General features: G+C 25.9%; 4 protein-coding genes and 1 long non-coding RNA gene across 10 annotated transcripts in view; 3 read left to right on the forward strand and 2 right to left on the reverse strand.

Moving 5' to 3' along the window:
* The first annotated feature begins 16,542 nt into the window (after positions 1-16,542).
* Positions 16,543-20,424, forward strand: LOC132924079 (uncharacterized). Its single transcript, XM_060988163.1, has 2 exons — positions 16,543-16,986; positions 20,152-20,424. The coding sequence occupies exons 1-2, from the start codon at positions 16,543-16,545 to the stop codon at positions 20,422-20,424; spliced, it is 717 nt and encodes a 238-aa protein (XP_060844146.1).
* Positions 20,425-22,645: 2,221 nt separating this feature from the next.
* LOC132927934 (uncharacterized) lies at positions 22,646-27,759 on the reverse strand. The gene is made up of 4 exons (XR_009661903.1): positions 27,621-27,759; positions 26,395-26,500; positions 26,202-26,329; positions 22,646-24,643 (listed from the first exon to the last, which is right to left on the reverse strand). It is a non-coding gene; the product is annotated as an uncharacterized LOC132927934 (long non-coding RNA).
* Positions 27,760-28,207: 448 nt separating this feature from the next.
* Positions 28,208-36,049, forward strand: LOC132927933 (uncharacterized). 3 transcript variants are annotated; one of them, XM_060992501.1, is made up of 4 exons: positions 28,208-28,346; positions 29,139-29,382; positions 33,508-34,405; positions 34,806-36,049. In XM_060992501.1, the coding sequence occupies exons 2-4, from the start codon at positions 29,192-29,194 to the stop codon at positions 35,349-35,351; spliced, it is 1,635 nt and encodes a 544-aa protein (XP_060848484.1). In that variant the 5' UTR covers positions 28,208-28,346; positions 29,139-29,191; the 3' UTR covers positions 35,352-36,049. The 3 variants fall into 3 exon arrangements, with proteins under 3 accessions (XP_060848484.1, XP_060848485.1, XP_060848482.1); XM_060992502.1 differs by having other exon boundaries at positions 28,261-28,350; XM_060992499.1 differs by lacking the exon at positions 28,208-28,346 and adding an exon at positions 28,557-28,695.
* A 228-nt stretch (positions 36,050-36,277) lies between these two features.
* LOC132927932 (nose resistant to fluoxetine protein 6-like) lies at positions 36,278-96,380 on the reverse strand. Its single transcript, XM_060992498.1, has 13 exons — positions 95,646-96,380; positions 63,616-63,774; positions 60,227-60,453; positions 52,231-52,442; positions 51,557-51,636; positions 51,275-51,468; positions 49,333-49,493; positions 47,470-47,638; positions 44,742-44,935; positions 43,507-43,636; positions 42,126-42,315; positions 39,550-39,692; positions 36,278-37,246 (listed from the first exon to the last, which is right to left on the reverse strand). Exons 1-13 carry the CDS (start codon positions 95,914-95,916, stop codon positions 37,067-37,069), a joined length of 2,310 nt encoding a protein of 769 aa, XP_060848481.1. The 5' UTR covers positions 95,917-96,380; the 3' UTR covers positions 36,278-37,066.
* A 31,114-nt stretch (positions 96,381-127,494) lies between these two features.
* Positions 127,495-144,179, forward strand: part of LOC132924337 (piwi-like protein Ago3) — a 19,368-nt gene continuing 2,683 nt past the window's right edge. For 2 of the 4 annotated variants that reach the window (XR_009661311.1, XR_009661310.1), the window contains exons 1-18: positions 131,273-131,433; positions 132,955-133,208; positions 134,059-134,144; positions 135,025-135,189; positions 135,519-135,714; positions 135,779-135,975; positions 136,035-136,148; positions 136,844-137,015; positions 137,138-137,254; positions 137,316-137,478; positions 137,659-137,840; positions 137,997-138,287; positions 138,383-138,499; positions 139,516-139,713; positions 139,781-139,966; positions 140,635-140,742; positions 140,832-140,972; positions 144,155-144,179. The exon at positions 144,155-144,179 is cut by the window's right edge. Coding sequence is in view for 2 of the 4 variants with exons in the window: in XM_060988574.1 (XP_060844557.1) it covers positions 132,957-133,208; positions 134,059-134,144; positions 135,025-135,189; positions 135,519-135,714; positions 135,779-135,975; positions 136,035-136,148; positions 136,844-137,015; positions 137,138-137,254; positions 137,316-137,478; positions 137,659-137,840; positions 137,997-138,287; positions 138,383-138,499; positions 139,516-139,713; positions 139,781-139,966; positions 140,635-140,742; positions 140,832-140,972; positions 141,721-141,807 (2,772 nt within the window). In the remaining 2 variants the exon portion in view is untranslated. Of the gene's footprint in view, positions 127,813-131,272; positions 131,434-132,954; positions 133,209-134,058; positions 134,145-135,024; positions 135,190-135,518; positions 135,715-135,778; positions 135,976-136,034; positions 136,149-136,843; positions 137,016-137,137; positions 137,255-137,315; positions 137,479-137,658; positions 137,841-137,996; positions 138,288-138,382; positions 138,500-139,515; positions 139,714-139,780; positions 139,967-140,634; positions 140,743-140,831; positions 140,973-141,720; positions 142,067-144,154 lie in introns of those variants that run through there. The other 2 variants (XM_060988574.1, XM_060988573.1) reach the window with 2 other exon arrangements.

Here is a 144,179-nt window from a genome sequence, read left to right on the forward strand (position 1 = left end):
GAAGAGCAAGAAAAAGAGCAGGATTAAAATTTAATCGACCTGTTCTTGTCATCAAAAAGAATAATCACAGATACGAGCTTATATTTAATTTTGTTGAAAGAGTTTCGATAAAAATATTTTGATTGGACGGCGTTAAAGATAGGCAAATCAGGTATGCGAACGTTGCGAGTTCATGTTTCCAGTATCATATATTATTATGTAATAAAACTATAATACTATTGATTTTTTTTTAAATACATTTCAAATTCAAATATACTAGAATAATAATATTTATGACTGCTATAAGTGATAAAGTTTATACATATTTTTATGAAACATATATTTTAAACGTTACAAGTTTATAACCATTATAAATACAACCGCAATATCTGTTTAGTGTTTTTTAATATAGATTAATGATAATAATTTTCTCATCATAAAATCGCTGAATTTAAAATATAATTTATTATTTTAATTCAATATATATAATTTATAATCTAGTCTTTATAATTACTAAATAATATTGGACGTAATTCATAACTAATTGAAATATAAATATTTTTTAAACAGTGAAAATAGCTTTAATGTTCAACCAATAAGCGAATTCTGCTAGAAAATTGGATATAATTGGTATTTTAGAGGGTCAAACGTAAAAAAGGTCGTTTGGGAAAGTAGCTACCGCCCTACTGTAATGCTGTGTAGTAGGAATGGAGTGAACTACAGCTACTGTAATGGATATTTTATATTTAAATTCGATAATATATTTCATTGTACACGAAAAATGACTCTGACTCTGACTCTGACGGTCTATCAGCTAAGAATATCTTTTACAATGTTCATATTGCTTTTATCAATACTATGTAAGTGGAATTTTTTTTTTTTGCTAAAAAATTACATTAACAATACTAAAATTATCAATAATAGTGAACAATTAGTAATATAGACATGTGATACCATGACTGTAATATAGTATTCATCTGCATAGATCGGTTATAGATTTGTCATGATTATTGTAAATCAGCCATGTTTCAATATGAACTATTTATAATCAACCTTGCATTAATTTTTTTGTTTTTACACTTTATAAAGAACTTTGACCTTTGTATTAGATGTTTTTACCAAAAATATTTATGCATAAATTGAAAAAATTCTAAAATCTAAAATATTTATAATTAGCTCAAAAGAGCCAACAAAATTTAAAACTATAGCAAGCCTAGAAAATTGTAAACTCATATCTGTATTATGTTTTGTGAAATTGTCAATTTCCTACGTTATTTGTCTTTAAACTACAACAAAACAACAATGATTTTGTCAAAAACTGGTTTTACTTAAAAATTCTTATTTTTCCTTAATTTTGTTTTACTCAATTATTTTGAAAAGTACTGAGAATCCATTCACTTTTTATTAAAGCTTTCGTAAACGATCTATATTCTATACGAATACATTATTAAGCACATAGTAATAATGATGATAATAATGACGTATTAACGCGTGTCAAAACAAAAAACCTCGTCCAAAATAATAATTATTACATATTTTCTTATTGCAAGCCACCGCAAACGTCACGACTTTTACTGCATTATCTGTAAATATGTAATACTATGTATTACAGTTCATTGCAGTGTCTTTGGACATGACGCTGTACGTCATTGACGTTGCACGTCTGCTGTAGTCCGTATTCATACACATTATGTGTGACAAGTTAAGACCTAACGCCTGCTACTAGAAACCAAATGATTATTATTATTATTATTATTATTATTATTGTTATAACATAGGTACCGGCAAAATTATATTTAGACTTTCGATAGCTTATGCGCTTATTCCATCGTCGAATCCCATTTATTATTTCGCGGACGACCGGCGCGTTGACATATTGACCAGCGCCGATATTGCATCGATGTAATAATAATTGTTTGTCGGTGCAAAGTCTGTGGCGCGTATGAACATTACACGTATTACGTCCGACGATGGAATTCGTGTCGACAAACGCGTGGCCATTAATGCGATTAAACCGCGATTCCGGGACGTACTGTAATAATATTATTATTATGTCATCAAAACATAATACCACAGTGGCATTTTGCATCATCGTCTAACGTTTCGTTCCGTCACTTAGCACTGGATTATATGAAACGAAAGGTCGAAATCATTCGGTGATTCTTCTATAAATATATCTTGACGGATATAGTTTAATACCACGAATACAATACATAACGATGTTTCGACTTGGGCTATCTGAAAATAGAAATAAATGGATTAAGTATTCACTGATACTAATCAATACAATTTGAAATGGCGAAAGATTTCCAACAAAGAAATAATATCAGTCAATGGTGCGATAGAACCAATTTTAAATTACTACCTTTTTCATATTTTATTAACTAGAAAACAACTAAATAATATATTTTAATAAATACAAGTAAGTACTTATAATAATATTTTTATAATATGTATTTAGTTAAGTCGTTTATATCGTTTGCATGATGTAATTGACCTTAAAATATCATAATTACTGTAAATATAGGAAATGTAGAAATGTTGAAGTTGTATACTTATACATTGCCGATTTATGACGTCAATGATCAATTAAGTTCGACATTATTGACATTAAATACATTCTTACTATAAATACCAAACGATGCGTTGGTACCATAGACCTACATTATTAACTTATGATCTGACAACAATTTTGACGAATAAAAACTTCTCAAAGCTTAAAGTAGGTATACGTACATTTCAATACTGCTTGATGTTCTCCGCTTAATTTTCGGACGAATGATAATGATATGCCATTTTGTACAAAAACTAAATGTGTAACTGTAAAGGTATATATAAAAAAATTGGAATTTGATTTTTAATAAAAAGTAATCAGTACAAAATATGACGTGATTAAACATAAGTATACATGAAATCTTAAATTGCCCCTTATACCTATCAGTGTCTCGTGAGAATTTACTCATTGCAATATCTCTTGAAATAATGGAGATATCATAGTAAATTATGTTTTTTTAATAAGACTCACAGAGACTACAAGTATTTCATATTTTAATTTAATTTAATATATTGGTAAAAAGTAAAAAAACAATATTTAATTGATTATTTAAAAAAAAAATCGAAAATAAGAAAATGTTGATGTTTTAACTTTTTATTTTTGTTAAAATCGTGATTTTTAATATTTTTTAGTCACAATTTTTCTTAGTCAAATTTTCTAGTCAAAATGTATTGAAATGTCAACATTTTCAAAAAAATAATCCCTACAAAATTGCTCTTCGATTTTTTTTAGTACAATTAAATAAAAAATTATTTTTACCAAAACATTAAATTAAATTAAAATAAGAAATACTTGTATTCCTTACCTAACCTAACCTTATTTCAGGAGATATCGCAATGGGTCAATCCTCATCGTGGGGCTCCCTAAAAATAAAAGTTAGAAAGATGATTATTTCCTACAAAATGCATTGGACTACAATTTTTGATTACGATACTTATAGCAAAAATAATAATAATAATAATATTAATAACCAGAAAAAAAATTGTGAAAATTGGTTATATTAAAAATCATATTAGGTATATGTTTTAAAGATACAGTGGAACCTCGATAAGTCAAAATTTAAAGAAAATCCAATTTTTTTCGACTTATCGAAGTTCCACTGTATAATTATAAAAATCGAAGTCCAATACATCATGCGAAAAGTATTCTCTTTCTATAAAAATTCTCGAAATTGGATCACTGTACGGGGCGTGATATTTTTTCCTGCAAGGTATTTGTTTTTAAAACAAAACACCGGGTCACTTGTATGCCCCTTAAATTTAAATTCAATAATAAATCATTCTATATAAAAAAAGATTCTGATTATACGATGATCAGCTTATATTTCTTAGGAATTTTATAATTTATTTATTTTATGATTATTATATTAACGTATAGGTTAAAATATTTGTTGCCAAAAATATTGAATCCAAATTCAACAATATCTTTGCCGAATTTTGCGAGTTAGACAACACTGTAGATAGTGGTGTATAATAAATTAATTATTTTTTATATTTCATAAAATCAAACATAATTAAATACAAAACTATTTAGTGCTAAGCTTACTAGATTGACATAAAATGAAATAATATTGATTGAATACAAAATTGAGTAAGAATAGAAATTCGAGCAATTGAATTATTATACCCTTTCCTTGATTACGCTTTCCGAACCCTAAAAGATAGTAGAGGCAAACTATATAGAGATAGACTATAGTCACCGCCTGATTTCTTGGCCCCTTTCCCCCCATTTAGGCGTCTAATCGCCAGCTGAATTAGCAAGCTGCATGCTTACACCTTCCACCCTTCCCATCATCACTGCAATATTAGATAAACAATCCATTATTCCATCATCTAAACAAATTAACTATTCGTCTTTTCTCCTACCCTCCCCTCTCCCCAACGTGCGTCACCGAATCACTCAGTTATGTTGTTTTGCATGGAAAACATAATATTATTTAACATCGTTGGTTGAACTCCCGCGTCCGATCGGTCCGTCCCAGCCTTCAGTGCTTGAGTAACCGAAGCATTTCAAGCTAAGATAGTCGTACGTTTTCAATAACATTTGAAAATTAATTTAATTACCATCGCCCTACCGAATATATCGATTTTAGTCCCTTCAAAATAAGTATCTTTGCTCTTAACAGTGTATCAACGTATTTGAATACGTAGAAATAATATTATATCGTGGTCGCCTACAGCAAGACTGAGTACTTCTGCGAAAAGGCTTATCGATCACGATAAAAATATGATTTCTCGTCAAAAATAAGGTAAAACATATTCTTTGTACACACTATATACAGGTTCTAGATGAATTATATACATATATATATATATATATATATATATATTACTTTAAGAATTTAGAATGATGGATAGCTTTTACGATATTTTTAGGGTATAGAAATAGAACTGATGATGGAGTTTTATGAAACGACAGATTGCTATTAAATAATATAAAATTCTTTTAATAACACTAATAAAATAAATAAAGAAGTGAGATTTTTTTTTTTACAATTTTTCAATAATTATTTCATCGAATTTATAAAAAAAAAAAATCATATTAACGTTGCAACCATGAAACTTTACATCAAAAAATCATTGATTGAAAAAACTGTTGATTCGGTACATACACCGATTGATATAGTAATACAACTAATTATATTAAATGTTACTAATTATTATCTTTTTTATAGCCTTATTTATCTTCACAGTGAAATTAATAGATACTTAGTTTTACGTGATTATCCAACTTTCACAGACCTGACCCAAAAAAACCATATCAAAATATATATAGGTACTGACGAATAACATAATAAAAGTTTAAATTTTTTTTTAACATTCATAAATATACAATATACACATAAGTATCTTTTATAAAGGTATAAGTTTTACGCATTAAAAATTAATTTGAAATCAAATTAGTTTTATCGATTTACCTACTATTTATTTATTAACAATTTTACTTTTTTAGTTCATTGTTTGAATGTTTTGGGTTATCAAGATATATATGTATTATTAAGCATTAACTACCTATCATATTATTTATGGTATTAAGTCCTTGAAAAAATTTTAATAGAATATTATAATTTTAGTTTTATCTATTTTATATAATACTCTTGAAAATATAATTATATAATATAATAATATAATGATACTATCATGGCGTCACCATCCAAAAAATAGACGGAATTTAAAACATGCGATATTTTTCATTATTTAATGGAAGATAAACTTTGATGGTTCGGTGAAATAATACGTGATCACAATAGTATATTTTATTAGATTTTTACTGAAACAAGTAATATTTATTGGCATTTTAAGAATTGTATGTGTTTGGCACATTGCTTCGAGTAGAATAAATTCTCTGAAAGTTTGGTGTCGTATCAATCTATAAATTGAAAACTGAACACCATATAGAACTTTAAAGAGTGTATATGAAAAAGTAATAGACTTTTTAGATGTACTCAACATTTTTGCTAAAAATTTCTACCTTCCCCCATACGACACTACTATAATAAAAAAATCACGAAAAACTTACAAATTTACGCACACAATGAAATCAATGTGTCGTAATTCTAGAAATATTACAGAGTTTGAACCTTCATTGTATTATATTATTTTCACCCATTGTGCTTATAGAATTTTGAAGACGTTTTAGCCAAAATTAATAACTTGGTAATCTTTTGTTTGATTAAATACATAACAATAAAAAATACCATTGTGGATTTAACAAAAAAACAATCACAAATATCCACATGGATAATATTTAATATAAAATCCATGCTTGAATTGATTACGAAAATTATACACTCAATATTTATAAGACATCAATATAAACCTTAAACATTTTATTAAGTACAATTTGACAATTTTAGTGTTGTCTTATAAAGATGCCACATCGACGATATTTTAGAAATTTGGTTTACCATTTTAAATTAAGTAATTATTAATAGAGAAATACAAATTGAATAATTTTGCATTTTTACTACATACTATATATAAGCCAGAGGTCACACTTAATATTTTTTAAGGGCCACATTAGGAATCTGAAAATGTTTCGGGGGCCATCAAAATTCTAAGTACATATAATAACACATATAATGTTGTCATATAGTATAGTATATGTTATTTATTCTTTGTCTGTGGGTTGCATTTGACGACCCCTGCTATAAGCTTTATATTATAGAATTATAGAAACTATTTTTTTCATAGAAATAAATTCGATAATGTAATATATGAATATATTTTAATACCATAATTGAATTTCCTTGTCAATAGAAACTCTGTGACTTCACATATAAATATAATCCGTATAGAAAAGTCATTAAAAAAGTGCTAATTTAGTGATACAGCGCCGTGTCAATGGATCTTCCGGATCTGGTGTGTTGAATTTGTATAGTGGTAATAAAATTTGAAAACAATGGTGGTATCTGAAAAACACTTTTGTACTGAGTTTGGTTAAAAATTAAATTTATTTTTAAAAGCACTAAGAATTTTGAACTTATTTATCGGAATCCCGAACATGCATATTCCTGACCAAAAAGTATCAACTAAAAAAAATATAATAAAATACTTTTTTTAAATGTCATTGTAAAATAAATTAGGTACATATTTTTAGGGAAAAGCCCAATTACAGTAAACCTATAAACTATAATACCTACTTTATAATAACTATGTCTATACAATAAGTTCTCAACATAACAAATCACGTTTCTACGATATTATAATATATATAACAACCTATTTAAGAGGATGATTAATCGGTGTTCTGGAGAAAATTAATATATTTGATATTTTATGAAAAATGTTTATTTTTAAATTTATTTAAATTCAATGTACTTTATTTAATGATTTTACGGAAATTAAATAGAAAATCCATTAATAAATATATAACATTATGATGTAAATAAGCTATTGTGTAGATACTAGGTATAGTTCGGGTTTAGAGGTAAAACACTCATAATAAAATCAGAGCAAGATAATTTTAGAAAAAATAAAATTATTTTTATCCATCTTTTAATATAATATTTAAAATTTATTAAACGGATATAAAACACAAAAATTAGATGTAGGAAGACTGGTGAAACTATTGAAACCATCATCATAATATTATCTATTTAACCACGGTTTCTAAAATAATGTTTAGCATATGAATAATAAGAAAAAAAAATGTTTTCACGTGCAAATGTATAGTTAGTTTTTACTTTTTAGCGAATTTAATGAAAAAATTTTGTTCATTGAATATCCAAGGAGGAATAAATATTAATAATATACGAGTATTAGGTTCTGAGCGAAGCAATTAATGTATTGATTTTACAATGATGTGTGTTTATTTTCTGTCTGTCACAACCTTTTAAGGCAGTAAAAATGCGTACTTGTCTTGTAAAATCTGGCAAATTTTACGCTAAACTAGTTTTCAACAAAAAATGACTACTTTATTTGATTATAATTTAAAAATGAATACCTAACCGTAGAAACTTTTCTCCAAATATTTATATTATAATTTCCTATATATCATCAGAGACGGCGAACATTTTTCGGGTCAAGTGCCAAATTTTTCCAATCAAGGTTTTGAAAATTTTTCACGTGCCCAAAGGACATAATATTTTTCTAAGGATAAAAATAAAGTTACAGATTTACCTATCATATATTATTATTTTATTAAGTAGGCGCGTCTTTTTTTTGTAGTTATAATTTTTTAAATGTTTATAGTTTGTTTCTTTAAATTTCTTATAAGAGTTATAATCAAAACTTTATAAATAGCATAATTTTTAATAATTTAAATTGTTCACGTGCTATATAGAATTTTATCAATGTGCCACCTTTGACACGCGTACCGTAGGTTCGCCACCCCTGCAAAATATTTTGACATTTTTTAAACTATTTGTGGACAATTGAAATTTTCAATTTTTTTACTTTTTTTATTTATAAATGCCAATAACAAATGTATGAATAAGTAAAAATATATAAAAATGTAATAAAAGATTTATAATGAGTAATGAGTTTTTCATTTTCCAATTCAAGATTATAAGACAAATATAGGCAACCTATATTAAAACAAGATATCTACCGGAAAGTTAAATTAATTTTTATCACTGTTTGAAGTCCAAATTTATACTTGAATATTTACGCGTATAATAACTATTTCTTTTTGTAAACAATTAAACGTAAATACTTAAAATTTTCATAAAATGTTTATATTATAATTTTCTGTTCGTGGTATAATTTAAAATTTTCAAAATATTTTGAAACTCTTAAGCTATTTATAAGCATGAAAAATGTTCAATTTTTTTTAGTTTTTTCTCATAAATGTCGATAATCAATTATTCACAGTCAAAGTTCTTGAAAATTTAATACAAAATTATTAAAAACATATATACAAAAAAATTGTTTATGCATTTGAAGTTACCATTTTCACAAAGTGCATTCGGGTACTAGAACTAAAATTAAAATATATACAAAAATAATTTTTCATAGATATTTTTATTTAAATTTAAGATATCGGATTACGTATTTTGTTAATAAATAATGATTTTGTTATAATTTAAAAACATTATTTGTATGGACCATTACTGCAATATTTACGTGTATCATGAATTATTAAATATTACTATACTTGATGAAATTTTTAAAATACGTTGATTAATTTTAATATATTATCTATTTATACTATGAAACTATTCATACTGTCTTACGTTATTTATAATAAGAAGTTAATAACAATAATATAATATAGTATAAATATTTATATTATAATAAGATACTAATAATTTAATAAATACAATGTTTTTAGAAAAAATATATCAACCTACCATAATACTAAAAGTAAAATAAATCATAGTAATAGCTTTAGGTATATCAAAAAACATATCAGGAAATATAGTTAATGATATAAGCTGACAGACCATCTCCGCTTAGAATCGTTTTTCGTACCTGTACGATGATGTATTATTGAGTTCAAATTTATAATACATCCATTACTATAAGCCGCTTGACGCCTACTGTACAGCAAAGCGATACCAACTTTCCAAATTATTTTAAATTTACACATTTTTTTTACTTTTAACTCTATAAAATAACAAAAAGATCTGATTTTTTACCAGAACCCACTCCCAAAGCTGAAGATTAAATCTATTTTTACTATTCCAAAGGGTGATGTCTAAACACACACACACAAAATATCGTTGTAAAAAAAAAATACGTTCATTGCACAGCTCAAAATCTTAAATGCTAATACTGAACATACGGGAACTTTTTATCGGTGTTTTTACATTGATGCTTTAAACTCTTAATAAACACATAAATTGTACATATCAGATTTTAAAAATGTAAATATTAAAAATTATACGTGAAATGTGTGGAGATCAAAATTTTTGTTAAAAAAATACATAGATTTCAAAAAACCATGAATTACAAATTACGTTCAACATTCTTTAGATATTATATAGACAATAATATACGATATTAAATGAATATAATAAATTTTAATTTAAGTACAGTGGTCTTATGATTCAAGGAAGTTATTATCGTTATTCTATATTAAAACACTAAACAGGTATTCCAATTAAATTTATAACGATTACAAACTTGTAACATTTAAAATATAGGTTTCGTAAAAATATGTTTAATGTTGAAATATGTATTTATAATATGTATAAACTTTATCACTTAGATCAGTCATAAATTATTCTGGTATATTTGAATTTAAAATGCATAAAAAAAATCAATAATATTATACTTTTATGATATACGTACGATACTGCAGAAATAAACCCACAGCGTTCACCTGATTTGCCTATCTTTAACGCCGTCTCATCAAATAGTTACTATCGAAACCCATTAAAAAAATATGGTTATAAACTCGTATGATTATTCTTTTTGATTACAAAAATATATCAATTAAATTGTAATCCATTATAAAGCTCTTTTCACACGATACTTGATCTATGTATCTGTATCGATAGCATACAATAAATTATAATAATTTATTTAATATATATTATTGTTATAAAATGTACATAAATTAATATACTTAAAACTAGTGTGCCTGAATTTAAACTAGAAAATATTCTAAACTATCTCTAATTTGATTGCAGTATGATGTCTGTAATTATGAAAATGTATTAAATTATTAATTAAAAATTACAATTTTTCAATTATTACTATACTTAATATACCTGAAATAATTAATAATACGAGTATGACATGATAATTAATAATTGTTGTGAACAGCTGCCAATAGTTCCACGCTGATAAATTTAGTATAGAACATATTCAATTATAAAGACTATTACAATATAACTCCCATCACACAATCCCTACACTAGCCCAACTTTAATTTATACATAATATCTAAAAATATAATAAATATTGTTTTAGAACGACTCGAGTATAATTTCATAACTATATAATGTAACGACTATACTGTGTCAATAATGTACAGTTAAAAAATAAAAACACGTTATCGTAGATAAAATTATTATCGTTTCGTGATACAAGTAGAGTTTGTAGTTTGTATGTTATGAATATAAGTATTCTACATGTCCACATCAAATGTTGCAGTATTGTAGATTAACGCGAAATAGACTGTTTTTACAAAATCTACTTAGCTTTAAACCTGTATACAAAATTTTGTAGTCATACAAAAAACGAAAACGTAATTAAATTAATTTTAATTATAAAATTTAAATCTTTGTTAATATTTCTTTCAAAAATGCATATTTGAAACCCTGCGATAGAAAACGGTTGTCTATACGTTGACTAACGAAATAATGGCTGTATTATATGTTTTCTTATGACGTTTTAATAAATCAATCAAAACCACGACAAATTCCTGGAAATTCTATTAAGGGCACTCTAAATGCGCAAAACGCATTTTGTGTTATACCTACATTCTAATAAATTATTATCGTTTCACTCGCACTAAAATTTACTCTTGTTTAAATAACACGCTGCAGCGTGGGTTATATATTGCGCGTATTTATATGTATCTTTAAGTTATTGAAGAGAGCATATTATACAGAAAATAATGCCTATATCAAACTCCTAAATAAACGAGGGAAGGCCTAAAATAAGAAAAAATTCGTTTTGAAAACAGCAAAATTGTACATTAATATACGAGGGATTGACAGGAGGGGACACGATAAGCATCGATATGGTGGGAACTGTGGATCGCGGAACGTTTTATGCATTATATAATATGATGAATTAAAAAATGATTTGTAAAAAAAATCAGGACAGACCATTTACTTTTGTTGATATTGTAAAACCAATGACTTCGAAATAGATTCAAATATTTCTTGAAATATAGTCACATTGTATAAAACATAAAAACATACGCTTTTGAGTTTTGACATTCAAAGTGCTGCTTTATAGCCATAGTAGTACAATATAGTTTTGTCGAGAACAGATTTTACTGGTGTTTTTTTAGAGGTTTAATTGAACAGGGACAAATGGCCATTTAGACGCGGTCGTATTAGTAATTAGTATAATTGAACGCAAAAAAAAATATAAATAATAATACAATTATTTTATTTGAGTATACATAATTTTATAATTATACATTTTTATGTATTTTATTAAAATATATATACATTCAAAACATTGCTACAAAATATAATAATTAAAAATATTAGGGATTATCTGATGCTATCAAAATCAAAAACAACCACTTGCAAACTATCGATAATTTTAGTTGACCAAAAGCAGTGGTTATAGATTTACTTTAACTATAACCAACTTATTATAATATCATACATAATATTGATTTATTAAAATATGTATATTATACAATAGTATTTTAAGTAGCTATAGCATCAATAAAATTATATATTTTCATATACTCGTGACAAGTTTCGTATATATATAATATATTTGACAAATTAAATTCTGACTCGCTTAAAAAATATTAGTGCAGTTTACAAACTTGAATGTAAATTACAAGTTCATAGAGGAATTTACTGTTTAAAAGCACTAAAATGCATTAATTAACGTACTCGCCATTAGGATTAATCGGACGCTGCAAAAGTGGAGGTAATGGTTGCTAATAATAATCGTTTGAAAAATAAAGCGGCTAAAACCACGAAAAGATTGATAGGTATAATTAGAAGGAGGGCTTGGGTGGGCTTCAGCCCCCCTCCCAGAATTTTTGGGTAAATGTATGTGTTTATAAACATATTAGTATTAACTTTATTTTTGCCTTCAATATAAAAAAATATCTTTCTTATAAACAAATAATTTGTTAGTTGTAATCACCAATAGAAACAATAAATAATAATCAAATTAAAAAAAAATTTGCTATAAAACATTTTTAGGAATCTAGCCCCCTCCCTAACTTAAAGAACTAATTACATCTATGGAACCAACATTAACTTTAATCAACGAGTGTATTTCTGTATTATCAGAAATGACTAAGGTAATATTATTATTTTAGTCTTTTTTAGTACTTCTGTTATTAATAATAATAATATATACATAATATATGACAATAAAAAAAATTACAAATAATATAAATATAAAATAATATAATCATAATATAATATTCTAAACTTAATATCATCATGCCATTTCCCCAAGTTCATATCAAAATTATGTAAAACAATTATAAATTTCTTAATCGTTTTATTTTATGATACAATATCACAGTCTAGCATTGAAAAAAAACAGTTCCAGACTCCTTAACATTTTTACTCATCATTAGCAGGTATGACTAAACCATTTTAACTAGACGATAGTGAACCAAGCGTGAATCATATTTTAATTTTTAGAATAAACCGGAGTTTGGAAATTGTATACACTTCAAAAGTTTGGTATTATAATTTTAATTTTAAATACTAAAATCATTCCAGATATTTTTTATCAAGTTTATGTCAAAGCTTTTGTACACCCACTTATATACGCTCTATACCTACTATTTACGCCCAGCAAAAACTAAAAACCATTCATAACACTAATTTATTCAAAATTTTGAACCAATAAAAGCCTATATTTCCGTACAGTAATTATTGAATTTTTTAATTATTATTTATTATATTTTGTAGCAATGTTTTGAATTTATGCATAAATAATGCCTTAATCTAAAATTATTTATACCCGAATAAAATAATTATTTAAAATTTTTTTTTTTTTGCGTCCAAATGTACTCGCACCTAAAAGATCGAGTCCATTTGTCCTAGATCAGCGAAACTATAATAACATAAAAAATAAAATAAAATGGACAAGAAAATTCCTATTTTCATTCCAACTTTTTCAGGTAATTATCCAATATGTAATATACTAAATATTGGATAGGCTTTATCACTTAGGCAGGCACTGTGCCTAAAATGATTAATCTAGCCCCGAATATATGAATACTAATTCTGGGCGGAGCAACGTATGTATTTATTATATTTTATTAGATTTAACGCCGATTGTTTTATATTTGATTACTCACATAGATTAAAGAAACAAATTCGATCATACATGTATGGTAATTATGCACCTATTAAATTTAAAAAGTTTAACTTAACAGTTGTATACTAATATTATATATAAAAAAAGCCAACTTATCACTAATTTAAAATACAATACAATTTTGGTACTACCCTTATAAAACCATTAACGTTAATTATATTATCAAAATACTTTGTCAAATCAAATTTCCTTATGTTTTTGCTGTGTTAGACTCACCGTGATTTTTGATAGAAAATTAGAAGATATTATCAATTTGTGGAACGATAGATAATACCCAATCCATTAAGCACTTATTTATCTGAAATACCTGAAATGAATAAATAATCAATAGTTAAATTGATTTTAATCCTAATAACATCATTAAATAATTAAATCAATTGTAATTGACTAAGACTGATTTAATTTTTATATTAATTTATAAATGTAATAATTTGTATTATATAAATATAAAAAGAACATTATAATTAAGACAAAAATCATATAAAATGAATAATTATATAAAAAGAATATAAAACATTTATATTCATTTAGCACGTATGTATATATTATATAAGTAATAATCGAACTAAACAAAACGCGATAGAAGAATTCAGAGGAAAAGCCAACTTTTTAGTGCACATTTCCACCTCACTCAACAACTCCTAATAGGTTCTACAAACTCAATAATCAATTTCATCACCATCATCTCAAAATTAATAAGTTGTTAATCTATCATTGTTACCTAATATATTGTAAATATGTTTTTCTATTTCTCAGTGGCATTTGTTTCCGAGGGCTATTTGTAATGAAAATAAAAACGCGATAACAGTTGTAAAAAATACGTGTTGAGCGTAACGTTAAATGGGTAATTTCGACCAAATATAAATTACATGTCTAAAATTTATCCAATTATAACAACTACTTTATTTCTGTAACCAATGGCAACTCTACATAAACAAAATAATAATCGTTTTTCGTGATACATCCATGTATGATCCCCTCTTTAAAATGCGAATCTTTCAAAATCTTATCTTAGTGCGCACTCACATTATGATGATACTTACAAAATTGCAAGTTATTATAGTTTGTGTTCTGCGTTAATTCTCTGTCAGTCAACTCATACAGGACAAAGCTGATAATCACCTATACATATATATATAAATTTGCTATATTTTTCAACAACAAAAAATTATTATATATCTTGTAAGTTTAATTATGATGTTAAAATTATTTTACTTTTCTTTAACTTTATAATATTTTATTTAATATAAATTAATTGTCAATGACACATTCTCTTGTATTAATATTATATTTTTTCTTTATTGTGTACCAAAACCTGTGCTACCGATGTGACGGACACATACTAGTTGCGGACAAATTATTTCAGGTCAATATTATAACATAACAATTGCGGACACGCGTTTCGTTGTCATAATACTAATTGCGTACAGAGATTATTTTTAATAAAAACCACGTGAGATGGGGACATAAATATTTCCCTTCACCACTTTTCAGGACTTAGGACAAGCTACCAAAAAATTGGTAGGTGGGGTTAAAAATATGTGTGTCTTGCAAAAATGCAATAGTTATTTTTAAAATGTTTTAAAATTAAGTTACTATATTATATTATATTATTATTTCAAGTTTTAAATTTTGTGGCAAAAACTTTTTTGATACAGCCTGTATAAATGCTATTCTATTTATTTCAACGTCCACAATCGTTAATATCAAAAATAATAATTGGACATTTGTCCGCAATTCGTATCTTATATTTGTGTCCGCAATTCGTATGTTACCTTTTTAGATTTCGTCCGCAACTCACATGGTTTTTGTCACTTTGTCCGCAAATCGGAAACACCGGATGTGACTTATGCCTAATGCCACAACGTTTCTCGGCTCACAAGTCACAGGTCATTGGCTAAAAGTGTTTAAGTGTTCCCCTTTTTTAGTAGGTATGCAGAAAGTCTTTGAGTAGACCGTAGACCAAAGGTCAAAATAGGTAATGTACTAATGTAATAACTTGATTTTATTTATGCTAAAAAATAAACAACTTTATGAAAAACTTAAAAAGATGCCATTCGCCTGTTTTTTTAATAGAGACAATTTTAATAAAATTTGAAAAAAATTTAAATTTTATAACTAAATTTAAATACTATTTTAGAGTAACATACAAATGATTTAATTCCGTATACATTATTATCACAGTTTAAGATAATAATATAATATATAATCAAGGTGGATATATAACTTGTATATAATATATGGTTATCATAATTATGTATAGAAATATAGAATACTATATAAATATATAATATATACTGTCTATATCACATTATTGAAGTTCACAGTAGAGAAAAAACCATAGCAATTATACATAATATATACCTACGTTGCGCTTTTATTGCTGTGCGCGTTGCTATGTCATGCGTTAGTGCTAAAACGCCAATATTCCATTTTTACTGATTAGATCCCCAAATTATTACAATACATAGACTGATCAAATAGGTATTACCTATTTGGTAATTTAGTCGTGAATCGCGGTTTATAATTTTGGAATTGGAACAATAGCACGCGAAAAACGATATCATTTTTGTTATTATGCTGGTGGAATTGTTAAAATTGTTTTTTATAATCATAGTACCAGTTGGAACCTTAACACTATTCCTACTGAAAGCGGATCCCGCGGAACGTGAAAACGACGGGGGCGTCGACACGGGATTTACCACCCTTAGTTCACGATGGTCGAGACTGCAGTTGTACAAGAACGAGGATGACGCGGCGAATAATGTACAAACAGTGACAGTGTCCAAAGACACGATTTATGCCATGATGCAGAGGGGCGTAAACGCGCTGAACGTGAGGGTAGTAAAGACGGACGACGAAGGCCACGCGATCGACGACGGCGTTGACGACCAGTGGGCCCGTGAGTGTATGCAACGCATATGCGCCGAACTGGACTTGCATCATCCGAACGTCACATCATTAATCCAGTTCGTCAACAATTATTGCAATACTCTGGAAAAGATGATGGACCAATTCGAAGTTAGTGCGCAGATTATTGTTATTAAATATTACTATATCATGAGAATACCTATGGGGGAAGGATATTTTTAGAAATTTTTATTAGACTGGGCGACTTTTCCTGATCAATTCCAACACGTACTTTATAATATATTGTGTCATAAAAAGAGACAGTGAAAAATTCTTGATATCATTTTTTTTTTAAACTCATTTGTGTGTTTGTTTACACTGTTGTATGTTTGTATGAAGTATCTATGATTTTTTTATTTAAAAAAATAAAAGTGGTATTAATAGTGATATAAACATAATATGAGTGCTTACAATTCAATGTTTTTTCTCTATTTAAAGTTGAAATTTAAATTTCTTTGATTCGACATATTTCTTACATGCTGTTATATTTTTATAGCATTCTATATTCCTATGTTTCAAAATAATTTATGTTAAAACATTACTAAAATTCAAACAACAAAATATACTTACCTAGGTACCTTTTTTTAAGTGATAAAATTAATACATTTTAATTTTAATATTATATATATAATATTTATGTGTTATAGTGATACAAAGCTTAGTTTTAACATGTTTATACCTGCACAATAAATTATAATCGAAATCTTTTAAACCATTTAAACCGTTGAGCGAAAGTGATAACAAAATATAAATAAAACACTATAATATTATTTGTGCATTCTGGCGTTCCTCGTTAGGTATATTAAATATTCTCTTAAAAATAAAAAGCCGTCACACATCGTCGCATTGTCTATATTTTGAATTATACTACACCGATAATTGATGGCAATTTGTTGGCCCCAGTAAAAAGGTTTATTTTTATAAAGTGAAAATTTGTTTGTCGTCACACAGTTTTTGATAAAAATAACTTTTCTTTTACCGGGTCGATAAATTTCAATAAATTATTGGTATAGTATAATTCAAATTCAAAATATAAACGATGAGACGATATGCAGCGGCTCTTTATTTTAAAACTGTATATACAACAAACGGTTGTAGGACTGTGAATAATCAAAAACTGTTTCAAAATCTACAAACGAAAAATAAAAAATTATACCTAAATTTGTTTAATTTTTTTTTTTTATACATTTTTTAGTTTATTCCGATTTATTCTTATATAAATACATGTTTTTTTTAAAAAATAACTGTATATTGTACTGCATAATATTGCATATTTAAGCTTTTTTTAGTGCATAATGCTTATGTATGATCATATTTCATTATTTTTTAACGCATTAAGTTTCGAGCCTTGATAATATACATTAATGTATTTTTTTTTTTTATGAAATTAAGGGAGTTTACAATCACTCGCACAGTGTAGAAATGTATTAGATAAGTTCTATTTTCAATCAATTCTTTCGTGCCGATCGGCGATAACGACTACACCTATACATTATACGATGGCCACTGCGTATAGATATTATGATACATTATAAAATAATCACGCTTATCGAGGACAAAACGTAAAATGCTGTGCATACCTGCCTGTCTATACTCTTTAGGTATATAGATGTTCATATTAACTTATATTATTACCTAGTTATTTCTATGCATAGATAGTTTTTATCTTATAAAAATCATTATGCATTTGTTAGTGTCCGGTAATCTCGGAAACTTCAAACTACTAAATAAATTGTCAACAGATTTTGTACTCACACATTCCTTATAACTCGAGGAGTGTTTACAGCTTCGTTCTTCAACTCATATATCATTATATAGCCATATAGGTTACTGTAGGATGGCTCACACGGGAATTTCGTTTTGACACATGAAAATCGAATAAATTTTTGTTTATAATATTGGTTTACCATTGATTACAGAAATAAAATAGGTTTTTATATCATTTTTAATAAAAAATTTTAAAAATGAATGTATGTTGGTTGCTTGTATACTCAAAAAAGAATTGACTGATTTTATCGAAAATTTTCGAGATTATTCATAAATATATCAAAAAAGTGTAGAGTGTAGTTTTAAGCTCGTCTAAAAATATAGGTATCGACTAATTATATCCTATTCGCCACAGTTAGGTCGATTGCCTGTCTCGGTCGAATTAATTCACAATGCGAGTTACACTGCACCGATTTGTCACTGAAGAACTGAACTAGGTAAACATTAAAACCAAGGTACACTGCCTATACATAACGCCGTATTTTATATTTATTTTGATCATTTTTTCCCGGGCGGGCCGAGCTAGGCGTCGCCCTGGTTCGTCGCGTTATCTATATTATAGGTACCTTTTTAATAGCCCAACTGCGTTTGCGATAATATCGCTAATAATACATTTTAGTAAATATCCCAAGTGCGTCCGTAATTTTATCGCTAATAATACATGTACTCTGGGGCACAATTTCAATGAAAAACCTGGGGATGCTGAAGAATCTTTTTTTCATGACGTTATCTTAAGATTATGGGTATCTATTACTATTAAAATCTAAATAACCATGAAACAATTTGGGGGTGCTAATCATGCCCAAGCCCCCCCCCCAAAAAAATTGTACCTATACGTATACTAATGGTACTGACTACTGACTGCTTATAATATTACTTCATGTTACTTTGCATTTGCACCATACTCCATAGTACATACGTTATAGCTAGGCACCTTCTATTTGTAAATAACATAACCATCTTAGAAATATTTAAAAAATTCAATTAGACACAAACATTTTGATTCAAACTTCTAATCATATGGTAAGTATGAAATATCTATACAAATTAGATCGGAAAATGAGAAAAAAAATTTATTGGTTGAAGATAATACAAAACTGAATGAATCTCTATTGATTCGATTATTTGAAAATTATGGCGTTGAAAAATCAGCTAAAAATAAATAGATATTATAAAAATATAAATATTATAAAATATTAGTACACTCAACCAACATTATAAAAACGATTGAAAGTCAGAATGTCAAAATAATTGAATAAATAATAGGTAATAAATTAATAATCACATATTATATTATCGGGGTGTATGGCTAGAAAACCTCATGGTGCGCCCTGGGATAACTTAAAAGAAACTGGGACTCATTCGAGTAACGTCAAAATATGACTTTTTTCTCGGGACGCATTCGGGATTATACTTTATTCCGGGCGCACTCGGAGTCTCGGAACGCACTCAGGAAACTCCGTCGCCGGACTACACAGATAGTTAATTATTATACATTAATATATACAGGAAGCACTATGCTGTTTCAATAGCACGCTGGCTGTACTCACTGAAAATCGTATGGATATTGAGAAAGAGATAAAAAAAAAGTCTTACCAATGCAAGCAGCCAGTAGCCGACGAGAAGGTTATGGTTGTGGCAAACAACGAAAGCAGTGATCGCCACTGGAAACCAATTCCGGTGCCCATTAGACACACAATTGTCGTGGCCAGTCGGGCCGACGACGACTTTTTGACAATATTCGAACAATTCAAAAAGGCGCAAGAAGAACATCATAAATAATGCTAATTTTAAAAATATTTATAAAATGTACACGCCTAAACTTTAAATTATCGAAATAGATTTTAATACTAGGTATATTGATTTTATATTTTAGTAGCTTAATTTAAATAAATGTTAACGATAAACCTATATAAGTAATCCTAAATCCTAATAATCTTAATACGTAACTATCTTCAAACAAACGGCATGCCAGCCAAATTTTCGTTTTCGTTGACATCGCGCGTGTTCCAAAGACGCCGTGAAAAAACTGCAATATCAACTGGACGATAATATAGAAATATTAATAATAAAACTTACCATAAATATTATACCATTTTACTCAATGTTCAGATACACAGCGTTATCTGTCTGACATGCCTGTGTTTATTAATTCGTGACTTGGTAGATTTTAGTGTTATTGCTATTTTTACAATTTTACTAGTTATGAGTTATAAGTACTGCAGACTATTATAGACGTTGTAGTGTGCTACAACCGTGTCCTAACACCCCTAACCGCGGTAACGTTAACGTAGCTTTTTGTTTTGCTGAGAGAATCATTCATCATCAGTTTCTTTTGTTGACTTTTATAAGTATTAAACAAATTTTATACCTACTCTAAGTAAGTACAAATTCATATCTATGTAAGACTTGTTTTGTTTTGAGTTGACATGAAACATTTAAAATTTAACTCCTTAAGATAATATGTAGTTTTATAAATTTTACAAGTGGTTGTTTATATTTGAAGAATTTAAAATGGCCAAATTGTCTAAATTCAGTAGCTATGTAAGATATGTTAAAAGTAGGTGTAACTTTTATAAACACTATTTTCAAATATCATTATTAGATGCCTAATAAATATATATATATTTTTTTTTGGTACCTAGATTTACCTAATAGTTGAATAGAAAGTTGTTTTAGTATAGTGTTTACCTACCTAGAACATTACCTACTATAAGATAAATTTAATGTACTCGAATAAGTCTCGACATCAATTTCCTGAACATTTTGGTAGGTGCTGTATAACATTGATTACCACTTATCATAATATTTAATAATATGTATAACATAAGCTGTACAATATTCATGTTTAATCTAGTAAAGGAAAAATTGTTTTAAAAATGTTATTGAATTTAACTAAAACATGATTACAATTAAAACAATAATTATAGGATATATTAAGTAGGCAATTATTATTTTATTTCTTGTTATAAAAACGTATATAAATATCTAAGTTAAGATATAAATTATTAGATTATAATGATTATGCCTAAATAACTTATAACCAAAGTTAATATTGTGAATAATTTATTTTAAAATATTATTTTTGAAAATTTTTTTATTGATAAAAACTGATATTGGACATCAACTAACATTTTAACATTTTAGCATTATTTTTAATATACAAACATATTTTTAATTTAAATATATATTTAATATGAAATATTTTCTAATTATGGATGTACATTGAATAGGTAACTGAAAAATAGCCAAATATTTAGTTAAGCTAATCAATATTCATTAGTTAAATAGGTAGTATAATATTTAAAGAAAAAAAACATTATTGTAAAACGTTTACATATTTTCTGCATTTAATAGATACAATTTAATTTAACTTACATTTTATGTTTATACCTATGAGTTGAAATATCTGTTATGTTTGTATTTTTAGAATAATTTTTTTCTTTAAGGTTTCATATTATAATTGTCTTGTATGTATAATTATCTTAAATTCAAATGTTCATTTTCAGTTATTTAAGATTATGTAGTCCTTAATAAAGCATATTATTTATCACACAATATACAATAATTATAACGTCATGGTCTTCTCAGATTAAAATTATATGATGACATTCATATTATTATTTAATAATGATGGTAAACTATTAATAAACATAATATAATTGAATTAGTATAAATTCTAAACAGATAATCTCTGAAATAGTATATTATATTATAATATATTTATATTACTATTTTTATGACATAACTATGAATAATAATAATTGTTTTTAATAATATCATATAGGATTAATTATATGTGTTATGCAATAAATAAAAAAAATTTAATTTCAAATTTAATACAGTACCTAATCATCTCTCATTATATTACATGAAAAATTTAACTCTTTAAAGAATATTTTGATGTTAGTTAGATTTCAATGAACAAATATATTAGGATTAATTCTAGAAGTTTGTGTAATAAAGAAAAAGGAATCGATCAAAAAATATTTGATGAAATCAAATTGTTATATGACTAATGGGTCTAACTCACTGACATTTTTATAAAATAAATTATAATACATATAAATATAATATAATATACCATTATTACACAGTACACACCAATTGTTACATTTATAGGCTTATAGCATTGTCAATCTCACCATAAGGTAAAATTGTTTAATTTATTTTACATAACTAATTTAAAATAATAGTATTCTTTTTAAAACTCTTTCAAGTATTTAAACTTATAAAATAAAATTTACAAAACAAGTTTTAATTTTAAAGTCTAATTAATATTTGATTTATATGAGTAAACAAATAATAATACAAAAATATATTGATAGTTTTTAACTTATTTAAGATTTTTTGGAGGTTAACCAAATTATGATTTTAATCTTTACCTAAGGGTTTTAGGTAAGATTTATATATAAATCCTTTTTTTTCCAAATTAAATGACATAATTTTGCTAGTAATATAATATAATATATTAGTTTCCTTTTCCTATTTCTTGTATTCACATGAAATAACATAAATAAAATAAATTTTAATTGTACAAAATCTACATTAAATTTAATATAAATATTAATACATGTTGCATAAACTAAAATATGTGAACAATACTGAAACACTTGAATTCACATGTGTTGTAGGTTTATAGGAATAAAAATTTTCAGTCGTGTGTACACAAACTCCATGTTCACTGATGCATTGATTTACATTTTCAATCGAGACCTCTAATATATGTATATTAATACTTTTAACAATTTATACTTAAGAGGACGCCATACCCAAATGTGTTGTCTCTATCTTAATAACGTATATACTAACAAGTATGCATAAATATTATCTAAATAATGACATATACTTTTATTGATAATATTCTTACCTTTAAATTTAATAATAGGTAAATTTACTCTAATATTAAAGCTAACATTACAAAATGTGTTTCGCTGAACGCATATTTGTTATTATATACATTAGTAAGATAAAGACAACACATGCGGGTATTACATTTAATGGGGGGGAAAAAACCATTATACTTTTTTTTTTAGCAAGGCATTCACAAAATGTAATCATACCTTATTTTAATTATAATATAATTTGAAAAGGATATCTAAATAATTTAAAACAACAAATAAGCTTACTTTTAAGTTTAAACTGACAAATTATCTATTTATTCAATCATGGTTTTAAAGTTAAAAATGTTCATGAAATATTTTTGTGTTTCCTAACTTATTATGAACTTGTAACAACTAATACTTAAAGGTATTTTAAGTATTTTATCTATTATTTCAATTTATTATTTATATGTCTAAAAGATAAAGTATTATTTCTTCATTAAATAGAGAATATTGTCTAGTATTTTTCCTAAAAATATAATATATGTATCTATTTATTTATCTGTTACACTTTTTATACAAAAACATTTTATTTATACAATATTAAATCACAATATGTACCATAATACAATATTATCATATAAATTATACCTTCATTATCCAATATATTGATTATTAATTATTACTTAATAATTGCAAGCACCAAAAAATACTCAGAAAATAAAATCCTTAAGAGAATGTTTTACATTCATCAATTGTTTTTAAAAATTGTTTTGGGAAAAACAAAATCACAGAGATTTTAACCTAAGTTAAAATATCATATGTTTAAATTATATAAAAGAAAATATTTATGGTGAAGCAGTTTTTTTTTAATTTATAACAGAATAAGTTATTATTATATTGTAATCTGTTATTTTCATAATTTAAACTTAAACATTAATTAACATTTGTTTTTGGTTTAATTATACTTAAGAATCATTTTCATTGATTCCATTGATTAAATCATAAAACTGGAGTTTTAATACAAACAAAAATAACTAAAAATATCTAAACAAAAATGAAATAGCACAAAATTAATTAAAAATGTTTGCTTAATTGGCCTATTTAATTTTAAACTGATGTTGAAATCAAATGCAACCAGTTCGTTTCTTTATTCTTGATTATTGTCAATGAGGCATCTGGAAATAAAATTATTTTAAAATATTTCATTATGGTTAAGTAATTAATAATTATAACATTAACAGTTTTGAATGTTATTGCATTAGCATTTTTCAATTTAAATAAGCCTATTAATTATAATATTATAATATTATATTTATCTACTTATAATAATAAAAATATTAAAGACAAATTGTAAAGAAATTATTTGTAATTTTTTTTTGTTTTTATTTTATAAGCAATTCGTGTTTTAAGTATTGATCCAAAGTAAAAAAAAATGTATTAGTTTTGCAATGAATATATTTATTGTTATAAATTTATGTGAACACTTTTGTGTAGAAGAGCTTTAAAAATTTAACAAAATACATTCTTAGTGTGGTTTTAAAATGAGTGATTAATTATGATTTAAACTTGATCTCTACTCAGAATCTTTATTATTTTTTTTTTAATAAGATACACTTATTGAAATTTAAATATCTCTTACATCTTGTGGTCAATCATATGAAGGGTGACAAATGCCCCAAACTAGATCTGAGTATCTATTTTGGCTTATTATTTAATAATGTATCTTTATATACAAATTTTTTTTACACGGGTACACTGAATTTAAAATTTAAATGATGTTGGATCAAGTGGAAACATTTTATTTATATATGTTATACATTTAATAATTTTATTTCAGTTAGTCAATCACATAATTATTTTTTTTCTTAAGGTGTTATATTAAAAGGATGCTACACTCTTGTATGTTTATAAACATATAATATAGCAAATTTGTATTCAATAGAACTGATTTTGTGTTGTTAGCTTTAATATCAAAATAAATTGTTCTATTACCAAACTTAATGGTAAAAACATTATAGTATAATAATGTTATCTCTCGTAGATTTTTATATATTTAAATTTTTAAGCGAATTATAAGCATTTTAAAATTTTAGTTAGTTACATGCTTACAACTCACTTATAAATTTAATATTTTAATAAACTAATAAGAAATAACATATAATGTCCATTAAGTTATATCATAGGTCAATTTTTTTTTAATTTAAAGCTAACAACATAAAGTTAATTATATTGAGTACAAATTTGGTATGATGTACATTGTATATTTGTAAGATGAAGACAACGCGTATAGGTAGCATATTGTATAGCATCCTCTTAAAAATTAATAAAAAGTAGTTGATTTAATATCAGGGGCCAAGTACAGAGGGCTCGGGGGCTGCAGTAAGAGCTTGATAAGGTGGAGCTCAGCCCCTTAAAATTGAAATTTATAATACTATTAAAATGTTATAACATACAAAACAACAAATAACTATAACGATTAGTAATGTTTAGTAATTATTTAGGTAAAACTGTACATGTGTTTATAAAATAGTGAGCCCCATGACATTTTCAAAACCTGGTGCCCCTGTTTAACATCATTCTAATGAAGTAAAAATAACAATTTTATATTAGTTTCAACTCAACTTATAACATTGTATCACAAATTATATAAAAATATATAACATCTGATTATATTATCAGTATATCACTTACAGTAAATATAATATAAACATAAATTAAATAGATATTATTAACCTCTGTTGTTATACTTGAATCATATTCATCGTCCATACTCGATAGTCGATACTTCTGAAAACCAACATGAGTGTATCATAATTTGACTAGTCTTGGAAAATAACTGCATTTTCAACTGCAGCTTAGACCTATTTAAAAATTAAGATATATTTTGATTATTTAAATAATTCCTTAAAATAAAAACATTACTTACAATAAATGTTGTATCTATTGGAAGGCTTTTAATACCCTTAACAAATACTCTTTCCATTGTCATACCTCAATGTTTTTCATTTTTCTCTAAGCCTCCAAATAATTTTCTAAACAAAATATATAAACATTTATTTTAATATTTTATAAATGTTCTCAATACTATCATACTTGTTTAAAATTTAAATAATAATTATAGAAGTTAAAGCCAGAAGATAAGAAAAATTAATTTTGTTATTTGTCAAGTTTGACATTTATTTAAATATTAAAGATGTATAAGTTTAATTACATAGAAAAAAATAGTATTTGCTTATTGAATATAATGTATTTTATTAAATATATAAAAAAACATAATGTATTATTTACAGTAAATAGCACCAATATTTAATATGTCCATATTGTGAATACATTATATTTTATTTTCTAAAATACCTACTAATATATTAGTTTAAATAAAACTATTAAAAGAAAAAATGTATAAATTGCATAAATTGAATCATTTTATTTTACTTCTTTTCATAATCAGAAAAATATTGTGGAGTTTGAATGTGTTATAAAAGTACATGAATTAAGTTTTAAAGGTTAAAACAGAAAATTATTATTAAAATGTGTTGAATTAAAAATAAATAGCATCAAAGAAACTTAATCTAATTATACAAATTAATGTGTACAGTCAAGCATAATTAGTAGAAACTATATTGGACTATTTGTTGTTTAATATATAGTATCAAAAGAGCAATGTATAGTATGATATATGATATATTGTCATTATATTTTTAGAACTATAATAAATATAATAGATAAGTTATGATTAAAATTAAAATCATAATGAAGTTATTGACATTTATTCTATAACTACTATGTACAATCATTTTTTAAATTATATTTAATTAAATTGATCTTTAAAGTGGTCAATTATTAGGGTGATTTAATTTAAATAAGCAATTATTAAAAAGTGATAATTTGATGATTAGAATTGTTTTTACATATTTAACACCAAACAGGAAATTAATAAATATTTTCCGAATCTCAATATAAAATGTAATAATGTAAAACCATTTGTATTTGTAATAATATAAAAACTCATTGCTGATCAGTTTAATTTTGAAAACTGAGGAGCTTTGAGAACGTAATTGTTTATCGATATAAGAACATTGTTTCTTCAATTATGTATTTACTAGAAAAAAACAACCTATTCAATGAATACTAAAAAGATTTTTTTTTTTTTACCAATTTTAATTCGTTTCTGTTTTGCCGGGACATCTTTGCCATTGTGTATGAAAATAATAACATCGTAATGATCGATGTAAACTCCTCTCGTGAACTGTTTATCATATTAGTATTTTATTTGTAATAAATTATTATTTTGTTTTCGTAAGTGCGTAAAAAACTATAGAAACCCAATAATGCGGTGGCGATAACGTCACGGCCCGTACTCGCCAGCAGCGCTTCCGTCGTTTGCGACCGAAACTTTACGTCGAAATTTCGAGTGAGTGAAAATATCAGATCGTTCGCGTCGCGCGACCCGTTTTTAATCTGTGTTGTTCGCTCCTCTGACAAATTAATGTTGTCGAATTCGACGAATTCCACACCGCGACCCGAGCCCCGATAACGTGTAATTATTATTATTATTATTCCTCTCCCTCCCCACGAATGTGACTTTTACCGTTCGTTGTCGTCGAACGCAGCGAGTTCGTCGTACCAGTGTGCGCTGTTCATAATAATAATAATAATAATAACAACATGTAGTGTTATTAGTGTATTCGATTATTTATTCTTTTCTCCTCGGTCGGACCAGAGCACCATACGCGACACGCAGCAATCGTCTTTATTATTATTATTATTATTATTATTATTTTGTTTTGTTCCGTCCGTCGTTCGCGCTTCAATCGCTGTTGTTGTTTGACCGCGATTACACTCGCGCACACACACATACACACATACGCACGCACAGACGTAAGTACGTAACCTCGCGTCACAATCGTAGTACACACGCACGCTATTGTCATCGTTGTTGCTGTTATTGTTGTTGTCTTCGTTATATTATTATGTTATTATCATCGTCGTTGTCGACGTACATTTCGTTCGTGCGCCGTTCAACAAGTCGTTGGACTTTTTATTGATCGTTTCGTCGAACTCTTATCGACCGCTGATGTAACGCAATAATTATTATTAGTAGAGGCACCTTATAATACTTGTGCAGTTGTGCGCCCAGTCGACGATACCCGTGTGTCTGGTGTGCATATCATTACGACGGCGATGTGCGATCGGACAGCGTTTGTTTATTTCTGGTAACATCTCTCAGGTAATAATAATGTAATACGTACCGATCGATGTTATCGTAGGATTTTTGTTTTTTTCTGTCCCCAAACTGCTCTGGTCACTTTTGTCAAACTCGATATTTTCGTAGATTGCCATTCGTTCAGTCTCGATTATAGAATGCATAATAATTCCATGTGTAGGTATTTAGGTATTTTTTTATTATTATAATACACTAGTTCACATTTGTATTTCGTAGTCTGACTATCTTGTGTGTAGCATAGTAAAACATTCACGATTTGTCCATAAGATTAATTATCACCAAAACTTTTCTATACTTGCCTAATATTATTATGATTTTGTTTCAGTCTTGTCCAGTAAATTGTTCATAATGATTAGGTTAAATTGAGGTTATTTCATAAAATAACTATTTAATAATAATTATGTGTAGGTATAAAAATGAATAACTAATTTTATATTTTTTTTCAGATCTGTATTAATTTTATTCTAGAAGTCTATGATTAACAACATAATCAAACAATATGAATATTGATAATGTTCAAATAGAATTGGACAACATGAATATTGATTGTGTAAATACTAAAAAAGACAATATGAATATTGATTACATAATTACCAAATCAGACGATATGAATATTGATTGTGCAATAACTGAATCAGACAATATGAATATTGATGGTACACAAACAGAAAGCATACCACCCAGTAAGAAGTAAGTTATTTTTCATTCATTAATAATTACATATTGCATCTAATATATCAAGAAAAAAGTTTGATCAATTAGTTTTATTTTTAATTTTTTTAATTAAATCAAGTCTATATTACTGTAAGTAACAGTTATTTATTAAACTTACAGCCAAGTTAAGATTTTCATCAATTATTTTATAAAAACAAGAATTGCATGATAAATATTATTTTAAAAATTATTTATTTAGAAATAGTGTATATTTATTTTAATTTAGTGTATTTCATACTAACTGGATTTTAATATGGCATGAAATAACATTTTATTAAAATATTTAAACTGTACTTTGTTTTGCAATACTAAATAAATATCAACAACTTGTAGCTAGTTGTGTAATTGTGGATATACAGAATATGAATTATAAAATCCTTTCCAATGCTAATATATACAATTGTATTTCCCTTTAAATATTATTGATGATTGTTTTTTTTTCTTAAATAAAATTAAATAATAAAATTCAGAATGCATTAAAAATTCTATTGATAACTGTGCCAAATGATCTATTAAGTAACAGTATCTGAGTAACTATGGGACATCGAACAACTGATAACTGGAGTCAACAATTGATAAGTAAAGCTGAATTTTAATGCAATGTCATTTTTATTCTGATAATTTAAAACCTAAGTGGAAAGTGTGTTTTAAGAAAGTTGATTATTTTAATATATATTATTTTTTGACAATTTCAAGTGTTTAGAATATTACTCAATTACAATATCTACAATATTATAACAATATATTATGTTCGAAAAAATTTCTTAAAAGTATTAGCTCGACTTAATTTTTTTTGTATACTACATAGTATGTATAAAATTTTATTTTATCAATTGTAAACAAACTACACAAACATATGGTTTTATAAATTAGATAACTATTTGTGTTTATAAATATTTAATTTTTGTCGATATAAATTATGTAACAAGTAAATAAATACTCTTATTATTACATTAACTAATAGTAGTTTTGAAAATTCTAAATAGTGACAGTTATATTGAAAATTGTTTAGAATCTAGTTTATAAATTATAAATAACTAATATGTTATTTTATTTTTTTCAAAAGAAATTAGAATAAAAAATCATGATCATCAAAAGATCTAAAATTATACCAATATTCCCTTATTTAAGTACCTATTTAAAATTAAAATTATATTTACTATAAAAACAATAAGTTTAAACTACATTATTAATTGATGGGTATGAATGGAGACTTAACCTTTTAAACATGATAGAATTAAGGTTTATTGTAGTTTATATCTAAAATACTATTTAACATCTATACTGCTATTACCTGTGTTTTAAAATTTTCCATTACCTAGATTTAAAATTACATTAAAAATCTCATTAAAAATTATGTTAAATATTATTATTATTATTTTTAGCCTCACATCATGGGACACTAAGTGTAAGTCTCTTTTGATTATTGGAAATTTATTAAGGGTTTTACAATTCTCATTTATTTTATTATTCATAAATTTATTTATTTAAAAGATAAATATAACATATAACAAATAGCTGCTTTCGTAAGACTATTAATTCCATTGGATTTAAAAAAAAAATCTAAGGATCTTGCTGAAAATCCTTGTTCTGTGCTAAATTAAGTCCATCTGCCATGAGCGCAATGCAAGGTTTGAGCAATATTACACTTTGTATCAATTTCATGGTTTTCTCTCTCACTACCATGATTTCTTACGAGTGTGAGCTGAATTTTATATATTTATAGAAAGAAAGTTATTGTTTTACTTTTTTTTTCCATCTTAATCACATATTATTCAACCCATGCCCTAAAATATTCAAATTTTCGTACTACACACATAGTCTCAAATTGGTCAAATCGAAATAAAAAATCAATGTTAAAAAAAACTAGCACTAATGCTTATGGATTTTTTTCTTCATCCAATAACACTTATTATAAATTTACTCAAAAAAAAAAAAAATTGATATAATTTAATTATGTTTGAAATTAATTAATTAATTAATTATGTTTTAAATATGTTTTTAACATATTTTATTTCAACCTTTTAGTTTTAAACCAATGGCCTTTAAATAGTGTAGTAAAATTTTATCAAAATAAAGGAACTTTTAAAAACAAATATTTTTAAATACTAACTTTATTAGAACATTATACAAGTATTAACTTCTGAAAAATTTTAGTTTCTTTGACGTTTAGCTTCGGGAAAAACACCTTCATAGTATTCTTGTTGTGTGGCCTTAGTATGTTTTTTTAGTATGTTTATCTTTTTTATTTAACCATATTAATACAGCTGGTTGCGGATTGAAATTATTGACTGTAACCATATTAAATTGAATATAAAGAGAATTTTTTATAGTATCTGGTGATAAAGAACTTCTTGAGGTTTTCATAATGTAACAGGAAATTAACCATTCTACTTCTGCAGAATGAAGTTTAGCGACAAATATTTTAAACATTATTGTTTACTGTGTACTAACAGTGTGTATGTGTAGAATATACTAGTTAGATAATTATTAAAATGTGAAGCTATTAAATTAAACATAATATTATAAAGATTTAAATTGTGTACTACACACAATTTTAGGGACTGATTCAACCTAACCTAACCATATTCATTCATACATATATTACTATAAAGAGTAAAAAGAAATGAATATTTTCTTTAAAAATCAACTTATTCATACAATTTACACTGCTTAAACAAAATAACTTAAGAGGACGCCATACCCACATGCGAAAAATATTTTTGAGGACACATGCGTTGTCTCTGTCTTGCTAACGTACATCATAACAAATTTTTGTTCAGCAGATTACATTTTGTGATGTTAGTTTTAATATTAGAGTAAATTTACCTTAAAGGTAAGGATATTATCTAGACAATGACATATGCTTTTTTTGATATTATCATTTTAAAGTGAGTTATGAACATTTTTAAGTTGTAATATTTTACATAGCTATAACTCACTTTAAAATAATAATATCAATAGAATCATATGTCATTGTCTAGATTATATTCTTACCTTTAAATTTGATAATAGGTAAATTTATTGTAATATTAAAACTAACATCACAAAAAGTATTCTGCTAATCAAAAATTTGTTATGATGTATGTTAGTAAGACAGAGACAACACATGCGAGTATGACGTCCTCTTAAGTTTTCACATAATACAATCCACTCCACTTTATTTGGATACATCAGTTGTGTTATTTGGTGCCGATAACTCTAAATAAATAAAAATAGAACACAAATTTGTTGATGACTGTATTTTTTGTATTTTTATGATCACAAATTATTAATTGATGCATACATAACATAGAAATTATTTGTTAATATCAAAAGAAAAACATGATATTTTACACTATTTAATTATAAAAGCATAAAATATATTTTTTTATCTCTTCAAAAATATCAATAATAGTTAGTTTCATACTTATTATCTTATTATTGATTATTGACAAATGTAGTCTGAACAAATGTCCAGAGCACTTAAGGGGTTACCCTCATTACCTTGTTGAGGAAAAAATATTTTCAATATTTCCAAAGATTTAAATTTGCAATTAAATACAATAATTTAATTTGATTATGAAAATATTATCGGATAATATTGATCATAATTAATGCATTATATTAAATAAAAATGTTTCTATTATCCGAAATTATGGGCTGAGCCAGATAAGCGGCAAATATATTTATACTACAACCATACATTTGAATATTGTTAAAATTGTAATACAATTGTATTTATTATCCTGGTGTCTGTGGAATCAACTGTATATAAACTTGTTTATCTATTAATTGAATGCTGTACAAAAATACTACAAAATCATTATGAATTATCTTTTTTTTTTCTTTTTTACTTATTTGCTATTTTTCATAAATCATAAAAAAATAATTTTTGTAATAGAAAATAACTTGATGTTGTAATTGAATAATTTTGTCATGCTGTCACTATTTGATAGTAGTTAATAGGTACCTCTTTAAAATAGAATTTTGTAAAAAATAAACATCACTGATTAATAATAATAGCTAATGATAATACAATGACTAATAATACAACTGCTTTTATAATTATTAGGCAACTATTAAGTATTATTTTAATAATGTAATTTTTTTTTTTTTTAGATCCCCTGAACCTGAATCCATAGATCTTTTTAAGCAACTTCCACTCGAAATCATCACTAAAATTGTCCTACATTTGAGTTTCAATGATGTACTGAACTTGAAATCTGTTAGTAAGATTTGGAGATGTTTATATGTAAACCAAAATGAGATTTGGGCCAATGTATGTGAGAATTTCAATATACGAGTCATTGATTATAGCCGGTGTCTTCATGATAGGTCGAGACATGATTCAGATTGCAAAGGATATGCTGAAGCATCATCAGAAAAATTATTTGGGCCTTTATGCGATTATTGGTTAGCATTTAATCATTATATAATGATAGTAAAGAATATAAAAAACAATGATTTTCCAACCATTTATATACCTCGTCAGCGTGTTGAACAGTCATATTGTACTGATGATTATATAGTCAATATAAATTGCTACAACAAACAACCACTTCAAGTAATTGTTTTAAATGGCGCAAATAATCCCATCACAAAAAAATGTTTGAAAATATTTGATAAATTAAAAGAATTAATTAAAACAAAACTATATCCTCTCAAAGTAATTGGTAACAAAAGGTACTTGGTATTTGAAATTTGTTCAATTATATTTGTTTATTCAATTGAAAAAACTGAATTCACCCCACGCTTTTTTAAAGTGATACAGAAATCTGTTGATTATGGCTTGAATAAAGATGATTTTGACGCAAAGTTCTTAAATGACCATCGAGATACTAAATTTGATTTATATGATCATAAGCTAGCAATGGTACACCCAACTACTGGTACATTATTTGTGACTGATTTGAGTACAGGAAATACATATAAAGAACTGAAATTTAGTTCAAGAGGATGCATTGTTGATAGCATGAAATGCTCAGATTATAGACTCATGATTGGAATCACAAAAATGGTAAATTTATTAATTATATTAATTATTAGTAGTAAATATATAACTTATTTCAAAAATCTGGATTAGTTAATAAATTGTACTGTCAGTCTGCAAGTGTCTGTCAGTCTAATCGTAAATACATTTTCTTACAATTAAAATCCATAGTAAATTCCAATAAATTAAAAAATTGAATTCAGGAAAATTTTCATAGAACAATTATTTAACTCTACAACTGTAACTTACTTATAACTACATATATAAGTTTAGTAGGTAAAATTTTATGTTAAGTACAGCATCATAATTATTTACTACTTAAATCATATACTATAGAATTTAAATATTAAATATTGATTACATATTTACATATCATAATTGGCTTACAAAAGAAACAAATTTACATTTATTATGTTTTACTTTTCAGAAGAAAAAAGGAATGAAACCAGAACATTTGGCAATTGTTTATCACATGAAAGGATGTACACAAGACAATAGATTAAAAATACCCTTGTTAGGACCTGTTTCTCAATTCAAAGTGACCAGTAATTGTATTGGTGTAGAAAACACAGGTTCTGCAACTCCGTTTATTACAAAGATAGATTCATACTTAAAAGTATTTTGGCTTGAATGCGATACATTTTCATTTGACTGTACTAGAAAGTTTATTTATTATAATATTGATCAAAGTATATTTCAGTATGACCTTTTAAAGTCCATGCTATCCAAATTTGAAGTGGTACAAAAAATAGCTATTAATGCAATATCAAATCTTTTACCTCTAACACCTATAAATGATAGATATTTATTAGTTCGATCGACGTATCCAAATTCTTATGACATATTTGATGTCAAAGACCGTATTTCTGTTAGGTCTATACAATTACATGCAGGGTATTCATTAGTTCATGTGGGTAAACTATCTATAATGTTCTCTAATGCCAAAGAATTTATGGTAATTGCATTTAATTAATTGTTTAATTTTTTTTGTACAACAGTTTTTTTTTTTTTTATATATATATATTTATCATTATGATTATTACTTTTAACTCCATTACATTGCAATATTAATTGCAAAATTTTATTTGTTAATTATTTATGAGTTTAAAAAAAAAACATATTTTTGAAATTATTTATAAACTAACTGAAGGCTATTTGTTAAGAAATTGGGTTAACTTACTATGATTGTGTTCAAGAGGATAATATATTCATTTGTAGCATAATATTTATATAACATTTTTTTTATTATTTGATTTATTTTGAGTTTAGTTTTGATTTTATTTTATTTTTCTTATATTTTTTGTTATATGTTTTAATTTAAAATTTTATTTGGATTGTAATTTTTTTTTCGATAATTAATCTATTATTTTTTTCATTTTTTCATTAAAAAAAAAATTGCATTTTATTAACATTAAATTTACCATACAAAAATTAATTAAAAACAATTAATGTTTGTTATAAAAAATGTATTTATTACAAAAATAATTGTTGATACTTAATTGTTGTATAAGGTTTATTTGAAAATTGATTGTTTGAATATATAATTTAAGTTTATATATATTTTAATAATTAGGTATAATACTATATTAGTATGAAGTTGTTAAGTAATTAATTTAGTATTAATATAAACTTGTCGTTTAATATGAATAAAAGATTTAATTTCACATCTAATACTTTAATAATTATTTTTCAAATATTCACTGAAAATCTTGCTCATTTTTAAATGTTGCTGAATAATATAATATTATGATTGATTTCATAATAAATAATATATTATAAAGCACTTCTTACAGAATACATATAAGTGCTAGTAATGATAAAAATTCAAACATATTATCACAAAGTGGTTAAAAATTGAAATTCCTGAAGTGGCTGAAGTAAGAAACAATCATTCAACACTTTATATATTTTTAGTTTGTTTTTTTTTATTATTAAAAACTACAAACATAATATAATATATAGTACATGATATATAAATGTATAATGGTTTTATTTTTATAACACCCGAAATTAATATATGACAAATAAATAAATATTATGCATTTAGAACTTCATTATTATATGAGTAATACGAGTTCATTAATTATTTAGTACGTTGATGGTGATAATAATAATAATAATAATAATGATGATAAATAACTAATTCTAATACCGAATCGTATGTACATGTAATATTATAACCTATAAGTACACCAGTTTGTTAAAATGGCAAGTGTAATGTTAAAAAAAAAAATAATAATAATAAAATTATTGAGCTTAACATTTTTGTACGCTATAAACTATCCATCGATACTAAAATTTACTACGACAGCGCGCAGGGCAAGTCGACGATTGCGTTGCGCGTGGATTCAGTCTAATGATGTGTTGAAACAAATATGCAAATAATTTGTGAATCGACGACGCGAGTGAGCGACTGTTAATGATATTATTAGGAGGGTGCTGCCTATTTTAAACGAAAGGAAATGTAAAGTACTAAACGCGTTGGTTTTTAAAACATCCGCGTGAACGGACTTGTGTTAAATGAACGAGAGTGATCCTATATTTAATTAAGTCTAAAATGCTAAATGGGAATGTTGAGCTTAACGGTGTGTACGCGTATGTGTGATGAACGATGTGATCGATGACCGCGAGATGACGGATAAATAATGATTATTAAAACAATAATAATAATGCGCCCTCGAAGAAATCTCATCGGTTACGACGCGACTCTGTGTCGCCTCCTACGGCGGCGGTGGCGGCAGTCGGCGCTTCCGTCTCGCGTATGGACTTCTTCACGAACGACGTTCTGATGTTGTTGAATGGCATTTCGACGGCTAAGGTAAGCGCCACGGACACCAGGACGATGGCCAGGATCTCCTTGATGTTAACCTGTGTGGTAAAAAACGCACGTCGTTGATGAAATATTAGGTACAATATAATAATATAGATACCTAAATTGTATAATTATCGATGGTGGGGCGGTTTTTAAGTGGTGGACCATATGCACCTTGGAATTTAAAATTTGTACTTAATGTACTATTAACTTATTAAAAGTTAATAATAAGTAAGATTAAAACTTATTATTGACGATTTCATTTTTCAGTTTGTAAAAATATTATATAACGATTTTCAACGTAATTTTAGTTAATAATAATTAAATCGATAAAAAGTGAAAAATTACACATAAAAAAATGAATCGTTATGAATTATTATAAAATGTTATCAATAGGTGGTAGCGTAATGTGTAAACCAGACTGCGGTAAGACGGTAGGTATTAGGCATCTTCATTAAACTAAGACCTAAGTTTTTGATCATTTTTTAAAGATTTTTTGCTAACCATGCTAATCATGTCAAGAGCATTTAAATTCGTAGTACTTAGTCTTGTATATTATATAGTATAATATAGGTACTAAGTAGGTGTACCTATACTATATATACTACCTAGCTATATCTAATAAGTACGCTGCGTCGCTGCACACTTATGCCAAGATTTTCTGGGTTGGACCTTGCGAATAAATCTTATTATAGCCGCGAAATTTTGTCGAGACCGATTATAATATCGTTATAAACGATACTGCAGTTGCTGTGTATATTTGGGTAAATATTAGCATACAGTGTGTACAATATATCACTCGATGTATACGTTACAATACCACCTACCCGCGACGGTATTGTATTGGAACGATTTAGTCGGTACCTATAAGTTATTTAAGTGTGCCCGTAGGTCTGTATTTTGATCGATTTTACGCAATGGTCGACTTTATATTATTCACAAATCGCAATAATAATAATAATTAGTGTCCAGACGCAAAACTGATGTATAAGTCGCGATCGTCATAAATATAATATGAAACCTTACTTTGCATATATATTATACATATACATATTGTATACACAATACACATTGTGGTGCGCACAAAACTGTCGTTTTTTTTTATCATTATTACCTATTGTTGTTCATTGTTGCTTTGTACCCAAATTACAAATACATAAATGTATAATGTTGTTGTCAATGAAAATTTGGAAATAAATCGGGGATTTTTTTCCGTTTAAAATTAAATTATTGATGTAGGTAGTAGGTGCATATAACATTATGAGAAATTTATGCGAATATATAATATTCTCGCGTCTGGTCGAGCATGCAAAACTGGCTATTGTCAATTTAAAATATTCAGACTTTTTGGATCGAATAGATGTCTTGTTTAGTACAAATGTTGATATTGCAGTCACTCTTTAACCGTTATAAGTTATACTACACAAATCTGACTTGATGTCACAATTTAAACTATTTAATTATAAAATAATACCTATTCTATTAGTTATAAATATTTCTTTCTTGTTTACTTGAGTGGCTTTTTATTATTTTTTATTTTTTTCCAAAGTACTAGGTAAAGTTAAGTGTTTAAATGTAATTGCTATAATTATTTTGTGATATTGTATTTAAAAATATACAAAATAAATAAATGCCAGAGTATTCTGGTTTGCCGGATTTTATGGAGACTTTTCTATTATTTTTTCTCGACAAAATTAAAAAATTTACTTAATTGTAATAGGCACATACAATTATTTGTACGATTAGACGAATTCCAACACTGAATAGCTCTTACAGTGTCTAACTATTTAGAAATATTTGAAACATATTTTTAATGTAGGTATTTTATATTTGTATTTGTAAATACTTTTATATTCCAGTATTTACTATTTAAGCATATAACTAAAAATAATATTTTTAACAAGTACCTATAAACAAGAAAAGTTTGGTAGGTACCTATACGCTATCTTAATTTTTTATGGTAAGCTTAATAAACTTTTATTTTTTTCTATTATTATTTATCGATTCAAGTTTTTTGAATAAATAAACAACGTTTGATTACTTTTGGAGATATGATGAGGTGCAGATTAAAACATAACTGTAAGTTCCCTTTCTACGATACCTATATTATAGTACCTAATCACATAAATATCCTGTTGTTTTTATATCAGTTGTATGCCTTTTTATAACTCACTAACAAAGAAATGTACCTACCTATATATCACTACACGAATTACTCATTTTTTCGACGACGAAAGTTTAAACGCATAAACGAATATCAAACAAGTAAGGTGTCTAATGCATAGATGATGGGAGTAAATGTAAATCAGGCTAGTAAACTAGATAACTATTTTGAGTACATAAAATATATTATACTTACAATCAATCCAAAACTGTATTCCAACGCTGAACGATGGCTTCCGACGTTGTAGAAAAATACAGGAAATTGTGTCAAGTAGAACGTGTAAGACAACCGTGTGCACACGATAAATCCTTTCCATGAAAACATCGACGATACGACACCTAAAATAAATATATGATAATAATAAAATACGAGTGAAATGCGATGAATGCGATGAAATGATTATAAACAATAACCATTTGTAAATTAAACATCTAAGTATGTGTAGGTACCTATAAGCATAGACACGGGGAAAAACTTAAATAATACGAACCTGTCAATAAATAATCTGATATACTTTCGGGGCTTCGGGCTGTGCTACTATATAGTCTATAGATGTAAACCCCAAAAGGAAAATTAATAACTATCTGTATTATATAAATACCTCAAATACAAGTCATAACTATAGTTCATTTTATTTGGACGAAAATTGAGATAAATGTTTGAAATATCACTAATTAATACGAATTTCTTGTCATCTGTTGTAGGTTGGGTAATTTATTTTCAAGTTGTCTCAGCCAAATTCACATAACGAAAGTATGACGTGTCTGCAGTTTAATTTATTAAAAGAACATTTATTAATTATAATTTATAAATGATTAATGCGGATAATAATTACGTATTGTTCTATATAATTATTTATACATATATAGAATAATATGTCAAAATACAAAGGGCAACGTTAAAAAATTAAAAAATATAAAATTAACAAAAGATGGAAAGAGGAAAGAGACAATAATTATTATTCATGGCTATCCATTTTTTAATTAAAATAGTTACTAATTTGGAATTACAATAACAAAAAACATTTTATATATATATATATATATATATTTTTTTTTTTAACCGCTTTTATTATTTGATTCTAAAAATTTTATTGGTTAGGAACGTAAAATACTCAAAGAGATAAAGTTGATACAAAAATAGCTAGTATGTAAGTCTGCGCAACCTAATTATTTCAAAGTTTCAAACTCAAAAAAAAAAATATTTAAAATGAACAAAACGAATAGGTAGTTATCAGTTGGATACTACCGATAGCAAAATAATTACTGAAAATTTTGAAGTCAAATGAGAATTACATCACTATTTGAAAAACCGAGTTCAAATATATTAATTTGTAACGAAATTATTTATTAGGCCATTTGGGTTACGTATATTTTTATAAACCCACAACCGAATCGAATATAATAGGTACTTTAGTCGAATAAAATAAATATAAAAATATATGTGGAAAAAATAGCACAAGGTAGTTTGGTTACGAATAAATATATGTTTTCTGACTCATTACAGCCCACAGGCTGTTATAAACAAACGAGCGACGAACATGATAGGTACTAATTTAAAGAAACATAAACGTTCGATTTATACGGCTATTGTTTAAGTCGATATTTATGTTTTCAAAAACTGTGTTATGTTTAATTATCTTGTAAAATAGTGTTATTTCTAATAATAGTTCTATGTATTTTTTACAAAAATTGTATAAATATTACTATGTTAGGTATACATCAAAATATTTAATCAACCAAAGTATTCTGATGCAACTGATTGACGATTGTGAAATTAAAGATAATATATAGATTATCATAAAAAAAAAAACTGCAATAATAAAAAATAGTATCCAAATTTTGAAAATACAAATAGCCACTTATGACATTATATTATTATTATTATTAGTTATAGGTACACAGCGGGTTATTTATTTAGAAGTGAATCCTATTATTGGTATTTTCAGAAGTATTACACGTATTTTGTTTTTACTTCTATCAGTCCTATCTCATTATTATGTTTGTAGGCAAAACCACCATTAAACATTCTTGATGTACTTTGATACACGTTTAATTTTATAATTTGAAGAAAATTCAGCGATCAATCCTGATGTACTGATGTACATGGTATACACACAATACTGAGTGCTAAAAACCTAGTGTTTCAAACACGAATTGTGAAGCGACGAGATGGTGTATACTGGGAAATGGGAATAAATGGGAGTAATGCACTTCCCACTAGTCTAAACTTTTAAAGATCAATGAATAAACAATTACTTTAATAAAAAATTCTTTTGACTTTCTTTACACATTCTGTGTATGACGTGTGCGACGTTGTTCGTTGGTTTTCATATATAGAAGAAAAAAATGATCATTAAATATACTTTCGTATTTCCTATATAATACTGGAGTCTGGAGATTCGTTGGAAACATGGCTATAGGTACAAAAATAAAAATGAAAAGTTGTACTTAAAAATCTCGAAACATTTTTTTGGGATTATTTTTCAAACTGTTTTAATTGTAAAAATACAAAATGATTGAAGATATAAAGTATCGGTTACGTTATATAATTTCCTTGTACATGGGCCACGAGAGTTTTCCATGTGGCCAGGAATTATAATTTTATCATTTGTTATGGTAGTCTTACACTTCCATTTTATATTTCATGAAAATTACTAGTGAACTAAATAATTTTGGCGATTATGCCAGTACCCGCCCTTGGCTGCGCATATTATAGAACTTTACCTAGCTGCAGTGCCACAATAATTATTTATTCAAACAATAACGTACCTCCATTGCCCGTGTACGAAACAAATATTATCCAACTGAAAAATATACACCAATATATTGGTGCGAAAGCCGCATAATTGGCGGCATCGCTGGCGTTATACACATAATCGATGTCACCCATTTTAGCCGGGTGTATAAATGCTTCATAGAAGAATCCAATAGCGATGATCCATCCCAACTTGAGGTGGCCCTAAACGAAAGAAAATCGTTAAAATATTATTTTTTGTTATTTTGTTTCTGATAAAAATAATAATACATCTGCGATCTACCTGTTATAGTACAAAAAAATATCTATGTTTAATAATTCGGACTTTGTAAAACTTTTATTTAAAATAATAAAATGTAATTGCACTTCGCAAAAAAATAAGTATTATAAGTATTTTTATTACATCATTTAATAAAAATTAACACGTTTACCTTCACACACATTTTTTTAGGTATATTCATTCCTCGGCATAGTGTACGAAATTAAAATTATTAAATCAAAAACAAAAATAGGTATAAATGTATAATATTACTTTATGTTATTACAATAGATCGCTGACCAAGATGTGCGACAAATGTATTTTTATTAATGTAGTTATTAATACCAAAAAAGTTGCAATGGTCAATAGTAATACTATAGTATGACAGTATTAATATTTTCATTACTATTACAATAAATTTGTAGAAAAATGTAGTATTTTTACATTTTACTTACTGTAAAACATAGCTTCTCTAACACAAAGTTTGAACTAGATATGTACTAACGAATTCAATATTAAAACTTTTATTTAAGAACTGTTGGTACCTTTGATCTATTATGTCTTTTTTTAACATTTTTAAGACATTTTTTATTACTTTTATTAATATTTTTCATAATTTTCGCCATTTAAAACTATTTGTATACATTTTATAAATTATTTTTTTAATTTTTGTCTTAAAAATATAGTACTTGATAATTTTTTATTAAATTCAAAATATTTCACATTTTTATTTTATTTAAATTATGATTCTAAGTGTATTTTTAAGGTGTATTAATTATTAATATATTAAATTCACAGCCTTATTCATCAGTCATTACTCTCATCATTATAGACTATAGTACCCATTGACACTAATTTCAAATTCTATAATATATATTTTTACTCATATTCTATACATTATCTTAACAAATGCAGAATGCAGAAATGATGGAAATTGGTTTTATAAAGTGTATATCGTTTGAAAAAAAAATAAAGTTATATTTTGATGACCAGTTACCGCCATACAGGTATAGGTAGGTAATTTAGGTGCATTATAATCTAAGCGATCACTACAACACGGCGATCAACATGCCGAGTATATTATCATTTATTATAAAATATGATTACCTATATAAAAAAAAAATAATCATACTTACGCTTTTCAATGGGTAATTTCTTCCTACGTAGCGCAGGCAATAACCCAATAGAATTCCCATGATGTACACAGTCAACCTGTGAGTGGGCAATATGTATGAATAATCGGCGGTGTCGTACATTTGCGAAACCCTGTGGACGCGACGAAAAAATAGTTATGTATTATTATAGATATTATTATAATATTTATCTACTTATTCTACGCTATATAACACTCAGAGCTGTGCCTATAAGCGAAGGAGAGAAATAGTTTCAGTGGAACGAAAAAGTCTGCACAAAGTGTTGGGATACCAAATTAAAATATATATTACATTTACTTTTGTATTTACTATTTTTTTTTTAGCTGTGATGTACGATTAAGTGTATATAAAACATAAGCTTTTCTAAAAATACGATTACCTTAGGGTGCTAATGATAGTTAGGCACAGTACTGACTATATTATGAGATAGTATTATTTTTAATATACTTAATAGGTTTTTGAAAATATACATATATTAGACTTGGCACCTGGGATTTGTTTGAAATTCGAAATGTATTAACAAAAATGTATTTTATAAATAATTTGTAATTTGTTCGAATTAACTTAATTGTTTTTTTTTTTTTTTGGATTATCTTGAACTTTATTTTTGTTTAAGTTTTTTCTTCAAAGTTTACAATAATATTATATTCCTGCGACTACCTATAGGCTATAATACGGTGTTTAATAGAGTAATTGAAGAGCAGTAGGAAAGTTAATTAATTTTATATGTAAAAAAAGCATTAGTTCATTTTTTAGCACCTTACTAACTTAACAAAAAAGGATAATTTTAAGAAAATTATTGATAACATGAACTAGTTTATGTTTTGAATTAACTTTCCAAAGTTTGATTATATTTTATTGAAAACATTGTTCGTAAGTGGTTCATTGAGTTCATTCCTTCCCAATATTTTACTAAATAACATTTTCTTTCTCACAAAATTCAGCTCTTCAGATATTGATGTCTTGATGATCCATCTCTTCTCTCACTAGTTAATTAAAGTGCCTTCACGCTTTACTCATAGTTAAACTATTTTTCATATCCCTCTCTACTCAACCAATTATATGTTTAATGAGCTGATTAATCGTTTAATGAAACTAGCAAATGAGAATCTTTCTTTCCTTAACATATAAATTCGTAAACATCGTATACCTAATAATTATATTATAACAATAGCAAAAAGCATATTAATAAATATAAAATAATATGCATTATTTACGAGCTGCCAAAATTGATAAACAAGTTCAATTTTTTCGTTAACGTCACGTAGTAACGAAGTCCTGTTGAGATCGTCGCCAGCCCTACGAGCGCCACCATGCTTTTTCTAGGCCACTTCCACAGTGTCCACACAAGCAGCGGAGATATCATGAATAGCTGCGAGTCAATTCCAATATGATGTGTATGGGACAAACACTGTAAAATTCACATTAAATATGTTACATTAAAAGTATACGTGTATGCATATGTTAATATTATAAGTTATAAATGTTATACTTATATATATGCTGCAATTACTATACACATATAGAGCGAAGGGGATTGATATTACCTTAAATATAACCCTCCCCTATAAGAAAAAATATTTTAATGTTCACATGACAATAATATTGTCTATATCTGTGGTTCTAAGCCATTCTGGTGTGTCCGTAGTGTCTGTAAAAACATTTTTTTCAGATTTTGATGTTATTTATAATACTCTCTGATCTTAATGATTTGTGTGCATGTGTGCTGTCATTTATTTTGATTTAAATTTAAGTGTCGTATTGGAAATATTGTCGAGAATTGCTGGTTTGTATAAAAATATATATATAATACGTATTCGTATTTATAGTCTACACCCCTACTTTGGAAAATATTAATTTTGAGTTAGAATTATGTTATAATTTTCAAGAAAATAATATTACAACACACACATATATATATATATATAAATTGTTTAATAGTTATTTGAAAAATAAGATATATTTTAAGAAGAGTAAAATGTATGTTCAATTTTAGAAAAACTAAACCTACACTTTTCTTTAAATCTATACTTTTATTGATTTAACAACATCCGGTATAAGAATAAAACATAAAAGAGTCAGTAAACTTTTAAATAATTAGAGCAGAAAAGTCATTGCACTATAAATACTTAAATACATTTTAAAATAATTGCATCATAATAGTTACTCATAATAATGTATACTAGTATACTCAATATGAAATGCTTAAATTACGTCGATGAATTATTTATAGTGTTATTTATAAAAAAAATGATATAAATTAGATATTATTTTCCAATATATAATTGAAATACCAATTAGTTAATTATAAAACGTATTTATATAATTATCAGCTATTATGTAATATATAACCATATTTAATAATCAAATCTACCAAAATTTAAAAAAATATTCTGAAATTACTAATGAGTAAATACGAGTACATTAATAAATACACTGCAACATAAAAATAATATTATTTGTTCGTTATTATTTAATCGTTACATGAAACTCATCTATATTTTTTATTATTTATTGACTACTAAATCGATGTTCAATTTTTAAACTTAAGAAAAATATTCTGCTAGGGAATATTAAATGAAAAATGTATGTTGTAATTCAAAAAAGTAAAAACTTTAAGAATAATAAATGATAATAAAAAATACAGATTAGAAATCTAGTAATAATTTCAAATAATAATAAAAAATAAACCATATTTTTTAAGACATATTCAATAATTAAAGCGAGATGGTAAATTATGACTAAGTTAAACTTTTTGTAAAATGCCACGTGTAAGCTATAACGAAAAAAATATAATAAAAACTGCGATAAAACAGATAAGATTCCTACATTATACTAACTGTGATAATTTTTTTCATAATTTGGAGATGTTGCTGATTCCAAACGAAATTTAAAGTATCGATACTTTGATAATTTTGTAGTGTATGATGTCAGCAAAAAAAGTGCATACTCATGCCAGTAAATTAAATATGTCTTTATATGTTTAAAATTAACAATAAAAGTAAAAGTTTTGTTAAATCAGTTTTATTTAATATGGAATTTATAATGATATTTAGCCGGAAAAGCAAACAATGATTAACATAAAAATTTAAATTTAAAATGTAGTATAAAACGAAAAAAGTGATAATAAAACACGGATAATATGTAAGTACTTTAGAAAATAGTATAAATCAAAATAAAATTATCAAAAAATATTATTGGTCCTTCCATAACCATGAACAAGATCCTGAAATTGAGTATTCAGCCGTAAGAAATAGTACTTTAAAAATTAATATATTATATATTAATTAACATCCATTTAAATTAGTAAGTAATAACTTTTAATTTACTATCGTTATATACTCTTATACTTATGATTTTAAAACTACATTTTTTACAACATATAATTAATATTATTTTTTTTCAATATAATATTGTCAAAGATATTGTATGATAACAAAATATGATCGCAGTTAGTATAATATACCGATATTTTTTTCTCGTGGTTGGCTGTTTAAATCATTGATTTTTAAAAAAAGTTTATTTTGCACAGCAAGAGAATACCGTTCCTCGACAAAATAATTTCCATGTACTTATCTGACCTGTTTATTTAGCTATATGTGCAGTTTGCACCGTTCACAAATCATATTGTAATATATAATATTCATGAGAAATGTATAAAATGCCTAGTAATATTATCTAATTGACTAATTCTCATTAAATTACATTACCAAGATCATAACATGATTTACCTTTTGCAAGTCAATAATATTTACGTTTAAGACACTAAATTTCAATACACTGTATAGCTATATAATTGTATAATAGGTATAATGTATATATTATGTATAATATAATATATAATTGTATACTATTATAAATAATATTTTAAACTTCTTATACATTTATTTAAAGTATGTAATATATTACTAGGTATATATTACAAACATCCCTATTTATTATTACCATATTTTTGAAGCCAAAGTAATTGTGGATAAACAAGAAATTTCTCCACCACGTCTTTTCGCAAATGTCGGCGTGGTGTTTGACCACTAGATTCCATTGCGGGCCGGAACCCAAATTCGGCAAGATCAATGTGCAGAATAATATGATGGCACCCATCGTCGGCACCAGTCTGTATCAAATGATAAATAATAAATATAATAATGATTTACATGAATTTCGTATTTTATTACATAAGAGATATAATTTTGGTGAATACATGGTGTTAGTGACGCATCGTTGGGTGAGGTAAGCAAAGCATAGCCTCGCCTAACGCCTTTATAATAAGAGATAAAAAAATAAAAATATGAATATTTTTTCAACAATTATGTATTATTTAAAATTGTCTAGAAATAAGTTTTTTTGAAATTGTAATTAACCCAGAAAATTATAAATACGATAAAAAAACAACGATGACGCCGTGTTGCCATTGCGACCTCAATGATCACATCCCACCATTAGTAAGGGAAACATACATTTTTCTAAAATTCACCAGGAAAAATAAAAATTTAAGATTGCAATGAGAGTAAAAAAATATACGATAAAATAAGGAAGAAAAAATATCTGATACAAAAATAAACGTTAATTTATCGATCAGTATTAGCAATATAATTCTTAATGACAACATTTCATACAACAAAAATCGATGTAATATCCAAATTTGAATAATTTTATCACATTAATCTTTATCATAATAAATATTTTTTATCTCAATATAAAGTTATAAAACTGTGCACTACGGTTATAAATAAATAAATTATGTTTTTAATAACCGTGTTTATATAGGTTATCTATGAAAATATTTTTTTTCCCAGGAATTTTGGAATATCTTCCTCATCACTAAAAACACATTTTAATAACATAATATATTGTTTAGCTTAAAAGGGGCACATTTTTTATAATGTACGAGTATAAAATGTATACTATAAACCGTTATCTGGGTTATCCTTTCAGGTTAAGTGATGTAGGGGATCGAATGAGGTACTTATACGAGTATGTGCACATTACGAGCATTTCATCGTGAGCAATGTCAAATATTCTTACATTGTTTAATGTTTATACCTAACTAAAGTTATCACAACTTAATATAAGTTTTATTGATTAAACTAGTAACTAAAGCTCAGAGCTTGGGATTAAATGTGCAAAAAAAACAATTTATAACATGTAATAATGTAAAAGAAATTAATTTTTTTATACAATTCGATGTATTTATAATTTATATTCAAATTATTTAAAAAAAGATAGTAAGTAATTATTTTTACGTTTTAGTCTGGAAAAGAAACCATTATATGTTTTATATACAAAAAGTAATACTATTGTTATCCGTCGGTGTATTTCTCGAATATTTATCTATTTCGATTTGATTATATTCATTGCGTGAACACACGACTTCATATTTTCATAGATGTAAATCGATGAAAAATTGAGAAGGTATTTAATAATATAAATTAGTCCTTAATTTGCTCTTGTCAACAGTTCTATGTTGGTATAGTATTACCAACCTCAACGAGGATTTTTTAAATATCATTATAAAATTAAATTAAATGTAATACGTACACTAAGACATGAAGATAAAAAATGTAAGTAATCGTTTTTAATTAATTTATTATTTTATAAACATTGCATAAGAATAATTAAATAATTAATCTCAAATAATTTAAATAATAAGTTTAAATAATTCCATGAAAAAAAAATGTAAAAAAAATGTATTAAGCTTTGCTCGCTTTGGGTTATAGAAATATTATTGTTGATAATTACTTATGACTTAAATAGCTTCCCGAGCAAATCAGGCTTTGTTGTTACTTATTATATTGCTAATGAACGTACCTGGCAAATCTAGAAATTAATTCTTTAGGCAAATCGATAGTGCCCCTTCGATCTAAATGCCTCAAGAATGAAATAGCAGTCAATAATCCACTCATGAATATGAAAGGATCCGTGTAAAGACTCGCAGCTCGAGCTATTACTGTCCATTGTTTTCCGAGATGCTAGAACATATTTCAAAATATAATACAGGTGTGTGATAACAATTACATTTTTAATACATTTTTTATCGAATGGTATTAAATATTACACGCAGGATAGACGATTTAATGATTAGGTATTTTAACGCTGAATTTTCAGTTATTATAAAAAGTATTAACTTAATTCAATTTTTTTTATAATTTAAGATACAGCTAGTAACTACTATAATATACTATTATGATTGTAACATTATTCTATTATCAACATTTTAGGTCCCAACTCCCTGCAAGAATGTTGATAGTCGGCAATATAGCTGATGAAGATCGTCTTACACTACTACACTAGAATCTAGTGTATAAATGTCTAAGACTAAATTAATGATTTAAAATTAAATATTCAATACAAAATTATTGTGTTATTAATGATTTTGTGAAAAAAAATCAAAATTAGCAAAATAATTTTTTTTATTTAAGCTAACATATTTTAACATTTGTATATTTTCCTTATTATTCATTACTACATGTAATTTAACGGCAAGCAATATCGCTAAGTTCCGAATCATACTTCACTTATTACAAGTATGAACCTTAATTTAAGCACCCCTATGTTCCTTGTCTTTTGATTTAAAATACCTGTATAGTGTCTAGTTAGTATTTTAACCAATGTAATTTTATTTTTTAAGAATTTAATATAATTTTACATTATTTTTCTTATTTTTCATTACAACTTTTGCAATAAGCTACATATTATAACGCATGAATATATTTGATAAATCTTGTTTATGTGGAAGCTACGTGTATGCTTGACGAACGATAAAAAAATAAAATTTATTTCATAAATTGTTAAGTTACAAAAATAATGATATTCTTTGACTGTTTAATTGTTTATATTATAACAACAATGACACGATTATACAATGATTGTTGGAGGGTTTTTCCTATTTAAAGTTAAGTATACGCCATACGCATTTAACGACGCGAAACGCAGAACGACGGGCCAAGGTGAAATCGTCAAATCGTCGTGATTATAAAAAAGCGCTTTTCCTGGTGATTCATTATACCAATGCATACACGTATACTTATATTATACTGGAATTGTTTCGGTTACTTCCCCGTGCGTTAGTCTCACGTTTGAATTCGCAAACAGCAGCATTAAATGCTAATAGTGCGTCGTCATCGCTGACGGGTGCTACCGGAAAATATCATGACAACGATATAACAATATTAGTAGGTACACACGCAAAATAAGTATAAAATGTACAATATTGTTTGTTGTGTTCGTTTGGGTCCATTTTATTTTGTTTTTAGAATCATTAATTATAATTTTTTTTTTATCTAACTATTATTATCTTATTATTATCTGTCCGTCTTTTCACGGAAAAAACCTTTTTTTCGTATTTAAGGCATATTAATAAAAAGTTCAGCATTTTTATTTTTTGCCGCTGCATAGAAATATTATGCTTATTTATTATTAACTGTAGTATAATTTATTTTTTTATGCATATAATCATTCCACAATTGACAGGAGTTATATTAAATCACGGAACAAAAAATATTAAAAATTAATAGGAAAGTGTGAGCAGATTCAGCCATTCAGGTACTCGATAGTGAATCTGTTGGCTCCTTTAAATAGGGATCACTATAAGCTTTCACTTGAAACAAAAATCAGTAACCTCCGAAAAATAAATCGATAAAACGTTCCTCATCGAATTACGAATAATCTTAAATCAATAATCGTCATTCGTCATTCACGTATCTACGTATCATTTTAGATAATCATTAATCATATATTATATAAACGTTACCTCTGTCATATCGGTCCTGTTAGAATACGGGTTGAAGAACATCGCCATCGATTTATGGGACGCTAGAAGCATGAAAGCGTTCAGCGCACGGATCCCGTGAATTGACCTGATATCTTCAGGTGATTCATTAACGCTCAATAGTTGCCGGACATTCCTTATCAACGAAAACGAGTATATTATTTTGGAAATGTTACCTGGAAAATTCGCGTAAAAATCAAGTTTATGCCAATAATCGATATCAACCGTGTGTTACATCGACCACATTTTCTGTGGTATACTCACTTTTCGAATCCTGTAACATATTGTACTTATCCATAATGGTAGACAACATTATGATCACAATCAAAATTCCAAATACCGACCTGTAAATTTATATAAATATATACAATATAGGCACGCGTTTTCATTATAATTATTATACGATGATTCATATCATATCTATATTTCATAACATAAACATGGTCTAACTGATTTCGGTGCATGTTTTTAAAAGTAATAATGAAGAATTTCAAGTTTTTAAAAACTATAAAATTTAGAAAAAAAATACATTTTCAGAAAATATACGTCTTATGATAGTACATAGATAAAGATAATTTGAAATAATACTAAATTGAAAAAATATATGGTAAATCACAATAAATTGAATAATTATAATAAGTACATTAAGTGTATAAGATTTGTGTAGCAGGTTTTTGAAAGTAAATTAAAACATATTATTATTAATTCAAATATTTTTGTATATTAAATTAGGATACGATTTAAAACATAAATTTTTAAAGTTATGTCATCATTTCATCAATTATCAAAGAAAGATAATAAGCAAATTCGGTTTGATACAATATAACAATAGAATATTATAGAATGTATAAACTTCATTATAAAATGAATACTAGTCTAAAATGTATTGAAAATATAATACGAAAAATTCACAAGGTGTTTTCGTCTTTTGAACTTACATTGCGATCAACGAACCCGTCGTCGGCACGATAGATGGTCTAAACGTCTGACACATGTCCGGATCAACTTTAAGACGCAACTTTATTTCAGTTGTATCGACGTACTTTGACAGCAACAAGTACATTTCTTGTTCGATGTCAGCTGGAGAACAGCTGGCAGGCGTGCAAACTGCCCAGTTCATGGTGGAAAACCTCGGGACACGATGGCCGGGCTGAAAGACAAATTTATGTCTCAGTAGATTAAAAAATTAAAATAATTTATGTATTAATGATAAATATATCATTGGTATATGAAGACTGAGGCAAGTATACTTAGTTACATCACAATATCGTTATGTATATTTGCATACCGCTTATTAACAGAGCATCGAAAGGCAAAAACTAGAAGTGATGAGAAATGTGTGACTCATATAATACATAATTTTCAGAGTACATACCTATGTCTTATACATATATTATACCCTTAAATTGATTATAATTTATATTTAAACGGTGTCATTATATTGATTAAATCTTCAATCTTCTTACCATCATTCCATTCTACCTTAATTCTCACATAATATTTATCTATATGTTTATAATTTGTATTATTTGTAATAATAAAAAATTAATGTAACAATTAAGAAAAAAATCGATTAATATGGGTTGTTGAAGGAGAGCCTTCTATAAAATAACAAGAATTGTATTTAAAAAATGCTTCCTACACACAACTAAACTATACTAGATTATAAAATGTATACGGGATTTTAAGATGTTTATGACTTTTACATATTATACATACCTATTATAGACTAATTTATAAATCAGTTTGGTAAGACGCAGAAGCGTCACATTTTATTTTTCATATTTTTACTTTTTTTAGGTATCAACGAATTTTTTGATGTTTAACAACATTTTCTATTTTTTTTTTTTAAATATTACCTTATACTATCAATAAATTTCAATATTTTATACATTATGTATCATGCTTTTGCCATCATTCTTAAATTATTATAAGGGTTTTTCAACAAAATTATGTACCTATACCTAATATTTTTTATTTATTAGATTAACCTAACCACGTATTTCTACTTTATTTTATTAATCTATTATAAAAATATAATGTTAGGGCATATTTTAAAATATTTGGGCATATTTGCGTGTTTTTTTAGTTTTTAAGGTCATAAACATCCTAATTCTAATAATATATTACCTATGTAGTTAAAATAAAAATTACCCACCTATACGCCTTTCTCATTTACTGTATGTTCGTCATTCGACGCGTGAAAAATTAATAATTATTTCCCTATTTAAGACCGGATACTGGAAAACATGTAATTGGTTTAAATTGCCTTGAAGTTACTTTAATTTTTAAGCAGGACTTTTATGAGAATTCGAATCACAGGTAGGTACCTAGTTAAATTATAGGAAATGACAGTGACGAATGGCTATTTGACTAAAAATGTTATCATTATATATAATATATAAACCCATTGTTGAGCTACTACAATAAGAACTTTTTCGAATAATATACGCATTGCTTGACCTCAAAAAATCTAAAATTAATTACTATTCCTTGATAGAGTAAATTTTGTTTAGACGAGATCATAAAATATATAATGAATTTCTGATTAGGTACCTAACTTTTTATTACTCAGCGTTTCTGAAGGTTTCTTATAGTCGAATTTCTAAATTATAAAAATAAAAATACATCAACATAAATATAGATTGTCGCTTGTGACGCATTTTAATTGCAAAAGGTCTATTAGGTAGGTAAATATTTTCTCTGAACATTTTTATTTTTATCTGTTTTTTTTGCACCATGCAAAACATATATTATAATTAATCCAGGAAAGCAGAACTCAAACTCAAGATACATTTATATATAATATAATAGATACATAATTTATTAATTTTTGTTTATCAACTTGAAGCTTAAACCAATTAGTATGCTGGTTCATATAAATAAAATATTTAATATACAATAAAAAAGAAAGATTAGGTTTTGAGAATTTCTGTCTAACTATTCGTTTGGTCTTCTTTACGCAAGTTATAAAACAAAATTAATTTTCATTTAAATTACGTATGTATAAGACATGGATATTATTTATTTGTTTTTTTTCAAGAATATTATTAAATAAACAGTATATAAAAACTGTTTTTCTTTTATAGCCATAGTCATATTTATTTACACGTTTATGTCAAAAAATTAATTTTGTCGGGAGCAATATATTATGTAACATTGTAGCCCTGGTCGACTTCGGCTTGTGTTGTACGAGTACACGTCAAACGTGACTGAAATAGCTCACTTTCTGCCGTTTCCATACAATATACTATATTGGTAAAGTCCCTATATAGTTACTCCAGTTGGTAGTTCCTGTAAGACGGCCGTCACTCGTTTATAATATAGTACACGACGCCGTTAAATTAGTACGATTGGTCGTCGATAAATGACAATCATTTATTTTGACTGTATTATAATTTATATTATTATCAAGAATCGTTAAAAAATATTGATTTAACCATTTAAATCATACAGGTAGTACGTATTTGCCATACCAATTAAAAAAACAGATGTACTTATTAGCATAAATAATATTGTTATTATAATAATAAAACATGACGGTTGTCGTATAAGATTTTTATCTTTAAAAACGTGACTGACGAAACAACCGTATAGACAAACAAAGCTATATATCATATCGTTATTATTTCATTATTTTTTAAATATTCAATTATTCTCGATAAACATCTATTATTGGCCATTTCAGTATACGATGACAGAAGCTGGTACCTACGTTACTTTTTCTAATATCATACTATATTTTATTTTATGATGGCAAGTGTTACTATAGTTTGATATATATATTACACAATCGTATCAAGATAAACAATATTTTTCTTACAGTAAAATAATGCGTTCCGCGTGGACAAACGGCATTTGTACAAAACAATTTAAGTACACAACCATAAGCATTCGACTTCCGGGTATCTATATAACGCTAAACGCACGCTGCACACGTCGCGTACACATCCACTACGTAATTATATGAGTCTAAACACTAAAACGCATTAAAGTGATATATTGCCCAAACATATAGAATACATTAGTTATTAGATATTATCATATTATAATAATATAATGTATATACTACATAGGTATTAGGCACGTTCAGATCGAGCACACACTACGGACATCAGAAACGTTGTAAATACGTAGAAAATAAATAGAAAAACAAGCGATGAATAAATAAAATAGGCACAATACCGTAAATATCTCCAAAATAAATAGGTGGCTTGGTCGTAAATGTCTGTACACTATGAACTATAGTACTATACACTACATTATAGTGACTACAGACTACCAAGTGACGTATTTTACCTTTGATATGGTACTATGGTAGCTGATAAGTATTAAGTACTATAATATGTGAATGAAATAATATTATGATACTACGCGCGATCCACAAAATATCAATAAAATAGGTTAAATGGGTAAAACAATTAAAATGTTAAAATAACTTACACAAATCTATTTACCACGGCTGTTACACGCGGTAGTACGGTACACACGTGTTACGTCCCGATTAAATACCTATTATAAAGTTCAATAGTAGGATTTCGTCTCTGCTATCACCCTTAACACAGAAAAAAGTCGAATAAATAGCTTTAAGTTTTTTAAAAAATCATCTACTTATAATTTTAATCAATTTTAATTTATGGAAAATAATAAATGTATTTATTTTAATTATTAATGACTGTATTTATATATATTGGATTAAACATTATTTTATAAATATGAGCATTTTTTTTATTATTATTAAATTTCATGTAACTGGAAACTTTTTCACCTGAATACGCATTACACGTGTATTATTTATGAGTGTTTATAAGTGAAATATTTCATGTAAAATATTTAGTCGTTTTCCTTCTATTATATAGTGTAGCTGGTTATAGAGCAGAAATAAATAGATGCATAGGTATACAAATTAATGATTCCTATATGATTCTAAATAATTTATTGGTACCTACACTTAACTGACATAAAAATAAAATACAAATTTTAAGAAATAATATAAGAGAAAATGAAGAGTATTATAATAAGTAGGTACATTAATAATTTACTATATTTATATTTATTGTAAATATTTAAAGAAAAAATATATTATTCATAAAATGTTTCACTGAAAAAAATTTAATTACAAACATTTTTTAAATACTAAATATTTTTTTTATTTGTACTATAAATGACGTACGTTCCGCTAGTACCACACATTCAAAAACACTGATTTTTTTTGTTGATATTTTAGCGATTTAAGCTCTATTCTCGTTTTTTGCGTCTAAGATTCTGAAATTAGATTATAGACTTGAAAAAACAAACAAAATTCACGACAGGTTAAAATGAAAAGCAATTATTCACAGTAATCAAATACTTTTTTTATTTTGAAATCTAAATTTTATTTGTCAGCCAAACTTCTCTACACGTATAGTAGTTATTATGATAAGGACATTAAGTACGAGTATATAGATGGCTAATGCATACTTTAATACTTAGGCTCGTCGCCAAGCTGCAGGAGTTCAGAAGCGCTCAGAATAGTCAATAGTACTGAACTGGCTCCCTAAGTTTTTTTTAATAATATTTTAAATGTGTACTCATATTAATTGTACAGATTTGTATACATTATATATAATATATATAATATATATATATATGTATATAATTAATAAAGTTGAATAAAAAAATTAAATTTTAAGATTTTTACCTCATTATAAAAAATTTCTACCATCTTACCTGGGGTACCTGTGACTACTATAGTCTATAGTACTAGTGTAATGGAATATCATAATGTGTAAATTAAATAAATAAATGACAGATTGGTATAAATTAAAGAGGAATACAATATGAGCAAAAAACAGTTTAACGATCCTTGTTAGGTGATTTTTTTTTTGTTCTTTAAATAAGTTGGCTGTAGGGCATTGACATTCAGTTGATCACGTCTAATTATAGATACTGAGCGGGTTCCCAAAACTTTTCAAAATAATCAGGAAAAACAAAAAAAAAAAAACAGAAATTTTTAAGAAAACTAAGTTTGTGGCAAAATAAATTTTGTTTTTTTTTATTGTAATTCTTAACTATAAAAACTTGAAAATTGAAATATTCATAATATTAGTAATTAGTATGATATACATTTTAAAAAATATTACATACTTTTTTTATTTTTATAGGCTCTTTTGTCTTATTTATAGATATTTAAAATATTCTAACCCTTTAATTTTTTTTTCGATTGGTGTATGATAAGAATTGTGTTTTTCATTAAAAGAGGTTGAAAGTTTAAACAAGGTAAGTAAATATAAATTGTTCAAAGTGGGAAATATTAAAAATTATTGAAAATACATAAACAACATTTTTTTTATAAGTGTTTAAAGTTAAAGTTTTTATAAAAATCATGAACATTTTTAAATTATTTGTAGTTAAAAATTTATAAAATTCTTGATTTTAAGTTTTAACACCTAAATAATCACTTATTCAAATATTCAAGACACTTTTTTTTCACTAATTACAAACATTTAATTTACGGATTATGAAATATAATATTTAAAATAGAAAAAAATATGTATAGGAATTATTATATTTTATAATATTATATTTGTACTAAAAGACAAGAGTTATATACACGGGTAGAAAAATAAATATAAATAAATAATACTCTAAGTTTAATATTTTTAAATCATAAAATTAGATCAATGTCATTCGTCTAATTAGATCAATGATATCGATCATCATTGGAAAACTCTGTTGTGTAGGTATGCCAGTATGCCACTGACCCTTATGATAATAATTTGTTCACCTTTGTAAACAACACGCCAAGTTAGGTATTTATTTTCCATTCAATAATATCTCAAAAAAATAATATCAGGATTTGAAATAAATCATGATTCTCAATATATATTATATATAGCCTATAGTTATATGGATAATATCGACACAATTATATTAACTGGTTTGACATTTGTCATTCATGGTACATTGTCACATTGACTTCCCATAATAATTATTTAACTTCGGGATATGATATTAATTATACCTACTGTAATCTGTAACATATTATTAAAACATTTATACCACCACCGATGACATTATTTTCTTTTCGATTTTTTTTTCACGGTCGTTCGTCAATCTTGAATTGTTCGATACTCCACACGTTTACATTCAATTACGTAGACATACTATATACTATATAGTATATAGTATATACGAACCTATCTACCTAGTATTACCATATTACGAATATTATTTGATCCGTATACTTGACACGCTAAACTATGCTCGTGTGCATGAGTATAATATTTATGGCATTATAATATTACGTATTTATTGTTTACAGTAGACAGTAGTAAACTGTAGTCACTAGTAACCATAAACCGTTTGCAATTGCACTACTTGCACTACTTGTAGAAACGGTAGTAAACAAAAAAAAAATAGCGGTAAATCACGTTTCCATATTTTTATAGTTGTTATACTTGTATGCTCTATATAAACTTTCCGTTTATTGAAATCTAATAATCACTCATAAGTGTTTATTCCCGAAGTTTTGTTATATTATCAATTATATTTTAAAATCCAGAGGCAATAACTATATAGGTGGTATTTTGGCTAATCCTCGACTCTCAATTGAAAAAAAAAAAATTGCTCCCAAAAATATATCATCAATAAAAGAAAAACGATAGAAAATAAAACTTGACTAGTGGCTTATATTATACTCAATATAGGTGATAAATGATAATATTGTTCAAATTTTTAAATAAAATTTAAAATATTTCTTACTTCTTTTGTTTTTTGTTAAATAATATCTATAAATGTATTAAAAAATGTAATTTGCATATTTTTTTTATTTGTAATGCACAAATGCACGATATAACTATATAAGTGCATGTAGGGATTCGACATACCATGTAGGTCTAGGTACATGATACTAAAATAAATATTTTAATACAAGCATTTATATAGATGCTACATGTCTACACTAACTATTCTAAATGTTCACCAGTAGATAGAATCATCAATCTACGTTTTCTTATATTTTCTTTTCTTTATAATATCGTAGTATATTTCATCTAACAACAATTTTTTGTGTAAAATCTGTTTTTTAATATAACGTCTTAATATATATTAGTAGGTTTGATGATTTAAAAACTCCATTGTTAGATAAGTTAAATTACTCGTATCAAAATATAATTTAAATAACATCCGTTTTATGGTATTATTATTTCCTATTTAAATAAGTACCTGGCCAACCGAGAGATGCGGTGAATTTTATAAAGTTGTAACATACATATTTTTAATTATCCTTCGATGAAGTCCTTTACTAAATATAAGTATGTAAACGTATGTGAAATTCCATTTAACTATATGAGCAAAGAATTCGATTAATAATACGTTAACGTAATATTAATAAAAAATAAAACAATAATACCGAGTATATTATTAATTATTGCATGACTTTCAAGTCGACTGTAATACCTAACACTTGCGTAAGTCATGAATACGATACGTATATAAGTACCTAATAGGTACTCGTACACGAATATTAAACAGAAAATATATTAAGATGGCTCGAATACTACAATAGTAATTGAAAGATTATGTGTAACATTCTATCTTTAAATAGAGTACATCTAAAAATTATTTTTTTATAAGTATATACCTATATAATATTATTTGTATTAAAGTATGTATAACTGTTTAAGTAATTACCTAAATTACCTATGTATTAAACATATATTAAATAACCTACAATTATTACTCTTATTCAATATTACATTCGAATGGGTACATATTATTAAAGAATAACAAAATATTATACCGTTGTGACCTATTGGTAATGTATTTTAAATTTTTATTTAAATTTATTATTAACTATTGTAAAAATCAAGTATATTTTGTATATACAAAACACATCACATAACATGTTCTTATATATTTATAAATTTTAAATACATAATAATTTATACTTACGTCTTCTAACCGACTACGAAAAGCTGAATGCGAATGCATAAGATCAACTATGTATCTTAATTTTTCGTTCGCATTTGATGGTAATGTCATTTCCACGTACGTTAAACAATACTGCCCCTTAATTCCCAAGTTTTCATCGTTTACTTTCAAACACTGATCAAAGTCTCCAAACTGGTTTACATTTCCGTTTAGAATGCCCGATGGTATTTTTGCCGAAGAATCGTACACTGCAATCAAAAACAGATATTAACTCTCGCACTCATTTATAGTCAAACACTGGTAGATACATGATAAATATAGCAACGAGTATTTAAATATTTTAGTCACTCAACGTAAGCTATGTATTTGGGAACAAATCGGAACAATCTTAAACAGTGCCGAATTTCAGGGACGCAGAACTATAGTTTTACAATGATCGAAATTCCTTATGGACGAAATTGGTTCGTGGTGCCAAGTGACATGTTTAAGTATACACATTTTATAAATAATAATTTATAAATATGATCATAATCTACTTTAAAAACGAACAGAGATATTAGGCCAATAAATTAGTGAACAAAATAAGACATATAAAAATGGTGTAAAATAATAAATACTAAGAATTCAAGCAGGAATAGTACGTATTAGTTCTGGACGTTCTTGTACCAATGTGTCATAGACAATCTTCTCAACATCGGCTACTCTGCTTGACTTGTATAGTTGTATACCAACTAATTTTTTATATAATTAAACGTAGAATTTTACTACTTTTTTATATTGAAAAATGAAAAAAAAATAATTGTCCGTATCATTGAATACCAAAATATATCAATAATATGTCGTATTTAAATTCGTTTCTTTTTAATTCGAATTACTAATGAGTAATGACTTTTGAATGTGCAATAATAGGTCAGGAATTATCGTTTGACATTTTAACGTCTTCGATAAGAATAGAATGTATTAAATTATTTTAAAATAATATTGTATAAATATTTATTAATTTATTATCATTATTATATTCGTAATTGCTCAGGGATATACTTTTTTTATTCACTTCATTCACTTCAATAGAAAAATTGTACGTTACAAATATAGTAATTATGTCTTATTATATTAATAAGATATATAAGGTATGAGATTCAAAACTTGAGACGATTGTTGTATAATTTTTAATTTTTTTGTTTATATCACAATTCACAAGTGTTTAATGGATACTTTGTTCATAGATTATTATAACAATTTTTTGTTAAGTGTTTAATAATATGGTAATTTTATTTTACCATGGTAGTGGTGGTACATCATATATTAAGTGTAATTTTGTAAAATGATTAATGATATATCTTATAATTCAATACTCGTACATGCATTGTAATATGAACAATTTGGTTAAATCTGTGAACGAAGCAATCGGTTTTATGAATAAATATAAAAATGTTTTGTATTACTATTGGGTTGGTCGTTGTTTTGCTATAATAAATATTGAAATTATGTCACTATGAAATGTACTTTTCATATTAAACATAATTTGCAAAACACTCAGAAAGCGTGAAGGTTTTTTAAGAATTGTATATGCAGTATACGTATAGGCACATGCTATATCACTTAATGGCGTCTATTGAATTTTAATATAGTTACCAGCTAGCTCGGAACAGGTGGAACTATATAGGTACCTACATAAAGTACATATGTATAATATATACACAGGTGTACACGGAATATTGCGTAGTAATGCAGTATAATAGGTCGAACTTGAAAAAAACTACAGTATAAAATGCATGTTGACACACTCTAATACCGAGTTGTGTTGCAAATTCCATCCGATATAATAAAAAAAGTACCAGGATATAGCTTATACAGATTTTAGTTACCTACCTGACTGTCTGTATTAAAATAATTTGTACTTGCAACATTATTACAACAACGGCTTGACGTTACCTAAAAGGAATATCAAAATATGCATGCATTTATATTTTATGCACTTATTATATCATTAAAAAAATGTGCTAAATAAAAATGTTTGTACCTATTAATTAAAAACAAATTATGTTTAAAAATATTTAAATTAAATTAATTAAATGAGTATTTAAAAATTGTGTATAGGTACTATATTTCATAATAAATGTAATTAACACCTAATAAGTAATGAATATTTTGCAATGTTATTGTAAATAAGTTGTTTTATATGCACGATTCATTCATCTAAAATAGAGTAGGTACCTATTGAAATAAATTCAAAAATAGTTATATGATTTTAATAATATTTTGTATTTATTACTATTGAAAAATAACAGTTATCAATTAATGTATAGTAGCGTGTGCAAAATATTTTGACTTTTTAATCATTCGTCAACGTGCGAACAGAAATAATAAAAACATTTGAACAAAAGTAAATGGATTATAATACTGTTTAGTGTAAGGTCTATGATTATACTCGGTTATAGCAGAGGTGGCAAATTATTTGAACACTACGTGCCCAAAAATTACTTTTTTTTTCAAGCGTGCCATGAAAAATATTATATTCAATATTTTAAGAAAATAATCATCGTAATTTGATTATATAATTAATATATTAATATAAAAAGGTTAGTTTAGGTACATAATATAATAATATTACTTTATTAATTGTTTATTTTCTTAATGTGATTTTTTTTTGTTTAATACTTGATACATTTTAATATTCTTTATTTTTATAGGTATTTACATATTATATATTATGTACATGTTGAATACTAAAATAGGGGCTGCTGCGTAGGAAATATTGTCTCGTCTAAACATACTTAAACTTTCAACACGCTCTCGAATTATTGAAGAAAAAACCGAAAATTTAATTTAAAATATTCATATTCAAGAGTTACCTACTAAGAGGTACCTACTCACTACTAACCTATGTTAATCAAAGCTATAGTGATCAATATATTTAAAACAATATCTGAATTTACAATAGAAAATTATATTGTTACTTAAGCCTCGGTGTAATGCTGTATCAATGAATTAATTAACAAAATAACATTTAAATAATTTCAATAGTCCCATTAATACTTATTAAAATATTATAACGGTTATGTATAGGATGTCCGAACATATCACATGACACATAATATTATAAATTATAATCATAAAATAAACCCAAAATTCGAATTATTATTATGTTCACGCACAATGCATAAATATGACGTACTTAGGCGTTTCAAAGCTATTTTTCGAACACCCATTATAGAGTTCCTGCAATCGTACAATAAATAGTTATAGGATAATAATTATTATATCAATATATTACCTATATAATTATACAACCTAATACCTATATAATTATACAACCTAATACATTTCATAATAATTTCAAAAACTTTCATCCAGCAACCGGCAAACAATTTTTTATTGTAATAATAATAAATAATAATTTAACTTACTTCTTAGTGCCCATATTGTTAATTTTTCTAATTCTCTTAAGTATATCTGACTGTGGTTTTTGCATAGTTCGTTCGAACTGCTTAACACAGCCATTGGTGGACTTGCAAAAAACAACCCTTGAATCGTGTTAGACAACAATATTTCGTTTTTTTTATTATCTAAAACACACATGATGAGCAAAATTAAAATGTATTCATAGGTTTATAGTAATATATAAATTTATTAATAATATTAACAGTAACTTAACTAGATAGTTTGAAATATTTAGTTAAAGTAGATATATATAATAATGAGGATTTTTCTATATTTATTTATATAGCCGTAGTATAAAGTTAGTACTATACGATAAGTTAGATATCGTGGTTTATTTGTAAAAATTATAACTAACGAATTGTACCCACATATCAAAATAATCGATTTTTAGTATCAAGTTTAAGAACAACCTGTATAATTTAATATTTTTTTTAAAACGGACTACGATTATTTTTTAAAACGGTCGTTATTACGTATGTACAAAATAAATTAATACGAGTAATAGAAATACTGTGAAAGTTTAGATTTATTAGATTTAATATCTCTGAGAATTTGTTAATAGATTATCAATTAATTTTTAAAAAAACGTATAAACAAGTTGGTATATATTATATACTCGTATTTCATTGACAAAAAAAAATAGAACTTTAATATTCTTTTCTACGGAGATATCATATACATCATTCATTTATTACACCATTTGTTCTATTTTTGTGGTTTAGCTAAGGCCTAAGCTCGCACAGCACACGTGCACACAATATAATACGTTCAACATATTTTGATTTAGTTTTTGGCTAGGAATAGAAAATACAAGTTGTACCTTGTACATAATATGAGTTAAACCGTTAAGTGACTTATTATTGATACAATTTTATTATTATTTATACAATTTACAATTCCATTTTTCCTTGTATAATACAGAAACTACACAACATTTTAATTAGCTTGAAATTAAAAACAATATAATATGTTTAATTCATATTTCATATTATTCTGCAACAAATTCTTGTCAAAACTCAAAATACAGTAACATACTCGGTAATAATGAACTATATTTTTAGACTTGTTTCGTTTCCAAAGCGGAGGTTCCAAACTAGTTGTACCTATTATATTTCTACATTAGCTTTTTTTCATGAAATATTTTATTCTTTATAGTGCCAGAATCAAAAACTTAAGACTTTTTTGGTATGTCTCAATAGTGAAAATTTAAATATTTGTACTTTGAACCTAAAGTACAGAATACAATATTGTTTGTTTAATACCCAATGACTGCAAGCACAGCTATGTTTAATATTACGTGTTAATAATATTTAATAACAATAATAACCATTCAAAATGTTACGTTACATAGTATATTAAACGCGACGAATGCAGTGGCGTAAGGACGAGCATATTGAACTTGAAAATCGTTATGAAATCTGTTACATCACTGTCGCAGTCAAGATGAACTCAAATACTGAATATGATTAAATGTTCATTAACCTGTTATTAGCACTTTTCATGGTTATGAATATTATGATTATTATACTTATTAATTATTACTTTTACATAATATGACATATACGAATAAAAGGAACATATAATACTTAAATACAATTTATTAATAACGATGGACAGTAAATGCACAAAATATTTAAAAAATCGTGCATAAAAAATGTAATAAACACGTTTTGAATGCATTAGTTTCAATAATAATAATAATAATGCTTATAAATAATAAATTTTCTGAAAACAAATTGTAATAATATCATTAAATATTCATATTTTAAGAATTAATCGGGCCAAGGTTTATTAATTTTAATAAAATAAAATTATTTATCGATAGTTTGTTATTTATTGCCAATATTTATTTATTTACAAACACTAAAATATTTATACAAAATTTATTCAAAATAAAACACTCGTTTTGTTATTGAAACGTATGGAAATTAAACAATCCAAGTCTTTATATCTGCTGTATCTATATACATTATACCCATATGAGCTATGACAATAATTGTACGTATAAAAATGTCTTATATTATAATGTATAAAATAGAGAATATTTAACCCTTTTTCTATTTAAGGGTTAAAAATGTATAATAAATTATATTATTAGTGAGAATATTTTTTACTTGTGTCTAAAAATATAGCGTGGGAGGATAGAGGAAATGATACCATTCCACCCTTCAAATAATTTACCAATAATAATTGTATATAATATATTAATATGTAAGCATTCTAGTATAGACTAGTATAGAGGATAATATAGTAGGGCTTGCATTTTTGTAGAAGTCTAAATTAATGAAAATATATCAAGTTAATACTATCCATATTTCATATTATTATTATTATTGTAATAAGAAAAACTTTAAGAGTACCTACCTGGCTACTTATTACATTATAAATATTTCATAATTAATTACTAATTAGTAATTACATAAAAATATAAAATGCACACAGAAAATAAAATACAAACTAAAATATAATATGTCATACACTTATACTTTGTAACGATTAAAAAAAATAAAAATATTTTAATATTCAATGAATTTAAAACTCTCTAAAACAAGGCAAATACTATATCTTTTCCCAGACTAAAAAATGTCGAAAAAACAACTGATCCTCCTACCTTAATATAATAATATAACATATGCAATCGTCTTTTATTTCTTATTTTAATCATGAAACCGATGGGGTAGTTGTATAACGCATAGGTATTACTTCCTTTCCTCTCTATGTAGGGACGTCTTTTTAGTTTTTAAACTTTTATATTATTATTTATTAATTTTGAATCGATATTATATAATTTCAAAGATGAATTTATCTTGAGATAGCTATGAATAACTTTTAGGGGTCTAAGCTTAGATCATATACTAGTATATACTAGTATATGATCTAAAGGTCTAAGTACCTCAGTTACCCACTTGGAGCTTGAGAGTCTTTTAGATAAAAAAAAACCCTTAAGACCATATACCTAGGTAATGTAACAACTATGCTGAATGTATTTTTGTGGCTAATCGGTTATTATTCTAAAAACGTTTATATTACCTTAAAAATACACTTCCAAAATTAATTTAGTATACTGTACAGTGTACAGTGTATAATTTTATGCTGTATAATTTTGTGGATGAATTATTTTTTATAACACTAAAACGTTTAGTATAAATACGATTGTTTTTAAGCAAAACTGAAATTAATATAAGATAAAGTAGCTAATAATTAAATGAAACTTTATTTCAAATTCAACCAAAAGATTCTTATTTTGACGTATACCTCTATAATGGCTAATACATCTAAAAGTTAATTATATCACATTATCACCCATTCACCACATTATTTTCATATTATATTATAATACGTACATTGTTATATTAATATCAATATATTATCATTTATCAAGTTCAAGTACGGAACATAGAACCATATACGTATATACTATATATGTTTATTAATAATATATAAGCCTATATAATAATAATAATTATTATTATAATTTATCGATTGCGTATTTATTGTATTATAAATAACGGCGTATATTTACTTAATACTTATTACAGTAAAGACTAAATGCATAAATTAGTAGGTGTCTTATACATAGGACATCTCCAAGATTAAAAAAAAATACAAGTTAATCACGATTTACAACCATCTAATAGATATTACGTACATACCAAAGCTTTTTAATGGGAAACAATCGTCATATAAAAGCAACAAACAATGATTATACCGTTTTTATTAGTAAAATATTGTAATACTGATTTTACGTTTTACATAAGTACCTAAGAACTAAACATGACGTATTTCAGTGTTCGTGATTATTTTAATTTATTGTATACAGTAGTGTTTGGTTCATGATCATGAATTCATGAAGCAATTTAATTAATAAATATTTATTGTTATTGTTATTAACAATAACAATAAAAATATTGATTTAATATTGTATATAAATATTTACAAAATATACATAGGTCATAGACCATAGGATAAAGACGTATTTATAATAATAATAAATTTATACATGGGTTAAACTGGTTAAAATATTTCAGATTTCTGCGCATTCGAATATACGACGATAATTATTTGAATTGAAGAAATGTTTAAACGTAAATAATTTAATTTACAACGCTACTGTAAGTAGGATATTTGAGAATGAACATGTCGTACGTCGGCGTCGATGGGGACACACATTACCACGGACAAATATTTATAGTTATTATAGTTATAATTATATTCTAGATGATGACTAATGACGTTTATAGGTTTTTACTCATGGAATTAATTACCGTTATCAGCATTGTTATATTTAATTTAGTATTAAACCATTGTAATCTATTGCAGTATGTTATTACTCGTTACTCGTTAGTCATTACTCATTGCGACATATTCACAATAATAACAGTTTTAGAATAACATTATAATAATTTTATGTTCTAAGGCGATCGCGATGTGTGTCTATGCCAAATATAATAATATACAGTATTATACAGAACACGCCATCGATCCATCCTCGGCTAAAAGTACAGAAATTAATAACAATTATTTATATTTTATATTTCCATCTATTTATTGTACCTATTAATCATTATAAAAAATATGGTACAGAAAATACGTTTACTCGTATTGGTATGCGAGATATTACATTTTAAATATGTATACAATGAATAATAATGGACTATCGTTAATCGTTATTGGTTAGTAACATCCAAAAAATGATTCAGAGCACAGCTCGCAGTCTTGAAATGAATACATTTACTTCGTATTCGGAGTATAATTCCCATATAACACGTATTTGAAATTTTGAATACTCGAAAAAGTATAACAACATTGGCATGATTGGAAGTTAATGTATGTAATTTAATATATTAATACTGTACAAATATATAATATGTAATTTATTTATAGTACAATAAATAGCAATGCTATTTATAATATTAATATTATGTAAATCAATTGACTAGAGAAATTTGTTTTTTGGGTTCAGAAAAAAATATCTTGGTGTTTTTACACGTAGCGAATGTTTTCAAGAAATTAATCGAATTTAAATTTAAACAAATGTACACATCGATTTATATCACATTTTAAATTGCCAACATAGTGAGCAATCGCAATTCATTGTGTGTGAAATAAGGTTTAAATTTGAATATAAGTTTTTCAAAAAGTATATTTAAAATAATAATTGAATAAAAAAAAGTATTCAAATATTTTTTTTAAATACCCACTTATTTAAATGAGTATTTTACAAGACTGGAAACGCGCGTTGAAACCACGTTTGGTGATTGCACATAATATTACTTATTACTTATTAGTTATTAGTTATAATATTTTAATATTTTTTTAGTGCTATAAAATTATAAATAAAATAATAATGATTAACCAATACGTAATAAATATAGTCTATAACTACTTTTAAATTTTAAATAATTTGGGCATTTAATTAAATAAAAAAAACTTGAAATTCATAAAATATGTGTATATATTATATTACATATAATATGGGTATTACACAATATAACCAAATAATAATTATTAAAATTGTGACAAACATATAGGTAATTGCTATCTGTTAAAAAATTATAGTTAATCTCATAGTTCAGTTACTCCAGTATATTATATTACACTTATTGATATTATTCAATTTTAATTCTACCCAGATATTTATGAAACATCATTAAACGAGATTAAAAAATAAATAAAATTTATACATGTTCTACCATTTTATATAAGTAAATATAAAATAGTGCAAGAATGAATAGATATAAGATATGCTACAGTATGCTGTAGCTCTGTAGGTAATTTATAAAATCCTTATATCTACTAGGTTTATTGGTATATAGGTAAGCTATTTAAATTGTTAATAATAATAATAATAATAATAATTTATTTAATAATAATTAATAATTAAACGCAGTAAAAATTTAAGAGTAATATTAAACATTTTTGCTTTACGTTTCTAGACAATCACTGTAACTTATGATTGTTATAATATTTTTATTATAATGTAAAATATCATGCGATATGATTTACTATTTGCATTTATGCCACATATAATATATCATATTTATACAATCACGTATTAATATTGAGAGCTAACTGCTAAGGTACAGATTGTCAAATTGTAAGTATATTGACATTATTGTATATGGTATACCTATCTAACATAATTAACTCTATCTTAAAAATATACTTCAAATCAAAATTTATCTGAGGATATTTAAGTCATAAATATTCTAAATTACGCACAAAACAAAACAAGTATTTTTAGTTAAACTAAGTAGTAAGTCCTAACCTAACTTGTTTAAAAATTGTCAATATCACTTATCGTTTTCATATATCTTTCGGAGTAAAGTAAATCGTAAAAGGCAACGCAAAATAACTTATGATTAAAAGATTGGGGAGTGATTGTCAATTATTAGAGGTAAAAATATAATATCACTTTTATCCTGAAGTAAAATATGTAAACAAGTACCTACCTTTAATCTCTAAGCATAGTGTTGCTATACTGCTATAGCATTGCTATATAGTATATAATGTTATGATTTATGAGGCTTTTGAAATGTGTTTTTATGGACAAGTTTTTAACATAATTTGCAATAATATTAATATATTATATTAAAATATAACTATATAACTGTATAAGTGACGTAAGTTATCGATTAATTACGAACCCAAACCTTTACTGAATGTATCACAAGGTTAACGCGATTGTTAACAATTCAGACCAATCGAATTGTGTCCGCTGTGGTGTTAGCATGTTAATATAGCCGAAATATAGCATAGTCGATTCATATTATTGTCAATTATGAATTATAAGTACATAGAACATATATTATGTCATATAAGTCCTGAATTTTTTTTATAAAAAAATTAAATATCAGGTCATGGAGACAGAATCACAAAATCATGCAGTTGGAACTTGTAAAATTATTGATTTTTATGAATTAACTACATAAAAACACGATGAAACCACTATTTTAACATTTCTATATTTGTAAGAAAAACGTTTTTTTTGACGAATGTAAAATGTAAACTGGTGGGTGATCAAATCATAATCCCTACATTGACGAATTGCAGCACTACCAACTTATTTGTTCAATAATATTATTTTTTTTCCAAATATTAATTATACAATCTGAAAATATGTATTTTTAAAATAAGCAATGTATAGCGGTAAGCCGGTAATGACTGTTGTCTTGAAAGAACTTCACGTAATAATATTTAATCCTCAATATTAAAAAAGTTATTAAGATTATTTACCTAGTTATTCGCTTTACCCTACTATAATAACATAGTTATTAATGATTCGATAATTTTAATTTCATCATTATTAACTATAAAATTAAAAATATCAGGTGTTTGGTGTCAACGTACTTGGCTTACTTGTAAGATTTTGTAGGTTTTGAAATCATAGCATTTATATTTAAAACACTTTTCGGAAATAGGATGATTAGGACGTACGATGCAAATAGCCATAAGTGTAATGTATTTGTTTGGAGATAAGAGATAACACAACGTGAAATGCGGAACGTTAAAAACCCCAATTTTTTTTTTTTTATAATGTAAACGATAAATATACTGGAATTGTATTATGCAGCTGTAATTCTATAATGAATATAGGTAACAATTATTTACCGAAAAAATAATAATATATATTTTTCTATAGGTAGTACTTTAAAATTTAAATATACTGGGTAGTATTTTTCTATATTAGGTACCTATATTAAATAAAAATTGATTTTAACTAAAATGACGTACATAATTTGTGGAAATATAACTTTATGGAAATAAAATTTACCTAGACCCATAATTAAATATTTAACAGTCACAGTAACCAAAAACAAGTTCAGGGGCAGCATATGCCACACACCAATAATTTCACTTGTAAGCGTCAATAACATCAGATGAGTAATACATTATTATAATTTATAGTTGAAGATGTGCCACAGCGGAGAGACGTTACACAAAATCACATAGAATAAATTCTAATTATATTACCAAGACTATTTATAAGATGTATTTTTACCGGTCATATTCGTGTTTTGTCCCATTCGATTCATGAAAAATCCGTGAATGGGAAAACCACTTATATATAGAAAATCTACAGATAGTAAACGCAATCAACAATTTATGAACTACGTACAAAAATAAATTGCAGGTATTGAATATATTAAACATATCATCACAATAATTCGCAAATTGGGATATTTTTACTTAAAAATTATTGTTAATGGTATATTTAAAATTTCTTGAAAATTATAAATACCTTCTTTAATACTAATTATCTAATTATCATCTCTGATGAATCATTTTAATTGAAAATAATATTATTATATTTTTGTAACATGTAACTTATAGGTATTACTTATTTTGATTTGTATCGAAGAAAAACCGATTATCAATTATCAAAATACCGTGATGTTGTTGAAAATTTAAATTATAATAATTTTGAAATCTGAGTGTTTTGTCGAAGAGATTAGTCATAATAAATCCTATGGTTTATAGACTTAATAGTTGACTATTGATAAATTGTTTTGCATTTTAGGCAAAATGATAAAATGGTGCAAAAAGTTGTAACTTTGTTTTATTTTATGATAAAAAGATACGGAAACACGCACCAAACTAAAATATTCAAAATTGAAACCTTTAGGGATACAATTCACGTGTAGAATATATGATTTTTCTATAAACAATTACACATACATTTAAGTGATATATTACAACTACAATACGTGTAGATAAATATTTCCATAATAAGTAATAATGATATAGTTATATTTTTATCATAGATTATTTTATAATTATTTTAAAACTTAAAGTAAGTTTGTATGGATATTATGAATAAAAAATTATTTTTATTTTGGTACTTAAAAAAATTGCCGTTTTGTCCAAGTTATATTTGAGAATATTAGTCAATTTTCATAAAAAAATTTTATATAAAGAGTATTTTTTCGTACATCATATATTCATGATTCATGAATAACTCGTAAGTTTTTACATAATTTTATTGCATCATCTGCCTTAATTATTTTCAAGAAGGCCTTGATTAACAAATAATTATTATTAATTGGTTATTGAATAAATTTGAAAATTTCTGGTCATAACATAGTGAAATAAATAATATCAAAACTATCAACTGATATCTGAACTCGTCGCGTAATATATTATGTATATTTATACAAAGACTGTTTTGTCCTATTAATATCTACGTCAATCCAGGTATTGTTCGATTTAAATTTTAATGATATCGTTAATTTATCATAGTTAAATATATATTTTTTTTTTATTAATTTGCCTCGCCCTATATTATCTATTATCTGTATAATATAATATAAATTGATATTGTATACATAATATAAGAGCGTGTCACTGTACGTTCGTCCTCGTACTATAAATATACCACAACTATACTATTTTAGGTCTAGGACTTAGGTACTCCACTGACGCCGTCTTGCAATTTATTAAGTTCGAATATTTATATTACCTATGTTCTATGTTATAAAATTAATAATTATAACTAAAAATCAAAATCCCATGGCTAAGAAAAAAAAACATTCATAAGCAATTAGAAAAAAGAAATACAAAATAGGTATCTGGGAAAAAAATATAATTAAAAGTAGTTATTTAGATTATAATTTTAACTTTAAAATCTCATCATATTTATAAACACCAAGTACAAAAATAATTATTATATTATAGTTTCTAAAATTGACCTTTAATTAATTTAATTACGTACTAGCTTATGGTGTAATAATGATTGGCAATATTATGTTACTTATCCAAATATTTTTTGTAGCTATATGTTTTTATTGTTTTTTATTTTTGAACTCAGTTTTAAAAGTAGTTAGCACGTACAATTTAATTTTAATTTTTCAAAAACAATCTTCATTCCTTCCTATTTTATATTTTTTTTTGCGTATGGAAAATTAATTTCTGAAACTAAACCTTGGGTATTTAAATGTTTTAAATTTTCTCTTTACTCAATCCTCTCTGGGTGCACTGTAATTATAATTTGGGACGAATTATTAATATCTAATAAATTAATAAAAGTTCTATTTTAAGTATATAGACATTTGTCTATCAACTTTCAAGTATACTAGTATACATATATAAATAAACACCGTATAATACACGTATGAGCGAATTAATTTGAATCGTGGCCTGTGTCATTGGTTATGTACTCATATCAAACTCGTACCTATTTTTATTTTTTTCCCACAGATTAGTGGCAGTCGGCAGATAATGATAAATTGATAATACTATAAATTATTTGTAATATATATCTTAAAATCTGACCAATAGATTAAAGATAAAACATTTAAATTTCGGTGCTTTATCGAATGACACATAATCGTCTAAGGAAAAACAACTATTGGAACAATTCAAGCAGGCTGGCATTGACCGAGAGATGATACGGCACACGGGCCATACATTTCGTTAGCTTAATAGCGTTTAGACTGTTTAGAGTGTTTAATTTTTCGTTTTTAGTGCAAGTCGCGAGACATACGCCGCGATCAATAATAATATAATATTCACGATAACTAAAATAATAGCAGTTACACAATAACGACCAGAGACACCAGACACGTAGGTTTTCGATAACAGATATAAGTACCTAACTAAGTTTATTTTATTTTCGTCAAATTTACGTTTATGCACAACTGTATAGTAAACAGCTATCGCGATTCATCGTGTTATTATATTTGAGTTCAACGGTCAGAAATAAGGATTAATATTATAATAACTGTGTTTTTCTACAGCGTCGTTGCAGTGTCCTTGATGTTGGGAATCTGTGATGCAATGTCTGTATGGTTGTATAAACCAGACGTCGTTACAAACTTATGAGAAATATCGGACGAATTTTTGAAACCCACGCGTCGTACATCGTACTACATAACAAGTAATAACTTACCACGTATGTGGGGGTGAAAGCAGAAAGGGGATGACTGGTTTATTTTTATAATTTATAGAGAAGCCGATTTTTTTTGTGTAGTGTTACCTTTTACTCATTTACACTTCTCGAATATTATTTATTGTCAGATATTTTATTTTTATTGACTAAAAAGGATAGAAAAAATGCTATAACTCTATAGAGGTCAGCTCGGCGGTTAGGGTTTTCACTAATATAAAAATGATATGGTATGTACTATATTGTAGATTGTTGGTACCTATATTACTGGCAAGACATCACCAATGCCGAAATAACTTTCTTAGAAAAATACGACATTTTTCAAGATATAAATTTATCGGAAACCAGAAAAAAAAATGTTAGAAAAACCAGATACATTTTTGACCGATTTACGTAATTAAAAACTATGACCGAGTCCATTCCATAAACAGTTAGGACTTTAGGAGTGTGCAGCGATAAGGTCAAATGCGCGTGGCATAATGAGAATCCAACCGTAGTGGTCGATATAATATTATTATTATAAATTATGGTTAAAGAAGTACACTAGTATATCAATGTTGTTTCCATTTTAAGAGGATGTTATACTTGTATTTAAGTTAAAGGTAACAACATTATCTGTGTTCTTTGTTGCCTTGTTGGTTATATTACTTATATAGTTAAATATTTAAACGAATTATAAGTATTTTACACTCATAGCTCGTTAAAAAATTTAAATATCGTAAAAAACTGATTTACAAATACAGATAATGTTATTATTTTTAAGTTTAATAATAGGTCAACTCACTCTAATATTAAATTTATAATTTATAATTTATAATTTAATACCAACTAATTGGTTCTACAACAATTTGGTATGTCATACGTAGCACGTTTGTTCAGACGAAGACAACTGACGCGGAATGTGACGTCCTCTTAAAAGGGAAATATTACAGACAATTTTAACTTTAATATAAATTCAAATTATTTCCATAGTACTATAGTAGTCCAGTACTCTCGTGTTCATTGTAGTTGTGTTATGTGTTAAGTATATTATACCAATACAATTATATAGATTATTCGTTAAAATAAGTGTTTACGTAGATGGTAGATGGCATAATAATGCCTTTTATGAGGGCTTCTAGTGCTATTTTTGATATAAAACACTATTTATGTAGTCGAAAGAGTAAAATAAGTAATAACATGTTATACTATCTGAATATCCGATATAAATATTTTTTTCTAAATTTCAAATTTAAAAATCATGTTTTGTTTTTAAAACATCTGTACAATAATTTATGTCGCGTTTTGGAAAATGAAATGTCTTCATCTTTAAAATATTGTTTGCTAATAATTTGAGTCTTCTTTAAAATCTAAAACAACTACGATACGTGTAAGTCATGAGTAATTACTATTAGATACCTACTAATTACTATTCTACAGAAGTACTCAGTGCTTGAACATACACACTACAAATTGGAAGGTATAATAATATCTTTTTATACGTTAAAGATTAATTTATCGGATTTGCTTTGAATTCACACATAATGTTTATTCCATTTATGTGTCATTATTATTATCTGTACCGACCGAAATTATATTTTATTATTAAATTGCATGCCAGTGGAGTTATCTCTAAACTGACGATGGTTTATTTTCACACGCCCGGCCAACCTTGAACTCGTTGCCCTTTGAAGCTACGAAAAATAAACTATACATAAATACGTAAACTGTCATTTGTGCATAAACTTTTTCCGAATTCCTCCAAACTACATAAAACAATATATTATTATGTATTACTGACGCTGTTCAATAGCTTTAAACATTTTTTCTATATTCGCACGAAAATATTATGACCAGCTGAAGCTGAATAGCTAATATAATAATCATTATATTAAATATATTATACCATCGCTGATCATACACAGCGTTGCCCGACTCAAATTAAATAATACCAGTGGATTTACCCAGTTATAAACTCCGTTAAATGTAAACTATACATATTTATCACGGTCACTTGGGTGTTTTGGTCTAAATATATAATGCAATTCTAAAATTATATACAATCATAATAACTACATATTTTATAATTATACTATTAGCGTTAGATATTACTCCTATACAAACAAAAAATATGTAACATTTTAAAAATTGGCTTCGTGGTGCTTATAAGTTATGATGATTAAGTAGTATAATATAAAAATACCTCAATCAGAACAATGGACATTTTACATTTAGCTATTTAGATGTACATCATTTTTTAATAAATTATTCGTTTTATATTATTTGCACAATATTATAGTTACCTTTTAAATGGTTTCAGTACAAATAAGTATAATATATTAATATATTATTATTTATTATAATATTATGTAAAACATGTATGGAACATTTCGATGGAATTAGATATTTCATGGTATGGATCCGGTTTGAAACGTAAAAACAGTTGAGGAATTGGGAGGGGAGAACTCGATTATTTTCCCAGGGCTCATGCGACAATTGCGCCCACGTATATTTCGAAAAATGTTTATAACTTTATTGAATACATTTCTGTATGCTGTATCTATGTTATGATAATTAATGATTTAAAATACATAAATGAAAATTTGTTGATTTCAAACAAAGTTTTTAATTTATTAAAATTTGTTTGTCGTTATGTATTCATAATACGGTATTAATGCTTTCGAATTTCAATGTCATTATTTCTTATAAATTGCTTCAAACGAAATTATATTTTCACACAATAATATGCTTGTTTGAGTATAAGTAATATATATATCAGTGTGGTGCAAATTAGTATTTATTATTCATGTACATTTAAATATTTAATATCATATTTTTTTAAACACGTAATATATTGTATTTATATGATGACTGATAATAAAGTATACAATTAACTTTTATAGAATTGTTATCAATGTAGTCGTCAACAAAATATCTATCTTAATATAATATATTATATTAATACTTATAACTAATAACTTGTAAGGTACATTATTTTAAGTCAAAGTGGGGAGGGTTTGGGGTTGAAAAGCCCCTAGCTATTTGCATTCATTGTAGGTATATATTCAGACCTACTTCAAATTCCTGCAACTGTTTAATGATAAACACAAAAAAAAAAAATTAAGTATATTTTTACCTTTTTAAAATTTTACATTCAGTGTGATAATATTGCACAAGTTATTTATGTGCAGTCGTAAAAAAATTGTCTCAAATTATTTAATAATACATAATAACGCAATCGTATTTTAAGAAAGGTCGATAGAGTGAGTACATTCTTATTTCGCTGATTTACATAAATTATATAGATACCTACTTGTAAACACAATAATGTTTTTACGCCTTCAATAAAAATGCAATAACAGTGTAATGTACGTAAAATAAACCTTCAAATAAGTAAAATCATTTAATGAAAATTTGTTATTTTCCTAATAATTATCCAATTACGTTAATATTTGATTTTATACAAATAAAAATTAAACGTGTTACTGTGTTTTTATTGCTATAAAAGCAATCAGTGTGGACCTCGGACTTCTTATTACATTATTCTTTTTTTTACTAAAAATATATTATGCATACAATGTTATTAACATAAATATCACAAAAAGAGCTAAAATATATTGATAATATTAAAAGATGACTAGAATATCGTATACAAATTTTTGGTGGAAATTTTAAATTTTTTTAGTTATTCCTTGTTGAATTACAAAAAAAAATTGATTTTCTCAAAAACTGGTGTTTCATAAAATAAATATTTTCTTTATTTCGTTTATTTATATATTCAATACCTACTCCTTTTATAATATAAAAATAAAATAAATACTAATTAGCACCAATGATATTGAATATTCTCAAGTTTCAACATAACTGTAAAATATAAAATATTGTTTATTCAAATATTCAATACCCCATCCATGATTAATATTTAATTTGATTTGTTATCAATAAGTTTTTAAATATTTTAATGAATCATAAATATACATAAATATATTATGAAAATAATGCGATTTAGATGGACACCCCTGAATGATATTATTAAAATAAATGATAATTTGTAATAATTCGTTTGGTACCAATGGAATATGTACAGCGGTTGAAAATGAAAGTCGTTCAAGGAAATCCAGCCTATATCATATTATTATATTCATAACGGCGGTGATAAATTTAATATAAACATTTCCAGAATTCAAATCGCGAATATTATTTTGTATCAAGAGGACTACGTCATCGCATATACGCATCGTCTCGGCGTAATCTTTCATTTTAAATAATGTTATTCTGGTAAACGATAATAGATAAATAAAAAAAATATAATCAAAACTACACAGGCATTAATGAACTGCGACATAATTAAATCGAGGTCGTCAGCTCGTTGCTTTCGCGGCGAAATGAAAAAGGTGTAAACGTGGGCGTCCGAATATATTATTCTAGTAATTTCAGTGCTTGAGAGTTAGCTCTTGAAGACTTGAAGTTATAAAAAATGCTTAAATATGCACCAAAAAAGCACTAAAAATAACCTATAATAGCAAAATATTTTTTCAATAATATTATATTTATTTGACGTTTTAAAAATTAGAAATAGATAAAGAGTAGATTGTACATACCGATTAGTGGATATAATATTATGATATATTGATAATATAATAATAAAAATCATTAAATATTTTAACCAGACCAAAACCAATCAAGTCTAAGATATTTTTGTCAGATTAAAATAATACATTTTAGATTCTGAATGGAGCGATGGATATTGAATATATTAATTTTAGAATGATCAATATGACGTATATATTATTTTGCGTCTGTCATCACGCATTACCTTTTGGAGCAGTAAAATTGCTTAGATTTTCAACTTCGATATTTTTTTTGCTTGAAATTGAATTTAGCTGGTACCTTAAAGAGTCAAAAATACAAACTTTTTTTAAAAATTGGTGATAACCAAAATCAGTTTTTGACGTAAACAATTTTCTTATTTGGTTGTAATTCAAAAATGAATAACCATCGATAGGTACTTGAGAATTTTACTAAATTAATGTTTATAATTAACATTTTCTATACTTAGTATAATATTTATAATATTTTGACTAGGTATTTTAGTGCTATTTGTAATTCAACCTTCTAGTGGTAAAATAAATTCTATATTATACGACGTACGTAATATTTTTGGAATAAGTTATTTATATGAATTTTAAAATATATAAGTATACACATTTTAGGAAAGTTTTCTGTTAGTAGATATTCATATCATTTACAGTTTTAGTTGTTAATTGTTATGATATCGGTAAAATTACGAGAAAAAGAAATGTGCGACCCAATAATCTAACTTTATATTTCTCTACTCCAAGGTCTATAATTAGGCACAAACGGTAGACGACGATGACGGGGCTGAACTCAGATCGGCGCAGTTTGCAATTAAGAGCGTGGAAAAGTAAAACCGAAACAAAACAAGATTACATAACGTTTGTAGATTATACTCTGCGTGGGTCGGATAAGAGCGTTATTATTATTGTTTTGCTTTTATTTTTTTGTCGGTCGCCGAGAAATTGAAGACGACTACGGTTTTGCATATTATTATTATAACATCATTATACGCAATCCGTATAGGTACCTATATAGCTACGGACCTATTATATTATGACGTGTTGGGTCGAATAAAATTGACGCAAGTCACGGTGCGCGAGAAAGTAATTAGGCCACTGCTGTAGTATAATATAACCTATTACCTTTTACAAGATATACAGCGTGTTTATTTTATCACAAAACCGTAATTTTATAATATTTACTCTAATCATTTTCGATATTTGATCATTCAATTGTTATCAATAAAAAAACTGAAACATATTTTGTTTCTGAATATGAAATGTAAACAACGTATAGGTTTGTTGTTATTTAAACAAATAAAATCATAATGATAAAATTAGTACAATTTGTTAAGAACAGTATGCTGTTAAAAACTATACATAATATTAGTGAAGAAAACGTATAGTTTTTTAATAAATAAATCATCCTGTATACGCACTTTATGTATGCGCCGTCAAGTATGATAATGTTACTATGGGCAAATGTTAGAAAAAGATTTAAGCAATTTTGAAGTGAAAAAAAATCATTACAGCCGATAATGCGATAATTCATAAAAGCTTAAATACTTTCATATCATATATTATATATTATATTTTATTTGTGTGTATATACTATATTTACTATGAAATCCGATGGACCGTAATTATTGTAATTATATATACATAAAAATACGTCTAGTATCTTGTATGCGCATGGTATATATATATATATACACTTACACAAGTTACAATGTTATGCAGTTTATTATGTACATACACATACTATAATTTTGCGAACCATCGCCTTTGCGAAATCTTCGTGTTATTGCTTGACATGTGCAATGTATTAATATAGATTTTATTATAGTTATTACGACAATAACGATATATAATACATTTATACGGCGCTATTATACCCAACGTAAGTACGAAAGATTAATATTATAGTTTTAAATAAAACATATACACCCACTGTCTATTCTTTAGAAATAGCGGATATTTGGCCTATTTTGTTTTATTTATAAATATGCAGTGGTGTAATTGTGGGGACAAGGGGGGAAATTGCCCCCCCTGACAATTTTTTGATGGATAAAGGTAGATATTTTAACCTGGGGGAGAGGTGTCAGGGTTTTGATAATCATAAATATATTTTATTTTTTCCCAGTTACGCCACTGAATATATACATCATGTACCTACCTACATTATTGTTGAATTTTAGTACCTATACTACTATTTTTCTATAAATAATTGCTGTGATTTTATATCTCTTAAAATATGATGCATCCTTTCATTTTTATTGCGATTGAAATAGTTATAATCATAAACTTGAATAAATAATGAATAATGATATGGTATTGAACCTAATCACTATTTTATATACGGATATGATCGCACGCCATGGGGTGAGTTGGATGAGTGCTACACATACACTCACACAGTCACGTCCGTGAAGTTTGCCCTACAACTGCAATACTGCATTCAACAATCCATGAGGCATGAATGAAAAATCAATTAAAATTAATGAAATATTTGTAAGTATATTTTTAAATTTTCAAAGTGTAAGCATATCATAAAACTGCAGGTGGCAGGTCCCACTTTAGGTGGTAGCGTTGCAAAATTTACTCAAAAAATTCTAATATGTAGAAGAGTAAAACTTGCAGCGGTCGTCATATTATGGACTATTATATAGTCACAATATAATTTTGGCAGTTTTTCAGTTAAAGCGGAACGTCTTGAACTCTTGACACATGGAAGATCGGAGTACTTATATTATAAAGAAGCATCGTCGATAACCATTCGATTAATATTAACAATATGTTATATTTGCTATAACATCAAATGCCTTAACGGAACCTATAATATTATAACATGTAACATTGTTAAATACTTAAGACCTAACTAATATTAAATTATTCGATTATGTTTCAAACGCCATTCTCAAAAGTCATAAGTCATGAATCAGAGCCGACAATTGTAAGTATTCTCTAAAAATCTATTAAATATGTATAAAGTTATACTCTTATAATTATCAAAATAATATGCTTTTAAAATATGCTCTAAAAAAAAACTATAGTAAATTCTAAAATTATTTTTCTTAATAAATTATTACTTTTATTTTATATAGTAGTACTGCACAAGATTTAAATTATTGATAAAAAAAGGTTGTAGATTTCGGTTTTTGGTATTTAAAAACCTTGAACAATTTATTATTTTGTAAAAAATCTTGATTTATCGAGTTAAAAATGTCTAATGCTAAATCCTGTATGCTCTAAAATTGCATAAAATCATAAAATATAGGTTTACGGTTTACCCAAAATTTTGTGTACAGAATTGTTAGGCCACGAAACAGATTTTGGTGCGAACTAGCTATTTTTTGGACCAACCGATAACAATATGTAAATGCATACAAATGTCGGCCATTGTCATGATCTAAAGGCTAAAAATGTAATTTTACACATTAAGTATGTTATTGTACCTATATCACTAGGGGGGATTTAAACGTGCATGTCCTAGTTCTTAAAACGTCGCGATTAATCGCTCAAAATTATACACGCAGTCTTAAATGGGTTTATATGATAAACTAATATGAAATACTATTAAAGTTATTACTGGGGACCTATATTTAATATAATATATCATGTACATATTTGACGTCTTAAACAGTATTTTAAGTAGACATTTTATATGTAATAACATACTTTTTTTGAAGCATATAGAATGTTTCTTAATTAACCCAAAACGTATGAACAAATGTGTTAAATCATACTATTTCCAATTATTTCTTTATTATAGCTTTCAAGATAATATACGTATTAGTATAATAGCGATTTACACTCATGTATAGAATATATGAACATAGAACGAGTTTACCTCGTATATTCTTTTAATTTGCAACTAATGCGAAATTATTTTTTCGCAAATTGTATATTATTATACATTATTTTTAAATGACCTGTGTACTAGCTAATGTTATAAAATTATAACTGCAGTTTGCGAGTGACTTATCAAACGTTTATTTTCTCGTGAATCACTACCCGTTAAACAGAACTATAGGTATAGTAATATTATAATATACGAGTATAGCCATACACATAAATGATATGTATGTACCTACAACATGTCACGTTATTTTATTTTGTTAAAATATTAATTAAATCATCTATTGACAAAGATATTGTGTTCAAGGGATGAAAAATTACTGAATAGTTGCACCTTATTACAATATTAATAAGTAATTATACAAGTGTCAAGTTATTGAAAATGTTATTGTTCCCTCGGATCCCGATTTTGTGTTTACATAATATAGTAAACAAGATGGCTAATTATGTGATTGTCCCATTTATTCAAACGAGAACAAACCTTTTTTACTCTCAAGTCCTAATTGTTAAGCAGACGATTTCATAGAGCATTTCGATGTAGGTACCTATATTTATATTTATATATTTATAAATCCTAGTAGTTTCTAAATTACTGAAATGATTATACACTGTTATGTTCCAAATACTTTTACAAAAATATAAATAACAAAATATATATAATAAACACATAATTATTTATTATAATGATTTTTAAATTATCATAATTTATAGGCACAATACGGTCTCATGTTATTCAAACCTATTACTGTCATGGGGCATGAACATATTTTTAGTAAACAAAGTTAAAATTTTGATTTTGATCAAAATGTTAAAAAAAGTCATCTGCTCGATACAAATTATTCAATCCACATTTTTAAAAATAATGCATCATGGTTTGTATGAATCAGTGCTCCCCATATGCATTTAGAAAATAAAACATAAAATATTTCTGTCACAATCCAAATATTTTTATAATCGTCTTTAAAGTCCACGTGGAGTATATAATACCATGAATTAAAATACATATAAACCTGAGATGCTTCAAACGCCAATGTCCTTGAGAGTTGAGACCATCGCCACGAAAAAATATAAAATAAAGCTAGAACATAATTTTTGGTTAATTTATGTACCTTACCTCACTATTGTACCCACATAATTTTTTTTTTTATTTTGTACCTATTTCATAATTACATTTTTAAATTTTTACATTTAATTTGGATTTACACCTAATAACTATAAATAAATATTGAACATATAATATTTATAAGACTTAAGTTTAGACCCCTTGACAGTAAGGCTGAATTAAATTATATGTAAACAAAAACACGCCATAATTGATCATAATTGTGCTTATTATTATTATTATTCTGTCCGATTTATCAGATTTAAATAACTGTTTATTCATTTTCATATATACTGGCTATTTTTAACATTGAAAAAGTTTTCATATTTTTATATATTGAAATTAAATTACTAGGTATCTATTTGAATTTATTAAAATGAACATTTAAAACAATTAAATTATTTAAAAAAAAAACTATCGTTAAATGTGATAAAAGATAAGTCATGAGGTAAGGTATATTAAAGAAGAGGTTTGAGTAATTTCATAATCATAAATAGGTGGTGATTATGACGGACAACCCCTCTCCGCACTGAAAAATAGTTTAGCCTCCCTCTAAAATTAATCTGCAGATGTCAGATACAAATATGGACCTAAATAAATATACCATAAGAAAAACATTTCTCAAAATATTGAACCTATTTGCATTTATGGTTAATTAGTAAACTAGTTTACTAGTTACATATTTTAATACACATTTTCATGTTTTTATTTACCTATTCATGTTTGTAACTACAAGTAAGAATTGCTTAGTAAGAGTGTAAGACGTCAAAAGTCAGATTTCTAGTTTACATATGAATTTAAAGCCCCTTCCAAAAAAAAAAAACAACAAAAATACAAAAGAAAGAAAGAGAAAGAGAGATAGTGATAGAGAAATGATAGATATTATAATAATAATAACAACGAAAAAAAAATATACGCACTATATACTTGTACAGTTGTATTATGTATAATATGTATACGTTTAAAATATCATTATGCAACTGTTTAGTCGGAGCCGTTGCATAATATTATTTAACTGACGTATACGACCACGACAGCGACTGCGGTTTAAAGTGCATCGGAACTGGATGACCTTGCATAGGTATTTCAAATATTATAATACATGTAGGTCTATATTATATATATATATATTAAATTAATAAGAGTGTACACCAATACCTATATATTATTATTAAACTCAGATGACCGCGTGTGTCTGGCTAGACGAGTTTTGTGTAGAAAGCACGCCATGCCCGCGAAGAAAATATTTTAATCAAACGTCCTTACGAGTTTTGGAGTCAACGTATTTTTATAGTACAAAATACTTTACTTACTTACTCCATGTGGAATTTTCGGATAATTTTTGATAACTACTATTATTACTACTATTATAGGTATTAGAAAGTTAAAGGTTTTTGACGTTTAGGATTTTTGTAAACAAAAAACTACTGTATAGTAAAAAAAAACATAATTTGGACTATACACTATAGGAAATTGAAATGTAAACTTACTATTTAGTATAATATACTACATACGTACCTACTTTATGAATTTGGCTTATCGATGTGATTAACTGTGACAATACCCACGGATTTCTTTGTAAAACACTGCAGGAAGTCGCCACTCACCGATATGTATTTATTTAATTTTCATTGATTTCAGTCCTTTTTTTTATTTTTACATTGTAAGTCATAACTTATAATGTTTGTTTTCTACGTATTTAATAAAAAAATAGAATTAGCTGCGATCATATTATGTAGAACGTGACATTTATGACTATCTCTCGTCAAACACCCTTTGCACCCAAACACGTGCTTTATTTAGCCAAAAATTACTATTATGAAAGGAGATTCCCTACTATCGCGTATTTTTTTTTTTTTTTGAGAAAAATAGACCTATACGCGTTCCTACGTGTTAGAGTAATCCAATAATGATTTTGTAAACATATTTTTTTTTATTTTAAAGTCTATTTCAATTATAAAAAAATTTGAAGCTAGGTATAATTTTTTCTATTGAAATTTCTAAAACTACGATTTTTTTCTTTTAAAAAATGATAAATTAAAAACATGACTCAAAGGAAAAAAATTGACGACAACAAGATAAAATCTGTTTTCAAAACCATTATCGGTATGTTTGAATTTGATTGGGTCTATGATTTACAATATTTCGCCATGTAGTGCAGAATCCCTTTATGATATATAGGTCTCTATATAATATTATTATTTTATAATATCTTGGTCAAAATTTGCATCTTTTTTAATATTGTCATGTAGATTCATTATAAATTATTACCAGGACTCGGTACTTAAAGCATTTGCTTATTTTTATGGATTGGCTTAAAATGTAGCAGAGTGCTATGGAAGTGTATGTCATTTTAAAACACGTTCAATTATGAAATTTGAAAGCTATTTTTTTGCTTTTTCCAACGATTTTTTAAAAATATGATGCTTATTTCCAGTTTATCTGATTATTTTTGCTTTTTTGACCAGTTTTCTACTATGGTTTTTTCCGATAATCCCACGGAAATCTATAAACAATAAGGCAAAATGTCTCGAAAGTGAAGTTTAATTTTTTTATAATATAAAGATTTATTTTTATTTTTTAGTTAGAAACTTTTCCTATAATCATTTTATTTCAATATTTTTTATAGTCTTTAATTATAGTAAAGATTTTAAGTGCTATAAGTCCCGAGCCCTGATTATTACGAATATCGGAATATGTTTTATACATTAGGTGTTATATTATTATAGTCCTCACATATATGCATATAATATGTGGTTTCAACATATAACACACGGACAAATATCTATACATTTGAGTACGTGTCAATAACGACGTAAATCCGTATTATGGATGTGAGTGGTGTACATAGTTTTGACAGATGAGCGAATGAGTGATGATCAGCAAACACGTCGTTATGTTATAATACATTAATATGTATTATATGACGTAGGTGGTATAGGCTTCTGCAGTGGCGACTTGTGCAGCAGGTATTATATTGTTATTGGTAATGTGATTATGCAACTTAAAATATTGTATGAGGGTTCACCTTCCCAGCGTTCACCCAAAAATTGAATCTAATATATAAAATAATACGTAGGTACTATTCATTCTCAAGGTAGTGCAGGAGTAATTTTACTACAATAATTAATTTGATGTGAACAATAATAAATAATAATAATATATATATTTTTATACATAACTGATTAATAAAATAAAGATATTATGATTTTGATAATTGTGTAAATGGTAACACGAATATCGACATTTAAAAAAATTGTTTATTGTTTTATAAATTAAAAATGTTTACTAAAAAATATATATTTTTTCGCTCTTAACTTAGAATTTGTAGAATTTGTAAATATCTTTATAGAATAAACACAAATTATGTTTATAAGGATATAGACATATAGTACATAATAAAATAATATGAATTAGCTACATTAAAAAAAAAGACTAATCGCTTAAGTAAAAAAGCTATCCGTGATGGAACTTCGTGTGCAAAAAACGGTATTTATCAGTTGAAAATGTATAGACGTATAGTGTTTGTTATTTTATTTGTTTACCATATAACGATTGAATTAAAACACAAATTATGTCTTGTAATAGGTATATGTAAAGTGTATATAATTACAATCTTCATAAAAACGTCAATACATTTGTTATAAAAAAAATTATTAATTATTAGGTACCGTTGGCTATCATTATTGTTTTTTTTTTAAAAATATTTGATCAATTAAATTTTTATGAAACAGAAAAATGAGGTTTATACCGCAGGTGAGATAATGTAAACTGTTTTTATACAGTGACTAGTGACTATACTGACTAATAATTGTATTATTGTCGCAGGCAATGAAGCATCAAAACATTCGTTAAGTATACGTTATACATGATGTAATTATATTATGGTGCAATATTATCTTATTACTCAGGACAAATACCACGTACGTATTATATTCAATGTCAGTGATGTTTTTAATTGTATACCGTTTTCGAGTAGGCAGATATTTTCGAAAATGACGTATGCAATCGATAATTATTTTATACACTCACGGGGTCGTATTATCAAACTGCATAAGGCACAGGGAATATATTTTGGGTGTATTGCGAGAATTTAACGTGAATAATTTATTATTGATTAATAAACATCCGCAACACAAAATACAATGGGCCTATCATACGACAACTGTATAATTGGATTAGGTAAGCCATAAGCGTTATGCCCGTCAGTCGCGCCTAAATCGTATTTTATATAGATATTCTGGCTAGTGTGTTTACTGATTATAATATATGCACAATACACCTGTACAATTTTTAATGAATAATATTAAAAAAAAAAAATACGTCGTCGTCGTTAGTCGTCCTATATGCGATATGGGCATATGGTACAACATAATTGTACGACACGCGTGGCAATGACCAAGCGTTTAATATCTATATATTATTATATTATTAACCTATACTAAACTCGGCTGTTGGGTATAAGTTTATTATCAAGTTTTAACAGACAGCAAGCGCACATATATAATGATATATATAAGATATATTCTACACAGCACGAATTACAATACGAACATTCTTTCGCTCGTTGACCGCTAGGATAAGTTCTCATACAACTCAGTGAGAGCATAATAAGTACATAATATATATATTTACTAACAATTTGAAATATTGGGAAATACCTTCTAGGAAACAGCTAAGTACAATATTAAATTTATCAATATTTTTATACACCAAATTAAAAAAATATACACTTCGAATAAATACCAGTGATAAGAAACCCTCATTTTTTTAAAAATATATATAACAATATTATTTTATCAATAATACAAACAATTGTACTTATGTGCAGGCTATTATATTTTTCTCGCATATTTTACTTTTTTTTGTACATATTTTAATATTTTTTGTTCTTATAATTTATTTGCCTTACAAATCCATCGGCAGTATTGTGTATAGAAGAGATAGTCATACTGCGTGCCTGAAATGCCTATGAGATATTCCCTAACTCTAAGACTTGCATAGTTGCATACATATTAATATTATATTATAGGTACATGGACGCTCGACAGAATTAAATTGTTAAAAGTTTAGTTGAATCGCGAAATAGTATATAATATATATAAGTCATGTATATTAATCGTGCGGATCACTAGTAATATAAAGGATTTTCCAAAATCATATTTAAAAAAGTTATTGACGTGTTAAAAACATCGCCAGACACGCAAATATATTTGCATAACAGACGTGATGGGTATTAGAATTACTGACGGAATAATATTTGTTGTTGTATAATATAGTGTTATTGCAATGGTGTAAAATGTAACCGTGTAACTCTTCACATTATATACCCACAGTTATGTACCTATATACCTAATGGCTAATACGCTTACCGGCTTACCCAATGAACGTTAATCTAGACAAAACGTTATATTTTATTTTTGAGAATCAGCTGTTTTGGTAAATGTTGTATTATATGTTTGTTGCATCCAATTTTTTCGTTTCTAATTTGTGGTCTAAGTCTATCTAATAAATGGGTTCAAGAATTATTAGCTTTTAACAATTTGATTTGTCACGATTGACAATATTATATGATATATCGTTTATATAGTATATATATATATATAATTTCAAGCCCAAATTTTAATATATTATTGCGTATTTGCTTGTAGGTGCAGGACAAGTCAAACTAATATTATTGACTGTTTCCATAAAATTAGTAGTGTACTGTATATCAGATAGTTTTGAATCATATAAATGTATCGGTGAGTTATAATTGAACAATATTATGGACCCAATTTTTTTTTAATTTTATACTTTCTAAGAAATAAAAAATAAAAATTAACACCAAAATTAGAAAAATAACAAAAACTGAATTTTAGTTGATATATTATTATTTTATATAATATAGATAAACTTAAACAATATTTAATAACAAATTTGTCGCATTATCACGTTGATTTATTATACTCAATTACATATTTTATGATTTTTTAATACATTTAAATAACAGCATAGTCTACTTATTATAAAGATTTTAAGAAAATTAATCAGCACACGGGTATAATATACTATGGTATTTTGTTGATTGTGAAATTATTGGGCTGATAACAAGGTACCAAAAAAAAAATGATAAGTTCACGTCATATATATCACTGCAGTTGACAAACCATATGCGCTATATACCATGAATAATTATTTATTTAATATACATATAACAAATATAAATTACAAATTGCTACAATGAATGTCTCATTATTGTCACTTAAATATACGAATCTAATAAACTGCAGCTTATACTACACGAAGAGCTGTATATAAACTATAAAGGCTATTTCAGGGTCCTGAACATATTCACATTAAAGGCATGTCTTCCGTTTTAAAAATATGGGTAATAACCTAACCACCATAGGTTATTTATTAACATATTTATTTTAATATTAATGTGTCCATTGTCCAATAAAAGGTAACAATTATCGTGTTTAAAAAAAAATGTAGCTACGTAATAAAATGTATAATATTTATAATTTAAAATAAAACAATTAACTAAATTTGAATATAGTATGTTGTACAATTTTTAAAAATATTAATTTTATTATATTTTGTCTTCATAAATGTGATTTGGTTTATTTATTATTATTGGCTCGTTTCTTGCTTTTTGTTACTATGAAAATATGCTAAAAATAATCGATAGTTTGATAATAATATAATGATTATTACTAATTAGTGAAAATACAATATTGAAAACAAATTATTTTAAAAATGTAAAAATTCAAAATTTTATTTTTAATTGTTGGCTAAATTCTGCGTGCATGTACTGTAAACACTGTGTAGCCAAATAAATATATATATATTTTTTATTAAGCTACTAATTCACTTAGTTCGACCCTGACTTTTTTGACGAATTTCACTATAGGTACTTATAGTGTTGAAACGAATATATGGTATACCGAGCACTGATTATATCAGTGACGCATGTATACTATTTTACAGAGGAAAAACTAACTAGAGAAATTAAATGTATTTCCGTGTTCATATAGGCACTCCTGATTCCTGAGTCTGCAGTCATAAATGAGGGTTTGAAATGACGGCATTTTAAATTAAACTGATTTCTTAAATGAAATGTTTTATTATATATTATACCAATATAATACATAAATTCCTATTTTTGTCAATAGTGCATACTTTTCGTGTACACCCTTAAAGTAGACAATTTTAATTATTAGCTTTATTTAGTTCTAAATGTTAAATTATACACGTTAGAACCTTGATGTTGCCGAACTATTAATTGATAAGCAAGAATATTAAAAACAAATTTCTTCAAATTGTTTAGAAAAGCTGTAGGTATTTCGGTGTTGTAGGTACACCGACACTGTAAATTTGAAGTTATCGAATCCAAAGAAAAAATAACCAATAAATAAGCGTTATTTTATCTAGTTTATTTTACTATTTTTATTATTTATCTAATTTGATAAGACAACCCGATTGAAAAAATTAATTCTTATTAATTACTCATTTTTATATTATTAATTTATCTATAAATTATACTATTAGTGCATATTTTGCCATTTTTGTCTTGTACAATTAGATTTTATTAAACATATTTTTAATAAATTTAATTCCGGCCACACTATAATCATAATAAATTATCTGATATAGTGCATATGCCTTCATACGTATGTTCTGCAAGCCACGGTATATAGGCAAGTATATGCATTGTTTGAGACGTTCTATTCATTACAATTTACAATATTAATATGCACTATACAGAACCAACTATAGGTTCTGCGTGCAGATACAGTAATAAATATAATGATTACGTTTAATTCTAAATCCAAAATAAGTAACTATGAATACAAACACAAGTATTATTGTTTATATATTATAATACGTATGAGTGACACCTTTGTCCATGAAATAATAACCATTTGGCATGAGGGAAGGGGAATACATTAGCAAAACTTATTAAACTGACATTTTTTAACATTTTTATAAAACATGTGTAAATATAAAATAATATTTATGTTTTAACTGATGTTTTGCTTTACATTTTACATAGTTTGATTTAAGAGTTTAATATTAAGAATAAAACTATTTGTTAGATAAATGTCCATATTTCTTACAAAATGTTTAATATTATCAATGAAGTATTAAGTGATTTTTACACAACTTATATAAATGAAAATACTTAGTCAAAATTAACTAAACATGTTTTCAGAAACGTCCCTCGGTTATAGGCCATCATTAATGGAACGTTTTCAATCCAACAAAACTTATATGGTAACAGTTAAACTAATAACATATATTATGTACGTCGTAAATGTGGGGGATACTAAATTCCTAAGTGTTCTCCATTTAAAAAACCTAATATGTATATTGAAAGTATTAAAATCTGATATGCGACAAATGACAACATTAATTTTAACAACAATTTGAACAACTATGAGTTAAAAGTACATGGCTAAGTATGTAATAATATATTTGATATTTTATATGTACCTAACTATAATGTATGTTTTCAATTAATATTTCAATAATTGATAAAATGTACGATTGGGGAATCACCTGCATAAATCAATCGTAAAATAATATTGATTTTACTGTTATCGACAACACATACTCTGCTGCAGTCCGTGTATAGATAGGTATCATAAAAAGATGTTGGCGTAATATTTTTAATCCGTCTATGTAGTTACTAGATTGTACATCGATATGCAACGTCACAGTTTTACTAGGTAAAAAAATAATTTGTACGATTTTTGATTATACGTTCCATACCTACCTAATATCATAATACATGTTATTAGCTATTACCTAATAAAAATAATTTATGCACAATAACTTAAATTTGCGAGGACAAATATTTCACTCGGTAAACTATCATACGCTGTAAAATGTTTATGTCTCGGGTTACACAATAATGTCATTACGGGCAAGAACGTAACTATATATAATATTTTCAGATTTGTCGAACCCAAACTTTACATTAAAATAGTTAAAATATAATTATATAAATGATTGTATTTAAGTGTTCCAACTACAACACAAATGTTTTCAAAAATGAAGCCATTAAGAAAATATTACTCATACCTATACCGGCTATACCAAATATAGTTAATGTAATTACTTCGACATTTAACAGTGTCCTCTTTGTATTATATTGGTATAACAAAGAGAACGGTAAACAAAAATATATTTATGGTATTTAATTTCGATAGTTTAAATGAAATTACACTATATAAAAGTCGTTTAAATAAAATTTTATTAATTTATAAACATAATAGGTATGTCATTGATAGGTACATAATATATATAGGTATTTAAATTTTAGTTTTTAAATGTTAAAATTATGGAATTCTTAATATAATACACGTTTCTAAAAAATTGCATAAGATAATTATTAGATTTAATTAGATAATTACGTCTGCATCAACAAAGATAGATATATTATATCTATTCATTATAATAGTTTTTGTCCTGTATTATTTTTTTTGTTTATTATTCATATTTTAAATTAATTTAATAACCATATTCATGTACATCATTGATTTTATCGTGTTTATGTACTTACAAATTGGGTTAATTCATTTTATTATTTAGTCTACTCAGTCGTTTTACATAATATAGATATTTACGTGTTGTATTTAATATTATACTAAATGTATGTGTACAAAAAAAATTGTTATATGTATCATCGTTGTACTAAAAAATAAATAATATTATATAGGTACAATAAATACGAAAACTATTAAAACGACTTTGAACCATTTTTAATTTTCTTTTTTTATATGGTTGAAGGTATTCTAACAATTAAAATATTTATGCGATTGATAAAAAAATATATTATATTATCTGTTGACTTTATATTAACAAAAGGTAACAAATATTTGATAATTATTATCTTTATAACTATATCAGATCAATCTTTATAGTTTTCAAAAAACAATTTATAATTATTTACTTGCGTAGTTGCGTCCCATGTTAGACTTGATGAGTACAAAAAGCTTAACACACAACTGAAAATTTTATAATACTGTTATTATTATTTTTTTTTAATAATAATATATAGTAAAATTATAATAATAAATAATAATACATTTGACTAGATCAGATGGGAACAAAATGTAATAAATAAAACCATTATATTATATTATTTTAAATTATACCGTACAATATACATAAACGTATGTATACAAAATTTACATATTATAATTTTAAATGCTAAATGATAAATTATTGGTATATAACAACTCAATTTTGAAAATTAAGTAGCGATCTACCTATGAAGACCAGGTACACATATCGATAATATTATATAGGTAATCGGTTGCAGGTACGTAAGACTTTTAAATTAATTACGTGTATATATTTTTTAGTGAAATTTAAAAATCTGGTCATTACCAAATTATAATTTATAATTATAGTTAATGACCTGATTATTGAACATTTATACTATTACACTATTTAGAATTTTCGAAGACATTCTATTTGATGAATCGAATAAACCTGATTGACGGAATCGTTGCTAAAAATGATAAGTGTGTGAGTTTTGAATTAATTACTGGAGGTTATTTTTCGCGGGTTAAACTGGTCAGTGATTTCGTTTCGTTGTCTGGAGGTTGTTGTCTTTATCGTATTTCACAAATTTACGATTTATTTCACAACACGTTGTTGAGCATAGTTAGTAGGTACGCCATAAACCTACTATTAGTACATAGTAACTATACCTAGCTATTATATTGTTATAATTATTTAAGAAAGTACCTAGCAAACACAGAAAAGTTTCTTAATTAATATGCATTTTTATGATAATTATATTATTGAAGACTATATTATGTATTTTCAAATACTAAGTTTTTGAAACACATTTATAATTTATTGAATCAATAGTATTAATAGTATTATATTACATGTCTAAATCTTTATTTGGACATCATTATCATGTACATAATATGTATATAATATATTATTTCCATGAGCAATTTTTGCTGAATAGATTTGATTGTGCCTTTCAGACTTTTAGTACTTATAAAGTTATGTAATAGTATGTACATTTTAAATTATTATACGTATATAGACGTATAGCAGTTCTTACCTATATGCCTATGCGGCTACTGGTTATACATAATTTCACCTACATAATATTATTATATACGGCTGTTCAAAATCAACCGATGTACTTGTATTTACAAAACTATTATTTTATTACCGTTTTTTGCACGAAACGATCATACTAAAGATTATTATACATATTTATAATTTACTGAACTATATGAAATTGCCATTCTGAGTTAGTGCGTACACTTATGTATCGTTATTCGCTAATATCCTCATGTGGTGTATAAAGAAATATATATGGTTGGGGGAGATGGTAGGCAAAGATTTATTTTAGGTACTTAGCCATTACGCTCAAACATTTTTATCATAAGCTATTTGAGTTGAATTTATATCATTAATATTTTTCAAGTTGAACGTAATATTGTTTTTTGAAAAAATTAAATTTTCAAAAAAACCCATAATTACCAAACACAGAAAAAAAGTTTAGACACAAGAGTTACTATAAATGCGACGATGATTCGTATTAAACATAATATTAGTTATTTAATTCTTACTCACCGTGGTACATGTCTTTTTGAACTAGAAACGAAACGTTCTTGTTGTCGTCCGCCGACAAAAAGGCGTATTGCCGCTGTTGGACCGGCTGTCCCGCAGATGGTGACTCCAACGACGAGTTCGTGCACTCGTTGAATTGGTTAAATGACGTGAAATTTCTTGAATCGCATTTCCTGTGCGTCCGGACGTATGTCGCTGGCTCGTTCGCGGCAAAAGCCACGAAACACTGCAGGACGACCAGCAGCGACCAGCACGGTCCGAACGATTTCATCATGTCAACGGATATCCGCAAAACGTCGGGTGCGTTAAGACCCAAAGGCTAGACGACGTGCGCGTGGATCCAAAGGCAATGGACCCGAAACCTACACGGACGCCTGTGCAGCTAACAGCCAGGTACGTGCGCGCGTATTCGGGTATACTATATAATATACGAGATACCAGCACTGCGCGCGTGTATAATATATAATATTATAATGGTACGTGTCGTAGGTGAGTTATGATCGACGACTGCGGTCGCCTATCTCGCGGCAAACGGTTTTATATATTATAGGTATTAATATTAGCGTCGTGTCGCCGTATCGTCGAAAATAATAATTCAGTAGAAAGATATATTATTATTATTATTTTTATTTTTTAATCGCAATTTATTATCGGGTTTGATATATTGTATATCATTATATTATTCGCCAGTCGTACAGAGGCGGCCATCGACTGACGTTTGTCAGTTATCGCGGCGATATATTATTGTTATTTAGGCGGCGGCGGCGGCGTCTGTCCACGTGCCCCTCTATAATAGTAATAGTATATAGTATAACACGGGTGTAATAGTTGATACTGCACGCATCCTCTTTCACTTTCTTCGGTTGTTCCAAGGTGGACGACGATGCCGCCGCCGCCGCCGCCGCCGCTCCGACAACAGCACGTCATCGCTTCATCCGTCACACGCCGCGGCACAGGGCACCCAGTGCCCCAATATATCATCCGTCAGATTAAAATATTAAAAAACACATTATTCCGTGACGATTGGCGTGTATAGATAGATCACGTCATGTCGACTAGGATCTCGCGAGGAAACGGGTGTTGCGGCAGTAGCGCCGATAGCTAATCCGTCCGCGAAAAATAAACAACGAATATTATATGATGTATTATATTATTTTTTCGACAACGCAACGGCTGTGTGTGGAACAATAATGCCTCCGACGAATCGTCGAATTGGCGCCACCGATTCCAGGCTCTTTGACATTTACTCGATGCCGCGCATAGACCACCATGTTGTAATCTATAATAACACGCAACTTAGTATAGCGCATAATATCGATTCATAGACATAATAATATAATGTATATAATGATTGATGTTATGTCACGACTCACGATGTTGTACGTACAGCATTTACTGTATGCAGCAGGTCTCGCAGAGTGTTCAGCAGAGTGCAGAGTTTATGGATACAAAATATGTATTTAGTTTGCGAAACCACAGAGCTCGGGCAGCGTTGTTTCGCCGAAATTCGCTTGAAATCGTCAACTACATATTAAATTATACTACACTTGTATGCGTAACATTGCACGTTGAGTCTATTAAGGTATACAGTGTATACTATTACACCCAATAAAATTAGATACTCCTCAAAAAGGATCAATTAATAAATACTAAAAATGTATTTACACAAAATACTTTTAGACCAATTTAACACGTCACACAAATGCTCTACAACTATATTTAAAGGAAAATTTTTGAAATAGTTAATTACTGTAGTCGATCACAAAATAAAAAGTCATCAAGAAATTCGCTATGATACAATAAATTTTATTTATAAGTTTTATACATAGCATTCATAAAAATTTTTGGAAACCATTGAAAGAATGAAAGATGTCAGTTGGAAATTAGTGGAGCTAAGATATCAGAGACAGTTGATATTCTATATTTTAGAGCTGTTATTTTTCATTTTTACGGTTTTTGTTAATTTTTTCTTCAATTTTAACTCGAAGTTATGTAATCGTATTTTTGCTACATAAACGAGCAACACATATTATACTAGTTGGTTATTTTGTACATTTTGTTTTCAAATTAATAATTCCCAAAACATTTACATTTAAAATATAAATTAATATTAACTCCTTGGAGAATGGTGTGGATATACCATGACCAATATAGGTCTGTAGAGACACAAAGGATAATTCTAAATTACTACTATACATACATATACTTATCGCAGACCTACTTTTTTTTATTTGTTTGACAAATAACAATGATGTGAAATATTTTAACTGATTGTTAGCTATTAACGTAACGTACATTAAATGAGAACTTCTCGGCGAGAAGTAATAGGTTCCTTATTGTTTTTATAATATAATTTATATTTAAATACTACAATCAAATTATATGTCATAATAATGGACGAAAAAATAAATTGATTATTACGTCTTAATTTCATAGGTCAAACTCAGGCTTGAGATCAAAAACAGGTATACAAGTGCGATCTCATTATACAAAACTAAAGTTTTCTCTTACGTTTATTAAAATAGAGAAAGGTCATAATCGCGTTAATAGTAATCTAAGTTAACGTTTATAAACATTTATATTATACACATTTTAATGTAACCCAAAAGAGTTACATAATTTTTTCTGTGTCTATTAACATTAAGATGTACATATTTAGTTCAAAGAATGGTTTACCGCATATAATAATAATATATACTGAGCAATCTACGTAACATGAAATTATCATGAAATAATAAAAGTTTAAATATATAATTTAGATTCCCGAGTGACGAGTGTAATAGACAATACAGTGATTTGTGTACAGGTTCCGTGTTTCCAGATTTCACTGTTTGCACTTAATAATTGTTCAAATATCGAAACAAATTTTTTATATTATATGGATTAAGTTGATATTATTTAATCAAATAATGTTTTGTAAATACATTAATACGGGATTAGCACTGTTTAGCTCGAAAAATCCAGGACAGCTGCGTAAAAGGAATAATATATATTATAAACTGTGATGGGGTAAGTCTGGTCCTGACCCAGTTACCCCCATTGTGGCTAAAACAAATGTAAAAAAAATGTAAGTTATCACTGAGGGTAATATATATTGTGTACAATATATTTAAACAAATTATACTGCGTGGATAATTCGTGCTCATTCAGTTCTTCTTAGTGAAGTGGCTTAAAATAAAAAAATAAAAGATTTAACTACGAATAAAAAAAAACATATTTGTTGGCATTTTACAAAATGTGATTTTTAATTAAAAAATGTACATCTTGACTTTGAAAAAGCAGTAATTAATGTTGCGGAAAATTATTGTAGGAGCAAATGAAAATTCTTTTATATTTTTTGTCTGTACAGCGATGTTTTATTTCTTGAGTTAAAAAAAAAGTTACAGAAAAAATAAATCGTTTATAAATGTTGTCGTTTGTTAGATTTATTACTTTATTAACTTTCAGGCTACCTGAATTTCTAGTTTCTATGGGATTAGATTCCTTATTATTATTATTAAATTCCTACATGCCACAATATATTTTTTACTCGACTTTTGTCAATAACGTAAAATTTAAGGATAGTGACTGTAGAAGCAACTCAACCAAACACAAAAGTTGGAATGGAATTAAAGATTTTTGAATTTAGGCAGTCGATGACATTCACAATATGGACTCTGATAAAAGATAAAATATACATTTGGAGGTCTAAGTAAACGAACATACAATTTTGCATAATCCCATCCCCCGCCTTAAAAAATACGTAAATAAGCTGCAATAGGATTAAAAATTTATGTAATGAAAATTGTAGACATTTTGAAAACTTTTTAAAATTTATGATTTTAAAATATTAAATTAAAAAAAATTAAAAATCATATTAATGTATTATATATGATAAATGACTGCAAAATTATTTCTCTATATTATATATATATATATATTTTAATAACATATTAGGTACTTAAAAATATGTATGTTAAATAATTATATTTATTTAAAATCAATTAATTATATTATATATTTATTATATTTATTTAGTTTTTTTTTTGTTATATATTTCGTTATTTTATTATAATTATTAATTACCTGTCTATTTAAAATGTTTTATTAATTAAAGAATAATATAAAATTTTTTTTTGGACTTATATCTCATGAGGCGTGGACTATATTTTTCGAGCTTTTATTTTATAAATATACGTATAATCCTTTCTTATGATTCATCATATTATACGTATTCTCGTCGAGTTATAAGAAGAGCTCTAATTTTACATATTATTCAAGGTAATTATTACATTTTAAGCACAGTTATTCTTGTTGGGATAGTCAAATTGAACTTTTTACTTAAATTAAATAGCCAGATTGCACTTAGGTTAAAAAAAGGTAATGACTGAACTACACTCAGGTAAAAAATAGATATAATGACCGAACTGCAATCGAGTTAAAAGCAAATGTTTAAAAAGTAATGTTAATTTAAACTTTGTAAAACACTAGTTTCACTTTCCGTTTAAAATACAATCATACTAATTATTATTTTTATACTTTTTAATTTTATATAATATATTGTATATTACAAGTATTTATTATTTAATGAAATTATAAGAACCTTTGTTATGAAATAATATAATATAGAACTGCACTGCTTTTTAACACAAGTGCAATTGAACTAAAATGAGTGTAATTCGACCTTACCCATTTTTTGTTACTTATCTATTTAAGAAATTTAGGCTGTAAAGACAATTTTTTTTTATTACCTATACTAATAAATATTATTTAAAAACAATATTAGAAAATATTACACAGGTAGTGAGCATAGTTGTACAGATAATAATTAAAAAATTGGAATAACAATATTATTGTACAAGGACAACACTTGATTTTTGAACGACCTGATTATAATTAGGTAACACCTTATAGTTGTCCTTGAAAATCGACACACCACGTGGGGAAGATAATACAGTCTTTTTAAGTGAACTGTAAAAACATGTACGCAAGTAGCAAGCATAAGCATAATTTAAATTTTTTTCTTGGGAACTGAACAAATTTATGCCAAACAGTTGTTGAAAACAGATTCCCTTCTATTTACGTAAATTTTTCATTTAATTCAATTCATCATGAAAATGATGTGTTATTTTATTGATGGATACATTATCATTTGTCAATATTACTTAAGCCTGTCCTATGAGGAGGTAGTATAGAAGTTGTCACCCCATACATCTATACACAAAATTCAATAAAACTAATAAAGAGATAGTGCTAGCTAAAATCAATAAGAAAATAATCCCACTAATTGACGATACAGTTAATTTATATTTATACTAAGAAGATGTTAGTGCGCTATTTTTTTCTCTGATGCACGTGCGACTATTGTAAATTTGCTTTTAGCAAGTTATTGATAATTTTGTATTGTTAACTTTAAATTTTAATATTGGAGTAAATCGACCACAAACTATTATATTATGTGTGTTTATACGTTGGATTTTTGTGATATTGTAATAATTGAAATATATTTTATTTTCAAACATAATTTTTCTGTGGCTTAATGATTATTTTTTAATTGTAATATATTTTACAACTTTGCATATAAAATTTGAAATGTTATAAAAAATTTAATTTACGAATACTAATAATTTTCTTATCATCAATTTGAGAATAGTTAATCCATTATAATATTATAACTTTACTAACGACACGAAATTGGTTCTATTATATAAGTAAATACAAATTTCCATTGTTAAATGTGATTCAGAAAGTGAAAACAAGCTCACTATAACATATCATTTTAATCAATCTTGTACATTTTTAATGTAAAATATAAATATTTGATAAATAATCATAATATGATTGATTTACATCAGTTGTAATTGCTGTTGGTCAAGGTTTAGTGGTGTTGACAAAAAAAAAAAAAAAAAAAATATTCTTATTAATTTTTAAAATGCATGTCATAAAATTATAATTTAATAATATTATAAACAATATTATTTGTTATAAACATAATTTTTAACGGGAGAGAGGTACACTAAGTTTCCCTGTGATGTTTTCGAGTTACGTTAGTAAGTAGTTAAAATATTATTTATATTAGGTATATTATGAGTAAATAAAATAGGTAAATATAATGTAGAATTAGGCTATTAATAATAACAAACGGCGCATCGCGCGTCGTGGCCAAAATAAAAATGTAATGCGATCTTACAGCGGCAATTTAATGTTTATATTTTCTATTTGTTGTATTATATTCAATCTGATAATATTGATATCTGAGCTATACCGATTTAACATTACATACCAATATCAGTTTGTTGTATGGCTAAAACATCTAATTGATTCGTATTTCGTATAATTGTAATTATTATCATTCATATTTAATTATTGTATTATACTAAATAGGGGCGTAACACGTTTCTTCCAAAAGTGATGCAAAAATGTACCATTTGGAATGGTCCATTCTCTATTCCACCAAAACATTTTTATATCTATTACCTATTACAAACTACAATTATACCAAAGCTATAATACAGTAACTAGTAAGTTTATTTAAAACACTGTAAAATATTGAAAATCAATATAATATTATACATTTTAATACAATGACTGTTATAGCGATAATAATATAATCATGAACCGGTAACGTTATATTTTTTTAAAACAATTTCAAAAAGTGCCTACCTCCATATATGTTACGATTAAAAAAAAAAAGATAAAATAATTATAAAACGTTACACACATATTTTATTTTTATTTATGAAGAGGACGTCGCACCCGCATGTGTTGTCTTCGACTTAGACAAAACGTGTTTACGCAGCCTGAGTAGAACTCGCGCGCTCAATTTTGGTTCTAGAGTAAATATACCTATTATAAAATTAAAAGATGAAAATATTCTAGAGAGCAAGACTATGAGTTTTTAAAAAAAAAAATTAAAATTTTGAAAAATTAAAGGTTGATCAAATTTTTTTGAAATGTTCGCTATATTTCTAAACGATATAATGAACATTACATTGGAAATAATGGAAAAAATTCAGCGTCTTGCCATCAAAAATATTTTCATATTTCAATTTTATTATATGTATATTTACTCTAGAAACAAAATTGAGTAAACGCGTTTTGTCTATGTCGTACGTGTGTAAGATGGAGACAACACATGCAGGTGCGACGTGCTTTTAAGAAAATTGATGTTGTATAACTTATTATTATAATGTTAAAAATGTTTATTTTCCATTTGATGTTGTATTTGACCAGTCCACGATTAATGTTTATTCTTATTTATTTTATTATTATAATAATTAATAATTATACAAAAATGATTTTATTAAAGTTTATAATACAATATTTTTTATTATTATAGGTATATATATACTATATAATATATATAGGTACCTAGTATTTTAAATAATTTTACTGCATTACACTATTACAGCTTTTAAAAGTATAAAAACTATTCTGGCGAAGACGTGGTAATTGGTAAATGAGTATTGGAAAAAGAAAAAATACATTTTTGGTGGAACGAGTATTGATGGAAAAAGGATATAGGTACCTATACTTTTGGTGGGAACGGGTACCACATATAAATAATTTACTTAACATTTTTTTTTCTTGGTACAAATGGATGTGGTTATTCAAAAATTGGTTTTTAATATATACAACAAATTTAGTAAATACCTTTAACCTATTTATGCTTTATGAAAAATAAATCGTCATATTTTAAGTATCCATGAAATGAAAATGTAGGTGAATGCAAATGTTATAGAGCGAATGCACTATACAGAAAATACTACTATACAGGTCTAGTTAGGCGGTATCCGACTATAATTTGTGCTTAAAATTTTGAATTTGTTTTTTTTCCTTTACGCCATAATAATACATAATATCAATTATTATAAATAAAATCCTGCTGCACCAAAGTTTTTAAAATCCATTTACGATGTACAATTTTTGAACTATAGACACATTAAAAAAAATTTGTACATTAAAGCTTAGAAGATAAGTAATCGTTTTAAATCTTTGTTGAATATATTTCTCTGAGATTATATTCCCGTTATTTGTTTACTTATTTTTTTTACGTTATTGCTTATTACACAAGTTTAGGTTTGAATCAAAAACATATTATCATAAATTGGAAAATTTAACAAATTTAATACGTGTTTACTGTTTATCTTTACTTACAATATATTATACAGGCGTTTGGTGTAGTACAATTATTTTTATATCTAACGTTGAATACGAATGTCGTTAAAAATAAAATACTTAAGATTTCATCGACGGCCTTGGAGAGTATATTTCGTATACTTTTTCAGATAAAATAATATATATATATATATAAATGTATGTATGCTGCAGTTTTCAATTTGTGCGCACATACATATAGGTTGTTGGATGGGCAGGTATATAGGTATATGCATTGTATCCATCGATCACTACACTGTATATATACCTTTGTATAATATATATACAAACAGTTAGTGCTTAAGCTATAAGATGCCTTCTGAAATCGGAAGGTCGGTGAATCGAAACATGGTTGAAGGTTCTTTTCGTGGTCGGAAGTCACGTTCTCCTTGGGTTTAACTTGGTAAAGCATCCGACATCAAATAATATATGTCATACAGATATAACACGTTTTCTTAAACAACTAACACGGTTCGAGTGCATCGTGGTTTATTTAGACGCTGTCGGGACAACATATTGGGCAATCCTTATAGTAGAATAAATAATTAAAAACAAAAAATAAAACCACTACCTACTTGTTATAATATAAACGTTTTATATTCGATATTTTTATGAATATATGATAATATAATTCTATAAAATGATTTAACCAACAGACAAAAGTGCCTTCAACAATGTACACTTTCCCCAAAAAACCACGCGCTTTTATCGACTTACGTATATTTATATTTGGTAAAGTGCTAACAATAAGGATTAAGAAATGTGATATATTAAAAAAAAAAGTGGGCAAGTGGGTATCGCTCTGCTGTATAGTAGAGATGGAGAGTAGGTCACTGGTCGTGTGGATGTGTTAAATTTGAATGCAATGACGGGTATCATTGTACACGAAAAACGATTCTGAACGGAGATGATTTGTCAGTCAATGATAATTAGTTGAATATATTATATTATTATTACTTATTTAAATTGTAATATATCGTTAATTTACGCGATTTCGTAAAAAATAAAATTTCATACGCTCATAAAATGTTTTCTTTATTGACGCTGGAATTTTTTTTTACAATTACTTAAAGGAAAACTAATGGATAACCTTGTATTAAATTTTAAAGATTTTTTTGATAGCCAAATTTTTTTTATCGGCATTTTAAGAAAAAAAACTTAAAAAAGTCAAAAATTTCAATTGTCTATAAGTAGCTTAAAAAATTCTAAATATTTTGAAAATTTAATCGTAAATAGATAACGCTATTATAAATATTTGGTGAAAATTTTAAGTATTTACAATGATTCGTTTTTGAGTTACAGCAAATTCGAAAAATCGATTTTGTCAAAAAGTGGTTATGCGTAAAAATTCCCGTTTTTCCGTAATTTTTTCAGGGTTTTTCCCGACACTTTTGAAAACTATTGGAAATTTTTTACTTTTGACTCCCCAAAGTACCAACTAGATGAATTTTTCTTTTCAAAGAGGGGCTGAAGTCAAAATCAACAAAGTGATAACAGACACAAAAAAATAAAATAAAAAATAAAAAAATAAACACACATTATTGTAAAATCAATACATTCATCACTCCGATCAGAATCTAATATTAAACTTGCAATACGGTATTATTATTTTCACTGTAATATTTTACACTCACGGAGAGCTAAAGATTTTTTATTGGATGATGAGAAAACAAAATATTATAGGTAGGTTAAACTTTATAATATATAGTAATAAATTAAACAATCAAATGTAAATAAATTTTAATGTATACGCTTTGTTTTATTTGAAATCCATCTGAATTTATTGAGATCGTGTATAAAAAAAATAACTTGTTCCAAAATAGTATCTATTGTATATGCTTACAATCGTCGTAAATTCTTTCATTTCTTTTTTAACAAATCAACTTTACTGTTTATTTATTTATTTTTTTTTTTTACATGATATTCATTCAAAAATATTTGACTTCAAACTAGTTTTTAAAAATTCCAAATCCATTATAATACTATGTGTGGACGAATCATGTGGGCTGTGTTGTAATCCCATGATTAACTCCTTACTCCAATGTATATTACCTAAATAATGCGTATAACCTATCAACAACAAATAGCTGATTATAAGTTCGATAAAAAGAACACACATATAAATTCCTACGTATACCTTGGTCTACTTAACATAGCTTTTCGTTTAATCTTATTTATTTATTAACAAACACAAAAATGGTATTAATATCAATATAATGTTATGCGTAACTGTCAATAATATGTACCTATATACAAGCTATTCGTATAGGTTAAATACATTATTTAACGATTTTTGTTTTCATAAGGTTTATATATTTTTGTTATCGAACGAAATATTTTCACTTTTTTAATGAATGTGTATAATGGGTAAAACAAATTTGAAAATATAATATATGTAATACAATAATACATACTACTATATGCCGCATAGCTGCTCAAAGTATTACAAATAATATTTTCAAATTAATTTAAAAAACTTTAAATGTATTTGAAATATGTCTATTTTGTAAATTCTTATTTAAATAAATCCAAAATAATATAAATGTTATGGGCTTTAATATGTGGTTGATTTTGTTCTCACTCAATTTTAAAAATATTTAATCAGCGTATAAAAAATAAATCTTACATCGACAAATATATTTTTTTTTTTATAAGATCTTTCATAACCATCGTAAATTTCTTAAAATAATTTGTCAAAATACTTATTATAAGATATATTTTAATACATATTATTTAGTATATTGAGGTTTTCTTTTTGAAATATATTCTTAAAATATATACATAAGTTTATTGAAATGTGATATACTAATTAATTATTTATATATTTTATTTTATTTTATCTTCAGATGTAGATCTAGTAATTTTAAATGGGGGGAGCTAATATTTTTTTTTTTTTTTTTTAAATACAGTTACAATATTTAGTACACAATAGATTATAAATATACCATTAGATACTGTTTGATAATAGTTTAATTTGCATGTATTTTAAATGTATGAAAATATTAATATATTTTTTGAATTTATTTATATATACTTAGATGGTGATATGGAGACCTCGGACAAGAACAGAGGTAGTTAATTAAAATTTTCTATTCAATTTATTTAAAATAATCTTTAACATTTATGTCAGAAATACGTTGAAAAAAAGTTGGGCATAATAAATATTATTGATATTATATCAAAAATAAGCAAACTGTAAATTAAAAACCAATCACGACAACAAGTTTGCAGCGGTCCAAGACGCGACTTCAATTACTGAGTTAATAGCGATTACTTAAAAATAAAATACAATATAAATATGAACAGCCAAACATATTTAGTAAGTTGTAGCATAGCGATAACCCGCACCCGTTTTCCAATTCCCTCCGCACATCGTGCCTGACATAATGAAACAAATTTAACAAAAATATTTTATGGTTATTTAAACATGTCCATACGTAATTTTTATTGAACCGAAAAATATTAAATAAAAGAGAAAAATAGTTTTAGAATTTATTTAAAATATTGTATACCGGTTACATTATAATAATATTTTAGTTGGTACCAATATTCATAATAGGTATACGCATATTTTACCTATACTATACACCACTATTATATTTATGTATAAAATAAATTCATATAAATAATAAAAAGTGTAAAGTGTAATAGAAACTTAAAAAACCAGTTATAATAATGTATTATGTATTCTTGTATTATACAATTCAATATTGTGGACTTAGGTCTTGAATCAGTTTTATAAGATTTGCATCTCACTAATTATGAATTAAAAACTAGATTTACACGATAAACATATATTTTATTAAATATAACAGTCTTATTGATTTTAAATTTCTCAATGAAGAATTTATAATAATTTACTGTTATGTTTTCCCTTTTAAATTTGTTTTTATTGTATTCTGGGAATAGATAACACTTATGGATAAAAGTAAGTGTACTCGAACGTCTCAAACTCTAAACATTTTCAGTAGTTTAATCGAAAGTTTCAGGTATCAGCTTGGTGTCTCAGTGGCGCCTAGAACACGTTTTTTGGGTGTGGCCCAGAAATTTTGTTTACCTACCACTACCACATCCTTATAATCAATTTAGTACTTTTTTTTTTATTTGAACTAAAATAATTTAAATAGATCTATTTCATTGTATTTAAAGATATAATTATTATTTTTCATTACAGTAGGTACTTGTTTTAATACTTCGTTGCACTCAATCATTCAGATTACAACAAATGCAAAAAATTCGAAAATGTTAAGCTATAGAATGAATAAAATTTAGATTAAATAGGTTATATCATATATATATGATCTTAGATCAATAATCGGGGAAATAATATGGTAAAATTAGAAGGTGCAGTTAAGGCATTTTACTCTAAAACACTTCACGTTACTTGCTTAGCTCATGGTTTACATCTTATTGCTGAAGATGTGAGAAAATGTTTTCCAAATGTAGATAAACTTATTTCAAACGTAAAAAAGTTTTAAATATATTGTATTAATTACATTTTTAAAGAATACATTTTTTTTACTTATATTTTTTATTTTCGCGCATATTTCAACATTTTATAGCAAATAGTTATGCATATTTAGGGTTTATTTTAGCGCAAATTTGATTGGTTTTTTATGCATATAAATCCACGCTCTAATTATATGCAATAATAGATACTAAATACAAGTCCTTTTACCTACTTAGAGTAGAACTCTAGAAGCACAGTATGTCAATATATAGCGTATTTTTTGTTAGTTTGTTACTATTGTTAGTTAAATTATGAGTTATGATGGTTACCTTGTAAGTACCTTATAGATTAACCTACACTTTTATATCGTAATATAGCTAAATATAATGCGTGTTTATTAGATTTTAGTAGGGCTAGAGACTTCATGCTTTAAAAAACCTTAAAATATGCTCTTAAAAATATTTTATTTTTCATTAAAAATACAAATGTATTTATTTTTAAATAAGGAATTTTTCTTTAGGAATTTAAAATTTAATTTTCAGAAAAAAAAATTGTATCTATTTAGTCTAGAATATTATACCAACATAGGTATAATACTAACAAATTAATTGACATCAACTGACCGTATTCGGCGAATTCTTTATCGACCGATTTTATATTTTTCACAACACATAAATTAATTTGAAAAACACATGACAAATAGATTATTTAATAACTTATATTATTAATCATTTTAACCTGTTTTTTTCCAATTTCTAGAAAATTCTTATTTAATATTGTATAGTGTATAAAAAATATTATTCTCTATATCACATATTGTTTTAATTTTTTTTTAATATAAAATATGTGAAATATGTAGGTACTTAAACTTAAAATACAAATATATAAAAATTATGCACTTGTAAGGAAAATGAGTTGAATATGCAAAATATGTAAAATAAAAAATGATTGCTTTAACTTCTAGTATTATAATACAAATTTCTATATCACTTAGCCATGTTTTGAATGGTTATTGAAAAGTATGCTAAGTCCCTAGCCCTAAACTTACTACCCAGTCACTGATTTGGTTGAACAATATTATATAATCTCAAAAGTCAGCCTATTCCACGTCATTACTAGGTGATATCTGTTGTCAAGTAGTAATTTTTTGGTATTCTTTCTAGTCCATGGTAAAATCGGATAAATCATTGACAAATAACATATTACCAAAATAACAAATAACATATATTAGGAGAAAGTTAAAAAGGCGTAATAGCTTATATGCATAACGCCAAATCTTGAACCCATATTGTCCGATCGAACTCCACTCAAAGATATTTGTCTAATGAGACAGATTTATAACAATTTAACATTATTTTAATAATATGTAACATCCCTGAAAACCCATAATCTTGCATCGAGGTGAGATTAGCGGAGCACGTCATATTTTTTTTTTAATTGACTCATTTAAGTTTTGTTTTTCACCATTAATTGAGTTGAAATAATTTGGTAATTTATTCAACCTTGATAATTATTATTAGTTATAAATACAATTATATACATTATTAAACATCTTTTTTAGAACCATTAAAAATTGTAATAGTAGCTAAATGTATATGGAATACAAATATATAGCCATATATAGGTATTACATACATTACGGAATAGGAGGTGTATTTTATGGCCGATAAACATTTTAAGAAAATAAAACTTAAAAAAATCAATCGTGTACGTGTATATTATTATTAAAAGTTTATGAATATTTAATATATAATTTTTAATTCTAATAAATGTTTTAATTTATGGTGTTTTCAATTATTGACAAATTATTAGTTACTGTAGCGTTAATTAGATCTTAAAAATATTAAAACTCATTAGATACTAAGACTGTACTTTTTTTTTTAAGATACTTATTTAGTTTAACTTAACTACTAAGTATTTCCCTACTATAATCAAATTTCAATTGTTTCTATCACCATGGCGAAGCAAACTTTTATCCAATTCCTGTTACCTTCTAAATAACTTGTTAACATAAAAATATTAACAAAATTATTGTATGAAGTACCTTGAAGACTATAGTTTTTTAATCATTATTTATGATAAATATTATATTTTATTAATAAAAAAAAATGATTTTATTAATTTCCTAATCATGAGTATACCTGCCACCTAGACCCACTGATTATGATGATAATTTAAATCTGCTACTCAAAAAAACAATCATGTGTGCGCATACTCTTGCTAAATATTTTATTAATTATTTATTTATGACAACAGTAATACCTATTGAATGACGTAATTGTACTGATAATTAATCAGTAAATGTATAATGTATAAATGGTACCTACAGTTGTACATATACTATTATGTTAAGGTTACACAAAATGATTAGTATGGTAGAGATGGAGAATAAAGAGAAGTGTGAATTGTTCGAATTTATTGTCAAAATAGTTTTGTATAATATGCACAAACAAAATACAAAACAATTTCCTTTTTTTAGAATTTTATTATTAGTTTACTGATTGGAGATTATTACACATTCTCATCTTTCGACTTCATATTATCACGTCCACCTTAGATATCTAAAAAAAATATTTTGTTTTTTAAAGTTTAATCCAAATATTATACTAGGTATATATTTTAATACACATTATTTTTTTGTAATTATTTATGATATGAGTCATTTTTATAGTATTGATGTACATTTTATACGTAATTTAATAAAAAAGATTATACTTTTTTCTCGTTCATATTATAACTCATATAAGGGTTTGGCAAAAAACAATAATTGATAAAAAAGAAAAAAAAATGATACGATATAAATAAGTACTTCAGTGATAATTTTTTTCTCAATTGTTTAGGCAATAGAGCAATAAATAATAAAAGAAATATTATGGTATCGGTAAATATTGAGTATTTAATTTTAATTTAAGGAAATGTATAATAAATAATGTGGGAATAATTGGTTAAAAATAAAATATCTGTTTTTTTATTAATTTTCCATCAAAGGACATTGAGTAATGAGTACACACATTGGGGTCCAAAAAAACGTAACAGAGTTAGACATCCTTATCGGATATAAAAATGGAACAAATTTAATTTGTAAAGTTAAGTGAGTAATACATTTTATAAAATGCAAGAAGACGTGTTGTAGAAATTAAAAAAAGATTATACTGTAACAAATTGTAGATAATAATATATCTACTATAATTATTACCATTGTAATACCTATAGGTAGATACTATTTATGGTTAATTAACACTGTAGTACAAACGTATAATTTTAAAATTTATGGGGTTTTCCAAGACAAGACACTTAGGTGCTATTATCCCTTGTATGACTAACACAAGTAAACATAATCTTACAAAATATATTACATACATCAAAGGTGAGTGGGCACGTTAAAGAAAACCATAAACTTGAGTTAATTAAATTAATCACTTTGAAAAACGTCTCTTAAACTAATAAATAATATATTTAATTAACTCTAAAAAATTAAAGTTAATAGATAGAAAATAATTAAATTTATTTAGTAAAAGAAAAAATATAAATTAAAAAATAGTTATTGGTATTTTGTATTCAAAATTATTGTTTATAAAAATATGTATAAAATATTATTCGTAATTGAAAAAAACACAATTAATAAATTAATTTTTAATTTTAGCCACAATTTTAGGTAGGTAAACCTAACTATATAAATATTATTTAAACTTTATGTTTTTTAATCACCTAAAAAAGAAACTTGTAACAGTTTACAATAGTCCGCACTTAAACCATAAGCTAAAGTAATTCCATCAGAAAAGAATTATCGACTAGCTTTAAGTTAAACTTAACTTTTTGACTAGTTATTCTCTTTGCATACAATTGTACTTTATTTATTGTCTATAGGTCAATTAAAAAATATTGGATGACTTCATCATTATTTGATTTGTGGTTAAATATTACATTTTGATAGAAAAATAAAACTAAAAAACAGTCCATAATTACAATATTGAATTAAGTTCCATTGAAGTACATTTTCTACCACCGAATACAATATATATACTTCAGCCTGCAGTGGACCAAGGCAATAAACAGAACTTTAAAATTGTTTATAGAAAAAAAATAATCAGAATATTAGTTTATAATATTGATAATTATTATGAATAATTTTCTATAAACATAATTGAAGCAATAAGAATGTCTGATAACTGATAAGGCTTGGAGAAGTGATGTAACATCACAAAATATATTAAATTACTTCATAAAAGCCGGTGATACGATTACAATAAACTATTTCTTATGATAAATGAAATTTTGTTGCGCCGATCATCTTAATTTAGATGAAAGAATTTTTTTTCAAATTATGTGGAAATGGACAACAATGTATATGTATGTGTAACATGAACAGATAACAGCATTTTATAAGAAAGCATCGAAAGTCTCAGCGTGAATGAAGATGAACCACAAAACGAGGACGAAGTTACTACAATTACAATACAACAAGCTAAATATGCAAAATATGCTTTAAAAATAATAAGACATTTTGTTGAGATTACTTCTGCAGGTATATCAGATGGCACTTTTTCTACATTATCTAATTTAGAATAAGACATCGCGGAAGACAAAAGTAATCAATTTAATATTTTGTAGTTTATTGATATGTATGATGTATGATGTATGTATTATTAATATTTTTAGCATTCAAATTATGTACTTATTTTTTAAAAACACTTTAATACAAATTATACAACTCGATATTTTAAATTTTTCAATGTCTCGAACTTTTCCTGACCCCCTGAGATTTGACATAACAATCTACGTATATAGTATATTTCTCACTATAACACGTGTAACGTATTGCCTTATTCGTATCTCCCATTCAATCCAATCTTAATGTTACAGACTAACAGTTGATTTTTCGAGCGTATATCGATTGTGCCGAAATGACCTTTTTACCTGTAAAAAATCAATTGATTCCGCCGGTTAATGTTTGTAAATTATTTATTTTAATAAAAACAAAATATAAAAGGCTTAAATTAATATAAAATTAATTTTCAATTCACTCTTAACAGCACATTCATTTTGTTTTTTTGGCGTTAACTAAATAAATTGTAAAACATATTATTTTACTATTTTAATACATTTCTTACGAGAATGTTTGAATTGTTTTTTGAAATGTTTTATTTAAATTTAAAAAAATTATGATAAACTGAGTGTATCTTGTACCTATACTATTGGTTAAAAAAAATACAGTCAGTCGAATCAATATAAAAAAATATCCGGCGGAATCAATAAATAAAAAAGCTCGGTGGAATCGATACTAAAACGGCAGACTCAATAAAACCCCGATTTTTCACCATTGCATACTTGTTGGGTCAATCGCCGCCATCAGTTTGATTTGGACATAATTTTAATTTAAAAATACCTTCTTGACTACCTAGTGGCTACGGCCTATCTCTAAGTTTATAATATATATATATATATAAACAGTATACTAAGTGTAGACTGTATCTGCCTAATTCACTTATTTGATTAATTAGTATATGCCTAGTAGACAATTAATTTTTTCTCACCTATTAAATTATTTAATCTACATCTACATTATATAGACATCACTAATAAAATCATTACACGTTTTTCAAGGGTAAAAAAGAATGTACAATAATTGTTATAACCAGCTGTATAAATAATGTCGTTCTTAGTTGTAGGTCACCTACAGCAGAATATTAATTTACAAATTTTTATATAGGAACGATAATTTCCTTATCAGATTTTAATGAATAAACGTATTATTGGCATTTTTTCTAAGAGTTGTGATTGTAATTATGCTACAAATGTTGATTACTGTATAAGAACCTTCGGGGTAATGAGAAAATTTAAGTACCTATCAACGACCTACCTGACACCTATGAGTACGCGTTAAGATGATTAGGTTACCTAATGTGTATATATCTATTAGAGAATAAATCATATAGAAACTATAATTAATGTATACCGAATATATAAATATATTATAAACAAAAATAAAAAAATCGGTTTAATTATTTGTTTTTTTGACTGCAAAAATTAAAAGTGAAAGTCATCGTTGAAAAATCTATGTGCACTGGTACTATAGATTTAATAATGCACGTTATGAATAATATACAATATAATATAGGTACGAACCATCACGAGTTACGTCAATTTTCATGGTAAATTTGTATTGTTAGGAAGCAGCGACAATGATATTATAATAGTTAATGCATTATGATATTATTGTTAGACGTGTTGTAAGAGCACTTTGCTAGAATCACGATTATAATAAAATATCTATAATACAAAGTCAAAGTATTTGCAATTTTTTTTATTTATCGACTTCCGCTACATACAATACGTCTTGGCACATTGTTATGATTCCTCCACACACTGTGCACGCGTTTCGTTCTAAAAGATTTTTAAAATAGCATAGCAATTAGCAGACCATAACATGTGTTTCTGAACATTATCTTGAGTTTTATTTTGAAAATAATAATAAGGGATATGGATTTTCATAACTATATCATCATTATCAGCAGTCGTCTATGATTGGGTTAAATCGCGAGCTCGCGCGCGTGTGTGTGTGTGTGTGTGCAGGAAAAACTGTGGAGATGCCATCATAATCATAAAACTTGTCGTCATTCATCTAGTATTTCATTTATCAATATACACGTACTCGTGTGGCTACAATTGCGTCTCGAAATAAAAAAACACTGATAAGTGACTAAGTGAGTACACGAATTGCGTCCGGTTTTTAACATTTTTGTGTGAAGTTGATTCAATATTTGTGAATGGAACTTTTAAAAGTTACCCAAAATCCATAACTTGAATAATAATAATATTATATACCACTGGTATTATTTTACTTCCTAGTAAAAATATGAATACTTATACTAAAGCATTTACACATCTCAAATCTGAGAAAAATAATAAAAATAATATCAATTTTCACCTAAAATAATATTTGCCAACTTTTAAAAAATAATTCACTCATCATAATTAATCGTATGGCCATCGGTCTAAATGAAAGGATGCAGGTTTCATTTAGGTCAAAGATGGTGGAGGAAAATTCAAACTCTTGGATTAAGTCAAGAATATAAAAAAAAGGTTAGGTTTTCCATTCAAGTTTTTACCAGTTTTTTAATATTTATATTTATAACTTTTTTTATTATTTTTTATTTTAATAATTATATTATACACTTTCTCTACACGTTTTCATTTTACTTAATTCTAATTGCATAACAACGACAAAAATTAATATTTTTAACCTACCGATTTAGTCATAATTTTCTATTGACAGTCCTTTGTCTGAATAAAATCGAAGGAAAATAAAGATTTTACAGTGGGACGCAATTCGTGTGCATTAACGTATATTATCTATATTTAAATTTCTTTAAAAAAATTTAGTCCAAACCCGTAGCATCTGTACCTGATATTACATGCTGAAAATAAATCAGATTTTTTTTTACCGTGATGAAATTGCTATGGTAATACGAATACGTATCTATATGTATCTAAAACATAGCTTTGTGTTCAACGACCTTTAATACATAGATATGACGGCTTATCCATTTTTATATTGTATTTCACATTATATCCTTATTATTTTATTAATAATATAATAAACGCAATGCTGTCGGCGAAAATTAATTAATATATATATTTTTTTTTACTTTAAGTAAAACAAATTACTTTAGTGACAATATAAATGTAAATCATACAATGTTTATTAATATATTATTATGTACATTTTAGTTGATAAAATTTTACTAAATCTCCGGCCATGTATCGCGCAGAATGCAGATGTACTGTAGAAATACTTTTTTCTTATCGATAACAATTAAGAAAACTATACTGTGACGGAAAAAAGTTAAGATTTATTAACAATTATACCACCACACATTAAACGAAACCTCGACAGTTATAACCAGGGCTCGGGACTTAAAGCATTTGCTTATTTTTATGGATTGGCTTAAAATGTAGCAGAGTGCTGTGAAAGTGTATGTCATGTTAAAACACGTTCAATTATGAAATTTGAAAGCTATTTTTTTGCTTTTTCCAACGATTTTTTAAAAATATGATGCTTATTTCCAGTTTATCTGATTATTTTTGCTTTTTTGACCAGTTTTCTACTTTTTATGGTTTTTTCAGATAATCCCACGGAAAATCTATAAACATTAAAGCAAAATGTCTCAAAAGTGAAGTTTAATTTTTTTATAATATAAAGATTTATTTTTATTTTTTAGTTAGAAACTTTTCCTATAATCATTTTGTTTCAATATTTTTTATAGTCTTTAATTATATTATTTTTAGCACAGTTACAAATAATGTCTAGTATACCTACTTTATCATGTAAAAATAAAGTTTTTTATTTTATTTTATATTAATGCTCAAATTTAAGTTTTTTAAATGCTTATTTGAGAGCTTATAATGATGTTTTTATGCGCTTTTTTAAGCGCTTATTGTAAAGATTTTAAATACTATAAGTATCGAGCCCTGGTTATGACTTATAGTATATTGCACAACAAATTTGTCGCCTGATATCGAGGTGATTATCTTAAGCGATAGGTAGATAAATTTATTTAAGTGTGTAACTAATCTTATAACTGATCAAAATCAAAATCATGGTTTTCAAAATTCAAATAAAACGTTAAATCGTTATTTGAATTGAAATTTGACGCTCTAGAGTCTAGGCCATAAATATTCTTAACCTTTGTTGGGCCATGGATCCTTTAAAGGATAAAATATAATTACGGACTCCCCCTCCAAAAAAAAAATATATAAATCATAGATTCTTAACCTTTATAACTTATGTATAAATATATAAATGAATAGATATAATTTTTATTTTAAATATATTTTAATGATAATAAATTTAAGACGTAATACTACAAATACTATATATATTAAATGATTGTGAATAATCACTTTTTCTGATTGTCAAAAATAAATTTTTATGTGATATTTGCTGTTGTTTTGATTCCAAATATTGCCTTGAAATCTTAGACCGTATTTATTTTTGGATTATTAAAAAAAAAACTCACAGCCACTCCGTGGCCCCCGAGTAACCATCTACGGACCTCCGGTTAAGAACCTATGCTCTAGGCAGTAACCATTACTCAGCTGCTTGTTTACAGACATGCGTGCTCCTAATAATCAGGACCTAAAATTAATGTATTTTGCTACTGCACACCTAATTCCACACGTCAAAATATTTTAAAGTAATAAACATAGATCTAGTGCACAATGCACATGCCACATGTAACTTTGTTGCATAACTATTATTGATATTTATTAATAATTAGTTATAGTAAATACAATCGAAGATAATTTTCTATAAAAGCCCTTGATACCTATATGACTAAAAATTTTAAAATTAAAAACAAAATAGCTTGAGTTGATATAATTATTCTCTATTCACTATTCTTAATAAGGTCACTTCCTAATGTTTAATGTTTATTAATAGGACTGTGAATTTAATGTACTAATAAAGATAAACCTTAAATAATGCGTTTAAAATGTTAAAAAAATGTAATATAAAATGCACTTAAAATGGTTTTTAATTTTAATATTTATATTGATATTAGTATATTATCATATGCATAAAAATGTATTTATTAAATAAAATTTGAATAATTTGAATTTTGATTTTGATTTTGAAATTTATTGATTCTTTAATAATGCTATTTGCCAGAAACATTTTTTTTTCATTTTTCAAAAGGTTTTCAAAGATGTTAATTAATAGAATTTAATTAAAAATACCAAAAAATGATTAAAAAAGGAAAATATTACCTAAAAAAGCAAAAAAAATTATCTAAAAAATTAAAAACTTAAAAAAATGCAAAATAAATATTTGGTAAATGGATTTGTTGTTATATAATTCAAATTATATACTTACAAAGCTACGTTTCACAATTACCAAAAAAAAAAAATGCACTTTCCTACAAATTCACAACCCTATTTATCAGCTATTCGGTATTGGCAGTCTTAATCATTTTTATATAGCTATATATCACGAATATTATTCTCTAATGTTCATGACCTATATATCTATACCACAGATTATATTCATATGTTATATTATCTTTGATAATATAGTTAGTATTGTGACTGCGACAGTTATATAACAGTTTTGCTAACGTAGATTGGTACCATAACATCCCGACGTCATGCGGTAAAACGTCGTTATCGGCAGACGGTGTTAACGTAGAAGCCAAGTAGAACAAACGGCACTAACGCAGCACAATCAAAAAAAAAAAAAATTGAGAATTTCCATTGTGGTCGGGCTGTGAAAATGGACCAATTTTAAATGAATACATGCAGTTTAGTAATTTTCAATACCTAATCAATATTGAATATTAATCAAATAAAATTTTTTAAAAGCCAAAAAACATACTGCACACTTTTAAATTTGCTACAGCACATTCAATATTAGCTACTGCACGTAGTGTGTGCTACTGCACACAATTTTTGGCCCTGCTAATAATTACACACTATCACCATTACCCACTATATAATATGATATACTAATTGATATAGGTATAGATATAGCCGATGTATAGGTACCACTTTAAAACAGTATTGCAATCACCCGTTTAATAATTAATTAGTACTGATTAAATGCTGTAACTGCTGCAGCAGCGCTGTTATTTAATAAGTGTCACATGAGGTGTGCATTAGTTCACACAGCGCGTTCAAAAAACTAAAACATTTAGGTTTCTACACGCGTAATATGACACTACATTACTACAATGTATAAACATTCGGACACCGCTACGAAGCAGCAGCCGACAACTCAAAACGCATCAACAATATTTTAATGTTTATCATACACGACACACCACACACGATTGTTTGTCGGGAAAATAACGTCGACAATATTTATTATATCATATCATATTAATATAATATATGTATAGTGTAATAGCCAGTGCAGGTATACTCATATATGCATATATTCTTATATATAAAAATTAAAAGTATACAAATATAGGTAGGTCACCGCGGTATAATAATGATACATAAAATAATAATAGGTAATAAAGGTAAACATTTTTCCGGTTACGGATATTTAAACGGGCGTATTTGTCAAGGTATTATACAGATTATTTTTTTTATTACAGAGCACCCGATTTTCCCCTTTACTCTGCGTCTAACTTAAAGTTAGATGTACACCCATTCGCCAGGTTATAGTGGACGGTTAGATGTAGCGTTTTATACGGTTATTGCAGTAATTAGCATATATGCTTTTGTCAAGATTTTTATACGTAGATTGTAAGTTAGACGGCCGGTAGACGTTTAGCAAAGGTTATAGATATTTTGGCATTAAATATACCTAACGGCATAGGTATCAAGAGTGTTCTGCGATTAGACAATCACTCCGTAAAAGGTTTAATTTTATTGTTGTCTTCTCGTCGTGTGCGACTTTCTCTCCGAGGGCCCGCGTATAGTTGAATAGCTTTTTGATAAATTTTATGCATCTTCAATGAATGTTATGTGTATTACATATTATTTATATTACTTTCCACGTGGTTTTGTAATATTCTTGTTGGATGGTCTAATATGTGACATTACAATAGCATAATATAATATCATCTGTGTTTTATAACGTGTCTGGTGTATATATTTATATATACATTCACGTTGCAGTTAGTGCCAGTTACTTGCACTATTATTAGTAAAAACATGCTAATTATTAGTATTTACTATATATATATAATATGAGCAACAAAAGTGTGAAAACATTTATACCGAATGATGAGAACACGCAACGAAAATCTAATAATGTGTCATAATGACCGACTAGATATTTTAAAATGTTACATTATATAACGCGAGAATTGCTACAAATGTTGTCTATAACGGGTAAACGCCGTAAATAATTATGTAAATAATCTGCATAATATTTTTACGATATTGTCTTATAGATGCTCATCGATTTGGCCGATTCTATGTAAATATTCGTAGTTAAATAGACATTAGATATTCTCTTGGTACTTGGTAGAGTGAATAAAATATAATTATATAATATCATATTATACATGAGTGTCGAGTATACTGTATAGATGTACAATTAAAATATTATAATTTATAATACATTACTCTACCGGATTGCAATAATTTCTAGATAATTTGATTTTTTTTTTTACCTAGTATTAAAGTTTTTAATAATCCACCCAAATTAAATAAATTGCCAGTTTTAAACATTAGGTACTTTTTCCCAATGAATACGTTCATCGTTCAATGCGAATATCAACTACTTAATGAATAATGATAATTTTATGTTTACACCGTTCATTTTTTATTTACTGTGGATGTTTTATCTTAAATTTTGATCAATGATGACTGTGTAAACGCTGGGTAAGTTGAGACCTTGCAAAATTGTAAAATGTATGTTTTTTTAGTAATTTATAGTAATTACAGGCCTGTATTCAAAAACCTTAGATAGTGAATCATTTTCAAAAACGACAAAAATAAGAGTAGTCTTAATTTTTTCAATTTTTAAAATGTTGAGCTTTTGTTTAATATAATGAATAAATACTTGTATTTATAAGTTATGGTATATTTTATACTGTTTCAAATCAATTTATATAATTTTGTACAATTTACAGAACTGCGATAAATTATATGTATTTTTATTTTTATATTGTCTAACCACTCATAAAAATCAATTAACATACAATAAATTATATTATAATTATGACGACCAGATATAAGATTCTTAAAAAAAGTTTATAGAAAATTGTAGCTATTCTTTCTTAAAAAAATATGTTGTTACTTATTATATTGTACTGATGTTGTACCTTGTACCTAATACTATATATTAATATGAAAAAATTAATTAGACCGAGCTATAAAATGAATGAATCTAGTTGGTATTTTGGGGGTTAAAAAGCAAAAATTCCTTGCAATTTAAAAAAATAACAAAAAAACATTATGGAAAAGATTGAATTTTTACATAAAACCCGTTTTATATTTTTGTTGTAATTTAAAAATGAATAACAATAGAAATTTAAAATTTTCATCAGATATTGATATATTCATAATAGTATTTAATGCAGACATGATATAATTTTCATAATATTTTGTGTTATTTGTTAATACTTGAAATTTTGACCATTTTAGTTGTTTTTTTATGTATGTGTGATAATATTTTTGTTTTTGTGTAAAAAAGCCTGATATGAGGATTAGTTGTTAATACTCAAATTAAAATATGTCGACAATTCAGTCAAAATTTTTTTTTTTTTTTTGTCAAACAGCAATCACAACTTTTTTGTATAATTTTTGAAATCAAAAAGGTCTTATATTAAGCTTTTAAACCTTGGGTATGAATATTAAAAAAGAAAGAAATTAAATAGGTAATCAATCAGTATTTTGTTATAAGTAGGTGTTAAGTATACTTAATTTCTTCATCATCGTCATTGAGTAAATCGCTGTAATGCATGTGTAAAATTTGAATTAGATGATAAATTATTGCATATGTATAATTTTGTATATAAAAAAAAGTTTTGAATGAAGACGATCTGTCAGCTTACAAGAAATTTGTTTCATGAGAAATCGTTAATTTTTTGAGAACAGATATCCAATTTTGTCAAAATTCAAATTCAAATGCTCATAAAATTTAGTGTGGATTTATGCTCAATTTTTTTTTTAAATTCTAGTATTAAAAATTTATTAGGGACCTAGTATTACATTTTTAATCTTTTTAATCAAACGAATGAAATTTTCATAAATGTTCATAAAAGTATTAAGAATTTTTAATTTTAATTTCTTAAAAGTTCTAACTATTTTTATTTAATTTTCTACTTAAAGTTGATGATCAGAGCATTTTTTCTACTCAAAAAATATCTCCAGACAAAAAAATAATGAAAAAAACACTACATTGTAAAACCAATAATTTTAATCGCTAATGAATCTAATAGACAATGCCGAATTTATCAAGATAATTTATTATAATCAAGTGAACGCGTTCATTTACGCGTAGTCGCGTAGATGGTAGATGGTTAAAACAATTAAATGTTTTGTTTTGACGGATGTCCTTCCTTTTCCTTACCGTGAAATAATATCGTTTGTTACACTAAACTAAATATAGATCGACCAAGCAGATAAACAAAAAATAAAAAATAAAAATAACAATTGTTTGGTAATGACTTCAATGTTGCGCCAGTTTAATTATTTTTTTATGACCTGTAGTTCAAACTTTTAAGACCTATATATATTATACAATTTAATTTTTATTAATTATTAAAAAACAAATAATAGGTAATATTAATATACTAATACATACTTAGGTATCTACTCGTTTTTCCTATATGGAAATAAAATCTTCACTGTTGTGATTTTGTGCATATTACATGCATATTTAAATTACACCTTATTTTAATTGTTTATATTATATATTGTATATAATTAAAACTCCAATGTCGAAGTTCAATTTAAATAAAGATAAATTAAATTATAGTTTTTTTATATTTATGTAACTTAAATCTAACATTTAACACGATTTGTTAACTATCATTTTATGATTAATTTTAAAGAAATTTACTAGTAATAAAAAATTATAAGATTTTCAATTCGTGTAAACAATATAGAATACAATTTATCTTTATTCTTTATCTACCTAATAAATGTAAGTATACAGCAACAGACTAATCACTAATAGATTTAGTTAAGAAGATTTTAGTATCATCAGCAAATAATAAAATTAATAGAGAAAGATTATTAATAAATCAGATGATTTAAAATTCAGATATGGCTCAATCTTGCACAACAAGGTCTAAAACTTAATAATTAAAGTAAGTTGCATTCATTCAACACACGTGTTGGATGTATTTTGCACTTTTGACCGCTTTTTCTTCTTCTTCTTCTTCTTTCTTATCCACTAAGTTTGGTGTAGATGGAGGATTGAAATGCCATTGTATTTCCACTTTAACTACGTTGGTTTCTATAAATGTTCTATAATATGTAGCTAACATTCTTTTAGCTCCGACCAATTTCATTCTATTATTGCTCCAGATTTCTCTAGGCTTTACCCTTCTAACCATTAATTAATTGTCTTAGTGTAGCTATCAGTGAACCACTAGTCAAATCTTACACCACCACTATATGTACAGAATTTCTAGAAAATCATAGGTACAAACAGTACTATACAAGTTTTCCTATTTGCTCTTCCACAAATAATTAATGATCCTAAAAAATCTTCATCACAAATGGTAAATGGTCGTGAGCTCAATAATGTGGTAAAAGGGTAAAAATGCATGTTAACAATTTGGACTTAACATGATCGCACTGGACACAATGAAGAATTGTAAAACGTACGGTTAACTGACCCTTTATTGGCCAATATATACAACGATCCATAATGAATACCAATGGCTGCAGGCTGTAATAGTAATCTTGATAATATCAATTTATTAACCTTAAGATGGCGGAATGACAGGAGTAGTACAATTGGATATTTCTGTGCTTTCATTGTGACTGAATTTATTAATATGTCTCTAACTAATACTAAATCTTTGCTAAAAATGGGTTTTCTAACTATTAATTTGATAATTTTTTTTATACTTATCATAAAATACATCTCTTCCAATTTTAAATAGATCCTTAAATATTGGTACTAAAATCATACAAATGAAATAGAAACAAATAAATCGTTCTAATTTCACAAGTTCTCTGAATTTTCATATAAGCGTATAGTCTAAGAACTTCTTTCCAATAAAGACACGGTGAAAAGTTTTACAGTATATTGCTATAAACGCCTTCTTTGATGTATGTATTTGATGTCATTGCCACATACCTTTTTTGGATTCAAACCTTTTTATGTTTCATTTATATTCAGAGGGTGTGAATTCAACGTTTCTAAGTTACGTGGTGGTTAGCCAAGAAGATTTCAAGGTTGTAATATATTGAAAGCTTAAAATGCCTTTGATGAAGTTGCCAACCATGAATAGTATAAGAAGAGTTAGCTACACGCTACACCGGTGTTGTTGTGCATATGTTCTATACTAGTCAGCTCTTAGATCTTATACAAAAATAATCCCTCTACACTTGCCCTTCTCTGCTTTAGCTTTCTTAGCAGCCCGTTTCACCAATATAAACAGTTTTAACCGAGGTTGTACATCATAAAATATCCTATTTTGATAATTGACGGTAGTTCCAAGGTTTATGGATTATACAGGTTGCCTCATATATAGAACATATCAAAAAACAGGAGTGGGAAAAATCGTTTTGTGATGTCGCTTGTAGGAAATATTATTTGTTTTTAATAGTGAATAGAGTAAAACATACTGTTTTTACATCATTTTTTGAAAATTGTATTGCATTGGATATTGTCTACAAAACAAACATTCAGGTGATTCATCTTGTGCCGTAGAGACGTGTAAAAATTACACTAGCTTGACTAACAAGCAAGGAGTCGACATATTATTTCATAGGTACCTAATTTTAATTACTAATAACACTGTGTTAGCAGTTTACATTTATGTAATATTTGCTATATTATTGTATTAAATATGTTGGCAGTTTATTTTGATGACAACAAAATTAAGAATTATAATTTATGTTTAGGTTCCTAAAGAATCTTGAGATCTGCAAGAAGTGGGTACATACATTTTGGAGCAGTGGTTTGTTCTAAACATTTTACTCAAGATTTGAAAGCAGAACTTTTAGGTAATTTTTTATTGGTAGTCAAAATATAATAATATACAGTAAAATCCTGTATTTTGCATTCCTAATGGTAGACTTGTAGTATAGTTTACACTATACGTCTGTACTTGATGCACCTCATATATTAAAGCTAGTTAGAAATTAGTTATTAGATACAGGGTTCTCTACAGATAAAATAATTAATAAAAACCTTTAGAAGCGTTACTTAGTATCTTGTTCAGCAACTGAATTAAGTGTGTCATAAACTTACAAAAGATCATCAGTCTTGTAATAGACTTCAACAGCAAAGAAAAAACATAAATCAAAATTTCTTGAAATTAGTTTTATAACAGCAGCAAAAAAATTAAGAGCTACAAATGAGCATGATTATTTAATGGCATTTTGGATTAATCATCTTTTTTTATGAAGGATTAATTACTCCAAGTAAAAGCTTTAAGACCAACATTTTTAGAGTAGAAAGATTATTTCAAAAAATGACAAAGCAACTTATTCCAACTGGAATTGCACAAAAATATAAACCTATAATTCAGTAATGAAATATTTTAACTGATATACAGCACCATTAGTTAAAAAAATAAAATTAAAAGCTCGACTAAGCAGATTAAATAAATTAAGAAAATTAATGACTTGAAATTTAAGACTGAAATATTTGAATGTTAATAAGCCATTTAAAATATTATTTATAATTGTATTTAAATATTATAAAATGAATAACATCTTGATATCCTAATGATAAATTTAATTATCATGACACCTCAGCTAGAAGTATAAAAAATTATTCTCTGATACATTAATGTGTAGTGTCTTATTTATTTGTAAAAATAAAATTCTATGTAAATTATAACAAGTTGTTCAAACCAATAACTAAATTGAAAAAAGAATATTATATTAATAGGTAGGTAATGGATTTAAAGTGAATAGGTAGGTACCACAAAATAACAGTTATGATTAGTTATATAATTTTAAAATTATTCCATCAACTATCATATCTAGTTATTAGTTACTACTTCTTTTCTTTTTCCAATTAAATCTACTTCAAAGTTCAATTAATGTTTTATAGTATATTTTAATGAATTAGTATCTCATAACATAAATATTAATTACAGTACATCTATGAGAAAAAAGTGATGAAGACTCTTCTGAAGATACTACTTCTATAGACTACAATTATTTTATAAACAAATAAGGGGTTGTACATAGTATATACCATAGTTAACTATGTAGTACTAAATAATAATAATTTATTATTATGAGACTATAACTTCTATAAATGTAAATATATTTTTAATATGGTGACTACCTACGTTTTTATCATAATTATATTACAATATTTTTATCCATATTTAACCAAACTACTAGGTATTACAGTTTTTTTTTAGAAAAGTTCCTATATTCTTTCAAACGTTTATCGCTTTAGGGGAGCAGATTTCATGTAATGAATAATTCTCAAAATTGACAATTATCACTTATATTCACACCCATTTTGTGGTCAATATAGTTTTTTAGCAATGTACATCCCACTCCAATTTAAAACTAGAGCAAACGTCAACTGCTTCTCTTACATCACTATTTGATGGGACAATCTGTGATGATGATAAATTACAAATCAAAAAAAACAATGAATTTTTCATCAAGACACCAAACACACTCGGGTGACCTGTATAAACAATGAACATTTTAATAAAATAATACATCACGATTATCACGAAAAACAAAAGGCAGCTAATTCAGTTTAGTCACGTAACATACTGACACATTAACATCATCTTTTGTTAGGCACCGTTGCAGAAAATATATTCCGTTCTAGTAGTCACATCAGAATCGGTAACACCGATTGTCCGACGTGTAACAAAAATATTATTCAATATGATAGATATATAAACCAAGTTCATGTTCGATGACATCGTACATCGTTGTTATTAAACAATATTACATTATTTAGAGTATTATTAATTAAGACGTTCATCAAATCGTTTGCGCGTTGAACGTACACTAATATGACTAGGACTACCACGACTGTTTAAGACGTTTAAGTATACATAGTAGTTGGTAAATAATATAATATCTTAAATCGTGATGACAACGGATGAATGATAATAGATCAATAAAAATAATAATAGTTCATTTATTTGATTGAATTGCGATAAGCCGATAGCGGATAATTTGTCGTAATTATTTATTGATTTTAATGCCGCACGAGGCACGACATATTTTGATTTTGATCATATTATTATTCGTATCATAATATAGTTAAAATAAACTAATATACACAGATATTTAGAATTAACTATTTTATTTTTATTTTTAACTATTCCATATATCAATTCTGATTATAGACAATTATATTCATGAACAAACCACGTCTATAGATATTAAGTTTAGGTTAAATGCACAGATATAGATATTATTAACTATATGTGTGGTTAAAATATGTATATATCGTCTTTCCATGAGCAGCTTTTGCATTTGCAGACTGTTCGGGAAAACGAGGAGTTGCCAACCTTATGTCACCGGAAACCGGACCGTGGTTGCAATTAGAAAATATTGGTTTATAATTTCCTACGGGAAGGTGGGGGCTGGTGGTACAGGTGTTCCGAGACGCCATCACAGCTTTAGTATTTTTTTGCCCGCTACGAACAATAGGACACATTTCTGACTTCCGCGTCTCCGCGATTCAGATTTCATTTTGTCGTCGGCTCTCCCCGCGCTCTCTTCCGTTTCACGGTCAATCGGATTTTTTTTTTTTTTTGGTTTCCCGTTTATGACAATCTACAATTTAAATTATTTTTCTCGTTTCCGATATTTCTTGACGACAACGTTGTTTTCGTAGTCCAGCCCTTGTATAGAGTACGCAATCTTAGTCTTCGTGTCCGTTACAGACACAAGAACACGCCATTCCGTGCCCGTCGCTCGTCCGTTATTACCAGTGAATACGCATACGTGGTAAGTTGAGCCCTTTTAAATACTATTTATTGAAGCGGTCGACCGGACGAAAAAAAAAATAATTGGAAATCCGTTCTGTCACCTTTACCAACATAGTCAAATTACAGCGTTTAATACACCAATACACGGACCATCTGTGTAATGTGTTCACAGCGCACATGTGAAGGTCAATATGTGTAGACTAACTAAATTGACGTGGGGTGAATCGCGACGTCTTAAAAATAATGATTGCTATATTGTTTTTCATATTAGTGCTTGACGTTCGGAACCCTTGTTGGTGCACCATGTTTTACTGTTTGGTGAGCTAATACTATTTGCTTATTCTTGTTAATCGAATGTATGTTGTTTATAAGTGCAGAGGGATTTAGCAAGAAATAGTATTGGTACTATATTGATTTTGTGATTACCTATTATTATTTTCTTTATTTGAATCAAATTGCTCAAAAACTATAAAATAAGTTTACCAATCTGTAAACTTTGTAATTTTACTATTTGATGAGAGTTTTGGGTTTTATTGTTTAGTAAGTATTATTTTATAAGTAAATTTACTATTAATATGTTCACATTAGATCACGACTCAAAGTCGTTAATCAATGTTAAGTGCTTAGCTCAGTGTTTCTCAACCGGTGTGTCTACAACTAATAGTAGTTGATTTTATTTCCCAATATGTATGTCTAGGTACCTATATAGAAATGTGTTATTATACAAAATTATTTTCTTAAAATATTTTTGATGTTTAAGCTAACATCTCATTTTGTTATTGTAATGATTTAAAATAGGGTTTAAATTACTATTAAATAATGACATTTTTTTTATGCCCAGTAAAATTTAGTATGGTAAAATGGAAAATGATGGAAATTAATCATCATATTTTTTATTCCATTTTGTTGAATAAATAAGTAATTGTATCTAATCTATCTAATTTACCTAATAAATATAATTAGTTATCCAATAATTGCATGGAAATGCTGTACGAGTTCAAATACTATTACATGGTATACCGTTTGTATACATATTTAATTTGATTATAACTTATAAGTAAGACTCATTCACTTTAAATTAGTTTATTATACAGTCATAAAAAGATATATCAATATCTTTATTTTCAATCAAGTACTTGTAAATTATACTTATATCAATATTTATTTTGTTGATTTAACAAAATTATTAGGTATTACTTTCTAAATGTAACTAAGTAGTTATATACAAATGCAAAAGTTACCTCCTTTTAACAAATGTTCTAAATATATATTACTTTTCAATCAGTTAAGATGTCAGAAAAGTCTATAACTCTCCCTAGACTACTTTGTAATAAACTATGGTTTATATATACAGTGTATTGCCAAGATAGATATATAGAGGTGTAAACACTTCCTATCTTATATCATTATGATAGTGGACCGAAAAAAGTATACCACTTGTAACTGCCATCGGGAGCGCTGACTACCCAATGAGGACTCAAACATACTAAAGTTTGTATGGCACAATGCATTTTACCATTTATTCTTACTTTAAGCTCGTCTCTTCTGCAGTTTTATTCCCTGATTTTTATATATTTTGTTTTGTTTGAGTAATCCAGAGTTATACGCAGGCACTGGGCACTTAAAAGGCATACCAGATAAGTAAAAAAAATAAATTTCAAACAACTTTTGTACAAAAATTTGATAGATATTTCCATAGAGTAAATAGTAATAATATTTTAAATATAAGTAAATAATAATACTATTTTTAATATTATGCCATTCTTAGAATAACTACAATATGTTTTTACAAAAATAAACATACCATGACAAGTAGAGGTAGCAAACCAAAGAAATAATAAATTTACCATCACTTTAATTTATATTTAATATGACAATGGTTACATTGTTACTATAAATTGTAATTTTTAATGCTCCACAAATTACTATTTTCTCAAAAAATATGGGTAATTATCAACAATTATATTGTTGAATAATCTAAATCCATATAAGTTATTCATTATTTAATTTTAATTGATATGTTATATTTTTATGGTTTTGTAAGCATTGTGCATTGTATTTTTGTATAGGAATATCAAATATGATCATTATATGAACATTTATCACGTAGGCAATGCTCCCAGGGAAATTAACAAGTGGTGTACATTTTTTAATTAATTTATAATCAGTGTTAACACCTCTATATATACACCTTGGTTTGTTACACTTTTATGAAATCCTTATTAAGGTTCATTGATAAAGTGTCGTCACATTTAAAAAGGGGGTGTTATGTGTTACATTTTTAGCAAATGGAGTACAGAATAGATAAATGTTCATATCTTTGTATGTACAATTGCCAAATTTTTATAAATCTTAATTTTTTAGTGTTGTTGAATCTAGTAAGATATTTATTTTATTTTAGTTAAGAACAGACTAAGTTTAAAATATATATTTTAAATTGTTAATTAGTTAATTAAATGTATGTTAAATACATTTTTGTTATTAGATAAATTAAGAAAATTAGTCATTTATAATACTTAAAATTAAAGGTATAATGTATGGTTTAAAATTATAAACTATAAACAATTGTAGTATAACAGTGAAGATCAATCTTATTTTATCAACAGCTATAAAATATTATTTTTTGTAGGCCAAGTTATTGTTTTACCATAGATTTGCAGTCAATTTTTTATTTTTAAACATTATGAATTGTAGCCACCACAACACAATAACAAGAAATAACTAAATAATTGATGTTTGGTGAATAGTGATGGATAGCAGGTACAGATACAAGGAGGGGGGTTGTTTGGTACTTAAAATATTTCAAAACTTAAACTTAACTGTTTTTTTTCGTGCTCAAAGTAAATTTTTCAATTTAACCCTTGTTTAATTTCTAGATCCATGCTTGATGGACAATGAATAAGTGTTTATTCAAAATAATAAACACAATGTTATTTATATTTACATAAAATCTGAAGTTATTATTTTTTTTTAAATTTTGATTTAATTTTAATACTTGGCTGGCCAAATAATAAATTTGATCTGCAGGCTGTAGTTGTTCACTGCTGCAATATAATACACTCATATATTTTATAAATTACCTCAATATTATACTAATTGATATATTATAGGACTTGAGAATTTGTCATTTAATAGTTAAATACCAATAAATCAATTTATTAATTAATCATGTGTATGTATAACTTTACAAACTTTATTAGACAGTATGTATTTACTAAATATTTTTATTCTTATTCATTTCTCTTCTATAATATCACAATAGTATAAATAAAAAATACTTACTCAATTTATAAGAAACTAATGCAGTTAATAAATAGTAATAATATACTTGCAAGAAAAATAAAGCATTTGAATTAAGTATATTTTGTGATAACTGATGTCTGATAACAATTGTTACCTACTATCAATTATTATGTTGTATTATATTGATTGATAAACTGATCCCGGTTCTTTTTATACTATGTTGAATTCATTATACTTTTAGTTATAGATAACATTTTATCAAAATTCAGTAACTTACTTAAAATGTGCTGACAAAAATCATTTCTTCTGCATATCCTTACAACTACTCTCATAGTGAAATTGATTACTGGAAATAGTAATAGAGTATAGTACAAATATAGTTTAATTGTAGTTACAGGTAGGTGGTATTTTTTTTTATAAATTTAAGATTATAGTCCCATTACTCCTATTATATGTTAACTAGGAAATTATTATTATTTAATAAGAATGAGTAAATACTAAATTATATTATATTATAATATAAATATGTAACACAGTTTTTACATCTTATTCACCATTAATTTAAGATTTTCTGATGATGCAGAACAAGAATTTTTTCTATCAGATATCTAATATGGTAGTTCATGTGTTACATTTGCAACAGACAATATATATTATTGTTTACATGGTATTTTTACATTCAAGACATACATCAGGGATTATTAGTAGTATTCTATGATTTAGAAATTTGTCGCCCTGGGGCGAAAAAAATTCCCAATTATAATATTCCCAATTACAATTTTATTTTAATTTATAATTAAATTTTTTTCCTGGATTGTGACCACAAATTCTTTAATTATTTTGTCATAATTTAGGCTGGAAGTTAGTTCACTTTCAATGTTTAATACAGCCAAAGCATTTAGACGATCATTATTCCTTACCGATCTGGAATATGTTTTTATTCTTATTAGGGTTGAAAATGATCTTTCCAAAGAACAATTTGTTGCTAGAACATTATTATTATTATTTTCCAAACAAACCGGATTTTTTAAAATACCTTTTACTTATCATTACTTTTGATTTCTGTAATTGCATTGATCACTCTATCCCAGTCATTATTTAAACTTCTGTAGCTTGATGCAAGATCATAAAGAATAGTGATACCTACTCTTATGTGCAATATGAACCCGTAAAGCCTGTATCAATAGATTATGACGTAATAATGTGAGGAATAGAAGTCACGGTAAAGTACAAATAATATAATGCGTAAAAATTAACCGAATGTGGTTTTGAGATGATCAAAGTAATGCAATTATTTAAAGAATTAAATGATTTATTACCCTTGTGTATATAAAATATTTAGCCGCTCAGGGCAACAGCCCCCTGTTGCCCCCCTAAATTCAGTCCTGTTGAAAATTATATAATATATTTGATATATTTACATAAGTATTTACATTTTTTGTTAGTTCAAAAATATTATAAAGAATCAATACATTATATATCAAAAAAGTGATTTTGAGTTTGTGTGTGTACATACTAATATATTATATATCTTTATTTTCACAAAAAATTGGAATATATCAATAATAATATTACAAATAATTTATTATTTTTAAGAAAATATAAAGTTAAAAGTAATTACATTTAAATCGGTTGTATATATTTTTGGTATTTATCATTTATCACCTTAATATCAAATACTTTAATATTGTACTAATAATTTTGACATGTGTTATTACAATAATATTTTACCTATTTTTACTCTATTTCTATTTATTATGATTTGGCTTTTTCGACATATGAGATATTACTTTTTCAACGACAAAAATTATACGAATGCATTAAGTAAAACTACAAGTCCCAATGTGTGAAAGATTGATTAAAGATGTTATTTTTAAGTAGCACTCAGAATTTAATCAATTTTTAAAATATTTTTCAGGAATGGCAGGAAGAGGTTTTTTAAAGAGCCGTTTGGCTCAGGTCACCACTCCTAAAGAACAGGAACCACCTAAACCCGTGGAACCCCCTAAACCTGTGGAACCTCCTAAACCCATGGAACCATCTAAAATTGATGAACCTCTACAATTACCGGCTCAATCAATACCATATACTGAAGTGCCAAAAATTCCGATTCCTGCTATAAGTACTCAAACTCTAGTTGCTGGTAATCAACAAGTTGTTCGTGGAAGAAGGGTAATTTTTTAAATTGTTTTACTTGTAGAAATAAATAACTTACAATAGAAGTAAAATTATTGCATTAATATTTAAAAATAAATAATATTTTACAAAATTAAAGAATACTTAATACCTATATAATAATATTTGAAACTATATTCATAATAAAATAATCTGAAATTTGTCATATTAAATTATTGTATGCTCTCAGGAGGGTTGATATAAATTAATGATAATACACATTGGTAGTTGGTTTCTAATTTCATGTGTTAGTATTGTTTTTTTAAATTATTATGAATATAATAATGCAGTCATGTTTTTAAATAACTTAAAATAATTTTCTGTGATTAGTTTTGGGAATAAATTTACTTAAGTCAATATATTTTTTGTAAATATTATTGTTAAAAAAGTATATTTTATAGAATTAGATTATTACAACATGTGAAAGATAGTTTCTCAATTGTTATTTAGTATATTATTTATTAAAAATACTTAAATATACGAGTATATAAAACAAATAAGTAATAATATATTTTGTTAAAAAGTTAAGATTAATTTTTCTTGTTTTATCGAGCTATTGAATTGAAGTTGAAGTTTGATAACAATTTAGGTACCTAATATATAAAACTTTTTTTTCATACTCAGCAGATAGTTTTTTGTTAATATAGTATTACTTATTAATATTATAATATATGTATTATGTAATTCTTCATTTATAATAGGAGACAAAAAACAAAAACAAAATATTTAATTTCTAATATTGATTTTTATTTTATAATTTATTAATTGTATATTTATTACTTATTAGTATTGTCAATTATAGATTTTGTTTGAATATGTTTTTAAAAAAAAATATACTTATTTTCAGGCCATGTTAGCTAATATTGCACAAGGGACTGGTTCTCAAAAAATGTGTGAAAACATAACATCAACATTCTCAAAGATCGATCTTGTGTTAGTATTCAAATGTTTATGTATATAAATTTGTTTATTTATGATATTTAATACTCTTAAAACTAAATTGCTGTATGTATTTAAGTATCTAAATTATATATTATTTTCTTTAACATTTTACCTATTACTAATAAAGGTTATGTGATTATATTTGCTTGTATTTAGAATTTATGATATACTGTGTGATACTTTTATTGAATGTCATTCAATATTCAAAATTATTAACAGTACAAATAAAGCAGCATTAAAAAAAAAGAATACATATTTTCATCATAATAATTTTTTAATTTTTTTAAGTTTTTTACTTATTGAATGACAGCATTTCATATTCTAAAGCAGAATATTTTTTGGAGTATTTTTGATCTATACATTTTGGATGAGTATTTCATGATTTTACAAGTTTTTAAAGTTTAGGTGAGTGAAGTTAGTGACCTGAGGATATCCTGCAAAATGTAAGTCTAATACTACGCTAATTTATAACTCATAAATTACTAGTCTAAATTTTGATTTGTATGTATCAAAATACTCCAAAAAATATTCTTTTACAAAATATGAATTTAAAAATGTATATTATCATTCAAAAATTAAAAAACTTGGATTATAATAATGATTTAAAATATTTTTAAGAATGTTAATACATATTACAATAATGAGTGTTGTTCATTTAAATAACCACCCACTATATCATAATTTATGGAAAATAACTTAGTATTGTCTCATTATTTTTGAGTTTAATTGATTAATTACTTTATTTATTATTATTGAAATTACTAAGAATTTATTATTAATATATTTTATTTTTATAAAACATTTCTAGATTTATATTTATTTAAATTAAACTGATCAAAATATTTTAATTGTTTATTTTCTATTTTCTCAGGTGTCCAACTATTAATCCAGTGTATACAAATACAGAGGTACCTAAATTACTTTCACCTCCAAAACAGCCAGAACCACAAATCATAGATATTCCAACAGAAAAAGAAGAAAAGTCTCCAGTAATATGTAGAGTCTTAAAAAAATCCGATAAAGATTCTTTCCACGTGTATGATATATATGATGTTTTGCTTATTGATAATTATTTTTAAAGTTATACGTGTTGAATAATGTATTATGATGAATTGGGTGAATATAGTTAGATAAATAATTACATATTTGAATTTATTACTTCAAGATTTAGTAATTATTTCTTATTTAGTATTATTTTTTTAGTTTTGTAAAATCATTAACCAGTACTATATATGTTTAATTGATTTTAAGTATTTGCATTTATAAAATGTTAATATATACTATATTTCTCATTATTATGAAATACGTTTATGTAATCTTCTATTAATGTTTTTTTTTAATTAATTTAAATTTGTTTTTCTTTAGGACCCAATTATCTTCAAATTACATAAAAATTAAGTTGCAAGAAGACAAAGGAATATACGAATATAGAGTTGATTTCCATCCTCCAGTTGATGCAAAATCTGCTAGGTTTTTCTTAGTTAATGAACATAGAGATAAATTCCCTGTTAAAACATTTGATGGGACATTACTTTATTTACCAAAAATGCTACCAGATAAAGTAATTATTATAAAAATCTGTAATTTAAAGCGTATAAATAAAAATAATAAATTTCTTTTACTAGGTAACAACATTAACGGGAAAATTAAGAGATGAATCTGAAGTGACATTAACTATATCATTTAAGCGTAAAAATTCTTTGCGTGAATGTATACATTTTTATAATGTTTTTTTACGTACAATAATGAAGATTCTAGGCCTAGTAGAATTTGGTAGAAGTTGTTATGATCAAAATAAAAGGATACTCATACCTGAGTTTAAGTAATCAATGCTTTTTGAAATACTTGCTGTGTTTGAGATTAATTGAATACTTTTTATAGACTTGAAGTTTGGCCAGGCTACATAACTACTATTGATGAGTTTGAAAGTGGTCTTTATATGTGTTGTGAAGTTTCGCACAGGATTTTACGCGTACAAACAGTTCTTCAAATAATGTAAGCATATGTTTTTAATCATGTGTATTACATTTTTTTAAATTAATTATTATCTTGTATAATTAATAATGGGATTTCTTTATGATAACTTATTTTAAAATTCTAGACAAAGTCTTGGCAGGTATTTTAGAAATTGATTGTAAGCTTAAAAAATATAAATATATGTTAAGAATTCCATTTTTAATTTTATAGACCTTCAAATGTGAAAAATTATGTTTTGTTTAAAATATTGTATATGGTCTTTCCCAAATCAAATTCATATGAATTCAAACTAATTAGATTTTAATTCACTCATTCTCAAATAGTAGGAAAAATATTATTTTGGTTTACGACATCAGTATTTTAATTATTTCTTTTCTATTTTCAAATAGGAAATTTAAAATTTTTGAATAGATATATTATATATAATTTTATTTTTTTAAATATTTTTTACTTTTTTTTTGAAACGGCTTATTTTATATATCATGTATTTATTTATTATAAATCATCTTTTAATCAATAATACTATTAAACCAATAAAATGTATAACTCAAATAATGGTATATATTGTGGCATATTATACTCATGTAATATGTATATAATATAATATAATTCTGCTGTTTTCTTTGCTTGTATTTGAAATTCATAATTATCTATATACCTATATAGTAAAATTTAATTAAAATTAATTTTTTAATATATTTTTTATATATTAGGACAGACATCATGATGAATTCAAAAAAAAACAACTCGGATAGTAAGCAAGAAATAATGGCTGCATTGTGTGGTTCTACAGTAATTACACATTACAATCGTAAGACGTACAGAGTTGATGATGTAGACTTTTCAATGAATCCTTTAACAACTTTTGATCAAAATGGTGTTCAAGTAAATTATATTCATTTTAACTAGTTACTTGTAAAACTTAAAATATTACTAAATATTTTAACCTTTTGAGTATCTTTATAGTTACTGTTATTTGTATAAACAATTTAGTTTTGTATGTTTAGGTATCATATAAAGATTATTATAAAAAGATGTATGACATTGAAATTAAAAATCTTAATCAGCCTATGATCGTAACAAAAGCGAAAAAAAAAGACATGAATAAAAAAAATGCAACAGAGGTTGGTAATTAAATGGATAAATTAAAATCATTTTATTATCAATATTATTTTAAATTAACAGGATTCAGATATTTGTTGTTTAGTTCCTGAACTTTGTAATTTAACTGGTCTTACTGAAGCAATGAAATCCGATTTCAAATTAATGAAGGCTCTTCAAAACCATACTTTGGTTACACCAGAAGTGCGACAAAATGCTATAATTGATTTTGTTAACCGTATAAATGGTATAAGAATTATATTATGCATGCTTAAATTTAATGTAATATTATGCTTAAAAATCATTATTGTTAAAATTTCTAAATTTCATATTTGATTGTTTTATATTATAATATTTAAGTATCTTCACATTTTGCCATAAAATAATGTTAAATTTACTAAAGTATCATTTTTATTAAATTATTTAGCTCATGAAGTTGCTAGCAAGAAATTTAATGATTGGGGTCTTATGATGCGTCCGATACCAGTGAGAATGGAAGGACCTGTTTATAAAAAAGAAACTATATTACTGGGGAATAATATCAGAAAACCGGTTGGAATGAATATGGACTGGGGAATGGATGTAGCAAAAAATGCAATGTTTGTTGCTGTAAGTATATAAATATCTATTAATGCTTTGTTAGTAATTAATTCATAGTTTTATTTAACTTTTAAAAAGTTATCTGTTATTCTTTTCTAAATAATAACAATAATAGTGATTTAGCTCTTTAATATTTTTATTTTATAAATGGTTATTATGTTGTAGGTTAATATGTTAAATTGGGCTATTATGTATAATCCAAGAGATGAACCAACAGCTAAAGCATTTTGCAAACAATTGTCTTTATGCAGCCGTGCTCTTGGTATGGAAATTAATTCACCAAAGCCTATTAAAGTTCCAGGCCCAAATCCAGAGGTTTACGTTAGTACAATAAACAACACAATAAAAAATAACCCAGATATACAATTAGTTGTTATTATATTCCCTAACCAAAGAGAAGACCGTTATAATGCTGTTAAACGAATTTGTTGTTCAGAAATTGGTATTCCATCTCAAGTAATAAGAAACAATTAATTTATTATTATTATTATTATATTTTACTGTTATATATATTGCATGCATATAAATTATATTATATTTATATATTTTAGGTGATAATCTCAAGAACATTATCCAAGCCAGATAAATTACAATCTATTACTCAAAAAATTGCTTTACAAATTAATTGTAAATTAGGAGGGGCTTGTTGGGCTATTGATATTCCATTGGTATGATTTTCTTATATTTATTTTATTTTATAGAGAAATGTATTGATGTTATTTTTATGTTATTGATGATCATTATTATGGTTAAAATATTGTAGTATTTAAAGGTGATGTTATTACTTTGTCTTACATGTATAGTTTAAGAAAACTGCTCATCATAATTCTGTCTAATATTTAATATTTTTAGTTTTTATGAAATTTTAAATATCAGTTAGTTAGTCATCTCTTTCTGGTCCACTTACAATATAATCAAAACCGATTTAAGCACAATTTTTATTTCATATTTTCGCGTGGTTTTACTCTAAAATTAAATTCAAATTAAAAATAAAAATAACTAATATTTTTGTTGGTTAAATATAAATTAGTTTAAATATTATCTTAAAACAATTTAATATCCATTTAAATTTAATGATTTTGTTTATAAAGTTTAATATAAAGACAAATAATAGTAGAATAAAAAACCAATGTCAAAAATATTATTCTCTATAATTTTTGTAATAAATAATTTTACTCTACAATTACTCAAAAATTGTAAAAAAAAAATTATTTTTTATGAATGCATTTTATTTATACACCATATTGCTTCGAGAAATAAAATTTATTGCTAATAAAATTTATTTATTATATTGCGCTGATATTTTAAATAATTTTAAAATGTCTTGGTAATACGCTAGTATAGAATTTTATAATAGTTACATCATAATATTTTTTTTTTAGTTATAATGATTCACATCATAATCAAATTTAACTGCAGTTTATTACATAATAAAGACAGATGAAACAATATTACAATTGTTTAATATTTACATTTGAAAAAAAATAATTTTGATTGACAACAAATAAAAGTGGTGTATCTCAAAACAAAGATAATAGTAAAAACATTAAAATAAACTTCTAATGCTGTTAATACTATACATTTATTGAAAAACTTTCATTATTTAAAAATCTGTTAATATTTTTGAAAATGTTCTATCTATTTTGCTGCTAATCTTCAGTTTAATATCCTTTTTTTATTTCAGAAAAATACTATGATTGTAGGAATCGATGTATACCATGAAAAGGGTAAACAAATGAGTAGTGTGGTTGGTTTTGTAGCTTCGATGGATAAGACATTTACTGAATGGTATTCAGTTGCTGCAATGCAAAGAAGTACTCATCAAGAGCTCATGAAATCTATGCAAGATGCTTTCCATAAAGTTGTTAGCCAGTTTAAAATAGTTGGTGTTAATTGAGTTATAATAATCTTGTTTTAAATTTAATTACATAATTTTTTCATTATTCTAGAAAAATGGGTTGTTACCTGAAAAAATAATTATATATAGAGATGGTGTATCTGATGGTGATTTAAAACAAGTAGAAGAGATTGAACTATCAGATTTGATTGAATCTTTCAGAAGCTATCCGGGAGGTTATAATCCTATGGTTTCTTTAATAATTGTACAGAAACGTATTAACACTAGAGTGTTCCAGGTAATATATGACAAATTAAATTGGTACATTAAATTGACATACTTATAGTAAGTTGCTGTTATGTTTATCTGAATTAGGTAAAATTAATCATCTTAATTTGTTTTTATATATAATCAACATTAAAAAAAAAAAAATGTCATATATTATATTATTATTGATTTTATTATTATATATATTGGTGTAATTCTATTAATTCTAATAATACAATTATTAAATTATTTTACGAAATATTTCTTTATTTACATAATATCATTATTAACAAAAATTATTAACATAAATTATTAGAAAAATTTATCAGCAATAGTCGTACATTTTCACTTACAGGTAGTCGATTCCTAGTATCATAATATGTATTGCTCTAATGTACAACCACATTTTAAACATATTTAAAACATTTTTTTTTCTTTTGAAAATAAATGATGTTTGATATTTGATATACATATTTTGAATTGTGGAAAAAATAAATCTAATATGTAATATATTATAGTTATGTAGTGTCCAATATTTTTTACATAGCGCTATTACTATAAAACAACTTATGTTCTTCATAGGACTAAGTCATTCTTACCTTTTTATCATCCATGTTAATGAAATGGATATAAATATAATTATAATGTTAATGAAATACTTAATTTTTGACAATTTTAATATTTTTGTGTTGGATTTAGTATGTAAATGAAAAGTATTCAAATCCAAGTTCTGGAACTGTTATTGACAATACTGTAACCAGAAGAAATTATTTTGATTTTTTTTTGGTTTCTCAACATGTGCGTCAGGTAAAGTATATTCCTTATAAAAAATCTTGTGTTTAATTAATTGCTTTTTTTTATAAACAATTAAAATGTTTTTGTTTTCTTATATACAGGGTACTGTCAACCCTACTCATTACATCGTTTTAAAAAATGGATGTAATTTGAGCGTTGAAAATGTTCAAAGATTATCTTACAAGTTGTGTCATTTGTACTACAATTGGTGTGGCACAGTAAAAGTTCCTGCTCCTGTTCAAGTAAATATGATTATTAAATTATTTACATTTAAATTATATAACATATTTTGTTGAAATATTAATCATATATTTTAAAATGGATTTAGTTAATTATTAAAAGATTTAAAAAGAATATAAATATAAAATACTGAGAAGCTTGATTAAGGTATACAGAGGTCATAATTTACTATATAATTTAATTACTATAAGATTACGAGAGAGATATTTCAATTGTTCAAATAACAAAATTGTCCACGTTGAAAACAATATAAAAAAAGCTATTAATTTTTTAATTTTTTATTACATGCTACGTTATTTTATGGCTTAGAATATTTTCTTAAATACATTAGTATCATAAGGTTTTCATCTATATTTGGTTGATATTTATCGGTTGTTTTTAAAAATATTAAAGGTTTTAATTTTTTTTTTTTGTTATTCATCTTCATTTTACAGAAATTTCAATTTATTTCTTTAAGTGTGAATTGTGAATTATTGAGGTTTTAATTGTAATGCAACATTGATTTTGCCTAAATAAAGTAAATTAATATGCTTATATTCTTTTAATGTTACTAAAATAGGTATTTAAGTATTTAAAAATAACTAAATAAAAACAAATTATAATTTAAAACATAAACAATATAATTTAGTCATAAAATAAATGTGGTATAATAATTTCATAAATTTTATTGTATATTTAAACATGTAGTATTTTCTGTATACATATTTAACTATTATTTTTACCTTAATAATTATGTTTTTTTCTTTCTAGTATGCACATAAATTGGCTTATCTTATTGGACAAAATGTTAGACAAATGCCAAGTGATAGTTTATGTAACACTCTGTTTTTCCTTTAAGAGACATATATATAATTTTGTACGACCAGGGAGGTCTTTTCAATTTATTTTTATATGTACACAAATATTAAGTTTTTTTGATTTACAAGACTATTACTGAAATGCGACTACAATTATTATTATTATTATTTTTTTTATTCTCAACATTTTCTAGGGTATAATTTTTACCCTTTTTTGTGATTGTAATAAATATTCATACGTTTAATAACAGTTTAAATAAAATACTTTTGTTCCAAATCTTATGTACTTAAGAAGTAAATTGCCTTTTTTTATTGAGACAAAAAATGCTTGTATTATTTTTTCTTTATATTTTACTAAATATTATTTTATTATGAGTTATGGTTCATCTACAACTTTAAGAATAAATCACACAGTAAATAGGCATGATGAATGAGCAATGTCTAATAATATTGTTATGCACAAACAGAAACTAAAATATTTAATAATAAAAAAAAATTTATAAATAAGTGAATGATATTAGTACTTACAAAAATATTTTTGCTGAACCTTATTGTTATATACATGCAAAATAATAACATTTAAATTATGTATAAACAAATAACAAGGTATCCTGGCTTATTAAAGAGTTTTTCATTGTAAGATTTAGCAATGATATGTAATGTATGTGTATGTATTCTAATGTAAAGAAGTGGCATGAGGTATGTGCCACCTATAATACCTAATAGTCAACGAATTACATATTATGTAGATCCTTATGAGTCAATTAGTTCCTTCGTGAACTAAATTCGGAGGTCTTTAAGATTGCCAAATTTATATTTTTCCTCAAAGATCGAATTGATCTGAAATCAGTGAAGTATACTAATATAAATAGTTCATTTGAATATTAATAATATATATTATAATTTATTAATTTACATATAGTTAAAAAAAAGTATATTATTTGGATTAATTTAAGTTATTATTTTTTATTATGTAATGATTATTGTTATTATATTATTTTATTTTGGGTTCGTATTAATGTCAAGAAAAACTAAAATAGCTTACACAGCGTCAGCAGTTTCAGAGGCAGAACTAAAATTTTTTATGCCCGGGGAAAATATTAAACATTTTTTTATTGGAATTTTAAGAAAAAAAACTTAGAAAAGTCGAAAATTTAATCGTAAATAGATAACCATAACATAAACATTTGGTGAAAATTTCAAGTATTTACAATGATTCGTTTTTGAGTTACAGCAAAATCAAAAAATCGATTTTGTCGAAAAGTGGTTATGCGTAAAAATTCCCGTTTTTTCGTTATTTTTTTAGGGTTTTTCCCGATGCTTTTGAAAACTACACATTAAAACACACATCATTGTAAAATCAATACATCACTCCGTTCAGAATCTAAAATATCAAGCTAGTTCTTACTCATAGAATTGTATTACCTACTTATGTTAAAATAATTAAATTAAATTAAATTTATTCTGATTTTTACATAACTATTTGCTAACTATTAAAATTAGTAATCACAAACTTATTTAATAAAGAACCTTTTTATTGAAAAAAAATGTTCATACAAAAATTTAATATTTTTAAATGCACGATAGTTGTACAGTTTATACACTTATAAAAATATATATCAAAATAATATTATTTTATCTTTTTTATTCTATTGTGAAATTTGGAATTTATTATAAAATATTGAGTATTATTGTTTATAGACTAGGGCTCGTGGCGGATGCCCATCTTGCCTATCCGGTATTTACGGCACTGCAGAGCATAATACATGCCCAGTTTCACTCACAATCTTAATTATTATAGTATATACTAGTATACGTACACTCAAACGAATCTAATCATAATCTTACCGTTAATTAGAATGATGTCAAGATCGATGACCAAAATAGCGAATCTCAAATTTTATTACAAAAAAACAATAACGTAATTCAACGACCATGACAAAATAAAATAATTATTTATTTTGTCATGACAACAACATAGTATTAAATAATATAAATTACATTAATTTTGTACTATCATCGATTACAAAATACAGTTTTTATTATATTTATATTTATTATTCATAATATACGTTATTTTTAATTTTTATTATTAGTCTGTCTCTATCTAATATGCATTGCGTCTGTCGATCGTCGACGTACGCCGATCGCGCAGCCACTTGCTCTAATAATAATTAATAATATAATAACCATTAAATTATTTTACGCTGTGTATGGTTTTATTTTTTGTTTTTCATTCCTTTAAACGTGGTCATTACCAAATCTTAAACAAATTACGTGAAATAAAAATAGTTTTTTAACTTTTAAACGTTGCGGTTTCGGGTTATACTATATCAAATCGTAAAAGCTTAACGATTATTTTAACTTAGTTACTCGTGGTTTTGCAGGTTTTACAGGTTTTACATCTATCTA

This window comes from Rhopalosiphum padi, chromosome 3 (genome assembly GCF_020882245.1).
Source record: "Rhopalosiphum padi isolate XX-2018 chromosome 3, ASM2088224v1, whole genome shotgun sequence".
Lineage (NCBI taxonomy): Eukaryota > Metazoa > Arthropoda > Insecta > Hemiptera > Aphididae > Rhopalosiphum > Rhopalosiphum padi.

Bases quoted from the DNA above. Each gene is read 5' to 3' on its own strand.
- LOC132927933 (XM_060992501.1), top strand. From the start codon at position 29,192: ATGAATATTGATAATGTTCAAATAGAATTGGACAACATGAATATTGAT. The intron at 29,383-33,507 runs GTAAGTTATTTT...TTTTTTTTTTAG, and splicing joins AGCATACCACCCAGTAAGAA to ATCCCCTGAACCTGAATCCA. The intron at 34,406-34,805 runs GTAAATTTATTA...TTTACTTTTCAG, and splicing joins TGATTGGAATCACAAAAATG to AAGAAAAAAGGAATGAAACC.
- LOC132927932 (XM_060992498.1), bottom strand. From the start codon at position 95,916: ATGATGAAATCGTTCGGACCGTGCTGGTCGCTGCTGGTCGTCCTGCAG. The intron at 52,443-60,226 runs GTAAGTATAAAT...TTTGTCTTTCAG, and splicing joins TTCGTAGTCGGTTAGAAGAC to CCCGGCCATCGTGTCCCGAG. The intron at 51,469-51,556 runs GTGAGTATACCA...CGAATTTTCCAG, and splicing joins TATGTTACAGGATTCGAAAA to GTAACATTTCCAAAATAATA.
- LOC132924079 (XM_060988163.1), top strand. From the start codon at position 16,543: ATGCTGGTGGAATTGTTAAAATTGTTTTTTATAATCATAGTACCAGTT. The intron at 16,987-20,151 runs GTTAGTGCGCAG...TAATATATACAG, and splicing joins AGATGATGGACCAATTCGAA to GAAGCACTATGCTGTTTCAA.